We start from the raw sequence: 144,179 nt of genomic DNA, 5'->3' as shown, positions 1-144,179 counted from the left end.
ATAAAATTATATTAAGACAGGTTGATGGCAGTTCACAGTTAGTCAATTGAAAGTGGAACAAAGTAAAGAATCCAGGGCTATATTCATGCACCTGTGAAAATTTAATTCATAATGAAGCTTGCATAAGTACTTTTGAATGCAAAGATGGGACGAATATCCCTGTGAAAGTTTGGAGTACTAAATAAATGATGGTGAAACATTGATTACATCTATTGGAAAAGAAATCCTATATCACACCACACAAAAATCAATTCCAAGTGAATTAAACATGTAACATAAAAAGCTAATCTATAAAAGTTTTAGAAAAAGATACAGAAGAATTTTTTCATATTTTTGAAGTGGTACAAAATTTCTTAAGACACCAAAGACAGTGGGGCACCTGGGTGGCTCAGTCAGCTAAGCATTTGCCTTCAGTTCAGGTCATGATCCCAGGGTTCTGGGATTGAGTCCCACATCGGGCTCCCTGCTCAGTGGGGAGTCTGCTTCTCACTCTCCCTCTCCGTCTTCTTCTACCCCTTTCCCCCACTCATGCTCTCTCTCGCAAATAAATAAAATCTTAAAAAAAGATACAAAAGACAATAAAAACCAAAGGAAAAGAACAATATATTTAAATACATTAACCTAAGTACTTTCGATCATCATAAGATGCCATAGCATGAACACAAATACAAGACAAAAACTGGAAAAAGATAAACATATACAACTGAAAACTAATTAATAAAAAATATTAAAAATTCCTATGAATCAGTAAGAAAATATCAACAGCCAAAGAGGAAAAGAAATGGATAGAAGATGTGAAAAAGCATTTCCCTTAAGAGGAGACAAGAATGACCCAGGAGAAGCTGTTAAATTTCCTCAGTAATCAAAAATATGCACATTAAAAACCACAATGACTCCAGATGTTATTTCACCCATCTGGACTGTCAAAAGTTAAAAAGCCTGATACTGTGTATACTGGTGAGGAGAAGGAGAAACAGGCTCTAATATACTACTAATGAAGACATAATTTGGTTCCATTTTGCAAACAAGGTTAAAATTACTCTGTATATTAAACAAGTATATACCTTATCATCTAGTATTTCTAGTCCCAAAGGCACATATCTACAAGAATATGTGTACAAGAACACATAATACTGCTTATAATTGTAAAAACAGGAAACAACAGTTGTTATAATAGCATAGTTATACAGTGTAACACCATATGAAAAATGACAATTTTTTTAGTAAATGAGATCAAATATAAAAGTATTTTTAATAAATATGCAGAATTAAAATGATCTTTTATAATCCAGAGAATATGAAATTGTATAAAAAAATCCAGCTGTAATCTGTTTGAGGCACATGTAAAACAATGAAAAGTGTTAAACAAAGATATATCATACATATGCTAAACAAAAATTAATATGTAATATGTTAATATTATTAAAAATAAGATAAAGGACCTTAATTACTTATCATAAAATATAAAAAGCAAATAATGAAAGTAATACAAAAAAGAAACTGAAAAATCCAAAACAATAGCAGGAGATTAAATTTTTTTCATTTTTTCCACTTTCATTGATGTTTAATTAACATATTACATTGTATTAATTTAGATGTAGAACATGATTTGATATATATATATATATTGTGAAATGATCACCACAATAAATCTAGTTCACATCCATTACCTCACATTAGTCACACATCTTTTTTCTTGTGAAGAGAACTTTTAAGATCTACTCTCTTAGCAACTTCTCAAATATATAATGCAGTAATTGTTAGTTATAGTCATCATGTTGTACATTACATTTCCAGAACTTACTCATCTTTTTTTTTTAAGATTTTATTTATTCGTTTGAGAGAGAGTGAATGAGAGAGAGAGCGAGAATGAGCCTGCGGGGAGGGGCAAAGAGAGAGGGACAAGCAGATTCCCTACTGAGCAGGAGCCTGATGTGGTGCTCAATCCCAGGACCCTGGGATCATGACCTGAGCCGAAGGCAGATGCTTAATTGACTGAGCCACCCAGGTGCTCTAGACTTATTCATCTTATAACTGGAATTTTGTACCTTTGGCCACCTTCACTCAATTTCTCCATTCCCACCCTTCACCTCTGGCAACCACCAATCTGATCTCTTGGGGACCAAAATCAAGAATTAAAGACTACTAACAAATATTGACAGAGTATAAAAAGTGTTTATTACAAAACTGTAATACAAATAAAATACAGCTGCCCAAAGCAACATTGAAAGATCTCAAATTATTTGAACAAAAATACCACATTACAGAAGATGCATAATATATTATTATAAAGTATAAAATTAGAGAAAGTAAATATATATTACATAGGAATACATGCGTGAATATTAAAACTTCAGTGAAAAGTGGGTACTTCATATTAGTGATCTTTAAAATGAGAGAATAGAATGTATTATGGAAAGCAATACGGTGCTCTGTATTTTTTATCTATTTTTTAAGTTGAGGTGTAGATACCTAGTTCCTGTATGTGTGCATTTTATACATTTTTGTATGTATGATAAAATTACTAATTTTTCTGAAAATATATTAACAATATTTGTGGTAAGGAAGAGGAAAAAACATATGTTGACTTTCAGGTTTTCTGGGTTTTGTGGGCCCAGGGTTTCAATTTTTTCCTCTTGGGGTTCTCCATATGCTGCTTGAGCTTCTTCACAACATGGTGCAGCGTTCCAAGGTTCCAAGGTTCACTAGCGTGAACCTGCTAGTTTCTTAAGGTCTCTGCTCAGAAGCTGACACAGTGCCATATTATATTGGTCAGGCAGACCCAGATTAAGGCAAAAAAGCAGAGACTCCACCTCTTCATAGAAGAGTGTCAAAATATGTTAGAGGCAGCATTTAAAACTGCCATAGTCCACCCATGGCCACAAATTAATTTTTATTCTTCCCATGTGCAAGATATGCTCATCCTCCCAACACCCCTCCACTCCCTTCCTTTAGAGACTCCCACGAGACTCCCAAGTCTCCTTCCATTAAGGATCAGGCTCGGGCTCAGGCTTGAGCTTCAGGATCATGTTATAGGTATCAGGTCTTAAATAATGTTCCTCGGGCATATGTTCTTTAGAACTGAAGACCTGTGAACTAAAGAGACAGGTTATTTTCCCCACCCATACAACAAACATATGATGGTGGGATGAGCATCAGATAGCCACAGTACGTACCCGCATTCAAAAAGGATGAAAATGGATGCAACACTGGCTGGTCCATAGCAATTGCTAAACTCTCTGGGCATGTGTTGTCAGTTCCTTATTGCCAGTTTCCAATCCTGCTCCCTGTGTATGATTTTCTGTGGCTTAGTTCCATCCTCCGGGATTTGGGTCTTGTCCTTTGAATCATTCTGCCTTCCCCATAGTAAAACAGAGTTTGCAACTGAATCTTTTTCTCAGCTCTCCTTGCCCATAGGAAGGCATAAGTTGGGGCTCTAAAAGTGTCTTCCTTTTGTACTGCCTCTGTCCATTATAGTTCAAGCCAGCAGTGCTTCTTCCAGAATAATTATCTTTAAACCTGTGTAGATTTTCTATAAACCTTATTGGGGTTCACTCCACTAGACGAAAGCTACAACCAAAAATATCTTTGAGATAAACCCTGTTCTACTGTGGATTACTGAGGGGCTCTGTCCTTAATTTTCTTAGAAGCCCCATTACTTAATGGAGAGGGTCTGTGAAAGCATGCCTTTAACATCTTTAGAAAGTCTTTTGTCTGTATGATAGGCTCTATAAGTCATTGCCTTAAATCTTCATAATGTCTTAGCAAAGGGTCTTATAGGCCTGCCATGGATTTGACCTTTTTGTAGAAGCCGTATTTTAATTTAAGAATATTTTGTCATCCAGAGAGTCTGGCAATAAGACATTTTTATTTTTGAGCCTAGCAGATCCTGAATCATTTATATTTCCTCTAAACTTTCCTCAAAAACTCAACAGTTCCCTTCTTAGCTCATCTTTCTCCTCTTTAATTTGATAACAAACAGCTAGAGGAAGTGAGGGAGGACCTTTAACACTTTACTTGGAAAATCCTTTTCACGAGATAATTGAATTCAGTAGATGTGTTCCTATTTCCACATTTCTTCAGGGGACAGTGTTACCAAATTTCTGTCACTATATAATAAAAATCCATTTTCTACCAGCTTTAAATGATATTTTCCTTATTTTAAACCTCCACCAATAACATTATGAAGTCTTTTAGATGTTCGCTAACATTCTCCTCATCCCTTGAGGTTTTTAATAATACTCTCCTTAAATTTTCTACTTCCACAAACAGACAGACCTCTCAGTGCCCTTCCAACTTCTGGAAGTCAAGGTCACAGATTTTTGTTATAGCAGTGTATCACTTCCAGCACAAACATCTGCATTAATTATCTATTAGTGCCTAACGAAACAGCCCAAAACTTACTGGCATACACAACAGCAGTCATTTACTTTGTTCACAAGTCTACAATTTGGTCAGGGCTCAGTGAGAACAATTTGCCTCTTACCCACGCCATATCAGCTAGGGAAGCTCGACTGGAGCTCGAGCCACTTCCAGGATTTCTTCCCAAATGGCTGGAAAACTGGTGTTATCTGTTGGTTCTTTTCCACACGGGCTTCTTCACAGTTGGTGTGGGCTTCCTCACAGAATGGTGACTATATTCCAAGAAACATGGTGTCTCCTTAATTGGTGTTAGAGAAGGGTTTACCTCAAATAGATGCTTGGTTGTAGATTCTGCCTAGTGGGGTGAACCCCAATGAGGTTTGTGGAAAAATCTATAGAAGTTTAAAGATAATGGCACCTATTTTCCAAGAAACAAATGGTCTTTATATTCTTAAGAAGTTGCCATTTTCTTAAGACCCACTTCTGGAAATGGGCACAGCCTTTTTTGTTAGGCATTCACAGAGTAAAAAATTCTAGGGATTGGGACATATACCTCAACTCTCGGTGAGGAAGGGTCAAAGAAACTTGGGGCCATAATTACTTTCTATCTGTCTCCTTTCATTGTCATTCACAAACTGTTTTTGATCCTTGCTTTCTCTCCTTTCCCACCTCCCACTCTTTAATTCAGTCATCTGGCTTTCACTAATCCTCGATTACACTGAAAACTACTCTACTTTGGTTCTCAGCAATGACACTAATGGCACAAGGGCACTTTTCAGTTCTTCCTTTGTTTGGTATCTCAGTATCTACTTGGTACTGCCGAAAGCACTTTTTCTTAAAAATCTCACCCTACTGACTTCTGTGACTCTCAGCCTTTCTTGGCATTCTCTCTACTCTTTCTTAATAAGGAGCCATGCTCCTCTTCTCAATTTTGAGGCTGGTTCATAAACAACACTGGTGAAAATACTGTAAGGTATGCAGGGGTATTTATGGCAAATTCAAGTAGAAAAAAAACGAGTTTTATTTTATCTAATGCTAAAAGTTGACAAAACATTATTTTCAACCCATCTTTCTAAAAGACAGGCTAATATTTAATAATTCCATTGTCTATTCCTGCCTGTCAAATTATTTTTGTTTGTGTGCTCGTTAGGTAGTCAGATTTAATGACTGTTTTTAAATCGTCATGAATGTGTTTGAATTCTAAGGTCTTTTGATTTTAAAATTGTTCCCTTCCAACGGTAGGGGTTGACAGAAGGTAAGAATTCTCCTGGTCCAGATTCCTCACCAGGAGGGCACAGGCTCACACAAGCCTGAAGGAACTAGTCACTAATTTATTGAGCAAAATCTTTGAAAGGAATTGATATTAATAATGATTCTTAGTGACTCATTCATGTTCAAAGGGGATATATTTATTAAATGTTTGTTTACTTACTTTTGTAGTAACCTGTTTTCCCCCATAATAATTAAGACTACTTCAGAAAGGGGGAAATAGTGCATATTATTTAAAGAGATAATAACCTATAATGTTTATTAAGACAAATTCTGTGTTTTAGAAAGAAGTGTTATGACCAATGTAAAGTAAAAGTAGGCAAGACTATCATTGACAGGAAGGCTAAAGTATGCTAATTTGCTATACTTAACAAGAAACATCATTTTGATCTTGAAATGATATATTTTTTAAAATTTTTACTACTGGCTATGCTTGCACATTTTAATTGTTTTATTAACATATAATGTATTATTTGTTTCAGGGTTACAGGTCTGTGATTCATCAGTCTTACACAATTCACAGCGCTCAACATAGTACATACCCTCACCAGTGTCCATCACCCAGCCACCCCATCCTTCCCACCCCGCTCCACTCCAGCAACCCTCAGTTTGTTTCCTGAGATTAAGATTCTCTTATGGTTTGTCTCCCTCTCTGGTTTCATCTTGTTTCATTTTTCCCTCCCTTCCCCTATGATCCTCCATCTTGTTTCTCAAATTTCTCATATCAGTAAGATCATATGATATTTGCCTTTCTCTGATTGACTTATTTCACTTAGCATAATACCCTCTAGTTCCAACCACATCATTGCAAATGGCAAGATTTCATTTTTTGATTGCTGCATAATATTCCGTTGTATATATATACCACTTCTTCTTTATCTATTCATCTGTTGATGGACATCTTGGCTCTTTCCATAGTTTGGCTATTGTGGACATTGCTACTATAAACATTGTGGTGCATGTGCCCCTTTGGATCACTACATTTGTATCTTTAGGGTAAATACCCAGTAGTGCAATTGCTGGGTTGTATGGTAGCTCTATTTTCAACTGATTGAGGAACCTCCATACTGTTTTCCAGAGTGGCTGCACCAGCTTGCATTCCCACCGACAGTGTAGAGGGTTCCCCTTTCTCCATATCCTCCCCAACATCCGTCATTTCCTGACTTGTTAATTTTAGCCATTCTGACTGGTATGAGGTGGTATCTCATTGAGGTTTTGATTTGGATTTCCCTGATGCCGAGCGATGTTGAGCACTTTTTCATGTGTCTGTTGGCCATTTGGATGTCTTCCTTGCAGAAATGTCTGTTCATGTCTTCTGCCCATTTCTTGATTGGATCATTTGTTCTTTGGGTGTTGAGTTTGATAAGTTCTTTATAGATTTTGGATACTAGCCCTTTATCTGATATGTCATTTGCAAATATCTTCTCCCATTCTGTCGGTTTTCTTTGGTTTTGTTGACTGTTTGCTTTGCTGTGCAAAAGCTTTTTTATTTTGATGAAGTCCCAATAGTTCATTTTTGCCCTTGCTTCCCTTGCCTTTGGTGATGTTTCTAGGAAGAAGTGGCTGCGGCTGAGGTCGAAGAGGTTGCTGCCTGTGTTCTCCTTTAGGATTTTGATGGACTCCTGGCTCACATTTTGGTCTTTCAACCATTTTGAGTCTATTTTTGTGTGTGGTGTAAGGAAATGGTCCATTTCATTCTTCTGCACGTGGCTGTCCAATTTTCCCAACACCATTTGTTGAAGAGACTGTCTTTTTTCCATTGGACATTCTTTCCTGCTTTGTCGAAGATAAGGTGACCATAGAGTTGAGGGACCATTTCTGGGCTCTATATTCTGTTCCATTGATCTTTGTGTCTGTTTTTGTGCCAGTACCATACCGTCTTGATGATGACAGCTTTGTAATAGAGCTTGAAGTCTGGAATTGTGATGCCACTGGCTTTGCTTTTGTATTTCAACATTACTCGGGCTATTTGGGGTCTTTTCTGGTTCCATTTCAATTTTAGGATTATTTGTTCCCTTTCTTTGAAAAAAGTGGATGGTATTTTGATAAGGATTGCATTATATGTGTAGATTGCTTTAGGTAGCATAGACATTTTCACAATATATGTTCTTCCAATCCATGAGCATGGAAATTTTTTCCATTTCTTTGTGTCTTCCTCAATTTCTTTCATGAGTATTCTATAGTTTTCTGAGTACAGATCCTTTGCCTCTTTGGTTAGATTTATTCTTATGTATCTTATAGTTTTGGGTGTAATTGTAAATGGGATCGACTCTTTAATTTCTCTTTCTTCTGTCTTGTTGTTGGTGTATAGGAATGCCACTGATTTCTGTGCACTGATTTTATATCCTGTATGAATTCTAGCAGTTTTGGGGTGGAGTCATTTGAGTTTTCCACATAAGGTATCATATCATCGGCAAAGAGTGAGAGTTTGACTTCTTCTTTGCCTATTCAGATGCCTCTTTTTTGGTCTGATTTCTGTGGCTAGGACTTCTAATACCTGTTGAATAGCAGTGGTGATAGTGGACATCCCTGCCATGTTCCTGACCATAGGGGAAAGTTCTCAGTTTTTCCCCATTGAGAATGATATTCGCTGTGGGTTTTTCAGAGATGGATTTTATGATATTGTGGTATGTACCCTCTATCCCACACTATGAAGAGTTTTAATCAAGGAAGGATGCTGTACTTTGTCAAATGCTTTTTCTGCATCTATTGAGAGGATCATATGATTCTTGTTCTTTCTTTTATTAATGTATTGTATCACATTGATTGATTTGTGGATGTTGAACCAACCTTGCAGCCCAGGAATAAATCCCACTTGGTCTTGGTGAATAATCCTTTTAATGTACTGTTGGATCCTATTGGCTAGTATTTTGGTGAGAATTTTTGCATCCATGTTCATCAGGGATATTGGTCTGTAGTTCTCCTTTTTGATGGAATCTTTGGTTTTGGGATCAAGGTAATGGTGGCCTCATAAAATGAGTTTGGAAGTTTTCCTTCCATTTCTATTCTTTGAAACAGCTTCAGAAAAATAGGTATTAATTCTTTAATACCTATTAAAGTATTAATTAATTAACACCTATTAAAATATTAATTAATTCTATTAATTAATAAATAGAAATAATACCTATTCTTCTTTAAATGTTTGGTTGAATTTCCTGGGAAACCATCTGGCCCTGGGCTCTTGTTTGTTGGGAAATTTTTTATTACTGCTTCAATTTCATTAGTGATTATGGGTCTGTTCAGGTTTTCTGTTTCTTCCTGGTTCAGTTTTGGTAGTTGATACATTTCTAGGAATGCATCCATTTCTTCCAGACTATCTAATTTGCTAGCCTAGAGTTGCTTATAATATGTTGTATTTCTTGGGTGTTGGTTATGATCTCTTCTCTTTCATTCATGATTTTATTTATTTGGGTCCTTTCTCTTTTCTTTTTGATAAGTCTGGCCAGGGCTTTATCAATCCTATTTATTCTTTTAAAGACCCAGCTTCTAGTTTTGTTGATCTGTTCTACTGTTCTTTTGGTTTCTAGTTCATTGATTTCTGCTCTGATTATTATTTCTCTTCTCCTGCGGGGTTTAGGCTTTATTTGCTGTTCTTTCAGCAGATCCTTTAGGTGTAGAGTTAGGTTGTGTATTTGAGACCTTTCTTGTTTCTTGAGAAAGGCTTGTATTGCTATATACTTTCCTCTTAGGACCGCCTTTGCTGCATCCCAAAGATTTTGAATTGTTGTGTTTTCATTTTCATTGGTTTCCATGAATTTTTTAAATTCTTCTTTAATTTCCTGATTGGCCCATTCATTCTTTAGTAGGATGCTCTTTAGCCTCCATGTATTTGAGCTCTTTCCGACTTTCCTCTTGTAATTGAGTTCTAGTTTCAAAAAATTATGGCCCAAAAATATGCAGGGAATGATCCCAATCTTTTGGTACTGGTTGAGACCTGATAGTGACCCAGGATGTGATCTATTCTGGAGAATGTTCCATGGGCACTAGAGAGAAGGTGTTTTCTGTCGCTTTGGGATTGAATGTTCTGAATATATCTGTGAAGTCCATCTGGTCCAGTTTGTCAATTAAGCCTTTATTTCCCTGTTCATCTTTTGCTTAGATGATCTGTCCATTTCAGTGAGGAGGGTGTTAAAGTTCCCTACTATTATTGTATTGTTGTCGATGTGTTTCCTTTATTTTGTTATTAATTGGCTTATATAATTGGTTGCTCCCATGTTAGGGGCATAGATATTTACAATTGTTAGATCTTGTTGGATGACGCTTTGAGTATGATAAAGTTTCCTTCCTCATCTCTTGCTATAGTCTTTTGTTTAAAATCTAATTTGTCTGACATAATTGCCACCCAGCTTTCTTTTGATGTCCATTAGCATGGTAAGTGGTTTTCCACCCCCTCACTTTAAACCTGGGGGTGTCCGTGGGTCTAAAATGAGTATCTTGCAGACAGCATATAATGTTTTTTTTTTTTTTTATGCAATCTGATACTCTGTGTCTTTTGATTGGGGCATTTAGCCCATTTATATTCAGGGTAACTATTGAAAAACATGAATTTAGTGCCATTGTATTGCCTGTAAGGTGCCTGTTACTGTATATTGTCTCTGTTCCTTTCTTTTTTTTATTATGTTATGTTAATCACCATACGTTACATCATTAGTTTTTGATGTAGTGTTCCATGATTCATTGTTTTTGTATAACACCCAGTGCTCCATGCAGAACGTGCCCTCTTTAATACCCATCACCAGGCTAACCCATCCCCCCACCCCCTCCCCTCTAGAACCCTCAGTTTGTTTCTCAGAGTCCAAAGTCTCTCATGGTTTGTCTCCCCCACCAATTTCCCCCCCTTCATTCTTCCCTTCCAGCTATCTTCTTCTTTTTTTTTTTTTTACATACAATGTATTATTTGTTTTGGAGGTACAGATCTGTGATTCAACAGTCTTGCACAATTCACAGCGCTCACCATAGCACATACCCTCCCCAATGTCTATCACCCAGCCATCCCATCCCTCCCATCCCCTACCACTCTAGCAACCCTCAGTTTGTTTCCTGAGATTAAGAATTCCTCCTATCAGTGAGGTCATATGATACATGTCTTTCTCTGATTGACTTATTTCGCTCAGCATAATACCCTCCAGTTCCAACCATGTTGTTGCAAATGGCAAGATTTCATTCTTTTTGATGGCTGTATAATATTCCATTGTATATATATACCACATCTTCTTTATCCATTCATCTGTTGATGGACATCTTGGTTCTTTCTGTAGTTTGGCTCTTGTGGACATTGCTGCTATAAACATTGGGATGCACGTACTCCTTTGGATCCCTACATTTGTATCTTTGGGGTAAATACCCAATAGTGCAATTGCTGGATCGTATGGTAGCTCTATTTTCAACTTTTTGAAGAACCTCCATACTGTTTTCCAGAGTGGCTGCACCAGCTTACATTTCCACCAACAGTGCAAGAGGGTTCTCCTTTCTCCACATCCCCGCCAACATCTGTTGTTTCGTCTCTGTTCCTTTCTGGTCTGTGTTACTTTTAGGCTCTCTGCTTAGAGGACCCCTTTCAATATTTCTTGTAGGGCTGGTTGGGTGTTTGCAAATTCTTTAGTTTTTGTTTGTCGTGGAAACTTTCTATCTCTCCTTCTATTTTCAATGACAGCCTAGCTGGATATTGTATTCTTGGCTGCATATTTTTCTCATTTGGTGCTCTGAAGATATCATGCCAGTCCTTTCTGGCCTGCCACGTCTCTGTGGATAGGTCTGCTGCCAATCTAATGTTTCTACCATTGTAGGTTACAGACCTCTTGTCCTGAGCTGCTTTCAGGATTTTCTATTTGTCTCTGAGACCTGTGAGTTTTACTATTAGATGTTGGGGTGTTGACCTATTTTTATTGATTTTGAGGGGTGTTCTCTGTGCCTCCTGGATTTTGTTGCCTGTTTCCTTCCCCAAATTAGGATAGTTCTCTGTTATAATTTGCTCCAATATACCCTCTACCCCTCTCTCTCTTTCTTCTTCTTCTGGGATCCCAATTATTCTAATATGGTTTGCTTTATGGTATCACGTATCTCTCGAATTCTGCCCTCATGATCCAGTAGTTGTTTATCTCTCTTTTTCTCAACTTCTTTATTTTCTATCATTTGGTCTTCTATATCACTAATTCTCTCTTCTGCCTCATTTATCCTAGCAGTTAAAGCCTCCATTTTTGATTGCCCCTCATTAACAGCCTTTTTGATTTCAACCTGGTTAGATTTTAGTTCTTTTATTTTCCAGAAAGGGATTCTCTAGTATCTTCTATGCTTTTTTGAAGCCCAGCTAGTATCTTTAAAATCATGATTCTGAACTCTAGTTTCGACATCTTACTAATGTATTGATTAGGTCCCTGGCAGTTGGTACTGCCTCTTGTTCTTTTTTTGAGGTGAGTTTTTACATCTTGTCATTTTGTCCAGAGGAGAATAGTTGAATTAGAGAAAAAAATGCTAAAAAAAAAAAAGTTAAAAGAGTCACCATGACCCCAGAAAAATATGCATCAAACAAATCAGAAGATACCTGAAACTGGGGGTGGGGGCGGTGGATAAATAAAGGAAAAAAAAATATCATCAGGGTGGTGAAAATAACAGAGGCACACACTAGATTTTGGGTGTATTTTGGTCTGTTAGAAGGAACTGCCTCATAAAATTTTAAAGAAAGAAAACCTTATATACATACAAAAATAAGGGAAAATACGATGAAGGAATGGACTATGATTATAAAGATGAAAATTAAAAAAGATTTTAAAATCGTAATTGATAAGATAAGAAGTTGGTTGAAAAAAGAATGAAAAAGAATTAAAAAAAAAGAGAGAATGTAATCAGGTGGGAGACCAGGATAATGTCATACACTAGATTTAGGATATATTTTGGTCTATTAGAAGAAACTGTACCCCAAAATTTTAAAACTTTATATGTTTTTATATATATATATAAAAGTTACATATATATGTTTTATATATATATAAAATAAGGTTAAATACAATGAAGAGATAGAATATGACTGTAAAAATGAAAAATTAAAAAATATTTTAAAAAAGGAATTGATAATATCTTGGATGAAAAAGGAAAGAAGAAAAATTCAACTAAAAAAATAGAAAAAGAAAAAAATAAAATTTAAAAAATTAACTTTGAAAGACTAAAACATCATGGGAAAAAACCATGAATTCTATTTGCAGTATTCCCTTAGCGCTGCGGTTTTGCCATTCTCATTGATCCATAAACTTGGTCTTGGCTGGCTGTTCTTGCTGATCTTCTGGGGGAGGGGCCTGTTGCAATGATTCTCCAATGGCTTTGCCGGAGGCGGAATTGCCCCACCCTTGCCAGGGGCCAGGCTAAGTATTCTGCTCAGGCTTGCTCTTGGTAGCTTTTGTCCCCTGCAATCTTTCGGTACGGCTTTGGTGGACAAGAATGAAAATGGTGGCCTCCCAATCTCTGGTCCTGGAGGAGCCAAGAGCTCGGGCCCCACTCCTCAGTGTGCCCTGAGAGAAAAGCAGTCAATCACTCCCGTCTCCCTGGTCTCCGGCTGCACTCCGTGCTCACCCAGCCTATGACCCAGTGTTTCTATCTCTGGCACCTGACCGCCTTTGGAGTTTCCAAACTCAGCAGATTCCTGCAGTAAGCTCTTGCGCCACTCCTCCAGGGGGAGGAAGGGGAGTCTCCCTGGATCTGCTGCCCGTTGGGTCCCTGCTGGGAAAGCAGTGGCCCAACTGTACTGCGGATCATGGTTTATGGCAACCTCAAGCTGAGAGCCCACTCCTGGGCTCCGTCTCTACAGCAAGCTTCCCTGCTCCAATACCTGGGAGCCCTGCTGCACTCAGGCACCCCCGGTCTTGGGTCCTGAGACCATATTGTCCCAGTGAGAGTTCCACCCCCCGCTTAGCCACTGGAGCAACATCCCTCAGCAGAGCAGACTTCTAAAAGTTCTGATTTTGTGCTCTGCTGCTCTATCACTTGCCAGTAGCAGCTGACGGACGCTCCCTCTCCGCCATCTATCCTCCTGAATATCACCTCAGATTCACTTCTCTGCACGTTCTACTTTCCAGAAAGTGGTCCCTTTTCTGTTCAGAGAGTTGCTGCTATTCTTTTCTTTGATCTCCTGTTGAGTTTGAAGGTGTTCTGAATGGTTTGATAACTATCTAGCTGAATTCCTGGGACCAGATGAAATTTAGGTCTCCTACTCCTCTGCCATCTTGCTTTGAAATGATATATCTTCGTTGATACTGTAACCATTAACAATGTTTATACCTTACAATTTATTCAACACATTTTTATTGAACTAAGCTGGGATACAATGAATAAAATATTTAAAATTCCAGCCCTAGAGAAACTCACATGATAGAGATTAAACATTCTTTGGTTGGGTACAAGAATTAGCTCTCTATATTTTGAACTTTCACATAGACTTTTTCAAATTTTTCTTTTCTTTTTTTAATTAAAAAAATTTAAATTTTTTTTTCAAATTTTTATTTTATTTCAGTGGTGGATAATTATTAGTGGAATGTTCTAATTAATGAAACATTTTGAGGTAACTCTCATATGTTATATTTCCAAAAATTTTCTTTATTTAAGTTTTGCTTTTGTAAATTTAACCTTATTATGGGAAACCAAGAGAGTCTGCAATGAAAACAAATAGTACATTAATAATACTACTGCTATGTTGCAAGATTTCTCTTACATGTTTAGAGAAAATAAATATACTTACCTAATATGTTTTCCAACTCAAATTTATATTAAAATAGCTTCCATGAATTATTAGCATTATTTCACCTACTTTATGAGCCAATGATGAGGTCATTCTGTGCAGGAAAAGGGCCAGAATATTATCTTAGATTTTTCAAAGAGACTAAAATAAAAATCTAAGTATTATCTAGCACTCATGCTGATTTAAAGGTATACAGAGTTCAAAGCAGGTAATTTTCTTGATTTTATTGTTTTTGACCTAAGTAAACTGGAGCCCACTCTTCCTTTATAAGTTTATCCAAAATTAATCTAGAAACATTCTATTTCAAATATAAGGGGAATAATATAATTAAGTTATAATGTCAAAAGTACTCATGCAGAAATCATATTAGCTTTACTCAGTTTGTAACTCAAAAGAATTATGTCCCATTTTGTCTAAAATCTATTAATAATATGATTCTGCCTTCTAATATCTGTTGTGAAGGGATGATTTTATTAGTTTTTAAGTTATTAAGGTACTGTAAGTTGACTTTATGAAACATGCTTTTTAAGAAGATGATGAAAATATTAACTCTTTAGTTAATCTGAAGCTAAAGCTTCCCAAACCTAAATTCATCTTAGGAAATTCATATAACTTATAACAATTGGAATAATGATCCAAACCCCATCTCTTCCACATATATCTGTTTTTCTTCCCAATATCAGGTTTCAATATAATCCAGGTTAGTCAGGTTATTTCAGAAAATTAGATTGAGAACAATTATGATCAAGAAAAGAAAAAACCTTACATAGCAGGCTTGAAATGAACCAAAGAGATGTTGCTTTCATTTCAGTTTTTGTCTTTTAAAGCATCTACCTACTTTGATGATTTGGTGGTTTATTGCTGTGAAGAAAGCAGAACTTCCTATGAAAGAATGAGAACTGATAAAAGGAAAACCTGCCCAAAATATAGTCCATAGACCTCAATAATCTGTATTAATTCCAAAGCTTTTGTGAGAAAAAATAGCTGCCACATAAGTTGGGGTTAACATCTGCCAATCAGATAATGAAACTTGTGAGGATTTAAATATTTTAACTATAGCTAACTCTTGGGAAAATGTACTGGATTTTTTTTTCCAGTTATAACGTAGCCCCACTTCGTTCTATGTTCTCCCCTCTTACAAGACCTGAAACTTCTAAATAACTACATTTGCCTCTACGATTCTAGTTGCAATTTACAGTCTGTCAAATAGAGTTGTTCAACTCTGGGCAGAAGCATTGGCCTTTGAAAACTGGAGATTTTTCAGCAGCCCCCAGGCATTGCCCCCAGAGAATTGCCTCCCTGAGTATTCAGACAACTGGGGCATTTTTAAAAAAAAAATTAAAGATTTTATTTATCTATTTGACAGAGAGAGAGAGAGCACAAGCAGGTGGAGTTGCAGGCAGAGGGAGAGGGAGAAGCAGGCTCCAGGAGAAGCAAGCTCCTTGAGGAGCAGGGAGCCTGATACAGGGCTTAATCCCAGGACCTTGGAATCACGACCTGAGCCAAAGGCAGTCGCTTAACCAACTGAGCCACCCAGGCGCCCCACAGCTGGGTTATTTGATAGAAGTTAGCCACAGTTCCTAACCTGGGTGTCCTGAGCAACTTACTAATTCAATCAAAATGAGTGGGAAGCTAGAGAGCTAGTGTTGTTCTTTCTATGTCTTCACTCCAGTCTTTTCAGTATTTTTAAAAACACTACACTCCTTATATTAATTCCCTTTCTGCTTCTAATATCTAGAATAGTGTCTATTTTCCTGATGAAACTCTTAATTGGAAAAGAGTACTTACAGCTTGTCTACCATTGTGGTTTATCAACAATGACTTCCTTTGGTGAATTGTTTTGCCAAGGGCAAACCAAAAATATCTGTTTAAATGTGTGTGTGCTTATTTGTGAGTTCTAAAGCTGGATCAAGACAACATTCAAATTACTTAAGGTTTTTTTTATTGTTAAAAACTTATATAGCATAAGTTCACCATTTTAACCTTTTAAAAGTATACCATTCAATGATTTACAGTATATTCACAATATTGTGTAACCATCACCGCTATCTAATTCCAGAACATTTTTATTACCCTGAAAAGAAACCACACATAGTCCATTCCCCCCTTGCCCAATATCTGCAGGTAATCAATCACAAATCTACTTTGTGTCTCTGTGGATTTCCCTCTTCTAGTCAGTTAATACAAATGGAATCATACCATATATGACCTTTAGAGACTGGCTTCTTTCATTTAGCATAATCTTTTCAAGGTTCATCCATGTTGGTGCATGTATCAGTGTTTCATTTCTTTTATTGTTGAACCATAATCCATTATACGGATATACCACATATTGTTCATCCATTCATCATTTGTTGGACATTTGGATTGTTCCACATTTCGGCTATTATGAATAATGTTGCTATGAATATTTGTGTACAAGTTTTTGTGTGAACATATTTTTTCAGTTCTCTTGGGCATAGATCTAGTAGTGGAATTACTGGTATACACATGGTAACTTTATGTCTAACTCTTTGAAGAACTGTCAAGTTGTTTTCCACAGTAGCTGCACCATTTTATATTCCCACCAGCAATGTGTGAGGGGCCCAATTTCTCCACATGCTCACCAACTCTTGTTATTTTCCTTTCTAAAAACCATAAATAGCTATTTTAGCAGGCATTAAGTGGTATTTCATTGTGGTTTTGATTGGTATTTCCCTAATGACTACTAATGCTGAACATCTTTTCATATACTTATTGACCATTTGTATATTTACTGTGGAGAAATATCTATTCAAATACTTTTTGGGTTGTCTTTTTATTGTTAAGTTGTAAAAATTCTTTATATATCTGAATACTAGATCCTTATCAGATAAATGATTTGCAAAGATTTTTTTTCATTCTGTGGGTTGTCTTTCCACTTCCTTGATAGTGTCCTTTGATGCACAAAATTTTTATGAAATCCAGTTAATCCATACTTAGTTTTGATGTTTGTGCTTTTGGTGCCATATTTAAGAAACTATTGCCTAATTCAAATTCATGAAGATTTACACCTATTTCCTTCTGACAGTATTATATCTTTATACCTGTATTTGGGCGCATTTTGATCCATTTTGAATTACTAATTCCTTTTTACACAATGTTACTTTTGCTAGCATTATTTTGTTTTATATTCTTCTTATTCTCTCCATTAGTGCAGATAACTGAGAATTAGTTCTGTTCTGAAATTCTGCTGGTTAAGAAAGCTTTCACCAGTGCAGGTAGCAATGCCAAAAGAGGAAATTCAAGCATAATGACTTTAAAAACAAAGTGTTATTTGAGTCCTCTTGGAATAATACTGTTGTAACATGTGGAGTTTGAGTTACATTGTCAGCCACTATAAATATTTAACCCAATTAAGAAACACATCATAATGTGTACTTCTTTCTACTATTTATGTCCTTTACTTCAATCTTCTCCTTTATCTCTTCACCAAGAGTTTTTGTTGGAATGCTGTTGTTGTAATTGCTCTAAAAAACCACCTGAATTAGAGCTGCTTTAAAGTATAAAAGTTTAATCACAATAATCCTGGAGTCACTGTTAAAATGTGTTCTCCCGTGTGGACAGAAAATAAGAACACGTAAGGTTAGTCAGAATTGAGGAGACTACTGAAGAATAATAACATTAGAACTCTGAATTTTTTAGGTCAGGGATTATAACAGAATCTTCAGGGACCATGTTCAGGGTGGTTGACACTTTCTTCGGTCAGTTTTAGTATCTGAGAAGCACTGGAGAACATGTAAAAGTCCCTTTACATGGGGAATTTTGTTTTAACAAATGATATTATGAAAACCAGTTGAACATAAGACTGCTTTCTAATCTTGGATTCCAATCAGGATTAATACTGTTTTGTTGCATGACTAAAAGTACTACTACTTTTCTTTTTGAATTACTAGACTTGTATCAAAACAATTTTTAAAAAATCCCCTATCTATTTAACAATTGGTTTACCAATGAGGTTCTTTAAAAAAGCTTGTCTATGTGATAGAAAATAGATATTTCTTTCTCAAGGCTTTGAAATCCACACCTACTTTTGTTAAACATAAAAATCCAGTCTTTTTTTTTTTTAAGATTTTATTTATTTATTTGACCGAGAGAGGGAGACAGCTAGAGAGAGAACACAAGCAGGGAGAGTGAGAGAGGGAGAAGCAGGCTCCTGCCGAACAGGGAGCCGGACATGGGGCTGGATCCCAGGACCCCAGGATCACAACTTGAGCAGCCACTTAATGACTGAGGCACCCAGGAGGCCCAAATTCTTTTTTAAATGTTATTTGAAATTTAAAACTTAGTATGAATTGTTGTTTTATAGATAATATATAATTAGAATAGTTGAAGCATTTTTCAAAGTAGATCTAGAGGCCCTAGTGTCTCCCTCCCTGTTCCAAGCCCAGTTACAAGATTCCCAAGATATGGTACCTAGAAATGATATCTTTCCCAGGATTCTGGGTTGAAAAATCACTGCTCCACACAATGTAAAATATCTTTCTTCACATTTTTGTGAATCCAGGAATATCAGCATCAATCCAGAAGTCAGACCCAAGATCCATCCAGCCAGTATTTTGGGAACAGAGGTTTTGTTTTAAGCAAAGTCCTGGTTGAAGATGAGAAAGGCATTAATGTGCAAAGAGCAGAAGGAGGAACAGCAAGCAACAATGCTGAAAAAGAAGGAAGTAAAGGAAGAAAACTAAGAATGTGAAATATCCCAGAAGCCAGAGAAAGAAGTATAAAACAAGTTCAAATATTCAGAAATTCAAAAACAAGGATGTAGTCAATTAAACACTGACAATTTCCATTAGACGTTGAGAAATGAGACTATTGGTGACCTTTGCCCAAATTGCTTATAGTGAAATTGTAGAGTAGATCCTGAAAATGAATGCAAAATAAGGAAGTGGAGCCAGCACATAGAGGAGCTTACTGAGAGGAGAATGAGAGCACTAAAAAGGGATGTAAATTGGGGGGGGGGTGTTTTGTTTTTTAAGATGCAAGAGATTTGACCATATTTATAGAATGCAGGGAGTAATACAGAAATAGAGAAGAGAAAGGGAATCTTTAGAAAAACATATTTTTAAAGGAGACAGGCCAAGATGTGTTCATGATAAAGGGTGGTCACAGACTTGAAAAGGTCCAAGCCTTGAGGAAAGGCAGTGAAAATGGTTGAATCCTCATAAAATGTGTGTTGATGATGAGGGCAAGCGGGGAATGGAATTCCCCCATGATGATCTCTAGAGGGAAAATTATCTGCCAAGTCTGAGAAGCTCAGGAATTATTTAGAGGGCTTGGGAGGTACCGAAGGTAAGAAATGGCAGGTGGGTGAAATATATCTGAGTGTTTACCAAGGACAATATGAGAATATGGCTAATATTGTTTTAGGACATCAATCAGAAGTTTAGTGATTTTTTTTTTCCTCCCAGTGACATTAGGAATACTAAAACAATGGCAGCTGGATTGGAGAGAAGAGACAAACTTTAGAATTTTAAGTTTGGAAGATATTTATTGTTTCTGGATGGTCACTGTTACCTTCCTTTGACTTTTCAATTTTATTTTTGCCTTATTTAAGTTAGTCTTATTTACTGAGACTGAGAATGCTGAATAAATTCCAGATGAGTAAACCTTGGAACTAGGAAGAACCTCAACACTTGATCTATTTCAGTCCCCATGATTTCATAGAAGACGTCAGATTTTTTGTGGATGATGTAATCAATCCTCAAAGATAAGCCCAGAGCCCATAGCTAGTTAATGGCTGAATGGAGATACCAAGTATCAGGAAGAAAAATGCTACCTGGAAAACATGATGAACACATTTCCAGGGATGATGGATTGCTGGGGACTCATTTTGCAAAATGTGGTTTGGGAAATTGTAGTTGTGCACTGCTTATTGTGTATAATGTAATGCAAGGTGATTGGACGCTGATAACCCAACACAGGTTTCCTCTTTAAAGATTTTAAATGCCTTTTTATTCCCATAATGATGTGTTGGACTTTTAAAAATCTAAGCATTTACCTCCTTTTGAAAATATATCGTCTACCAAAAGATACACAATAGATCTAGCTCTCTGAGCTAAACACCTCTGGTAATTAGTGAACGTGAAACCAGAAGCAAAAGTAAATAAGCCCTTTATGCTGTTTTTGGCACCATAATAGAGCAGCTAGTTGAGCATCAGTGTATTTTGTTTTTCAAGGTTTTTATTAGGTCATAACAAAATGTATATTAAAGGTTTTCAAGAAAGAGCAAAATGGAATAAACCTAATGAGCTAATTCTACACAGTGGAAAAATCCTTGTTAAAACAGCTTTCAGAATTCAAGTTATTATAAATTTTCATAAAATGCTAAAATAATTAAGAAATCTCCTTGGAACAAGATGACAATTACAAGGTAGCTACTTTCAGGACTACATTAAATTGCATCCACTCTGCACTATGCAAATATTGGGATTTTATTCTGTTAATGGGATTTGCTTTGGCTTTAAGACATGTTTCATAAAGCAACATATATAGAAATAAACTGCTGTTTTCAAGGTTTTTGCCTTTTTTCCCTTAGGAGGTCTTTGAAGAAAGCCTAAATAATGAATACATAGCATATGCATCTACATGAATACATAGCATATAGAAATATTATTCATTTGTTCAGTGTTATTAAACCTCTCCTTTATGCAAAGCAAATGCTAGGCATTTGAGGACTACAGATTCATTCAATTAAATAAATAGCTATTCAACATCTACAATGTTCAAGACATGAGTATAGAGATGATTAATCATGGTCTTTGTTCATACGAATCTGATTGTCTCTTACATGTAGTCACTGGAAAAGGAAGAAAGTAAAACAATAATTGCAGATATGCACACTGAAGTCAGCCCAGGATTGTTTGTTTTCATAGCATCTACAAGTGACTAATTCACTAAAGAAGAATGTGAACACCTCTCTGTTGGTGGTGAGGAGAGTAGTTTGGCTGCTATTACATTGGTCGGGGCGGGAAATTACAAATGCCTGAACCAAAGCAGTAAAAGTAGAAACAGACACATAAGGGCACATACAGTTAATATTTAAGTGTTATTATCAATAGAAATTAACGTGGAACTAGATGGATTCAGTGACCAATGCAATTTGCTTGTATTATCAGTAATGTCCTGGTCACCCTGAAATCCATCTATGATATATCTTCTGATTTGAAGCGTTGTTTAAACAACTATAAAGGTCTGGGATTAAAATTCTAACTGAAACACAATTTGTCTGTTCTTCATTTTTATTATTATCATGTATACTTTCATACAATGATATATATTTATATTCTTTGTTAGGATGTTTTAAGTTGTTCTGCATTGTTTTATATTTCAGTTGTTGAAACAATGCTCATGTGCCATGCATACCACACTAGGTGCTACAGATAAATTAGTGATCAGAACAAATATGCTGCTTTGTCATAAAGGTTGCAGTGTGATTACAAATGCAATGTGTGCTCTGAAGGAAAATGGAGTGGTGCTGTGAGGATATTGTCAGTCCAAGATGGACATGGAGGCAGAGAGGTAACAAGATCAGAGAAGGCTAATCTGGAGATTGAATATATACATGAATGAATAAAACAGTGAATGATAAATGAATAAATTGGATTTTAAACCCCAAAGGTTTACCTTTCTCAAAAAAATATTTAACAGCTTTATTGAGCTATAATTTACATACCATAAAATTCACCCATTTAAAGTGCACAATTTAATGGTTTTTGGTATATTCACAGAGTAGGGCAACCATCACCACAGTCAATTTGGGAGCATTTTCAATACACCCACAAAATCTCAGTCCTACTAGCAGTCACTGCACATTTTCTCTGAACTTCTCTCTCCCCATCTTCACCAGCACTGGGCAAGTTCTAACTTCTTTTGGAATCTATAGATTTTTCTCTACTGGACATTTCATATAAATGGAATCATGCAATATTGGTCTTTTCTGACTGGCTTCTTTTTTAGTATAATATTTTCAAGATTTATCCACGTTGCGATGGCATGTGTGGGCACTTCATTCCTTTTCGTAGCTGAATGGTATTTAACTGTCTGGATGTGCCACATTTTGTTTATCCATTCATCAGTTGATGAATATTTGAGTTGTTTCCATTTTTATTATGAATAATGCTGCTATGAAAATTTGTGTATAGATTTTTGTGTGGATTTATGTTTGTTTTTTTCTCTCTTGGATATATAGCTAGGAGTAGAATTGCTGGGTCATATGGTAACTCCATTTTTAACCTCTTGATGAATTGCCAGACTGTTTCCTTACCTTTATTTTAAATTTCATTACATTTGTCTTACAACTTCCATCTCTTGCTTTAGGTAATAGATGTTTTCTGGAAAAAAATTCCATTGGAGTTGGATTATTTGTTAGTGGAACCATGTTTTATGTGTTCAGAGGGAGCTTGATATTTAATGGCATCTGGATTTTTAACATTTATGTAAAAGCTCTGAATTAGGTAACAGAAAACCTGGATTCCAAGGCTGAGCTCTAACATTAACTCACTATGTGACTGAGTCATGACTATTAACTCATAAGATAGAAGGAAATTTCTTTTGAGAAAAAGTATCTCGTACAATCTGTAATGGCTAGTGAATTATAACAGAAAGAAAAATTACATCAGGTGTCATAAGTTACACCAGGCTTAGATAAGGATAAGCAGAAAAAAAACAAAAATGACAAAGTATAGATAAATTCAGGTTACTTAAAGAAAATGTTGAATTGGGATATTTGTCAGTTCAATTTAATTTATAATTGAAAAACATCAATAATTTAAAATATGAATCTCACTTTTATTTATTAACTCCCACTTCTCTATATTTTCTTTGTCCAGAGCTTTAGTTTTGGCTTTTCTGTTGCCACCCTTTATCTAATAGCTAAGTAGAATATGGAGAGAAGTAGGAACCTGAATGATTGGTTAACTAATTAGCCTCTTAGTGCTGATGTTCAGAATTTTAGTGTGGAATCAAACATTCAACAGCTCTGAGATTCTTGGGAAATCAGATTATGCTGAATTCTTGGAGCTTAAAAGGTGTTGCAGCTGGTTTATAGCTGCCATTTTTAGTGTCCCCTCCCACTTTTTTTTTCTTTTTTAGATAGGCTGAATCTCCAGCCTTTTATTTTCTAAAGGAGACAGACTGGCTAGAAATGGAAAAAAAAAAAGTTGTGTTGCCAAACTGTATAATTTTTGAGTCATTCCTTCCATGGAAAAAAAGAGAGATATTATTTAATAAGTATTCACCATGCATAGATTAACAACCCAGTGTATGCAAAACATTCATCTGGTTAAGATGGAGGATGCAAAGATAAATAATACCCCGTACCTTCCAAAAGTTTATTGTATCAAGAACATAGATAGCTGTTATGTTGAAAATGTCTAAAGATCATTAGATTGATAAATAAAGATGTGAAGGAAATTCAGAAGAAGGAGAAATAACTACCAGGAGAATTAGAAAAGACTTTAAAGAAGGGATTTGGTTCTATTTCCATTGAACCTTGGAGGTTAGGGGATGGTATTTCATCTGGCACAGGATGCAAATACATTCTAGACAGAGGGCACATTAGGAGCAAAGGTATGAGATAAGAAAATACACCCAGCTTGTTTTGGGAAGAAGGGTTTTATCCAAAAATATTTGAGAATAGCCTTAGATAGAATCTTCCACAAATTCTCTAGACATTTCAAATAATATTTATGTTTGAGAGCCTTCTAAATATATTTTTTTGCATGGCTTTGGGGAATCTCTTCTGCCTCATTTATCATCCCATTGGAGAAAACAGAGTCCCAAAAGTTCCAATGGGATGTGTTTAGACCTGCCATATGACTTTATCTATAGAGAAGAATGTTTTGTCCAAAGACAACGTCCACATAATATTCCACTGTTAGGTCCATCTTCTTGAAGACAGGAAATTCAGAATGTATCATTTGGATGGGTGGGTGAATGAATGAATGAATGAATGAGTGAATGGAAAGACCAGCAGACCATTGTTTATGAGGGAAAGCTTAGGGGAACTTCCTTAGAAATGTGTTGTAACATGTTCTAGATTCTTACATTATGAAGTTCCTTCAAAACTGCTTTTGTGGTAATCATATATCTGTTATACTACCTCCTGTAGAGGTCGTGGAATTCACTTGGAGCATGTTGAGTCCAGAATAGAAAGGACAGAAATATCACCAACTGCCAAACAGTTACCAATGAAATAATTCACCTATAAAAGTGCCAGTTGTGAGATGTGAGATTAAGAATTGATATTTTCAGTCTGCTTATCATTTGTTTGGCATTGCCACTTATGTATTCAGACAATCAATGGAAGTTTGTTCAACTTTTAAAAATTTAATTTGTAGTACAAGAGACAGAAAGTATATTTTGTAAATAAATAAGATCTAGTATATATGTGAGGAAGCTTCCTATAGTTTTCAAAGGGTGTTATCTATGGGAAAAGCTAAATAAAATAAAGGATTAAAATTATTTGTTAAATTTAGGGTTGGGGGATGAATGAAAGAGGTGATGGGGATTGAGGAGTGCACTTGTCATCACGAACACCGGGTGATGTATGGAAGTGTTGAATCACTATATTGTATGCCTGAAGCTAATATTACACTGTGTTAACTATACTGGAATTAAAATAAAAACTTACCAAAATGATTTATTCAATTTAATCAATAAAGCATTTTTGTCCAAATAGTTTGGACACTCTCTAAAGTCACAATGGGCTTGAACAATTTAAACCACTCAAATATACAGATGAATATTAAACCTTTGACAAACTGTACTGTACGATCTAAAATTGTCAATTATAGTTGTCGGTATGAAAGATAGAGAAATTAAGCAAAAAATAGGTGGTATTCATGATCACTTCTGACTAAACTGAGACAGAGACACAGGTGATAAGAAAGTAAAGAATTAACTTGAAAAGACAATAAATACAATAGTAACTTTTTCTCTATATGAATCAACACCTTATGTAATTTTTAATTACATGGTGCGTGGTTTGTAAAAACCATTTTTTATGTCATACTCCTTAACTGTGGTTGAACTTTTTTTTCTTCCTTGCCAGAGCTCAACATTTTGGTGTATTCACATTAGATCTTTTCTTAAGGTGACATTACACATACAGGCAATGTCCTGTATGTATATACACTTCAGAGTCAGGTCGGTGGGGTTTGTTTGTGAATATTGCAAAGGACTATTTTCCTTTGTGGTAAAATTTGTATCACCCTGACAATTCCTCAGTTCTTATAAGTAGTTTAATCTGGGGTGTATAGACCAATTATGAAGTCACATGAGGCACCAAACTTGTACAGTATCCAAATTTGAGTGAATTCAGTTGGCTTGTTGTCAGCAGTCGACATTGGATATCAAGCTTCTGGCAAGAGCCTGCATGAAGTCATCTCTTCCACCTTCACTTGACCTCAGCCCAGGGGCTGTGGAGCTCCGCTGTAACGTCTCATAATACATCAAGACACATCAATGCCATGCCAGCCCTGCCCTCCATCTTTGCTGAGCTTAACTAAATAAGTAAAGAAAGCAAAGTTCAGTGATGAGAAAAAAATGTTTTCACCCCTTTCAGTTGTTTATTAGATTTCCTCCTGAATATGATTTTTATTTGAGGAAGCAAACAACAGGATCTGATCTACAATCCAACACTATATTCAGCATTACAAAAAAAAAAAGTTGTTTTATCGAGGTCAATGGCTTTTATCTTTTTTACATAACAATAATAGAAGGCGAGATTAAAATTATAGTGTATAAAACAAAAATAAATACAAGAGATGTTTTCATGCTATTTCTGCCCTGTTAAGAAATAGATCCTACTAATAAGAAATTTGTGTATTTCAGACAGGTTTAGAAAAAGTGCACCTGCAATAGTACATCTAATAGATACATGTGAAGACTCATTCATTGAAAACTATGTTGTTTGATGTCATTCTAAACACACAATTACAAGAGGAACAGATTTAAGGCTATTAATCTTGATACCAATCTTAACCAAAAGAAGTTGAGATGAATTTAAACTAAGCAGATAAATAAAAGCAAATCCCAAACAAAGAAACCTAACTTTAACACTTTGAATTGGTTTTACAACATGTTTTTTCTCTTGGAGACAATCAGAAATGAATGAATATTTATTGAGAATCTACTTTGTATGTGCAAGTCATTTTGCTAGATGATGAAAGTCAGGTATCATTCATACTTTATATGCCATCTTCTTTGGCTGGAAAAATGAGAGGGCTGAACAAAAGATTCTGGAAACTCAGAAGCTTTTGTCATCATAGAGGTCACTTACTGGTTTGCAAAGTCCAATGGCTTTTCACTGAAAAAACAGGACCCTGCCATAGGTGCTGGGAGGGCTGAGTTTTGGAGAACTTTTCTTCTTCCTTCATTTGGTCTGTCTCAGCATTCTGAAGGTTGTCCAACTCTGGGAGCTCACCAAGTTTCATTTCATCCATTAGGCCTGGAAGTGAAGAACAAACCTGCAAATTCTGTCAAAATTGGTGATGTATAGCTGCTGAGAAATTCAAATTGCTTCAAGTGTGGGAGCCAACAAAGTAATGTCCCACTACAGGATGAGATCACAACAGCATGTGCTCACTCTCTATGTGAGCTGCATTCTAGATGCATGGGGAAGAGCCAAAGTATGAGTTCATTGAAGAAATGATGAAGTGCTTCTTCTTAACCCCCTAGCTGCCAAGAGTTCTACCAGATCCAGCATAGCTATAGATTCCACTGGGTATAACACCACACTACACAAAACCCCAGCAACGATAGACAAGTAACACAGACACATGGAGAGCAAAGTCAAAATATAATTGAGATTGTTGATTGGGCTGGAATTCCCAAGTGCACCATCACCTTAGCAGTCATGGTGGTTAAAGCTGTCCAGGTTTATAAAGTTTTGTTGCTCTCCATGAGTTTAAGAATGTCACAGCCTATCTTTTCATAGCATCTTCCTTGTCTGAGTTGTCTGGAATATGTTTTTTATATGTCATGGCGACAAGCAAGTTTTAGATGAGAAGTAAAACTGAGGTGTTGGTTTATGAGGAGAGTTAAAATTCCCTTGGGGCTTTTTTTTTTTTTTGTAAAATCATTTGGCAAATGTGAAAGCACTGAGCTCAAGGCACTTTGGAGGCCTCCCTTCTCATTGGTCCCAATTCTTTCTAGGTTTCAGGAGACAAACTCTGTGAGGGAGGAATGTATGTCGATGAAGAATTCAAACTGTGTGTGGTCATCAGGAGGAGGTTTTAACAAGGCATAGCCTCACAAAGAAGTGCTCTGGAAAACAAAATGTAGTAAAATATATTTGTGGCTCTTACCTCAGAGCAGGCTTTCACATTTCTAAGAGAGCAGAAGAGAGCCCCTGAGGAATGTTCAGCATGGGCCTGTGATAAAGACGGAGGAGGACCATCAAGGGTAAGGGTGACTGGGACACTGTTTGTGTACCAACAGTGCTATGACCTCAAGGTATCAGGCATCTCCTCTTCCCTTCTTTGTCACATGCTCATCTGCTTCCATGTTTCCTCCCCATATTTAAGTTTGCTGGATAAAACAAAGAATGCCCAGTTTACTTACATATACATAATGAATAATTTCATTATTATGGAAAAATATTTACACATTTTATATATATATATATATATATATATATATATATATATATAGTTTAGCTGGGAATCAAATTTAACTGAGTGTCTTGTGCTTTTGTTTGCTAAACCTGGCAACTCATCTAAATCCCGTCTAGTCCATCCCGTGGTTGCTTAACAGCAGACAGAGAAAAGAACGGTAATTCCTAACAATGGCCAAGGAAAACATCACCAAAAGAATCAGGATGGCTTCGATAACCCTGGCTATTTATAAGCTCAGTTTCACTGATGAAATGGTTGTTTGCCATGTGCCTTTCTGCCCACGCCTCACATTCCTACCCTGGCCTGATGCTCCAACACTAATTCCTGTCCCTTTAAGTTCATGGTTTGAGTAAAGTACTGGATAAAGTGGGAAAACTTCTGGAGAACTGTCCCAAGTGAAGGCCCTAGGTTGTCTGTGGGGGACACTTATCATCAGGGGGAGGGCTGCTAGGTTCAGCCTTCAGAGTTTTGTCTTTATTCTTGTTCCTCAGCAGCATCTTGGGTAAACACCCCTGTTAAATCATCCACTTGGTTTGATTCACTGATTTTTGCATATGAATGCCTTGGATATTAAGTAAAATCTTGAGATACAAATGAAAACATTGCTGTGTTGCTGCTCTCACATATTCACCAGGAAAAAAATGTTTTCAAATATGCATTGCCTTAGATTGGTTTAATGAGAGAACTATAAGAAGAAAGATATTAAGCCTTATGTATTGCTGTGTACTCATTGAGAGAGTGTAAAACTGAAAACTCTTGCACCATAGAATCCACAATTGATTGATGCCAGTCATGGAAATGTGTCAAATTTAACAGCTTTCAAGCACCATCGTACAAATTGCACATATTTTCTTTCCTATGTAAAGATTTAAATTGGCAGTGTATTATATCTGTTTTAGTCTCAGTAAATTATATAAATAATTTACACGATATACAAAATTTCTTTCTAACACATTAAGTGTTACAACACATTTTCATCTCTGCTCCATAGATCATGTATAGAACATAGAATGCACCTAGAATACAAACTGTAAAGCAGATACTGAAACTTAGCACATAACTAGGAAAATAAGAAACATTCCTTTGCAGGTTGGAAGCAATGCATTCCAAGTGGTAAAACCAAAATACCACAAGTCTGCTAATAAATCCACCAATAAACTTTTTAACTATATTCAAAGGGAGACTAATTACATTATAGTGAGTAATGCATATATATGGCTCTTTACTAAGACTTGGAATATATCCCCCCTGAATTTGGGGGGATATATGTCTTTATATCCTTTATGAATGTCTTTAATGTTCAAATACAATCCAACCTAATTATAAGTGATCTTTTAATTTAATGTGAATTTATTCTCTTGTTTTTTGTCAGGCTGTCCCAAATGTACCAGCAATGAATTTTTTTTTTCCCCAGATCTTTCAGATCAAGACTGGCTCTTCTCATTAGACTTCATCCCTACAACTTAAGTTAGACCCTCTTTTACTCACATGTTAATAGAAAAGAGCCAAGTTACACATTTTGTAATTTCTCATGGTATTTTATTTAGAAAAATGCCACAAATCTGCATTGAGCTTATGCTATTTATTGTCTTTTAAGCTTCATCTTCATTTTTAAATTGTTTTAAGGCTCTGCTTAAATGTACTTTAAAATTTTAAATATTTTAGTAAAATTGATAAATATGAATATTTCAGAAAGTTTTTTTTATCTGAAATTAGTTATGTGCCAGAGCTGCCTGAGGATCAGCCATCCAATGCAAATGAGCAATAGAGACATACAGCTGCAAAGGCCAAAAAACTGAGGTAGAAAATAGACAATGACTTAGTCTGATTAGGAAGAGTATTAAGGTCTCGCAGCCACAGAAATGTAGCACGGTGTTTAGTTTTGACTTTTGTTTTGTATTTCTTCTCTCCAAGCCTAAAATAAAGTAGGAATATCAACAATCAGAATTGGGCCTAGGACAAAACTCTTAGAGCAGAGAGGATGCTAATACAAACAAATCGTTGTTTCTCTTAAAGGGAGTACAAGTGGGTAGTTAGAAGTACCTAACCGATAAGGTTTAACAAGAAAAAAAGAACTTTAAAAACTCACTGTTGAGAACTGCTACACTGTGCACTCAGAGGCTAATTTCCACTCTAATTTTTCCGCCAAGGAAATACCTTTGCTTCCTAAAAATGATTGTATTTGAGGATTTTTGTGTGGAAAGCAAAAGTTAGATAAGGTAGAACACAGTCCTAAAAAGGGCTTGGGTGATTTTATTTCTTTAAATTTTTATCTGCTTCATATTTGGTATAATGTAGTTGATATGATACCTTTACCTAAGTTTAGCAAAGTATCCAAAAAGAAATACGCAGAATTCACATCTTGACTCTGCAAACCCAAACCTCTGTTTAAAATAGACCCATAGAATTTAGGGGGGGAGGAGCATGATGGAGGAGGAGTAGGAGACCTAAATTTCATCTGGTCCCTGGAATTCAGCTAGATAGGGATCAAACCATTCTGAACACCTATGAACTCAACAGGAGATCGAAGAATAGAATAGCAGCAACTCTCTGAACAGAAAAGTGACCACTTTCTGGAAGGTCTCTTCTGATATGTTTAGTGTATGTTTTTCTGGGGTCATTGTTACCCTGTCAGCATTTTGTTCTCTCATTCATCTATTTTCCTCTGGACAAAATGACAAGATGGAAAAAATCACCTCAAAAAAAAAAAAAAAAACAGAACAAGAGGCAATACCAACTGCCAGGGACCTAAGCCATATGGACATTAGTAAGATGTCAGAACTAGAGTTCAGAATGACGATTTTAAAGATACTAGCTGGGCTTGAAAAAAGCATGAAAGATATTAGAGAAACCCTCTCTGGAGAAATAAAAGAACAAAAATCTATCCAAGTTGAAATCAAAAAGGCTATTAATGAAAGGCAATCAAAAATGGAGGCTCTAACTGCTAGGATAAATGAGGCAAAAGAGAGAATTAGTGATATAGAAGACCCAATGATGGAAAATAAAGAAGCTGAGAAAAAGAGAGATAAACAACTACTGGATCACGAGGGCAGAATTCGAGAGATAAGTGATACCATAAGATGAAACAATATTAGAATAATTGGGATCCCAGAAGAAGAAGAAAGAGAGAGAGGGGCAGAAGGTATATTGGGGCAAATTATAGCAGAGAACTACCCTAATTTGGGGAAGGAAACAGGCATCAAAATCCAGGAGGCACAGAGAACCCCTCTCAAAATCAATAAAAATAGGTCAACACCCCAACATCTAATAGTAAAACTTACGAGTCTCAGAGACAAAGAGAAAATCCTGAAAGCAGCTCTGGAGAAGAGATATGTAACCTACAATGGTAGAAACATTAGATTGGCAGCAGACCTATCCACAGAGATCTGGTCGGCCAGAAAGGACTGACATGATATATTCAGAGCACTAAATGAGAAAAATATGCAGCTAAGAATATTATATCCAGCTAGGCTGTCATTGAAAATAGGACAGATCAAAAGCTTCCAGGACAAACAAAAACTAAAGGAATTTGCAAACACGAAACCAGCCCTCCAAGAAATATTGAAAGGGGTCCTCTAAGCAAAGAGAGAGCCTAAAAGCAGCATAGACCAGAAAGGAACACAGACAATACACAGTAACAGTTACCTTACAGGCAATACAATGGCACTAAATTCATATCTTTCCATAGTTACCCTGACTGTAAATGGGCTAAATGCCCCAATCAAAAGACACAGGGTATCAAATAGGATAAAAAAAAAAAAAGGCCCATTGTTATGCTGTCTGCAAGAGACTCATTTTAGACCCAAAGACACCTCCAGATTGAAAGTGAGGGGGTGGAAAACCATTTATCATGCTAATGGACACCAAAAGAAAGCTGGGGTGGCAATCTAAATATCAGACATATTAGATTTTAAACCAAAGACTGTAATAAGAGATGAGGAAGAACACGATATCATACTTAAAGGGTCTATCCAACAAGAGGATCTAACAATTGTAAATATCTATGCCCTAACATGGCAGCAGCCAATTATATAAGCCAATTAATAACATAGGCAAAGAAATGTATCAACAACAACACAATACTAGTGGGCGATTTTAACACCCCCTCACTGAAATGGACAAATCATCTAAGCAAAAGATGAACAGGGAAATAAAGGCTTTAAATGACACACTGGACCAGATGTACTTCACAGATATATTCAGAACATTCCATCCCAAAGAAACAGAACACATTCTTCTCTGGTGCCCATGGAACATTCTCCAGAATAGATCACATCCTAGGTCACAAATCAGGTCTCAACCAGTACCAAAAGATTGGGATCATTCCCTGAATATTTTCGGACCACAGTGCTTTGAAACTAGAACTCAATCACAAGAGGAAAGTCAGAAAGAACTCAAATACATGGAGGCTAAAGAGCATCCTACTAAAGAATGAATGGGTCAACCAGGAAATTAAAGAAGAATAAAAAAGATTCATGGAAACAAATGAAAATGAAAACACAACAGTTCAAAATCTTTAGGATGCAGTAAAGGCGGTCTTAAGAGGAGAGTATATAGCAAGACAAGCCTTTCTCAAGAAACAAGAACAGTCTCAAATACACAACCTAACCCTACACTTAAGGAACTGGAGAAAGAACAGCAAATAAAGCCTAAACCCAGCAGGAGAAGAGAAATAATAAAGATCAAAGCAGAAATCAATGAAATAGAAACCAAAAGGACAGTAGAACAGATCAACGAAACTAGGAGCTGGTTCTTTGAAAGAATTAACAAGATTGACAAACCCCTGGCCAGACTTATCAAAAAGAAAAGAGAAAGGACCCAAATAAATAAAATCATGAATGAAAGATGAGCAATCACAACCAACACCAAAGAAATACAAACAATTCTAAGAACATATTATGAGCAACTCTATGCCAGCAAATTAGATAATTTGGAAGAAATGGATGTCTTCAATTTAGGATTGTATTTACTCATTGTTTCTAGGAGTTTGCAATTTACTTTTCTTTGGTGCATTATTGTCTATGTGTTATCACTGGATAATAAGGAATGAATGAGGAAGTCACAAGAAGAGTCACTGCAAAATATGTAATACGTAAGAGGTTTTTCTTACTGTGTTAACTTTTTTTGTAGATAAATAACTAGTCATTAGTTTGGTGGCAGGGAGTTTGTGTACCAAATGCATTTACTTATTTGACAAACCATCAGGATCTGTTTGTTACCAGAGCTGGGCCTCGTGTTTTCTGTTTTTTGGGTTTTTTTTTTAATTGCTGGTGGAAAAAAAAAAAAAGGCCACTAGGTGGCAGTGCCTGTGTTGAAGGGGGTGGGGCAATTGCCACCGTTCTTAACAATACGTGTACCTGAGATGGAGTGGTGAAAAAGGGGCATCAGCTTAATATTCTTCATAGAATGTGCCTTGAATTCATAAACTGAATAATTTGTAGAAAAACAAATAAGCAAAATTTGATTTTGGTGCTGAATTTTACCTAGAGCACTTTTTGGTTCTGATAATGGTTTCTAACTTTCTATACTGTCGAATTTCTGTACATAAGTTTGTAAGGCATATACTCAGTTTTTATACTCAATTTACTATACCAATACTTGGGAATTATAGAACTTTTCCCCCAGAACTCTTCCCATCATTGAAAATGGCTATGTGGCACATGGAATTATGATGTGCTGCATCTGGTTTAGTTAGTAAAAACCTGTTCCAGAATTTATATCTTAAAAAGACCTCATATCCAACACCAGTAAAATAAAAAGGGGATCTTTAAAAGTGATTAAGTACCCCCCCCCCCGTGGTAAGTAGAGGCTTAAAGTGTTGGCTCATTTCACATTTTCCTGTTTTTAGTTTCTCATTTACAACTTCATAAAAATCTTAGATTGAAATTATTCTTAGTAAAAATCTATTGGTTGTCCTATTTGGAAAAATTATTCTAACTTGGAAAGAATAACTTACAACAAGGTTTGAAGTTCACCGAAATATGGAGGTTGGATTCCTACTCAAAAATCTTGTGAAAGGTCTTATTAAGTATGATTAAATTTTGTTTTTTAAAATTAAAAAAAAAAAAAAACCTCCTAGAGATGTATCAACTACCTAAACTGAACCAGGAAGAAATAGAAAACCTGAACAGACCTATAACCACTAAGGAAATTGAAGAAGTAATCAAAAATCTCCCAACAAAAAAAGGCCCAGGGCCAGAGGGCTTCCCAGAGGAATTCTACCAAACATTTAAAGAAGAATTAATACCCATTCTTCTGAAACTGTTCCAAAAAATAGAAATGTAAGGAAAACTTCCAAACTCATTTTATGAGGCCACCATTACCTTGATCCCAAAATCAGACAAAGACCCCATCAAAAAGGAGAATTACAGACCAATATCTTTGATGAACATGGATGCAAAAATTCTCACCAAAATACTAGCCAGTAGGATCCAACAGTACATTAAAAGGATTATTCACCACGACCAAGTGGTATTTATCCCTGGGCTGCAAGGTTGGTTCAACATCCAGAAATCAATCCATGTGATACAATACATTAACAAAAGAAAGAACAAGAATCATATGATCCTCTCAATAGATGCAGAAAAAGCATCTGACAAAGTACAGCATGCTTTCTTGATCAAAACTCTTCAGAGTATAGGGATAGAGGGTACATACTTCAATATCATAAAAGCCATCTATGAAAAACCCACAGCGAATATCATTCTCAATGGGGAAAAACTGAAAGCTTTTGGCCTAAGGTCAGGAACACGGCAGGGATGTTCACTATCACCACTGCTATGCGACATAGTATTAGAAGTTCTAGTCACAGAAATCAGACAACAAAAAGAATTAAAAGGCATCTATTGGCAAAGAAGAAGTCAAACTCTCACTCTTTGCAGATGTTATAAAACTTTATGTTGAAAACTCAAAAGACTCCACTCCAAAACTGCTAGAACTCATACAGGAATTCAGTAAAGTGGCAGGATATAAAACCAATGCACAGAAATCAGTGGCATTCCTATACACCAACAAGACAGAAGAGAGAGAAATTAAGGAGTCGATCCCATTTACAATGGTACCCAAAACCATAAGATACCTAGGAATAAATCTAACTAAAGAGGCAAAGAATCTGTACTCAGAAAACTATAGAATACTCATGAAAGAAATTGAAGAAGACACAAAGAAATGGAAAAACTTTCCATGCTCATGGATTGGAAGAACATATATTGTGAAGATGTCAATGTTACCTAGAGCAATCTACACATTTAATGCAATTCCTATCAAAATACCATCCACTTTTTTCAAAGAAATGGAACAAATAATCCTAAAATTTGTATGGAACTAGAAAAGACCCCGAATAGCTAGCGGAATATTGAAAAAGAAAAGCAAAGCTTGTGGCATCACAATTCTGGACTTCAAGCTCTATTACAAAGCTGTCATCATCAGGACAGTATGGTACTGGCACAAAAACAGACACATAGATCAATGGAACAGAATCGAGAGCCCAGAAATGGACCCTCAACTCTATGGTCACCTCATCTTCGACAAAGCAGGAAAGAATGTCCAATGGAAAAAAGACAGTCTCTTCAACAAACGGTGTTGGGAAAATTGGACAGCCACGTGCAGAAGAATGAAACTGGTCCTTACACCACCCACAAAAATAGACTCAAAATGGTTGAAAGACCTAAATGTGAGACAGGAATCCATCAAAATCCTAAAGGAGAACGCAGGCAGCAACCTCTTCGACCTCAGCTGCAGGCACTTCTTCCTAGAAACATCGTCAAAGGCAAGGGAGGCAAGGGCAAAAATGAACTATTGGGACTTCATCAAGATAAAAAGCTTTTGCACAGCAAAGGAAATAGTCAACAAAACCAAAAGACAATGGATAGAAAGGGAGAAGATATTTGCAAATGACATATCAAATAAAAGCCTAGTATCCAAAATCTAGAAAGAACTTATCAAACTCAACACCCAAAGAACAAATAATCCAATCAAGAAATGGGCAGAAGACATGAACAGACATTTCTCCAAAGAAGACATCCAAATGGCCAATAGACACATGAAAAAATGTTCAACATCACTCGGCATCAGGGAAATACAAATCAAAACCACAATGAGATACCTCCTCACACCAGTCAGAATACTAAAATTAACAAGTCAGGAAATGACAGATGTTGGTGAGGATATGGAAAAAGGGGAACCCTCCTACACTCTTGGTGGGAATGCAAACTGGTGCAGCCCCTCTGGAAAACAGTATGGAGGTTCCTCAAAAAGTTGGAAATAGAGCTATCATATGACCCAGCAATTGTACTACTGGGTATTTACCCCAAAGATACAAATATAGGGATTTGAAGGGATAACGTGCACTCCGATGTTTATAGCAGCAATATCCGCCACATCCAAACTGTGGAAAGAGCCAAGATGTCCATCGACAGCGCATGGATAAAGAAAAAGTGATATATCTATCTATCTATCTATTTATCTATATAGAATGCAATATTATGCAGCCATCAAAAGGAATGCAATCTTGCCATTTGCAACGACATGGATGGAACTGGAGGGTATTATGCTGAGTGAAATAAGTCAATCGGAGAAAGACATGTATCATATGATCTCACTGATAGGAGGAATTCTTAGTCTCAGGAAACAAACTGAGGGTTGCTGGAGTGGTGGGGGGTGGGAGGGATGGGGTGGCTGGGTGATAGACATTGGGGAGGGTGTGTGCTATGGTGAGTGTTGTGAATTGTATAAGACTGTTGAATCACAGACCTGTACCTCTGAAACAAATAATACATGGTATGTTAAAAAAAAAAAAAAGAAGATAGTAGGAAGGGAAAAATGAAGAGGGGGAAATTGGAGGGGGAGACGAACCATGAGAGACTATGGACTCTGAGGAACAAACTGAGGGTTCTTGAGGGGAAGGGGCTGGGGGGATGGGTTAGCCTGGTGATGGGTATTAAAGGGGCACGTACTGAATGGAGCACTGGGTGTTATATGCAAACAATGAATCATGGAACACTACATCAAAAACTAATGATGTAATGTATGGTGATTAACATAGCATAATAAAACAAAATTTAAAAAATGGACCTGTAAAAATAACTCTGCTGATGACTTGTAAATCGCTTACTCCCCATCCTTACCTCTGTGCCTCTCCCAAAGCCCTGTTCTACTTTTTTTCACATACATGTTAGACATCATTATCCCAATTCCAATATTTCTAAAATTAATTTCATGTCTGCTCTTTCGGCTGATTTTTCTGCAATGCTTTCTCTGTATCTCCCTGATGCGTCTGTTCTGCCTCCTGTCTCACTGTAGTGATTCTACAGCAACCTCTCCCTTTCCTGGGCTTCCCTTGCTCATTCTCACTGCGTCACCTTGTTTCCGATACCTATGGGATGTCACTTGAACTATTCCAGTGCCTTCTGCTCCGTCTTCCCAACTACTGTCAGGGATGGAAATATTCCCTTTTGTTATATTAAAGAATCAGCCACATTTCTGTATAATTTAATTGTATGTGCATTTTACAATCATTACCCTTGAAGCTGATAACAGCATACATTCTATTTACAATTATTTTTCAACAAATAACTATTTTGAGTTAGGATTTTTCAAGGTGTGATTTGTGTGGGTTCTAAAAGAGTTTCTTCCACTTGGTAGGCTTGGCATGCCCTATTTCTGTTCACCCAATTTTATTTAAAACCAACCTAAACACCACCACACCAACAAAATATCTTTCTAATACAAGATATTAAAGAACATTATCTCTAATAAGAATAAATATTATTTATGAAGAGTCCCCATATTCATAAATACGATAGGAAGAAAGTGAGAAGAGATCATCTATTTTTTTAAAAAATAATTCATTAATCTTATCGAAGGCTGAACACATTTTAAATAATAAGCAAGAGCCTCAAAGACTTTGACATAAAAAATACAAAGACCAATAAAACAGGAGAAATTATTAAATTTCTACTGACTGATAAAGGTTTTCTACAGGACAAAGAGTTGAAGAAAAGAGATATTAGTGCTAACATGCACTAAAATACAGGGTAGATTGACAATTTGGGATGAATATTGATTAGAGAGAAATATGCTATTGTTGGAATCAGTGCAGTTTCTGTTCCAAGATCTGAATTAAAATTGAGGAATGACTAGTTGTATTTTAAACTTTTCACTTCAAAGACTGTTCATAGAATGGAAGAATTGGACAGGTCAATAATTTACAGGACATATGTAGTTAATGAAAGGGTTTCTGGTCTCATTTAAAGAAGTTCCAATAATCTGTCCTTCTGCATATAGGAATTTCTTATTCTCATCCATAATGGGTATAAGGCCAGTTAACATTTAACTGGCACATGATTGCAAAGCACTTTGCAAATATAAAATATTATGTAAGTGCCATAGAATCCATTACTTCATACTCAATCTTCAAACAACAATTAATGAACGATGCAGTATTATAGAATAGCCTTACTAATGGAAATTTAACTTCCCTATAGCGTTAGAAGATTTCAGGACATTACATAATTGTTTAAAGTCAAATTGAATTTTAATTCATACATTATTTATACTATTGGGCTGTCTGGTTTTAAATAGATACATATATAACATCTTATATATATAATTATATATGAATGCATATATAAAATCTTCCATTTCCTGCATGAAGTGATAATTTTCATTTTCAGATTCATGTATTTGTTGCCTCATGACAAAGCATTTTTCAAGCACCCTCACTATGTTGAACATTATGTATAATTTGCAATGGACTCCGCCTTTTCAAATCTGGTGATGCTAAATAACCCTTATTTGAGGAACCTTCATTTTTTTTTTTTAAAGTCAGGATTTTGGGGAAATGGTTAAAGAAAAGAAGCTGGGTGCATTCTTCTTGTGGAAAAAGTCCTAGGAAGGTTTTGAACTTAAAGAATGACGTGGCATGCCCTGGGGCTCTAACATGCAGACCAGGCAGGGGTTACTGTTACCTCACCTGCAAACTGATTGGATCAACCAGTATTTTCACATTGGACAGAGGAGATTAGTCTCAACAGCTACACTGTTTTCAATGTTTGGGGCTTTCAGGATACTTCCGTTTTTAAGAAAAAAATGAGGGAAAGTAGAAACTAAGAACCCCAGAGATTTTATCAGTTCTCAGAACTGCCAATTTTGTGCAGGCAGATGAGGTCAAGGTGAATTTCAAGAAAGAATATCTTGAGGCATGCTGCCCTTTGAGTACACTGAAGAGATTTTAAGAAGTGTGGGTCTCATCATTTACAAAAAGTTGTGTCCAAAATGTCTAAGAAAAAAATTTGATCAACTATCTCCTACAACTTTTGGTATTTTTTTATGTTAAATAGATATTTATATACTTTTAAAGATGGTAATTTTGTTAAAATTTAATTGGCTTTGAATTGAATCTCAATTTAGGAAGATTTTCATAATATCTTTAGGTCACTATTCCAGAACTTTCTAGAAGAAGAAATGAAAGCATTTTGTTCAACAAAGCCCTGAATATTTCTGCAGCATACCACCTAAGTGCTTGTGAGGTAATTTACTCATTCATCTGCTTTTTATTCATTCTAAAGACATTATGACTTGCTACTATGTGCTGGCCATTGTGTAAGAAAGTGAATATGATAGGGTTGTGTTAGGAAGTTCACAGTGGAGATCAGAAAATAAACAATTATCATACAATTGGACAGCTGGTGGGATAGGTTTATGTACAATGAGGGGTCTCTAATAGTCTGAAAGGTCAAGACAAGTTACTCTGAATTAAGTGAGTTTCGGTTTCCATGAGTAAGGCAGGAAAGGATATTCCTGGTAGAATGGATAGGAACACCAAGTCTCAAGCAGGAGACAAGATTATAGGGCACACAAAACTTGTGATCAGAATATAGGAGATATATGAAAGAGTGGCAGAAAATATTGCTATAGAGAAAGAAATAGAGATAAGATCAAGAAGGCACTTGTATGTAATGCTAATGAGTTTGAACTTTATCATGAAGTGATTAAAGAGACACCAAAGAATAGCTGCTATAAGGATGAGTGAATGAGTCTGCAAGTGAGATAAGAAAATTCTAATGCATTTCCAAATTGAAATTGAAATCTTTGGCAGTTTTGATGCTCTTATGTCTATGACATGTTATATATATAGAGAGATATATTTTTATCACAAGACAGGTATATATCTCTAGGTATATCATCATAGATAGGTATATATCTGTCTATGTAAAAGTACACACACATGCGTACACACACACACATATATGTGTGTACGCATGTGTGTGTGTGTGTGTGTGTGTATATATATATATATATATATATATATATATATACTACCAAGCCCATTACTTGGTAGTATGGAATTCATCATGCTATCTTCCCATCAAGGGAAGGGCATGGTTACCATGCTTTCCAGGGCCCTAGAGCAGAGTCTGGCACACAGTGGATACTCAAATAATACTTATTGATTGAATGTCTGAATAAACAGATTTTAATCAGCAGAGTAATGTGGATAAGGAAGCAATCTCTGGGACTATGGAATGGAAAACAATGTGAAAGAAGGAACAACTTAGAGATGATCGGTGCAATAATGTCCTTAGTGATTCGGAATAGAAATGATGAAAAGCTAAATTAACAGACTTGAGGACTGAACAGGGCGCCTGCGTGGCTCAGTCAGCTAAGTGTCTTGACTTCAGGTCATGATCTCAGGGTCTCTGGATCGAGCCCAGTGTTGGGCTCTGAGCTCAGCGTGGAGTCTGCTTCTCCCTCTCTCTCCCTCCGCTCATGCTCTCTCTGTCTCTCTTTCTAATAAATAAATAAAATCTTTAGAAAAGAGAGAGAGAGAGATTTGAGGACTGAAAGGCTGGAGGAACGTTAAGACATTACTCTTGGAACTTGGTTGACAACGAAATGACTGTGCTTAGGGAGGAATAGGAAAGCTAGATAACTACCAGGCTACTTACTTGGGCTAATGAACAGATGGCAGGCCATCCCTCAGAGAGGGAATTTAGGAGAAGCAGATTTGGGATGTGAAAGTAAAATTTTATTTTAGACATGTTGCTGTTGAACTTGTGGTGAGACGTCCAGGGGATGTTAAGAAAGTAGCTCAATATATATAATAGTGGGGAATCTAAATTGCAGGTGGTAGATAAAACTAAGAGGGTGAATCGTTCTCAGAAAGAGTAATTAAAAAAAGAGAAGGATTGCACACATAACCTGAGGTTCATGGAAGAGAACACAGAGGAGACAAGGAACACCCAGAGTGTTTGGAGGACAGCTGAGAAAGTGTAGGATCACCAGAGCTAAAGGAGAAAGCAGATCAATTTTTACTACCCATGACAAATTTAAAAAAAAAAATCTATATAGGGACATGAAGAAGAATAAAGCAAATAATTAAATACTTAATTGGGACCTTATCCTCTTTGACTACTAGGGTCCTAGATTAGAGAATGTGTCTAATCAACATGGAAAATTTACCCAACTTGGATATTCTCTTATCTTTAATTCAAGACTTCTCTTCAGTCCCATGTCCTTCTAATATACACAAGGAGTATGGTGATAAAATCCATGAACTGTGCATAATAGGGAGACAACAGTACCCCTATATTAGGGGCTATAAGGCCCAATTTTTGTCCCTAGATACCCTTTCCCACCACACACACACACACACACACACACACACACACACACACACACACACTTACTTCTCTCTCAAGAATAAGTTGTTTCCCTTGCTTTAAAGTCATTTATCAAGTAATGATACCAGTATTTCTTGAGCACTTGTCAGATTAAAGGCTCTGAAAACTTCATGTAAATCATATCATTATGTCTCTCAGTCCTAAAAATGTTTTTTTTTTTTCTGAATATAGCGAGTTTCCCCCCATTTTACATAAAAGGAAACCCAGGCACAGGTATTTAGCTGGCAAGTGAAGAAGTTGGGATTTGGATACAAGCAGTTAAACTTTAAAGCCATACCCCTAACCATACTTTAAAGGCCATACCTGTAACACTATGCTTTCTCAACGTTAGCAGAATAATAATTAGACACCCCTTCAATCAGAACAAGTCATTGAAATTTGTAAAAGGTGGACCTATTTATTACAATAGTGATCTACATATAATTATACTCTTTTGTGCTCTGGAAGATTTACTTGGGAAATGCATTAGCTAGAGCTGTATTTCTCTTCTAGAGCCAGAAGAACAAACAAAATGTGCCAACAGCCCATTACTTGGTAGTATGGAATTCATCATGCTTTGTTATTTAGTGTCTATTTACATTATTTAAATTACGGTTTTCTAAGCATGCTTTTATGTAAAAAATCTCTTAAAATTTGTTATGTTTGTATAATAAATTAGATTCTCTAATTATTATTATTGTCTAACTGTTTATAATTCAAAGTCAGTGTTTGATTTATTTTTGAAGATTGGTAAAGTTCTGACAGACAGGAAGATGAAAATCAAATCCAGAAGCCAAATGAATGTATTGGTACTTGTATTAAGATAAAATCTTTATCAGCATAGAGTTAGAGGTTATAAAAACTGATGGAAAATGATTTTAGAACTAAGAAGATGATTAAAGGTACCTAATTCCAAAAGAAGTTAAAATATCTAGAGAATAGTTTCATAGAAGTAACTGTAAGCAGACAGGTAATGTACATAAGCACAAGAGGTTTAAGATTTTCCCATCTCATAGACAAATTAAGACATTTTCAATGGATCTAAAACAGGTGAGTAAGAATAGGAGAGTGATTCAATAGGAAGAACCACCAATATGAATTGATAATTATTTAATCCTGAATAATGCATATATCACAGGTGATGAATAATGATGATTCTGGACATGAATAGAAATAAGAGAGGAATTTGTTCATCCCAGGTAATAGAAGAGGTGGCATTCACTATTTTATAATTCCAAGTGGTATCACTTGGCTTCACATCCTGCTAATAGATACCAAACCCAACATAGCTGCCTTCTGTTTTCCGTGAGGTGAGAATTCTGAAGATAAAGTGATGTTGATCCTGCTGCTGTCATTTCTTTTGTGTTTGACATTTTAACACAGCATATTAAGGGCGAGGGTCTCCATGATCTGCATCTTCAATGAGGGTGTTTCAAATTGTTAGCATATTTAAATGGAGAAGGGCATATACTATCACTATCTTAATTTCTCTGCAAGCATTCAGTGACGTACCCTTGGATTTAACTCAGGACCTCTTTTTATAGGTGACTGATTTTGGCTTGGTCCTCTTTTCTTTAGACACAATATTCTGCTCTCTTCTTTTCCCTTTGTATTTTTTTTATGAGGTAGGTAACTCTTTACTCCTGAGTCATAGTTCTCTGCCTACCCTCTTCCCTCTGCTCAAGCTTCTCCCTCCCTCAGACATTTCAGTTTCTTCTAGAGGTAGAGACAGCAGGTGGTAGTGATGGAGAAGGTCTGTTCATATTCAGAATGGGATGAATTTTGGAGCCCTTTTTTCTTCTGTCTGAATATTTTGGAACTGCTTTCCATAGTTATGAAGGAATCTTGCTTCCTGGCCCCCACTCACTGACGTTCCCCCACCATCCGTCTGTGAGCTTTGCTTTGTTTCTGTGATCACTGAACTGAAACCAGTTGAGTGTCAGCACTTATCCCATATGTTCATTAGCAGTGAATCTGTAATTAATTTCTTATGGCTTGAAGTTAATGAGACTGTGTGTGTGTGGATGTGTGTGTGTGTGCGGGTGCACACAGGAGCTCTGTGTTTATGGATTTTTAAATGATTGTTTAATTATTTTTCTTAGTTTTGCCTGCATTCATAATGAAGGGACCTTGTTTTCTTTGGCTATTTACCAATAGAATTTTTGCATAAATCTACCATGTACATATTACATGTGAAATAAAAATTTCACTTTTGAGCTGCCTTGTTGCTTTTTGAGGCAAGAGTATTTTACTGGCACAACAGTGAGACATATTAAACAATTTCACAGGAGAGTTAGACCTGGTTTCACATGTTCTTCTCCAGAAAACTACAGCAAAAATAGTCTATGAAAGTTTAAAGACGAGCCATATAATAATATCAGGTATTGTTTAGAAAGTTTTGTTGTTGTTAATAGTAGCTGATAAGTAATCAAATAAGAATTTTAAAAATTTAAAGCAGTGCATCAGCATAAGCCCACTTTATCTGTATATACACGTATATTCTATATGAAACACATCAGTATTTTCTGTGAATTCTACATTAATTATGCATTATGTATGTAATAAAAAATAAAATTGAGATAGTCTCAATACAAACAAAAGCACACATCATGTTGTAATTTCAAGACATATTAATACTTGGTGTTCCTCCATCTATTTTCAACCATGTAAACACTTACAGAAATACGAATTCACTAGTTTAACAAATATCTGTTGAAAGCATACTATCTGCAAAGCAATATGAGAGATTCAAAGACAGATAAATATGGCTTGAGAGAGCTGATCAACAGGCTGAAGAAGTTAACACTGTCAGGGAAGGCATGTACCTTCTCCAGCTTCTGTAGAGCTTCTGATTTTTGAGAATATTTTTGTTTAATATCCCTATGGCAAAAAATGTAATATGCATTCAGTTTGCTTGTCATAAAAAGACTTAAACTACAGACACTAGAATCCTAGGTATTTGGGAAATTAGTAAATAGCTCTGAAATCTTTAACTGAAATAGTTGCATGTTGATGGATCAAAACAGGCCAGGCATCTGTTTTATTTTTTTCTTGTGATTAAGAACATGGGATTAAGAGTTAGAAAGCCATGAGTTTGAATCCTGGCTCCCAGTTCACTAGCTGTAGAAGCAGAAAGAGGACATAATCTTCCTACTCTTCAGTTTTAACAACTTTTAATAGTTCCAACTGCACACATTTATGGTGAGGGTTAAAAGAAAAAAAAATATTCTAAAGAATTTATCACAATGCCTGGCCAAAAAACAAAAATAGTTAATTTTTACTAATTACTAATAGTTAATAAATACTCATAATACCACCAGTATTTGTATCATCACTGGTTTAGAGGCAAGTGTCTCGTAAGTCATAATAATTATAATTTTCCCTTTGTGGTCCTGAAATAAGAAGTTCCCCATTCTCACAGAGAAAAAGGAGCTGTGCAAAGAAAATTGGGGGGAGAAGTACAATTCTGCTGACAAAAGGAGAATCAGGGAGGTGACTCTTCTCACTGTTTCTCACCATACCAGTCCTCTCACTTAAAAAAAAAATGAAAAGATTCAGCTACTCAGTTCATTCTATCCATACCAAGTGCCTCATCCTTTGGGTCCTGAGTTGTACAGAATGTAAGTCATTCTGGATTCTGGTCCTGGAGAAGCTTCTTTGACTTAGGCTAGTCCAGTTTGGCATAGTAAGCAGAAAGTAATCCAGAATGACCAGGAAATACTTATCACTGTATCAAGACCCCAGATCACAGATCACAGAAGGTCTGTGGGGGCTTGGAACTCTATCAGGTTAATGAAGTTCCTGGTTGCTAGTTGATGCCAAGACCCTGGAAAGACCTGAAGGTGTTGCTTCACTATTCCTGAAGAAGAGGCTAGAATGTCTAACCAGCTTTTGATGCTTCTAAAAAGCAATAAGTCAGAGTTATCTTGGCTCAAGCTGTTTGGCAGGAACATTTGTTTCCTATTCTTAGATACGCAAGGAGACAAAATCTCCTAGCTTCCCTTGTTGAAAGTTTGGTACCATGTAATTGAACCTAGGTCCACAGGATGTGGGCAGATGTGATATATGCCACTTCTATGTCTGGCACTAAAAGTATCTTACATGATCCTCTAGTCTTCTTTCTTTCTTTGCCTTGGCATCCTTGGGGAGTATGTATTCTAAATCATGCAGCTACAGGATGGAAGAGAGATTCCTGACCTATGTGGCTTTGTGTGAGGGAGAAATAAATCTTTATTGTATTACACGATTGAAATGTCAGAGCTTATACCTGTTCTTTCAACAGAGCCCAGACTAGCCTGACTTAAACAGGGAGAGTGTTAACTCTCCAAGAATCATGGAGAATTGTTGCAAACATTATTTGCAGATAATATTGTTGAAATCATAAGCCAGATCATACCTTTTTCCATGCTTATGACCCTCCAGTGGTTTCCTCTTTAGAATAAAAACTGAGCTCCTGGCATAGTCTAAAATGCACTGCAAAACCTGACCCCCTGTATCCCTGCCTGGCCTCATGACCTGCATTTCTCTTTCACTACATTCCACATAAACTTACCTCTTTGAAATTTGTTGAATATGCCATGGATGTGTCATAAGTTATGGTCTTTGTATGGACATGGCTTCACACTAAAATACCTTTGCCTGGAAATTCACATGACTGGATATTTTTCATCCTTCAAGGCTCTGCTCAAATGTCCTGCCTTCAGTGATATTGCTGCTAGTGAATCTCTCTCCCTTCATCTTATGTTTATTTTCTTCTGAATATCTGAGTATAAGAGTATCCAAATATTCACTCAGTTATTGTCTGTATCCCTTACCGCCACACTAGAATATAAGCCCCATAAGGTCAGGCACCTCATTTGCTGTATCCTCGTGTCTAAAACAATGCCTGACACATAGCCATATTCACTAGTAAATATTTGCTTAATTAATGAAAGAAAAAAAGGGGTTTTTGTTTGTTTGTTTTGTTTTGTTTTAATTCTTGGGATGCCTGGCTGGCTCAGTTGGTTAGGCATTAGACCCTTGGTTTCTGCTCAGGTCATGATCTTGGGGTTGTAAGATTAAGCCCCGTGTTGGGCTCCACACTTGGTGTGGAGTCTGCTTGGGATTCTCTGCTTCTCCTTCTCCCTCCGACCTTCCCCCTACTCATGCTCTCTCTCTCTCTCTCTCTCTCTCTCTTAAATAATTAAGTAAATAAAATCTTAAAAAAAAATCTTAAGTCCTAGTGGTAATATAACATACATTTGATTCCATAGGTCTGTGTAGCACAAAGGCCAATATTACAAGGGGTTATATTAGAATATACTTGCATTGAATTGAATACTATTGTCTAAAATTGCATGTGCATCCAATGCCTGAGAATGTGACCATATTTGGAAATAAGATCTTTGCAGGTCTAATCAAGTTAACATGAGGTCATACTGAATTACAGTGGGTGGTCAATCCAATATGACTGATAACCTTATGAAAAGAAAAATTTGGACATAGACAGACACACATGGGGAGAACATTATGTTAAGAGGGAGGTGGGCATTGGGTTATGCTTCCACAAGCCAAGAAATACCAAGGATTTCTCCCAACCACTACACACTAGGAAGGAGTGTGGAAGGATCATCCCCTGGAGGCTTCTGAGAGATCATGGCCCTATTCACACATCAATTTCAAACTTTTAGGATTTAGAACCATGAGAATAAATTTCTGTTGTTTTAAGTCACCAGGTCTGTGAAATTTTTACAGCAGCCATAGGAAACTAATAAAATACTAAAAAAAAAAAAAATTCAAAAAACACAATTTAAAGCAGTGGTACTGATATAAAGAAATTAAAATCATTATGATGAGCCCTGGATGATGTACGGAATTGTTGAATCATTATATTATACACCTGAAACTTATGTAACTCTGTATGGCAACTATACTAGAATTAAAATTTTTTTAAAAAATAAAAAAAAAAGGAAAAAAAGAAATTAGGTCATAGAAAAGAAAGGAAGAAATGAAAATAAATTTAGCCACACAAGGATTTTATAAGACAAAGTAAAATATACAAATAAAGCAGAAGGGATGTCTATTTTAAAAATTGTGTGGCTAGAACTGCATAGAAATTGGCAAAAAATAAAATATGACCCAAATGGGGTTATACTTAATTTATACATATCCTTCTGGAATAACCCTCTCCTTTAATTTAAGTAACAATAAATTGAACCTTATTCTAATTTCTTGTCCAAGTATTTCTGAGTATTTTTAGGGCTCCTTTGCATATATTCTAGGAGTCAAGTATTCTACCAGTCCAGCACTCTTCAACCAACTTCGCCTCTAAAACACAAACTTGGACATTGCTTTATTCCTCAGATTGCAGTGGCCTAGATGATATTTAGGAAAAAGCTAAAATAATAAAATGACATGTTGAAAAAATTTTTAAATGATAATTGAATATAAAATATTCTAACTCCCAGAATCCACTGGTGATATATATCAATTCACAGAGGATTCTCTTATAGGCTACCCTTCTCCCTAGTGTTCAGTCAGCCACCCTATTTCTGGCACAGCTTATTCCATGTAGGTGAGAGTATTCCATTTAATGATTCATGTCATCTTGTCCCTAAGTTATGATCCTCCCAATCAATTCCAAGCCTAGCACCAGATGTGGAGACCCCACTGGTGAAATCCCAGAATCAGTTAATATCATAGAAAAATCTCAACACCAGAAATACGCATCTTCTTTCAGAGTAAATCTCAGAGAACATGGCTTTCCCCTTTACACAGTAAAAATAAGAACCTCTAACAAACCAATACAGAATTTTCTCTTTAAGTCTATGGATGAAAAGCAATTTTTACAAGTTGACACAATGAGATAAATCATAGAAGGACACTGAAAAATTGTTGTATGTTAAAAATGCCTATGCAATAAAAATAAAATCACATAAAAACAGAATGGTTGTTAGAGATCTTTGAATGAAATTGATAAATTGATTTGTCATTTCAAAAGAACTATTACAATATCTATATAGAAGGAAACTTGTGTAATGGTCCCCTGAATAAGCGTAACATGACACAGATATCTGGGAGTTTATCCATAAAAATAGAGCCTCGGCTAGAAAACAGGGAGTATTATAGTGATGGAGGATGAAGATTTGTGAGCAAGAAAATTCCCAAGTGAAGCACAGATTAACTATTTTCTCTGCACAAAGACGGGGACAGGAAGAAAGAAGTCCTGAAGGAGAGGAGAAGGTGGTGACAGCCTTTGTTTCCTTAGGAAAACAGATCATCAACATGGACCCTCCTGTCTCACAGTAAAATGGGAGAAGCCAACACATGACCAATGCTAGGCTACTGAACTCTCAAAGGGTTCTCCAAATAGTGCTTTGAGGGTGGGAACAACAAAAGTCTGGGGCTTGCTACCGAGGCCAAAAAGCCCAGACAGAAAAGCTTCCTGTCTTTTCAGCCATCACAAGCAAAAACTCCAAAACATTGCAAATTGACATTATGAGGAATGGGAAAATATTTGGCTTAATATTTGGCTCACTTTTAGAATTTTCCACTTTTTTCAGTTATAACATTTTCCTGAATTATAAAATAATTCATAGTTGCTGTAAAAGTTTCAAAGAAAATGCAGGAAATGAAAAATAAATTATAAGAATGATAATTCCAATACTTAGAAATAGTCACTGGTAACTTTTTGGTGTTTAATATTTCTATCTGTAAGTTTCTACTTATATATCTCTATCAATAACTATCTGCATATATCTGAATGATGTATCTGTATAATATTCCATCAAAAGGATCTACCATAACTTAATCACCTTCATTCTTTAGAAACCTTGAATTTTTCTAAGTGTTACCATTATAATTGTATAATATGTGTACAGAGTGTATAAAATAATGTAAAATTTCATTATAGTGAAAATATATGTAAATCTCTATATAGCTTTCCCATAATTTAAAAAATGATTTCCTAGAACATTTATGGATAAGTTCATGGCATGAACATTTTTAAGGGTATTGATAAACATTGTTAGGATTTACTCCACAAATTTGTACCAACTTAAATAACTACCTTCAGCAAATTAGAGTATCTCTTTTACCATGTACTTTCCAATAACAGATATTAATATTTTGTTTTTAACCTTTGTCAGTTTCATGGTTCAAAAATATATAATTTTAATTTCAATTTCTTTATTATTAGTGAGATGGAACATATTAAATTCTTTTTTCTGCTAATTAAATTCTCATTATAAATCAGTAATAGGAGAAATTATAATTTGAAGTACACTAGGAAAAAAGAAAGAAAGTGATTTAATTTGATATAATGCTTATTCCCAAGTACCACATAAAAACAAAATAGGAAACTTATATGCATTCCAATCTGGACCTTTGTTGCATTTGGCACAAAATTTACACATGAAAAAATTGAACTCTCTAGCATCAAAGATACACAAATTCATGTAATAACAAATTACCATTTATGCTAAAAGCAAATCATACACTGTTAAGAATCCATTGTTGAGGTATTTTTGAGTTGCTGTGTTAGGGACAGTGTCTAACAGAGGAAGGAAGGGTTTGGGTGGTAAATTAATAAGGTATGGCTGATGAAAAATGGCTGGTTCCAAGAGCAAATGAGTTATTCAGTAGTTACAGATTTTTGCAGCCATGGAAGAGAAAAAGATTATATATTGTCAAGTTAAGATAGACTCTGATTTAGTCATGTAGTATGTGTACTAAATGTCCAGGATTCAGTAGGGATAAGGTTTAGGAATAAGTGTACTGTGTAGGAAGCTTTAGGTTAGGATATCTTCCTAAGCATAGCAGAACAAATGGCTAACCATTGTCACTGGCCACTGATGATTTCAGTTTGGTGATGATGCCAAAGACATCCATGCCTCCATACCCTTGTTTGTTTAAAAATAAGAGAACTATTTGCAAGTTTGTCACAATGGAACTGACAGAAAGCAATGGAACTGACAGAAAGAAGTTAATGGAAATAGATGATAAAATTTACCATCCATGAAAGTAGAGAAATTTAACTGCATTGAAGTTAGCCCTATAACGCAAGGAACATCAATCATATCAATGATATTGATAACATGATCAATATCCATGTAAATCCACCTGTTAATAACACTTCTTTTCTTTTTTTTAAATTTTCACTTCTTTTTATTTATTTATTTTTTTAAACTTTATTTTATTATGTTATGTTAATCACCATACATTACATCATTAGTTTTTGATGTAGTGTTCCATGATTCATTGTTATAACACTTCTTGATCAAGTCCTTCAAGAGGCACCTTAGGCTTTTTACTTAAATGTACTCCTAGGCCCTTTTAATCATGTTGGAAAATGTGGCTGTGGATCTGTCCTTCCATGAGATGTAAGCAACTGATAGCACTGTAGGCATATTGCTGAAGACTTATTGTGAGGTGAGTAACCCAGAGACTGTTTCCTAAGTACATTACCCCTAGCAGCCCTAAGTTTCAGTCTTTCTGAGGGTCCAATATTAAAGTTATAAAATCACAATTCTGCACTGAAAATGGGTTAATTTATTTTAGTTATAAAAAAATAGTCAGAATAAAAAAAACCCTCTACTCTTTTAGTATATGCTTAAATATTTCCAGAAGTAGACAGGAGTTGGATGTGACCTAAAATTTAAATATAATGTTTCTTTAGAAATGGCTGTAGTTTGTATCTCCTTATTATTAGAGTTGATATACTTAAATTCCACTGAAATTAGCTGTGCTATCTATGTGATGATGACAGCATATCTTAAACACATACGATCAATCTTTATGGAGTTTCCATTAATAGTAATTAAGATGCTCAAAAATAGGTTTTGTGACATAACATGGTTATTTCGATACTCAGATCAATTTACCATTTAAGAGTGAATCCTGCAATTCAAGAGAACCACCAACTGATGGCAGTCTGCTCCATTCAGACATAGGTTTGGCTTAGCCACTTAGTAAAGTGCAATCTCTTTAAAAAAGTTAATGCTTTAAGCTCCGGACAAGAGGTCTATAACCTACAATGGTAGAAACATTAGATTGGCAACAGACCTATCCATAGAGACCTGACAGGCCAGAAAGGACTGGCATGATATATACAGAGCACTAAATGAGAAAAATATGCAGCCAGGAATACTATATCCAGCTAGGCTGTCACTGAAAATAAGAGAAATAAGAAGGTTCCAGGACAAACAGAAACTAAAGGAATTTGCAAACACGAAACCAGCCTTACAAGAAATATTGAAAGGGGTCCTCTAAGCAAAGAGAGAGCCTAAAAGCAGCATAGACCAGAAAGGAACACAGACAATATACAGTAACAGTCACCTTACAGGAAATACAATGGCACTATTCATATCTTTCAATAGTTACCCTGAATGTAAATGGGCTAAATGCCCCAATCAAAAGACACAGGGTATCAAATTGGATAAAAAAACAAGACCCATCGATATGCTGTCTGCCAGAGACTCATTTTAGACCCAAAGACAACCCCAGATTGAAAATGAGGGGGTGGAAAATCATTTACCATGCTAATGGACACCAAAAGAAAGCTGGGGTGGCAATCCTTATATCAGACAAATTAGATTTTAAACCAAAGACTATAATAAGAGATGAGGAAGGACACTATATGCTACTTAAAGGGTCTATCCAACAAGAAGATCTAACAATTGTAAATATCTATGCCCCTAACATGGGAACAGCCAATTATATAAGCCAATTAATAACAAAATAAAAGAAACACATTGACAAGAATATGATAATAGTAGGGGACTTTAACACCCACTTACTGAAATGGACAGATCATCTAAACAAAAGATCAGCAAGGAAATAAAGACTTTAAATGACACACTGGACCAAATGGACTTCACAGAGATACTCAGATCATTCCATCCCAAAGCAACAGAATACACATTCTTCTCTAGTGTCCATGGAACATTCTCCAGAATTGATCACATCCTAGGTCACAAATAGGTCTCAACCAGTACCAAAATATTGGGATCATTCTCTGCATATTTTCAGACCACAATGCTTTGAAACTAGAACTCAATCACAAAAGGAAAGTCGGAAAGAACTCAAATACATGGAGGCTAAAGAGCATCCTACTAAAGAATGAATGGGTCAACCAGGAAATTAAAGAAGAATTTAAAAAATTCATGGAAACAAATGAAAATGAAAACACAACAGTTCAAAATCTTTGGGATGCAGCAAAGGCGGTCCTAAGAGGAAAGTAAATAGCAATACAAGCCTTTCTCAAGAAACAAGAAAGGTCTCAAATACACAACCTAAACCTACATCTAAAGGAGCTGGTGAAAGAACAGCAAATAAAGCCTAAAACCAGCAGGAGAAGAGAAATAATAAAGATCAGAGCAGAAATCAATGAACTAGAAACCAAAAGGACAGTAGAACAGATCAACGAAACTAGGAGCTGGTTCTTTGAAAGAATGAAGATTGATAAACCCCTGGCCAGACTTATCAAAAAGAAAAGAGAAAAGACCCAAATCAACAAAATCATGAATGAAAGAGGAGAGATCACAACCAACACCAAAGACATACAAACAAATAACAAATAAATACATACATACAAATAAGAACATATTATGAGCAACTCTATGCCAGCAAATTAGATAATCTGGAAGAAATGGATGCATTCCTAGAGATGTATCAACTACCAAAACTTAACCAGGAAGAAATAGAAAACCTGAACAGACCCATAACCACTAAGGAAATTGAGGCAGTGACCAAAAATCTCCCAAAAAACAAAAGCCCTGGGCCAGATGGCTTCCCAGGGGAATTCTACCAAACATTTAAAGAAGAATTAATACCCATTCTTCTGAAACTGTTCCAAAAAAATAGAAATGGAAGGAAAACTTCCAAACTCCTTTTAAGAGGCCACCATTACCTTGATCTCCAAATCAGACAAAGACCCCATCAAAAAGGAGAATTACAGCCCAATATCCCTGATGAACATAGATGCCAAAACACTCACGAAAATACTAGCCAATAGCATCCAACAGTACATTAAAAGGATTTTTCACCATGACCAAGTGGGATTTATCCCTGGGCTGCAAGCTTAGTTCAACATCCACAAATCAAACAATGTGATCCAATACATTAATAAAAGAAAGAACAAGAACCATATGATCCTCTCAATAGATGCAGAAAAAGCATTTGACAAAGTACAGCATCCTTTCTTGATCAAAACTCTTCAGAGATTAGGCATAGAGGGTACATACCTCAATATCATAAAATCCATCTATGGAAATCCCACAGCGAATATCATTCTCAATGGGGATAAACTGAGAGCATTCCCCCTAAGGTTAGGAACACAGCAGGGATGTCCACTATCACCATTGCTATTCAACATAGTATTAGAAGTCCGAGCCACAGAAATCAGACAACAAAAAGAAATCTAAGGCATCCGAATCGGCAAAGAGGAAGTCAAACTCTCACTCTTTGCAGATGATATGATAGTGTATGTGGAAAACCCAAAAGACTCCACCCCATAACTGCTAGAACTCATACAGGAATTCAGTAAAGTGGTACGATATAAAATCAATGCAGAGAAATCAGTGGCATTCCTATACACCAAGACAGAAGAAAGAGGAATTAAGGAGTCAATCCCATTTACAATGGCACCCAAAATCATAAGATACCTAAAAATAAATCTAACCAAAGAGGCAAAGATTCTGTACTCAGAAAACTATAAAATACTCATGAAAGAAATTAAGGAAGACACAAAGAAATGGAAAAATGTTCCATGCTCATGGATTGGAAGACCAAATACTGTGAAGATGTCAATCCTACCTAGAGCAATCTACACATTCAATGCAATCCCCATCAAAATACCATCCACTTTTTTCAAAGAAATGGAACAAATAATCCTAAAATTTGTATGGAACAAGAAAAGACCCTGAATAGCCAGAGGAATGTGGAAAAAGAAAAGCAAAGCTTGTGGCATCACAATTCCAGACTTCAAGCTTTATTACAAAGCTGTGATCATCAAGACAGTATGGTACTGGCACAAAAACAGACACATAGATCAATGGAACAGAATAGAGAGCCCAGAAGTGGACCCTCAACTCTATGGTCACCTCATCTTCGACAAAGCAGGAAAGAATGTCCAATGGAAAAAAGACAGTCTCTTCAAAAAACGGTGTTGGGCAAATTGGACAGCCACGTGCAGAAGAATGAAATGGACCATTTCCTTACACTACACACAAAATAGACTCAAAATGGTTGAAAGACCTAAATGTGAGACAGGAGTCCATCAAAATCCTAAAGGAGAACACAGGCAGCAACCTCTTCGACCTCAGCTGCAGCAACTCGTTCCTAGAAACATCACCAAAGGCAAGGGAAGCAAGGGCAAAAATGAACTATTGGGACTTCAACAAGTAAAAAGCTTTCGCACAGCAAAGGAAACAGTCAACAAAACCAAATACAACCAACAGAATGGGAGAAGATATTTGCAAATGACATATCAGATAAAGGGCTAGTATCCAAAATCTAGAAAGAACTTATCAAACTCAACACCCAAAGAACAAATGATCCAATCAAGAAATGGGCAGAAGACATGAACTGACATTTTTCCAAAGAAGACATCCACGTGGCCAACAGACACATAAAAAAGTGTTCAATATCGCTTGATATGAGGGAAATCCAAATCAAAACCTCAATGAGATACCACCTCACGCCAGTCAGAATGGTTAAAATTAACAAGTCAGGAAATGACAGATGTTGGCGGGGATGCGGAGAAAGGGGAACCCTCCTACACTGTTGGTGGGAATGCAAGCTGGTGCAGCCACTCTGGAGAACAGTGTGGAAGGTCCTCAAAAAGTTGGAAATAGAGCTACCCTATGACCCAGCAATTGCACTACTGGCTACTTACCCCAAAGATACAAATGTAGTGATCTGAAGGGGTATGTGCACCCCAGTGTTTATAGCAGCAATGTCCACAATAGCCAAACTGTGGAAAGAGCCAAGATGTCCATCAACAGATGAACAGATAAAGAAGAAGTGGTATATATATACAATGGAGTATTATGCAGTCCTCAAAAAAAATCTTGCCATTTGCAATGACATGGATGGAATTGGAGGGTATTATGCTGAGCAAAATAAGTCAATCAGAGAAAGACATGCATCATATGATCTCACTGATAGGAGGAATTCTTAATCTCAGGAAACAAACTGAGGGTTGCTGGAGTGGTGGGTGGTGGGAGGGATGGGGTGGCTGGGTGATAGACATTGGCGAGGGCATGTGCTATGGTGAGCGCTGTGAATTGTGTAAGACTGTTGAATCGCAGACCTGCCCCTCTGAAACAAATAATACCTTGTATGTTAAACAAAAAAAGAAGATAGTAGGAAGGGAGAAATGAAGGGGGGAATTGGAGGGGGAGACGAACCATGAGAGTCTATGGACTCTGAGAAACAAACTGAGGGTTCTAGAGGGAAGGGGGTGGGGGATGCATTACCCTGGTGATGGGTATTAAAAAGGGCATGTATTGAATGGAACACTGGGTGTTATATGCAAACAATGAATTATGGAACACCACATCAAAAACTAATGATGTAATATATGGTGATTAACATAACATAATAAAATAAAATAAAAAATAAATTAAAAAGTTTTATTTGTAAAAAAAAGTTAATGCTTTAAACTTACCATTGGTTACATTAGCCAATGTTCTTAGTTACTCAAGCAATTTGCAGTTACCAGATGATAGAATCACCTTTGGAACTGGCTCACTGACAAAGCAGTTAAATAGTCCATGAGCTTTGATTCCTAGAAAGCAGTTTAACTTCCCAGCTTGTCATTCAATTCAGGCAATTATCAGTAATATAAAATGTATTTCAGTGGCGCCTGGGTGGCTCTGTTGGTTAAGTGTCTGCCTTTGGCTTAGGTCATGATCCCAGGGTCCTGGGATTAAGTCCAGCATAGGGCTCTCTGCTCAGCAGGAAACCTGCTTATCCCTCTCCCTCTCCCTGCCACTTCCCCTGCTTGTGCTCTCTCTATCAAATAAAAAATAAAATCTTGAAAAAAAAATGTATTTCACTTTATTTTTTAAAAAAGCCAACAGCATGGCCTCTTTAAATTTCTCTTCTCTCTGCCTTCTGCTTCCATCATGTTTTTCTCTGACTTCAAAAATGTATTTTAATATGAAATCAAAATATATTGAAAATATATGCTGAAGTTTTAAATTATAAAGATTGTGTACAGGAAATCAGATCCAGTAAAGTCTACAAATTAGTATAGGGAAACTAGAGAGTGGAGACGATAAAAGTATATCAAAAATCAGATGTTTATAGCAGCATTATTCACAATAGCTAAATTATGGAAACAGCCCATGTGTCCACCCATTGATGAATAGATAAAGAAGAGGTAGAATATACATATAATGGAATATTACTCAGCCATAAAAGAATGAAATCTTGCCATTTGCAATGACATGGATGGAGCTAGAGAGTAATATGCTAAGTGAAATAAGTCAGAGAAAGACAAATACCATATGATCTCACTCATATGTGGAATTTAAGAAACACAACAAAAGAGCAAAGGGAAAAAAGAAGAGAGAGAGAGGCAAACGCAGAAACAGACTCTTAACTATAGAGTATATACCGATGGCTATCAGAGGGCAGGTGGGTGGGGGATGGGTTAAAAAGTTGATGGGGATTAAGGAGTGTACTTGTGATGAACACAGGTTCATGTACGTATGGAAATGTTGGATCACTATATTGTACACCTGAAACTAATATCATACTGTATGTTAACTGACTAGAATTTAAATAAAAACTTAAAAAAAGAGTAGATACAAAAATTAGTGTATCAAATTGGAGAGATAGTGTTGATTCGTAAAAGAGGCCATGCATTTTAAAACTGGGGTATGAAGCCTTTATGTAGAGGGAATAGGAACTTTCCCTACAGTTTAAGACATTTTAAAATATAATAGAAAAACTGATTCATGAGGTGAGCAATTACGGTATGAGAGGATGAGATATTTGAATGAGGGAAAAATTAGCTTGAATAACTAAGATTGAAGGTGATTGAGAATAGTAACTGGTCAGGACTAACTAATGGACTGCTATGGGGATAAATATTAGGACAGAGTTTTGTTCACTTTATACATCAATGACCCGAAAGAGGGCATATGCATTAGGATGGTAAAATCTGCTGACATAAGGATTTTGGGGTGTTGAAGGGGCAGTCACAAAAGAGTGCTTAGACTGACTTGGACAGGCGAAAAGGGTGGAGTGACAAGTGGCTTACTCAATTCAATTCTGAAGACAAAATTCCAGGATCTTAAAACCATAATAACAAAAAGAATATATATTCTAAAATCTCCAGAGGATTGAGCTCTGAAAGAAATACGTTGAGCCAAATCTTTCAACGAATGCTTGGAAGTAAAAATATAAAGAGCAAATATAAAAGTAGGCATTCAATATATGGAAATTATATAAAGTATGATAGGAAACTTCTACTTCTGCCATAAGATTCATGTATCCTAATTTCTCTTTTCTTCCCCTATTTTTTCTCATTTGACCCCTAACACACAATCAATTCGTAGCATTGAGACTGTCACCACTGTTTTTTCTTCTTCTCCTTAGATATCCTGGAGTATTAGGATGGAGAGTGAACATCTCTCTCTTCTAGCTGTGCATGTGTGAGGGAGACAGCTAACAAAAAATGGCACAGCAGAAACCTCCACCAAGGTAGCCCAAGGGTATTTTGCCCAAATACTTTTCATAGTTTCCACAGATATCTTTGTTAATAAGAAAGAGCAAAAAAGTTGAGAGTAGTTGAGTAACAGAGCAATATTTTCTAGACGGCATTCATTTCACTTAAACTCTTAGAAGACAAGCAGACCCTGAGTACTCCCGTGCTCAGCGGGGGCGGATCAAACCTAATCGATATTCTTAAACCCTTCATGTTTGAAATATGACTGCAGATTGCCCTGTGCTCCTTAAACTTGAGGAACAGCATAGAAATAGGGCACTAAATTATATATATATATATATAAAAATTATAAATCATATACATCATATATATAATATATATCATTAGCTACTGATGAATTCTTTAGTAAAAAAAACAACGAAGCCTCTAATCTGCTCTATATCAGAAATCAGAAGATGAAGTATTAAGTATGTTACTCCCTTACCTAAAATTCTGTAGTAGCTTTGTACTGCTTGTAGAAAGATATTCATACTCTTTGATAAATAATATATATTGAGTAATATTTATGAATCAAGGCACTAAGGTTTAAGCTCATTTAGTTCTCATAATAATTCTGCAGGTTAGTATATCTGAATTTTACAGATAAAGAAATCAAGATCCAGCCATATTAAATAATTTTTTTGAGATCTCACAGCTAGAGAGAGATGGAGCCTAGATCCATACCCAGGTCCATCACATGCCTGATTTCTTATTCTTTCTACCCTAATGATGGTATTTGTGCATAATGATGCATTTGTGTTTGCACACACATCACAATAAATAGATAACTGATGGGAGGCCGGATAATGGAAGAATAATGCATAGACAATAAGAATAATGCATAGACAATTCTTTCATACATACACACACATACACACCCCACACATACCTCCCTGCTTTGTCCTGATATTCAAGGCCTCACCAACAGGGCCAGTATTTTGCAAATCCTTCATCTGTTTTATGCACTCTATATACCAGTTGAAACATACTACTGTCTGTTTCCCTTGAATGTCTCTTGCTTTCTTGCTGTAAGCTGTCCCCAGTCGCTACACATCCAGATCCCTAGAGGAGAACAACTCTCCCTCTCCCAGATATTGATTCCTGTACTGGTATTCTGCACCGAAGCTATTCATGTACTTCTGGTGGCCCCTCAGGTCTGTTGGTGGTTTGATTGCCATTGTACATCCTGCCTACATCCCTAGCACATTGCCTTGCTCATAATAACTGCTCCGTATTTGCTTGTTGAATGGATATACACGTGTTCATGTCAAGTGCTAACTAGTATGTAGTTTACCTATTGAATTTCTTATGCTTGATTAACCACCAGTAAAAAGCATTTAGAGCAGAATTACTTATTGTTAAATCCCAGACTTCACTTTTTTGTTTTTAATATTATATGAATTTATAAGATTTGTGAAAATTTTTAAAGAACTTTTTCCTTTCTCTTAGTGACTTTTTATAATTTAGTTTGATATTATATTTCTGGAAGAAACTGTCTAGTTAAGAGTACAGACTCTGTAATTAGATAACATGGATCAAATCCTGGCCCTGCTACTTATTAGCATTGTGAGTTTAGGCAAATTGTTTAACATTTCTGTGCCTCAGTTTCCTCATCTGTCAAATGGGATAAAAAAGAGTAGCCACCTGCCTAGAAAATTGCCTGGAACATTTATAAACAGTAAATATTAGCTCAGAGTGAAATAATTGTAAACCTGATTATCTCATTTCCTCCCACATTACTCTTATTTCACTTCATTTATAATCTTTCTCTCCTTCAGGGAAATGGAAAGCTAATTTAAGATTACAATGGAAATTAAGATAGACTTGTTTTCCACATCAAGTTAAATTAAGCTCACAAACTATTATCGATAATGTACGTTGGGCCAAATACTGGCCTGGTGCTGAGAGACACAAAGTGGATGAGACATATATATGTACTGCTGACCCCTGTGAACTCATGGTATAGGAGTAGAGAAATACCTTTAAAACTACACTATGTGGTGCTTTAAATATAAAACTGTTTATCCCTTTTCTGTGCTTCAGAGCACCAGTATCTCTTGGAAGGAAGCTTTTATGTGTGTCTGATGCCCCAATTCTTGCAGCTGCTGTAATCAATTGATCACCTGGCTCGGAAGGCCAGAACTTATATTCTTAGTCCCATGAGACTGTAATAAGGAAAGAACTCATAGCTCTGTCTGCACCCTGAGTTTTGCAACTGCTCTGAGAAGACACCTCTAGGTCACCTGGCTCTGGTGGCTGGTGGGGCTTACATTTGTGGGTCCAATAGGACTGTAACCAACAGAGAGTGTTCTTAAACAGCTACCACCCTAGGCAATAGACCCAGCAGTTCAGTGTTTCTGTGAATTAGCCTATTAGCTAATCAGGACTGTGGCCTCAGGGGCAAACTCCTAATTAAGCACACATCTTGGGACTGACTATAATCCTTTCCAAAGACCATGGAGGACAGGCACTATCTTTGCACTCACCCTCTGCAATACTCAAAAGCATCAGTGTCTCCTGAAGGGAAAATTTATATCATCCAGTGCCTTAGTTTTTATGTTGGGCTCCCCAGTTTTTGTAGCTGCTGCCCAGGAAATGGGTAGCCAGAGGGGCTTGCATTCCTGGGTCCCACAGGACTGTGGCAATTGGAGAGAGAGTTCTTGGCAAGCTGTCACTTCCAAGGCATTTAACTGAGGACTGAGGCATAATCCCCAGTTGTTCTGTGAAGGAGGACTCTTTGCTTGTCTGGAGCTTTGGTCTGAAAGGAAGCTTCAGGTTTGGCACACATCTAGTGCTGCTGGAGCTGCTCTTAAGGAATGTAGGCTGTGGATGCCATCTTAATGCTCTCTCTGCCTTGCTCCAGTGTGCTGGTATCACCCAGAGAAGAGCTTATACACTCATGTGGAGCCCTGATTTCTGTGACTGCCGCCCAGAGACAACTCCAGATCACCTAGTTCTGGTGGCTAGTGGGGCTTATGCTTACAGTCTCACAGGACTGTATATATTTGCATCCATTTAAAAGCTGATGTGTGAGGCTCTGGCTACCAGTCAACATGAATCTAGGTGCTGAGATCCTCCCCTTTGGAACATCAACAGGTCTTGGTACATACTCAACTTCAGGGAACTATTAATAACATAATGAGCTACTTGGACAAGCAAAAGTTTCAAGAGAAAAACCAAGAACTGAAGCAGGGTTTAACAAGTTTCACCTCCCTTACAAGACCATTTCTTTAAGACTGGGAGAGCATCTATTGTATAGAAACCAGCACAGAGAGTCAAGCAAAATAAAGAAGCAGAGGAATATGCTTCAAACAAAAGAACAAGATAAAACCTCAGGGGAAAAAAAAAACCTTAATTAATTGGAGAGAAGTAATTTATTTGACAAAAAGTTCAAAGTAATAGTCATAAGGAGAAAAACAGATGAACAGAGTGAAAACTTCAAAAAAGACATGGAAAAACATAAGTACCCAATAGAAGTCATAGAGCTGAGGAATACAATAACTGAACTGAAAAATACACTAGAGGGGTTCAATGGAAGACTAGATGAAGCAGAAGAAAGGCTCAGTTAACTCAAAGACAAGGCAGTGGAACACATCCAATCAGAGCAGCAAGAAGAAAAAAGTAAAGGTATTTAAGGGACATGTGGGACATCATCAAACAGACCAACATTGCTTCATAGGGCTCTCAGAAGAAGAGAGAAAAGAAGGGGCAGAGATCCCATTTGAAGAAATAATGGCTGAAACAGATATGCAGATCCAGGAAGCCCAGAGTTCCAAATAAGAGGAACCCAAAAAGACTCACACCAAGACACACTATAATGAAAAGTTCAAAGGTTAAAGACAAAGAGAGAATATTAAAAGCTGCAAGAGAAAACCAACTTGTTATGTATAAGGAAACCTCCAAAAGACTATCAGCAGATTTCTCCACAGAAACTTTACAGGACAGAAGGAGTGGCATGATATATTGAAAGTGCTGAAAGAATAAAAACATCCAACCAAGAATAGTCTAACCAGCAAAGTTATCATTCAGAAGTGAAGGAGAGTTAGTTTTCCAGATAAGCAAAAGCTAAAGGAGTTCAACCTCACTAAAATGACCTTATGAAAAATTTTAGTCACTTCTTTAAGCTGAAAAGAAAAGGTACCATTTAGTAAAAAGAAAATATACAAAAGTAAAAATCTCTCCTGTGGAGTAAATATATATTAAAGATAGTAGATTAATAATTTATAAAGCTATAATAAAAGTTAAAAGACCTAAGTGAAAAATTAATTAAAACTGCAATAATAAGTTAAGGGATACCTAAAAAAGATGTAAAAAGTGATACAAAAACATAAAACATGTGAGGGGAGGAGAGTAATAATGTTGAGTTTTATAATGGGATCAAATTTAAGTTGTTATCAATTTAAAATAAAGTGTTATAGATATAAGTTTTTATATGCAAGCCTCATGGTAACTCCACAACCAAAACCTATAGGAAATACACAAAAGATAAAGAAAAAGGAATATAAGCATAACACTGAAAAACCACAAAGGAAGAGAGTAGAAAAAGAAGAAAGGATGAAAGAGAATCTACAAAAACAGTCAAGAAACAATGAAACAAAATGGAAACAAGCACATAAAAAACAATTACTTTAAATTTAAATGGACTAAATTCTTTAATCAAAAGACATAGAGTGAATGGATAAAAATAACACAACCAATCTATACTCTGCTTAAAAGAGACTCATTTTAGGTGTAAGGACATACATAGACAGAAAGGGAAGGGATGGAAAAAGATATTCCTTGCAAATGAAAACCAAACGAAAGCTGGAGTAGGTATACCTACATAAGAAGAAATAAATTTCAAAACCAGGACAGTAATGAGAGACAAAGAAGGGCATTGCATAATGAAAAAGTGGTAAATCCAAGGATAAGATACAACATTTGCAAATATTTATGTACCAACAGAAGATAAATTCCTAAATACATTTATCCTAGGATAAATTCTTAAATACATAAATCAAATAGTAACAGACTTAAAGGGAGAAACAGACAATAATACAATAATATCAGAGGATTTTAATAACCAACTTATATCAATGAATAGATCATCCAGACAGAAAGTCACAAAGCAAACAGCAACTTTAGAGGACACATTATACCAGATGGACTTAGATGACAATTAGAGATGATATTTATAGAACATTCCATCCATAAAGGACAGACTACATGTTATTCTCATGGGCACATAGAACATTGTCCAAGATAGATTGTATGTTAGGCCACAAAACAAATCTTAATAAATTTAAGAGACTTGAAATCATATCAAGTATCTTTTCTGATGACAATGGTGTGAAACTAGAAATTAATTACACAAAAAAACTGAAAAATTCACTAATATGCAGTGATTAATCAATATGCTACTGAACAACCAATGAATCAAAGAAGAAATCAAATGAGAAATAAAAGAATACCTTGAGACAAATGAAAATGGAAATGGAATATGCCAAAATTTATTGGATACAGCAAAAGCAGTTTTAAGAGGGAAGTTCATAGTGATAAATGCTTACCTCAAAAAACAAGAAAAATCTCAAATAAACCTGATTTTACACTTCAAGGAACTAAAAAAGTAGAACAAATGAAGGCCAAAATTAGTAGAAAGGAGGAAATAATAAAGATTAGAACAGACATATGAGAGAGAGTAGAAAGACAATAGCAAAGATCAATAAAACTAAAAGCTCATTCTTTGAAAAGAAAAATAGAATCTTTGACATATCTTTAACTAGACTCATCAAGAAAAAAGAGAGAGAGGACTCAAATAAATAAAATCAGAAATGAAAGAGGAGATGTTACAATTGATACCACAGAAATACAATGGATCATAAGAAATGGCAATGAACAATTATAAGCTAACAAACTGACAACCTAGAAGAAATGGATAAATTCCTAGAAACATAAAATATACCAAGACTGAATCATGATAAAATAGAAAATCTGAACAGACAGATTCCTTGTAAGGAGATTGAATCACTAATCAGAAAGTTAACAATAAACAAAAGTCCAGGACCAGATGGCTTTACTGGTGAATTCTACCAAAAATTCAAAGAAGAATTAGTATAAATCCTTTTCACTCTTCAAAAAAAAAAAAACAATAGAACAGGAGGAAACTCTTATTTTTAATATAGATTTTATTTATTTCAGAGAGAGAGTGTGAGAGAGAACACGAGCAGGGGGGAGGGGTGGAGGGAGAGGGAGAAGCAGACTCCCGACAGAGCAGGGAGCCTGGAAGGACTTGATCAGGATCCTGCCATCATGACCTGAGCTGAAGGCAGGTGCTTAACTGACTGAGCCACCCAGGTGCCCCAGGAGGAAACTCTCCTAAATTCATTTTACAAGGCCAGCACCAGATTCCAACACCAGATAAGGATACCACAAGAGAAGAAAATTACAGGTTATTATATCTGATGAACATAGATGCAAAATTCCTCAGCAAAATGTTAGGAAACCAAAATCAACAATACATTAAAAGGATCATATGTCATGGTCAGGTGGGATTTATTCCAGAGATCAAGGAGGGTTCAATACCTGCAAATCAATTAGTGTGATACAAAATGTTAACAAAATGAAGGAAAAAAAATTATTTGATCAACTCAACAGATGCAGAAAAAAACATTCGACAAAATTCAACATCCATTTTTGCTAAAAATTCTCACAAAGCAGTTACAGAGGGAAGATACCTCAAAATAATAAATATCATATAGGGCAAACTGGCAGCTAATACCATCCTCACCAGGAAAAACTGAAATCTTCTCCTTTAAGATCAAGAACAAGACAAGGATGTCCACTACCACCTCTTTTAGTCAACGAAGTATTCAAAGTCCTAGCCCTGAGCCATTAGGTAAGAAAAGAAATAAAAATCCAAATTGGAAAGAAGTGAAACTGCCACTGTTTGCAAATGTCATAAAAGATGCAGGATACAAAATACCCAAAAATCTATTGCATTTCTTTTTTTTAAAGATTTATTTATTTATTTGAGAAAGAGTGTGTGAGTGCACACACGCACAAGTGCAAGTGGAGGGAGGGACAGAGGGAAAGAATCATCAAGCAGACTCCCAGCTGAGTGGGAACCGAATGCAGGGCTCGATTTCATGACCCACGAGATCACACGACCTGAGCTGAAACCAACAGTAGGACACTTAACCGACTGAGCCACGAAGGTGCCCCAAATCTGTTGCATTTCTATGCATTAATAATGAACTGTTAGAAAGAGAAATTTAAAAAAAATACCATTTACATCACATCAAAAGGAATAAAATATTTAGAAATAAATTTAACCAAGGAAGAGAAAAACCTATATATTGAAAACTACAAGACATTAGTGAAAGAAATTAAAGACACAAATAAATGGAAAGATATTCCATACTCACCTCACTCCTACTATAAAGGCTATTATCAAAAAGACAAAAAATAACAACTATTGGTGAGGATGTGGAGAAAAGGAAACTCTTGTGCACTGCCAGTGGGAATGTAAACTGGTGGGGCCGCCATGGGAAATAGTATGGAGGTTCCTCAAAAAATTAAAAATACTGCTGCCATACAATCCAGCAATTCCACTCTGCATACTTATCCTAAGAAAATGAAAACATGAACTCAAAAAGATATATGCACGAGGCAGAGCAAGATGGCGGAGGAGTAAGAGACCTGGATTTCGTCTGGTCTCAGGAATTCAGCTGAATAGGGATCAAACCAATCTGAAGACCTACGAACTCAACAGGAGATCGAAGAAAAGAATAGCAACAACTCTCTGAACAGAAAAGTGACCACTTACTGGAAAGTAGGACGTGTGGAGAAGTGAATCCGAGGCGATATTCGGGACGATAGACGTCGGGGGAGGGGGCCTCTGTCAGCCGCTTCTGGCAAGTGATAGAGCCACGGAGCACAAAATCAGAACTTTTGGAAGTCGGCTCTGCTGAGGGACTCGCTCCAGTGGCTAAACTGGGGGTGGACCCCTTGCGGGACAGTGTGGTCTCAGGACCCTCGGGGTCACAGAAAGAACGGGGGTGCCTGAGTGCGGCAGAGCTCCCAGGTATCGGAGCGGGGAAGCCGGCTGCAGAGACGGAGCCGAGGCGCAGGCTCTCAGCTCGGTTTTGCCATAAATTGTGATCTGCGGCCTAGTCGGGCCACTGCTCCTCCAGCAGGGACCCAACAAGTGGCAGAGCTGGGGAGACTCCCCTTCCTCCCCTGGGAGGAGCGGTGCGGGAGCACACCGCAGCAATCTGCTGGGTTTGGAGACTCCACACGGGGTCGGGTGCCAGACATAGAAACGCTCGGTCACAGGCCGGGTGAGCACGGAGTGCGGCCAGAGACCGGGGAGACGGGAGTGACTGCTTTTCTCTGGGGGCGCACTGAGGAGTGGGGCCCCGAGTTCTCACCTGCTCTGGGCAGAGATTGGGAGGCCACCATTTTCGCCCTGGTCCTCCAAAGCTGTACCGAGAGCTTGCAGGGAACAAAAGCTCCTGAGAGCAAACCCGAGCAGATTGCTTAGCCCGGACCGACAAGGGCCCGTAATTCCGCCTCCCGCGAAGACATCTGGGAACCACGGCAACAGGCCCCTCCCCCAGAAGATCAGCACGAACAGCCAGCAAGCCAAGACCAAGTTTACCGATCAAGGAGAACGGGAGAACTCCAGCGCTAGGGGAATACTGCACATAGAATTCATGGCTTTTTTACCATGATTCATTAGTTTTTCAAAGTTAATTTTTTTAACTGTTTTTTTTTTGAATTTCTTTTTCCCTTTTTCAACCAACATCTTATCAATCCCTTTTTTATTTTATTTTATTTTATTTTTATTTTTTTTTTAAAGATTTTATTTATTTGAGAGAGAGAGAATGAGAGATAGCACGAGAGGGAAGAGGGTCAGAAGGAGAAGCAGACTCCCTGCTGAGCAGGGAGCCCGATGCGGGACTCGATCCTGGGGCTCCAGGATCATGACCTGAGCCGAAGGCAGTCGCTTAACCAACTGAGCCACCCAGGCGCCCCATCAATCCCTTTTTTAAAATAACATTTTTTATTTTTCATTTTTAGAGTCATATTTTATCCCTTCGTAGTAGTTACCCTTATTTTTGGCATATATATATATAAGTTGTTCTCCCTTTAAAATTTTGAGATACAGTTTCTTCTAACAGATCAAAATATACCCTAAATCACTAGTGTATGGCTTTGTTCTAGTCTCCTGCCTGATCACATTCTCTTCCTTTTTCTTTTTTCTTTTCTTTCTTTTTTCTTTAAATCTTCTTCTTTCTTTTTTCAAACAACTTCTTATCTTATCAATTCCTTTTATTAAATCTTTTATAATTTTCATCTTTACAGTCATCTTCCATCCCTTCATTGTATCAACCCTTATTTTGTACATATATAAGTCTTTCTTCCTTTAAAATTATAGGAGGCACTTTCTTCTAACAGACCAAAATACGCCCAAAATCTAGTGTGTGGCACTGATCTATGCACTAGCCTGATCATATTTGATCATATTCTGTTTTTTTTTTGTTTCACTCTGTTTTTGTTTGTTTTTATCTTTTTCTTTATTTTTTCTTTCTTTCCCTTTCTTTTCCCCTGGTTTCAGGTCTTTTCTGATTTGTATAGACTATATTTGCCAGGGACGTTGTTAACCTATTAGCATTTTGTTCTCTCATTCATCTATTCTCCTCTGGACAAAATGACAAGACGAAAAAATCAACTCAGCAAAAAGAACAAGAGGTAGTACCGTCTGCCAGGGACCTACTCAATATGGACATTAGTAAGATGTCAGACCTAGAGTTCAGAATCATGACTTTAAAGATACTACATGTGCTTGAAAAAGGTGTGGACCTTATTAGAGAAATGCTTTCTGGAGAAATAAAAGAACTAAAATCTAACCAAGTCGAAATCAAAAAGGCTATTGATGAGATGCAATCAAAAACGGGGGCACTAACTACTAGGATAAATGAGGCAGAAGAGAGAATCAGCGATATAGAAGACCAAATGATGGAAAATAAAGAGCTGAGAAAAAGAGAGCTAAACAACTACTGGATCACAAGGGCAGAATTCGAGAGATAAGCAATACGATAAGATGAAACAACATTAGAATAATTGGGATCCCAGAAGAAGAAGAAAGAGAGAGGAGAGCAGAAGGTATATTGGAGCAAATAATAGCAGAGAACTTCCCTAATGTGAGGAAGGAAACAGGCATCAAAATCCAGGAGACAGAGAGACCCCTCTCAAATTCAATAAAAATAGGTCAACACCCCAACATCTAATAGTAAAACTTACGAGTCTCAGAGACAAAGAGAAAATCCTGAAAGCAGCTCGGGAGAAGAGATCTGTAACCTACAGTGGTAGAAACATTAGATTGGCAACAGACCTCTCCACAGAGACCTGGCAGGCCAGAAAGGACTGGCATGATATATTCAGAGCATTAAATGAGAAAAATATGCAGCCAAGAATACTATATCCAGCTAGGCTGTCATTGAAAATAGAAGGACAGATCAAAAGCTTCCAGGACAAACAAAAACTAAAGGAATTTGCAATCACGAAACCAGCCCTGCAAGAAATATTGAAAGGGGTCCTCTAAGTAAAGAGAGAGCCTAAAAGCAGCATAGATCAGAAAGGAACAGAGACAATATACAGTAACAGTCACCTTACAGGCGGTACAATGGCACTAAATTCATACCTTTCAATAGTTACCCTGAATGTAAATGGGCTCAATGCCCCAATCAAAAGACACAGGCTATCAGATTGGATTAGAAAACAAGACCCATCATTATGCTGTCTGCCAGAGACTCATTTTAGACCCAAACACAACCCCACATTGAAAGTGAGGGGGTGGAAAACAATTTACAATGCTAATGGACACCAAAAGAAAGCTGGGGTGGCAATCCTTATATCAGACAAATTAGATTTTAAAACAAAGACTGTAATAAGAGATGAAGAAGTACACTATATCTTACTTAAAGGGTCTATCCAACAAGAAGATATAACAATTATAAATATCTATGCCCCTAACATGGCAGCAGTCAATTATATAAGGCAATTAAAACAAAAGCAAAGAAACACATTGAGGGCAATACAATAATAGTGGGGGGCTTTAACACCCCCCTGACTGAAATGGACAGATCATCTAAGCAAAAGATCAACAAGGAAATAAAGACTTTAAATGACACACTGGACCAAATGGACTTCACAGACATATTCAGAACATTCCATCCCAAAGCAACGGAATACACATTCTTCTCTAGTGCCCATGGAACATTCTCCAGAATTGATCACATCCTAGGTCACAAATCAGGTCTCAACTGGTACCAAAAGATTGGGATTATTCCCTGCATATTTTCAGACCACAATGCTTTGAAACTAGAACTCAATCACAAGAGGTAAGTCGGAAAGAACTCAAATACATGGAGGCTAAAGAGCATCCTACTAAAGAATGAATGGGTCAACCAGGAAATTAAAGAAGAATTAAAAAATTAATGGAAACCAATGAAAATGAAAACACAACTGTTCAAAATCTTTGGGATACGGCAAAGGCGGTCCTAAAAGGAAAGTATGTAGCAATACAAGCCTTTCTCAAGAAACAAGAAAGGTCTCAAATACACAACCTAAACCTACACCTAAAGGAGCTAGGGAAAAAACAGCAAATAAAGCCTTAGCCCTGCAGGAGAAGAGAAATAATAAAGATCAGAGCAGAAATCAATGAACTAGAACCCAAAAGAACAGTAGAACAGATCAATGAAACTAGGAGCTGGTTCTTTGAAAGAATGAAGAAGATTGATAAACCCCTGGCCAGACTTATCAAAAAGAAAAGAGAAATGACCCAAATCAACAAAATCATAAACGAAAGAGGAGAGATCACAACCAACACCAAAGAAATACAAACAGTTATAAGAACATATTATGAGCAACTCTATGCCAGCAAAGTAGATAACCTGGAATAAATGGGTGCATTCCTAGAGATGTATCAACTACCAAAATTGAACCAGGAAGAAACAGAAAACCTGAACAGACCTATAACCACTAAGGAAATTGAAGCAGTCATCAAAAATCTCCCAACAAACAAAAGCCCAGGGCCAGATGTCTTCCCAGGGGAATTCTATCAGACATTCAAAGAAGAATTAATACCTATTCTCCTGAAACTGTTCCAAAAAATAGAAATGGAAGGAAAACTTCCAAACTCATTTTATGAGGCCACCATTACCTTGATCCCAACACCAGACAAAGACCCCATGAAAAAGGCGAATTACAGATCAATATCCTTGATGAACATGGATGCAAAAATTCTCACCAAAATATTAGCCAGTAGGATCCAACAGTACATTAAAAGGATTATTCACCATGACCAAGTGGGATTTATCCCTGGGCTGCAAGGTTGGTTCAACATCTGCAAATCAATCAACGGGATACAATACATTAACAAAAGAAAGAACCATCATATGATCCTCTCAACAGATGCAGAAAAAGCATTTGACAAAGGACAGCATCCTTTCTTGATCAAAACTCTTCAGAGTATAGGGATAGAGGGTACATACCTCAATATCATAAAAGCCATCTATGAAAAACCTACAGTGAATATCATTCTCAGTGGGGAAAAGCGGAGAGCTTTTCCCCTAAGGTCAGGAATGCGGCTGGGATGTCCACTATCACCACTGCTATTCAACATAGTATTAGAAGTCCGAGCCACAGAAATCAGACAACAAAAAGAAATAAAAGGCATCCACATCAGCAAAGAGGAAGTCAAACTCTCACTCTTTGCAGATGATATGATAGTGTATGTGGAAAACCCAAAAGACTCCACCCCAAAACTGCTGGAACTCATACAGGAATTCAGTAAAGTGGCACGATATAAAATCAATGCACAGCAATCAGTGACATTCCTATACACCAACAACAAGACAGAAGAGAGAGAAATCAAGGAGTCGATCCCATTTACAATTGCACCCAAAACCATAAGATACCTAGGAATAAATTTAACCAAAGAGGCAAAGAATCTGTACTCAGAAAACTATAAAATACTCATGAAAGAAATTGAGGAAGACACAAAAAATGGAAAAACGTTCCATGCTCATGGATTGGAAGAACAAACATTGTGAGGATGTCAATGCCACCTAGAGCAATCTACACATTCAATGCAATCTCCATCAAAATACCATCCACTTTTTTCAAAGAAATGGACAAAGAATCCTAAAATTTGTATGGAACCAGAAGAGACCCCGAATAGCCAGAGGAATATTGAAAAAGAAAAGCAAAGCTGGCGGCATCACAATTCCGGACTTCCAGCTCTATTACAAAGCTGTCATCATCAAGACAGTATGGTACTGGCACAAAAACAGACACATAGATCAATGGAACAGAATCGAGAGCCCAGAAATGGACCCTCAGCTCTATGGTCAACTTATCTTTGACAAAGCAGGAAAGAATGTCCAGTGGAAAAAAGACAGTCTCTTCAACAAATGGTGTTGGGAAAATCGGACAGCCACATGCAGAAGAAAGAAATGGACCATTTCCTTACTCCACACACAAAAATAGACTCCAAATGGTTGAAAGACCTAAACGTGAGACAGGAGTCCATCCAAATCCTAAAGGAGAACACAGGTAGCAACTTCTTTGCCCTCAGCTGCAGCCACTTCTTCCTAGAAAGATCGCCAAAGGCAAGGGAAGCAAGGGCAAAAATGAACTATTGGGATTTCATCAAGATAAAAAGCTTTTGCACAGCAAAAGAAACAGTCCACAAAACCAAAAGACAACCGACAGAATGGGAGAAAATGTTTGCAAATGACATATCAGATAAAGGGCTAGTATCCAAAATCTATAAAGAACTTATCAAACTCAACACCCAAAGAACAAATGATCCAATGAAGAAATGGGCAGAAGACATGAACAGACATTTTTCCAAAGAAGACATCCAAATGTCCAACAGACACAGGAAAAAGTGCTCAACATCACTGGGCATCAGGGAAATCCAAATCAAAACCTCAATAAGATACCACCTCACACCCGTCAGAATGGCTAAAATTAACAAGTCAGGAAACGACAGATGTTGGCGGGGATGCGGAGAAAGGGGAACCCTTCTACCCCGTTGGTGGGAATGCAAGCTGGTGCGGCCACTCTGGAAAACAGTATGGAGGTTCCTCAAACAGTTGAAAATAGAGCTACCATATGATCCAGCAATTGCACCACTAGGTATTTACCACAAAGATACAAATGTAGGGATCCGAAGGGGTATGTGCACCCCAATGTTTATAGCAGCAATGTCCACAATAGCCAAACTGTGGAAAAAGCCAAGATATCCATCGACAGATGAATGGATAAAGAAGATGGGGTATATATATACAATGGAATATTATGCAGTCATAAAAAGGAATGAGATCTTGCCATTTGCAATGATGTGGATGGAACTGGAGGGTGTTATGCTGAGTGAAATAAGTCAATCAGAGAAAGACATGTATCATATGACCTCTCTGATATGAGGAATTCTTAATCTCAGGAAACAAACTGAGGGTTGCTGGAGTGGTGGGGGGGTGGGAGGGATGGGGTGGCTGGGTGATAGACATTGGGGAGGGTATGTGCTACGGTGAGCGCTGTGAATTGTGTAAGACTGTTGAATCACAGATCTGTACTTCTGAAACAAATAATACAATATATGTTAAGAAAAAAAAAGAAGAAAAAGATAGCAGGAGGGGAAGAATGAAGGGGAGTAAGTCAGAGGGGGAGACAAACCATGAGAGACGATGGACTTTGTAAAACAAACTGAGGGTTCTAGAGGGGAGGGGGTGGGGGGGATGGGTTAGCCTGGTGATGGGTATTAAAGAGGGCACATTCTGCGTGGAGCACTGGGTGTTATGCACAAACAATGAATCATGGAACACTATATCAAAAACTAATGTTATAATGTATGGTGATTAACATAACAATAAAAAATTTTAAAAAAAGATATATGCACCCATATGTTCACTGAAGCATTATTCACAATAACCAAGATAGGGAAACAACCTAAATGTCCAACAGTGGATGACTGGATAAAGAAGATGTGGTATATATACACAATGGAATATCACTCAACCATAAAAGATAATGAAATCTTGCCATTTGCAGCAACATGGATGAACTCGAGGGCATCATGCTAAATGAAATAAGTCAGGCAAAATTTTATATAAAATATAAAACTCATTGATACAAGGAACAGATTGGTGGTTGCCAGAGGCAGGGGTTTGACAGTGGGAGAAATGGGTATACTGTTTTCGTTTTTGCTTTAGGTTAAATAAATTGAATTAAAAAACAAAAACTGTTTAGGATGTTCCCCAGTTGCCAAAATAGAATTTACTACTAGAACTCAGTTTGTTATTCTTAGACAACAAAGTGATTACCCTGTGAATCAGTTCGATGCCTTTCACCCAAAAAGAGTAAAACCCTGAGTCATTGTGACCTTTACCTGACAGAACACATTAGTCTTCAATTCTCTAGCACAGCCCGTCAACCAGGGGAACCAGGGACAGTTCTCTGCTAAGGGCAAATCCCTAAGCTGCTGAAAATCCTTTCACTCCTAAACTCATAATTCTAGATTTTGGTTTCCCTAGGTTTTGGAGAACATTATAATGATTCTTTTGGAAAAAATTCTCTATAAAACACATAAACTTATTCAAAATTTACTACTTAATGCTTCTTTAAAAATATTGCCAGGAATAGTGTATTTAGAGGGCAATATATACACTTATTAGTAGAACCAGTTTAAATAATAAGCTGTTTAACTAAAGTATAACATATACACATATATGTTATATATATTTAACATATATATACACAATATAAAAATATACTGTGTAATATATATGGAACAAAATTTCAACTGAATATATTAATATTTTCTTATATATTTTCTCAAATCTAAAATGAAATGTGCATTGTGTGTGTATGTGCACATAATTCCTCCCCACAATATACACATAGGTGGATTCCCATTTGTTTTAAGGAGTAAATTGCTATGTATTTCCTATTATGTTATTCAAGTGGATTCAATGTTATAAAAATTGTGAAATGCAGGAAGCAAGACAAATTGTGCATTAGCAAGTCTCTTGGTGACCTTCCAGCTTGGCTGTCCCAATCTTCCACTGACATCTTAGGACAAGTAAGAGTGATTCAGGTTACAGATTCAAGGTCTCCTTTCAGGAAAAGAGGTAAGGAGAAAAATTAGATAGTTGAAGGCTCCTGTAGCTTTTCACAGAAAATTTTCATCATGTTTTATATCATTTAGTAAAAATTTTTAGCTCATGCATGACTGCATAAAAAAGCAGCAAACACTGAGTCAAATTGCAAAACTATTTTATTTCATTCTGCTTAATAAAAAATAATTCCCATTAAAGTTCACATTAAAAAAGAGACTGAGGGGAAACAGAGCCTGAGGCTACCCATATATGAGAAAAACAAATTATTTTAATTGATCTCAAAACATAATATCCAGTGACTACATCTAATTTCTGGGTAGTGAGTAGCAATGGTTATACCTATATTATCAATATGTTCATACTTGCTGAAGCTCAATAGCCTAGACAGTGCATCAATGTACACTGGACATTATTTGCTTTCATGAGAATTTATTGAGCAACATCTAAGCCCAGGAATATAATGAGTACAGCACATGTTAATTAAGATGAATAATTCTCATTCCCTGTCTTCAAGGGGCTTACCTTGGGGTGCTTTGAGAGAAGGAGGCACAGATCTCAAAACAAGGAACTAATACAAGCCATAATGAAGTAGATGCTTTAGAGTGATAGGAGTTTAGGCTTTCAGACTGAGGAGCAAAAATGATTGCAAATTAATATAAAAATATTCTGGAATGGAAGAAAACCTAAAAAGGGAAAGAGGAAAATATAAAACAAAAGGAGGAAGAGAAGCTGTTCTCTCAGAATTTATCTTTAAAAACAAGACAAAAAGAGATGATGAACTCTTTTTTTGTGTTTTAACTTATTTTATTTAAATTCAATTAGTTAACATATAGTGTATCATTAGTTTCAGATGTAGAGTTCAGTTATTCATCCGTTGCATATAACACCCAGTGCTCATCACATCACCTGCCCTCCTTTATGCCCATCACTCAGTTACTCCTTCTCCCCACCCACCTCCCCTCCAACAACCCTGTTTCTTTCCTATAGTTAAGAGTCTTTCATGGTTTGTCTCCCTCTCTGATTTCTTCCCATTCAGTTTTCCTTCCCTTCCCTATAATCCTGTTTTGTTTCTTAAGTTCTGCACATGAGACCATACGATAATTGTCTTTCTCTGATTGACTTATTTCGCTTAGCATAATACCCTGCACACCATTGTTTATAGCAGCAATGTCCACAATAGCCAAACTATGGAAAGAGCCCAGTTGTCCATTGACAGGTGAATGGATAAAGTACACAATGAACTTTTAATTTATATTCCCAATAGCCTGTGCCATGACAGAAGAGAGAATGTCTATTTTAAGTCCCAGGTACCTGGCACAGTTCCTTGGCATGTGGAAATAGGTGTTCAATAGGCATTTCTTAGTAACTTTTCCCTATTTCCACCCCCCACCTCCTCCCTCACACTTTTCCCTATACCCCCTTACCCCCCTCCTCCTCCTCACTCTCTTTCCCTCTCTGTCTTGCTTCAGGATCATTTACCATGCTAAATTAAGCTCTCCATCATCCTTTTCCTATCTTAATAGGATTATATTAGATTAAGCCAGATAGAATTCTGCTTTTAAGGCAAAGGATTAAAAAGCAACAATTTCACATGGTTCAACCCAGTAATTTAACTGGTATACAGGAGTTAATCTATTCACTCCAACAAGAAACTAAGACAAACAACTGATCATAGTGAACTAGCATAACATGATAAATTTTCTCATATATATATGTATATATATATATATATATGAGATATATACATATATATATATAATCAATCAAAACAGTCTATAGGAAGAAATGATGTGGCTGTTAACAATAGTGACAAGGTTATCAACAATTGAATATGCACTCCAAACCTTGGGCTTTGAGTATGTAACTGGGTCGTATACGAGAAATTGACCAGCATCTGGACACTCAGTCTGGCTGCTACCCACTATTCATCGTTCCTCACTAGCAACAGTTTAAAAATATTAATGCTTTAATTTCAATTTAGTGTACGTATCCCACTGTGGCTCTCCTTCTTCTGTTCCTACAAACATTCACACTCTGGTCCCAATCTGATAGTCATTCCCAGTTTCACACTCTGTTTTAAAAAAAGCCCTGAACTCTGGGGGCTCGATTGTGATAAGGAGTAATGAACGTATGTAGCCAAAGTGATTATGTGCCTGGTATTGGGTTAAGAATTATGATAGAATGCTACCTATCCTCACAACAGGGATTTGTGTCCTTAACTGAAAGGGTGACCATATAATTCATCATCCAGATATAGACACTGCTTGAGAGTGAAAGGTGGCCTCTTAATAATTACACATGGACAGCAAACCTAAACAGAAACTATTCCAGGCAATTGGACACATATAATTACACTGTAATTTAAGTATTTTCTCGAAACACATCCTGTGTGATACTCTGTGTAAAATAACTAACTCACTAGAGAGTGATTTAGATATCAAGAATGAAAGGTCACAATATGTTATTATCTATATAGGTTAACTTTATCTCCTTCAATTTTCACATTCTAGGTTTTAGTTTTCTGTGGGACCTTGTGGTAGATTCTACACATTTTGTTTCATGACTTCTGGTGGATAGTACAAATTTTTCTCATTTTCCTTGTTTTTTCCAGATTCATTTGGAAGGAAAGAAATTTTCCTCCTTGAGATCAGATATTGTTCTGTTATTCACATAATACTTTGTTCTATACCATGCTTCCACAAATACAACCCTTTCTAATTTGATTAGAAAATGAGTAAACTAAAGTAAAATTATGTGAGAATATTTGGTGAATTATCTTTAATTGTGAGGAGCAAGGTATAGAGTGTAACAAATTCAGGCCAAAAGTCAAACCACTCATATTTTAATTTTATATTTGCTATTAACCTTCTATGATGTTAAATAAGCCCCCATATTCTCAAAGAAACAAGTTGAGGAAAGAACAATCTCAGTGCCTTCTTTGTGCTAAGATGGTGTGAAATGATGTATGAATCTCATTGGTCCCTTACAACAGCACCATTCCCCATGTGCAAGTTCGTAACTGATGAAATTGAGTAACTTGCTCCAAACCTTCACTTAGTAAATGGTAGGGCAGGATTTAAATCCAGGTCTACCTGCAAAATCCATGCTGCCAGTAATTTGTTTACTTATTTTGAAAATTGGAATCTTTCCCATGATTCAAAAGATTATTGTAAAGATTCAAAGAATAAACGAATGCTACATGTCTAAAAACTTTTAAACCATCTATATTTTTGGATAGAATCTTTCCCTTTTATTTTTTTATTAATTTCTTGACTTTTTATTCAGGATTTAAATAAAATTTTTGAAATACTCATCACATTTTATAACAAAAAAATAGATCACAAACATTTTGCAAAGTAGTATCTAATTCCCTTTGTATTCACATCAAGTGTGACACCCCCACACTGGGACAGCATGTCTGTTCCCAGGGGTTCTATGCCATGGGCATTTGCATCTTTCTTTTATCACTACTCTAGGTCACTCTAACATTTCAAAACAACTGCTTTGTCTTGTGTTCATATTGGGAGTCTTTATTAAACAAAGGTACAGTTTGTTTTTAATTATTATGTCATTCCACCTTCATCTATAAGATGATATTCTAGCTCAATCAGCTACAGCACTATTTCAGGCAAAGAAGAAGGTGAGAGGAGAACAAAGCAGTACACGGTTAGTCTCTATTTTCGAAGCATCACCTGAGGCTTCATTCAGATAATTTCAATTAACTTTTATGGAAGTTACTCAGCTAAAACCCTAGCAAATGCTACTGTAACTAGATTCAGTGCTCTAGAGCTACACAACTGCTGAGGAATTTAATCTATAATTTTTTCCAAGTGTATCAAAAAATATTGCTCCCAAGACTGACCTATGTGACATGTTCCCCATGGTCTAATGCAAATTAGGATGACTGTGATATAAAGATCTCTGAGACCAGGGTCATAATGGAAACATTAGCAGACCCTTCACTACAGAAGCCCTGCGGGGGGCCATTAAGATACTTTATGGAAGTGCTAGTGCCAGCCCGAAAGCAAATGGCAAAGAGCAGGAAACATAAGTGACTGTAAAAAGAAAACAAAACAAAAATCCAATAAGAGACAATGAAGACATCATTAAAAACATAAACGCAATGAAAATGCCTATGGTGTATTTTCCATTATCTGTGACCTTGGGTTTCAGTTTTGGCTCTGTGTTCATTATCAGTTTAAGAAAAATACTGCCTTAGACTCCTAGGCTCACACATTCTTTGCATGATTCCTTAGAAGAGGAGGGGCAAAGCCCTAAGCTAGCTGTCAAAAAACAATTTACTATAAATTGTAAGAGTAAAAAATCCTCTAAGAGTTTTCCCTCTGCACTCTTCATTATTGTCTCTCAGGGAACCCACCCAGGATGACAGGAATATAAAAATTAGATTGAGGTCTTTTACACTGTTTTGACAGTTCATATCCTCCCGGTGTGTTATTTATATTAACAAATTCAGTTTTCTACCTCAAAAAGACAGCTGGTTAACAAAACGCTGTTGAACAAAAGAGATCTCTTAGCCATGGTTAAACTGTCAGGTTATCTCAGATTAGAACCACAGATAACAGTAACCTACGTTAAGGAACGCAGATTGTGATCCAAATTTGTAAGTGATTTCCATCAAGCTCTTTTTAAAAATAACAATTAAATAGTTTCCTCAACTCCTAAGGTATTGGTGTTTAGCTTTTCCTTCTGTAGTTTTTCTTTCTTTAGCATAAAACCAATTTTTTTTTTTTTTGCTTGAAGTGAAATAGGTGCTATTTACTTGAAGTGAAGTGAAAAATTGGGGCTAGTTTCTCAACTACTTTCCGTCAGAAGACACTTCATTCCAGGTATCCCAAGGTTAAATTTGATGTCAGCACTGACTATCAGAAAAACATCCCCATTTCTTCCATTTACCTTGCATGTATAAATTCAGTCTTTACATAATCTCTCTTTTTTTTTGTAGAGCACTAAATTAAATGTGCCACAAACTGTATTTTTCCAACATTTAGTTGATGTTTGATGAAAAATTTGGCAACTTAACTGTCATAAAAATGATTAAGTAGAATTATATTGGCAAGGCTCAACTATCACATAATGTTTGGGAAAGTGGATAGGAAGGAAGATAGTGAATAGGAAAGTCTCTTGCTCTTCTCTCTCTCTCTCTCTCATCAAATAATGTTTCTATGAGAATCTTCCATAATTAAAACTTAGGTCCTAAAGAATTAACCATGAAGCATATTGGGGTTTACTCTTTGTGATCAGTCTGAAATAGATTGCTTTGTTTTCCTTAGAAATAGTCACTTTCCCAGTAAATTAAATTATATTAATAATTTTTGCTCATTACCAGTAGAATTTCCCCCTCAATTTTCTACTTGTGCAATTCTAAGTAAAAGTTCTACTTTAAAAAATTATTAGATTTGAACCAGAAAATAGAAATTATTTGCAGGAATATTATATTTCTCTTTTTTTGAAATTCTTTTAAAACTGACCTATATATAGCATTCATGAGGCTTATATATGGTTAATATTTGAGGATTTCCCTTTGTACTTGATAGAGTTCAGGACATGCTAACTCCAAATATGGCACTTTGACGTATTGACTATTTTAAGCTGAAGGAGTTTGAGAAAATGGCAGAAGTAGAAAGGTCACTCTGACCTTCGCCCCACCCTTCTCTACTGAAACAGATCATAAAATTCTCACGTGAGAGGTGCCCTCCCTATGACCAGAGAAAAGGATGTTCCTTTTCTCTGAAGACAAAGATACCCCCAAAAGAATCCTAGCAAATGGGCCTTGCTAAATCTTCCCATTTACTACACTTACCTCATATCCTCTTTGGGGAAAATTAATACTCTAATAGAAGACAAATAGAGAAACATTCCATGGTCATGGATAAAAGTTCTTGATGTTATACAGATGACGGTACTGTATCTTTTCTTCTATAAATTTAGTACAAAATCAATTGAGATCTATTTAGGTATTTGAGAACTCAGTAAAGTTACTTAAAATGTTATTTGAAAAATAAAGGTCTACAAATGACTAAAACCTTAAAAAGGAAGAATAAACAGGGAGAACTTGTTCTATCAGATTTTTTTTTAAATTGAAGTATAATTAGCATACAGTGTCATATTACTTTCAGGTACAGTATGATTCAGCAGTTGCATGCATTACCTTCTCCTCATTATGATAAGTGTATTCTTTTTTTTTAAGATTTTTATTTATTTATTTGAGAGAGAGAGAAAGCATGAGCAGGGCAGGGGCAGAAGGAGAAGCAGACTCCGTGCTGAGCAGGGAAACCAACACAGGGTTCAATTCCAGGATCCTGGGCTATCCTGTAAGATTTGAAGACATATATTCTAAAATGCAGGCCCTGGGTCCTGAGCTGGGTGTGCTTTCATATGGAAAAAAGACCCAGGTAAGGATTCCACTAACTATCTTTCAGATCCCAAAGAAGGAAGCCCAAGGAAAAGCCCAAGGAAAATAATAAAGGCCTAAAAGACTGTATCCCCACTGTGAGGTAAAGTAATTCTACACTAGTGAAAATGTGAACTAATGAAGACGTTCATTTACCAATAAGTTTAGCAAGTCTTTCAACCTTGAATAATAACGTGTGGAGAGGCAGGCAGAGGTTGTCTTCTAAGCCAAAGGGTGGAATTGATGGAGAGTCATCTCTATGGTGAGCGTGGGAGCATGGGCATTTTGGGAAATGAGCTTCTTTTATGAAAATATTGGATCATAAGGGTGTATCATAAGTCACTGAGCCATTTTCAGACTCTTGAAAAATCAATTTGTGCCTAATTGTTTAGCATAAATAATTCTGTCATATATTGGTAAATTTAAAGCATTTGATACCTGTTTCTGTCTGTCCATCCATCTATACTGTTTGCAAACACACACACACACACACACACACACACACACACACACACACACACACATCCCTAAATACCCTTTTACATAAGTACTTGTAAGATGGCTATTTACTTTCAGGATGAGCAGGCTCACATTTGCCCTGAGGAAGATTAATATAGTTCACTTTGCCCAGTAGCTTTCTTTCCATTTTTTCACATTTAATATTGACTCTGAAGTCAATAGCATAGATTTGACAATCAATAGGCACCATTTTGATTCAGTCATTAGCACTTACATAGGTGACCGAGACCTGCTTACAATCTCAAAATGTATGCTATAAGAGAACAGGACTAAGAAGAAACCAACTCAAGGCCAATTTCTTGATCAAGAATTTTGCTATCGCCTATACTTGTTCTAGATTCTGGCTTAACGGTGGCAAAACCACTTTTTTTATTTAATATTAAGACGATTCTTTCTCCAACTCAGTATGGAATTTTAACTTAATATATTAAGCCTAGATTAAAGCAAATATAATTCCCATACTTATTCAAACTCCCTTCCTTCCTTTCCCCAATATTTCCACCCAAAGTCTACCATTCTCAGCTTGGTTGTCTGTAGAAAAATATTTTTATATATTCTAGAGTCTACCTCTTGTTTGCCCTCTCAAACATTATTTATAAAGGTATGTGAAAGGACACTCAGATCAGAACCCAGGACCTTTATTTTAGAATATATGTCTTCAAATCTTATAGGATAGCCCTCGCTTCAACAGCACATACTCGAGAATTGAAATGATACAGAGATTAGCATGGCCCTTGCACAAGGATGACATGCAATTCATGAAATGTTCCATATTTTGGAGTGAAGTAGATAAAGGGGATTAAGAATATACTTCAGTCATTAGTTCAATAAATATTTATTGAGGGACTTCATTTTGCCATTCAGAGGGCTTGCTTGATCCAATGGTAAAAAAAATAGGCAAGATCTGTGCTCTCTGAAGTTGATGTAAAAGAAGTAAAGTAATTACAAATTGTGATGAATGAATGCTATGAAGTAAATAAAAAGGGAGCTGAAATAGAAAATAGTGGAAAGGAATGATTTTGGATGGGGCTTTTTCATTGGCAAATCCAAGTGGGAGGACCAGGTGAATTTTTTTTTTTGATGTTTTTAACACGTTCATTTAAACTTTAGTAACAAATCACCAAAATACAAATATAGAGCAAGAATATTATTTAATGAACTAGTAGAGAGAAATTTATCACAATTCTATCAAGTCATCTTGATGCATCAAATAAAAGTTCCAAAGTTCTAAACAAAGACTTGCCTTGATGGTATTATCATAATTGGCAATAGCAGATTTGGGCTGTCTCATTTTAGTCATGTGACTAAGTGAGGCATATTCTCCAGAAGCCACACCAACTAGCACCACATCAAGAAGATTGAACTGCTCTGGGAAGGAATTCCAGAAATGGGGCACCCAAGGGCTAGGATCTGAGATGTTCAGCAAAGAACCTCTCCTGCAGAAGAGCCAAGTCACTACTCTCTAATTCTTAACCAAGGACCCCAAGGGGTATATGTGTATGTATGTGTACGTGTGTGTGTGTGTGTGTGTGTGTGCACACGCGCATGTGTATGTGGGTAGATAAGCCATTGAAACTATGCTCTGAAGTGTAATCTGAAGACAGTGAAAATCTCACACAATTTGGAGAAGACAGGATTTCTTGTATGCAACCGAAATTATTTTTAGCAAAGCAGTCATTTATAAATAACTGCATTACATCTTTCATGACTAATTTCTGTATCTAAATACTAACCGTGAAGCACAAAAGATGCCTTAACTCATGCCAAGTTCATGTAAAGCTGTATAATGTCATTTTTGGAAGACAAATTGCATTTGCTCTGGAGCTTTGCACACACATGCGATAAAACACCCCCAGCAAATGTCTGTAGCCACTTGAACATATACCACCTCCTGTGGTTTCTCCATATATCAAATGCAGCTGGGATGATTTAAAGATTATCTGTTAAGAATGCATCTAGCCTACATTTTTAAAATATAAGTTCCAGCCAATAGATGAGCTAAATGATCCTTTATTGCCACACAGCTCTTACTACCTTTCCGAGAAATCAGCAGTGTAAATATTCCACCCTGTGTCAACTAACACAGAAACTGGTAGAGCTAGGTTGCTGGAAACTTGGCATGGTGTGTAAATTCACAAGAATCCATCAAGCTCTTCTATTATTTATACTGTAAGATTTGTAGGCTGTCTGTAGAGTAACAGGTGTAGCCCCTATGGGTCAACAACCACCTGAATAATGCATGGGAAAAGGAAAGCAATACCACATACACCACAGTTTGGTATTGTTCACTTTGGGGAATATCTTTCCCTATAATGGCTGCCTAAAAAAAATCTTCCTTAGCAGTCATCCATACACTGTATGGTCATATGTGATAGTTAAGGCCACTTCCTTTGTGATTGACAGACCAATGTTGAATCCTGGTTTTACCAGTTACTATTTCCTGCTTTTTTGTTTGGTCAAGACATTTTAAACTCAGTTGAATTCAGTCTTCCTCAGAAGAAGCAAAACAATATGTACATAATTAGTTTCTAGTTAGCAGAACACTAGCAACTGGATTCTATTATTAACTTACATATATGAAGGTCTCAATTATTAGATAGAAGGGACAGAGACAGAAAGACAGTTATTTTTATTTGGAAATTAGTAAGGTCAAAAATATGTGTTATAAGAGGTTGTATGTTACAATGACTTATTGTCATAATGTATTAATTTAATAGAGATTCTGGATATCATCAACAGTAATCACAGAGAATGTGTTTGTATGATGAGGGAAAAGGAGGAGATCCATAGCACCCTAAAGTTCCTTTTGTAACTCAAACCATAGAACTAGCATGTCACAGAACCTCTGTCATTAAATATTATCATTTGGACAACAAAATGCGGATCCAAAAATAGGTTATGGAGAGTTAAGTAGCTGTCATAATCCTCTATATGTAAAGGACATCTCATTTAGGAGGATATATATATACGAGGGATAAAGAAGGCTAAGTGAATTGACTGAGGTTTCCAGTTAGTAGTGGAGGAAAATATACTACTTACTGCTGTTAATAAGTCATAGACAATGAAAATGCAAAATGATCATAACAGTAAATTCTAATAATATGATCTAGTATTTACTGAGCATTTACTCTGTGCCGGGCATGCTGCTAACTGTGCCTCATGTGCTATTGCCTCATTGAATTCTCATGATAATCCTAAGAGGTAGGCACAAATATTAAAGTTTGGTTTTCTAGATAGGAAAACTCAGGCTCAATGAGCTTAAGAAAGTTGTCTGTGGCCACACAGGGAACAAGAGGTAAAGCCAGATCTCTTTGACTCCAAAGTTCAGAATTATGTGGCTCTTTAAATTTTTCTAGTCTAAACTTAATAGGATTATTTGCTTCTCCGTAAACAACCAGATGAACATTTTTGCTATGGTGCCCAATGCAATCAAGACAACGACATATGAGAGAGATGAATGCCTACCTTCCTCCAATAAAAGTGTTTCTTTTAAAAATAAGGGAATGAAATCTCTATAAATCTTGTCAGCTTTGTTTTGAAATTTTCTTACTATGACTCATAAGCATAAAAACCAAAGCTGCCATGAAAGATGGAGAATCCAAACAAAGTTGGAAAAAATGTATTTTTTGAGTCTCTATAATACCGTCAATGCACTTTATTTTTGTGACCTTGTTTTCCCTAGGACATAAATACCACATTTATGTCTGTGGGGGAAGTACCGCACAAGGTGAGCCACGTTCTTTATAAGAGGGGTTCAGTTTTTCCCCCAAATGATATATCATCTCATTCTTAGAAATGTTATGGGCCCAGATGTTAACTCATAATCTCCTTGCCCTTTGGATTTGAAAACATTACAGATTTCTTACAGAACCTCTGCTCATAGTTAAAAGTTCAAGAGCAGAGGTCCGAAGAACCATTTCAGCCCTAACTCTACACTTGTGATGTCTGGCCCATTACGACTTCATGAGTCTTAAAGGCAGGGAGAAGAAAGCCCCCCCACCCCACCCCCCATGCTAGGGCTTGTTGGTTTGCTTGCTTCTTCTGTGTTTGTTTACTGGAGATGAATGCCAAGAAGGCAATTATTTCTCCTCCTAAAAACAGTCTTGACTGAGAAATGATAAACAGTCCCACCCATCGTGCAGAAAGTTGGTGAAAATCCCACAGAAACCTAGAAAAAAAATGTGAGCCAAGGAGCCTGAATACAAATGCTGGAGAAGAGAAAGACTAGGGAAGGAGGGAAAAGGGGAGGGGATGGAGCAGGAACAGGAGTAGGAAGCAGTGCTGAGAAGTGACACAAGGAACAAGGAAAGAGATGAAGGAAATGAGAGTAAGAGGTGCTCCAGGAAGTGAAGTGAGTCTCTGTATCCTCAAAGGATTTACCATCCTGTGGTGCCGAGCACTCCTGCAAAAATCAAAGACAGAAACCTAGAGAAAACAAACTTGGCAGTAATCACAGAGATGACATGGGACTTCTAAAGAGCTCAGGAGAAACTACCTGAACATAAAATGTAGCCAGGAGAGGTGAAAAAGTCACTGGCTCTTGAGAGCCTGTGCTGGCAGGCAAAATTCAACTCTGCCTTATAGTCTCTTATGTGTGAAATTAGATAGCTAAACCCCCAAAAGAAAAGTAAGAAGTCCCATCTGTTTTAACCAAAGGAAACACCTGATAATAAGAGAAATATTCACTTAATTGGTAAGCAAGCAAGCAAACAATAACTATAGACCAAAGGAATTCCATATAATGGACAAGAGTTTCTCACTCAATTAAGAAAATACCGTTTTCTTCTTAGAGCCAGGGCAATCTATAAAATCCCTACCAATAAAATTGTAATACGCATATTAGAGAAGACTTTTTATTTTAATTTTTGTGACACGGTTTGTAAAAGACTTTAACAAAAGACATTTCAATCAGTAGAGTGACACACCTCCCAAAGCTCATGTTTTTGCTCAAATTTCAGAAAACTAGCATTTTAGAAGTACAACTGGAAAAGTTGTAATTGAAACCAATTATTAGGCAATTTTAGGCAAAGAACTGCACAATTAGCACCTTTGTTACCAGAAAGCTAGTAAAAGTGGACTGAGGAAGTGAGAGGAGGAAAAAAAGAGGATATTTTCAAAGAAAATTGTATGTCAGGCTTGACTTAAAACCCATTTGACCCTGCAGTTGTACTGTATAGCATATATATATAAAACAAAATACCACAGGCTGGGTGGCTTCAACAACAAGGATTTCTTTTCTCACCGTTTTAGAGGTCAGAAGTTCATGATCAGAGTGCCAGGAAGGCTGGGTTTGGGTGAGGGTTCCCTTCCTGGCTTGTAGACAGCTGCTTTCTTGCTAAGTCCTCACGTGGCCTTTCCTTAGTACGTGAGTGCAGAGAATGAGAGAAATTTCTCTCTTGTTTTTCTTAGAAGACCAGTAATTCCATCATGAATGTTCCACCCTCCACCCTAATCTAACCCTAATTACCTCCCCAAAGCTCCATCTCCAAGTTAGGACTTCAACATATTAATTTTGGGGAAGGCACAAGCATTCATTCTATAATGCATATGTATATTTATAATCACTCAATAAAAGCTAAATCCTTTTCTTTTTATTTTTTATATTATTTTTTAAAATTTTATTATATTATGTTAATCACCGTACATTACATCATTACTTTCTGATGTAGCGTTCCATGGTTCATTGTTTGTGTATAACACCCAGTGCTCCATTTCAGTACATGCCCTCTTTAATACCCACCACCAGGCTAACCCATCCCCCACCCCTCTCCCCTATAGAACCCTCAGTTTCTTTCTCAGAGTCTATAGTCTCTCATGGTTCGTCTCCCCCTCCGATTTTCCCCCCTTCATTTTATCCTGCCTACTATCTTCTTCTTTTCTTTTTAACATATAATGTATTATCTTTTCCAGAGGTGCAGGTCTGCGATTCAACAGTCTTACACAATTCACAGCGCTCACCATAGCACATACCCTCCCCAATATCTATCACCCAGCCACCCCATCCCTCCCACCCCCCACCACTTCAGCAACCCTCAGTTTGTTTCCTGAGATTAAGAATTCCTCATATCAGTGAGACCATATGATACATATCTTTCTCTGGTTGACTTATTTCACTCAGCATAACACCCTCCAGTTCCATCCACGTCGTTGCAAGTGGCAAGATTGCATTCCTTTTGATGGCTGCATAATATTCCATTGTATATATATACGACTTCTTCTTTATCCATTCATCTGGGGATGGACATCTTGGCTCTTTCCATAGTTTGGCTGTTCTGGACATTGCTGCTATAAACATTCGGGTGCATGTACCCCTTCGGGTCCCTACATTTGTATCTTTGGGGTAAATATCCAGTAGTGCTATTGCTGGGTCATAGAGTGGCTCTATTTTCAACTGTTTGAGGAACCTCCATACTGTTTTCCAGAGTGGCTGCACCAGCTTGCATTCCCACCAACAGTGTAGGAGGGTTCCCCTTTCTCCGCCACCCCGCCAACATCTGTCGTTTCCTGACTTGTTAATTTTAGCCATTCTGACTGGCGTGAGGAGGTATCTCATTGAGGTTTTGATTTGGATTTCCCTCATATCAAGCGATGTTGAACACTTTTTCATGTGTCTGTTGGCCATTTGGATGTCTTCTTTGGAAAAATGTCTGTTCATGTCTTCTGCCCATTTTTTGATTGGATCATTTGTTCTTTGGGTGTTGAGTTTGATAAGTTCTTTCTAGATTTTGGATACTAGCCCTTTATCTGATATGTCATTTGCAAATATCTTCTCCCATTCTGTTGGTTGTCTTTTGGTTTTGTGGACTGTTTCCTTTGCTGTGCAAAAGCTTTTTATCTTGATGAAGTCCCAATAGTTCATTTTTGCCCTTGCTTCCCTTGCCTTTGGCGATGTTTCTAGGAAGAAGTGCCTGCGGCTGAGGTCGAAAAGGTTGCTGCCTGTGTTCTCCTTTAGGATTTTGATGGACTCCTGTCTCACATTGAGGTCTTTCAACCATTTTGAGTCTATTTTGTGTGTGGTGTAAGGAAATGGTCCAGTTTCATTCTTTTGCATGTGGCTTTCCAATTTTCCCAACATCATTTGTTGAAGAGACTGTCTTTTTCCATTGGACATTCTTTCCTGCTTTGTAGAAGATGAGGTGACCATAGAGTTGAGGGTCCATTTCTGGGCTCTCGATTCTGTTCCATTGATCTATGTGTCTGTTTTTGTGCCAGTACCATACTGTCTTGATGATGACAGCTTTGTAATAGAGCTGGAAATCCGGAATTGTGATGCCACGAGCTTTGCTATTCTTTTTCCACATTCCTCTGACTATTCGGGGTCTTTTCTGGTTACATACAAATTTTAGGATTATTTGTTCCCTTTCTTTGAAAGAAGTTGATGGTATTTTGATAGGGATTGCATTAAATGTGTAGATTGCTCTAGGTAGCATTGACATCTTCACAATATTTGTTCTTTGAGCTAAATCCCTTTCAATGTCTCTATTATATCCCATGTCTCTGCATGACCTGTCTCTCCCACCCACTACTGCTTATCTTTCCACTCAGCACCTTGCTTGTTCTATTGCAGCCACAATAGTGTCTTTGAGCCCTCTGAATGCACTAAGACTGCTCTCATTTTGCAGTGTTTCCATTTGCTGTTTCCTTAACATGAAATATGCTTCTCCCAGGTAGCTATCTGATTTACTCTTTGCTCAAATGTTACTGCATCAGGAGGGTTTTCCTGAACATCCTATATAAAAGAGCAACCTTGCTTGCCCACCCCCATCCCACCTTGGCATGCTATCTCTTTTATCTACTTCGGTATATATATTTTTTACCATCTTAGTGTCCCATCAGGGAACAATGTGTTTCATTCACCTCTGTATCTTCTATGTCTAAGCTTATGTTGGCACACAGTGGTTCTCAAATAAATCTTTGCTAAAGTATGTTTAAATGAATAAATTATGTGCTATGTATATTTTACAAAGACACACTTAATGGATCCTTGTACTCACTATTGTTACACAGAGGGTCTGGATTATACTTCTTGGAAATACACCACTCTGCTTTGGGAAAAAATGTTTCAGGAAGCATTCTTTTTCCCACACAACAATCTTTATAACTATAGCGTGTTACTCACCTAATCAAAAAGTAGCCTGAGCAAATCACAATTTTGTAGAGTATTGTTTATGCTCTGTACCCCTTTTAGGGTAACAGGTTATTAACCATTATGTTGTTTGAAATTGAACATTCTATAGACTGAACCAAAACAATACTTTTACTTAAAGTATAATTCAAAATTTAGTAAGGACTGCCAAGAGAATTATTGAGAACACCTAACCTATATAATGAAGTGAGAATTCTCTACACATACACTATTTAGGAGGTAATAAAGTGTGGGGGAAATGACATATTTGTCATATTTGTATTATTATACAAAATGGAGTACTGAGGGAAACTTTCAATTCCTCCTTTCAAAGAACTGTGGAAACTCAGCTAGCTTTGGCTAGGTAAATAATTCCCTTTCTGGTCTTGTTCTGGTTATTTATTGCCCATTCCACTCTGGCAAACTTAGTGACTTAAAACAACACCACATATTTAGCACAGAATCGGCAACCTGGGCATGGCACAGTGGGAAAGGCTTATCTCTGTTTCATGTGACATCCCCCAACTGGACATTGGATGACTCACTTCCAGAATGGCTCACTCACATGGCTGGCAATTTGAGGTTAGTTGTCAGCTGGAGCTCAGGGAAGGCTGAGGGCCTGGGGATTCAGTTCCTCTTGGTATGGGTCCCATCTTGTGTGCCTTTCCAGAGGCTTCCTCTTGGCCTCTTCATTTCAAGGTGTCTGGATTTACAGAGCAAGTGTCCCAAGAGAAGACGATAGAAAAACAAGAAATTTTTCTAACTTAGACTTGGAAGTCATACAGAACTTACTTCTGTTGTGTTCCATGAGCAAATCAGTCACAAAGGTCTGCCTGGGTCCAAGGAGAGGGGATAGAGATTCTGTCACTTGATGGAAGGGTTGTTAATGTCATTATAAATGGAGAACGGGGCATGGATCCAATGGTGGTGTTCATCTTGGGAAAATACAATCTACCATAGGACCTATCCTGATTTTTTTCTTCATACATTACCCAAATTCTCTGAACTCTCCTTGATGTTTCCTATACCATACTTTGCCCACACCTACCTGCTCCAGGTTGTTGCTTACTTGTATTTCAGCCCTTATTATTATAGACAACACTTCTTTTCTGCTTGTGTACCAAGCTTTTATCAACGGTGTTCCTTAGGAGGTTTGTTTTCTCCAAATTACTGGCAGGATTTTTCCCATTAATTCCTTAGTACTCTGAGAATTGCTTATTTGTTTTTGGTGATCCTAATGTTCTACTTGATCTTTCCCTTCTTTAGGTATTTTGTGTTCTTTGGCTATCTGCTTCTGGGATCTGTGTTTTCTTACCTATTATAGCAATAAAGAGAGACTTATCCTTTTCCTACTTTGATGGAAAAATAAAGCAAAAATACTAAGTTATTTGCTGAATAGGGCTTGAGAAGAAAATGAATGTTTTCCTTAATTGGGCAGAAATGTGGGTGACATGACATTGTCTCTGAAACTCTATTAATTTGCCCTTATTCAAATGGTTACATCCCCCTCTCCTCCCCAGGGCAGTTTTCCTTTTACAGCAGATTGGGTATCACAACTTTTTCTTTAAATTGAGCCTTACGAAATTGGCCCAGCAACTACCTAGCAGCCCCAAAGCCCACCCTCTTCTACTGCCTTCATGTTCCTTTCCATTCAGCTCTGGAAACTACCAGAGTCCCCATGACATTTCAGAGGATTATGGGAAATAGAGATGGAGTAGGGTTACCACTATTTTCCTCCCAGGTACACTGTGCCACCATCCCTTCAAGTGCTGTTAATATAGGCGTTTCTGCTACAGAAACCTCAAGACCACACTGCATCGGTGTATACTTCCAAACTTCAGGGACACATTTATTCTTCCTCATATGGATGAGGAGGACTGAAAAGGATAAGGATGTATGCTTCAGACTCCCAGACGCTCTTCCCAAATTCAGTCTCTCTGACTATGTTCAGCATTAATGATGGCACAGACGGGGACGTTTGTGTTCTGCAGCCCAGCACACATCCTGCTATATTTGGCTTGCCAGGCTGCCCTGGCAGGAACTGTCAATCTTTATGTGATCCTCCTGGAGTTCTCCCACTGTGTTTTAGAAAGGGAAGAGTGGTGCTTTCATTCTTACCCAAGCTTTGCTTTCTCCAGGAGACTTACCACCTCTCTCCCCCACACAACCTTCCTCTTACTTTGGGTGGGGTAATACTGCGGGCGGGGGAGAGGTGGGGAGAGTTGGTGACTAGGCATTTTCTGAACTAGCTTTTGTCACTAATACCTGGTAAGAAGGTAGTGGGCTTTCTGAGTACAGAACATGAGGTTTATTTGTTCTTGGCTTTGGATCTTTGCAAAAATTCTAGAACCTAAGTATCCTATTTGACATCCTATTATATATATTATAAAGTTTAATGCACTGATTATACTAATCTGTACATTTTCTATCAAGAATTTGGGCTACAAAAAAGATACTAGAAAGCCTCAGGCAATGTGAATCGTTAAACACTCACTTGCATCTCTCACAGCCATAACATGGGATTCTCTTACCTAATTTCAAAAACAAATGCTTTGTTGTGTGAGCTGCTTCTACAGTTTCATATGCTTCCCCTGAGATGGACACATCCTCATGCAGAATGTTTCTCCTTCCTGTCTCTGGAGATGACTCCTGAAGGAAAAAAAAAAAAAAAAAAAAAAGGATTACGCTTCAGAGAGAGTAGGAAAAACCTCTCTCAAATTCACCCAGCATCGACCAACACTCTTCTTGGTAGCTGCCTGCTTCACAGTGTTTCTTTCTCATCTTTTTTTTTTTTTCACACAAAACCCCAAAATAGAGAATTTTCTTCAGCAGAGGAAGGGTCATAAGAAGTTACAATTTTCATAACCGTCCCCTAGCAACAGACCCAGTGAATCTTTTCTACCATATTTATCTTGGGTGGCATAAACATGGGCATAGACATAAAAATATGGATAAAGATATAAATGTGGAATATACCATGAGGCTCACTGTTGTGTGAACTCTATATAGTTGTATAATATTGATTTGGTTTTCATTTATTTTGTTATTGTTATTTTGTTTTTTTTTTGCCACAAAAATCCCTTCAGTTTTTTCAGGGAGAAATAACTGAATGGGTCTAATTCATCCAACATTTGGCTCTGAGACTGGGTAGTCTTGGATTTGAATTCTGCTCTACCCCAGAGCTTTCTCCACCCAATGAAGAAGCAGTTAATAAAAATTATTTGCATGGACATGGTTGTTTGAAGTGTCAGTTTCATTTTGAAGTGCTCTTTTTGAAATAGTAATGGGTAAGTAGAAAGTTTAATCCATTCACGAACAAATAATGAACAAGTGCCTTCTAAACACCAGGTACACTTTGAGGGTTGAGGTAACAGCAGTGAGCAAAAGAGACACAATTCCCTGCTCTCAAGGAGACCACATTCTCATGGGAGGAGGCAAATAATAAATTAATTAAAGAAGTAAAATATATCATGTGTTTGTTGAAAATAAAGCATGAGCTCTCCACCAATCAATAATTTGATGACCTTGGAGCTATCATGCACACTTTCGAGATTTGTTTTTTTCCTCTGTGAAACAGGGTTTGTGTGGAGGATCACTAGGTGGCTTTTGGTGCTGACATCTGGTGAGACTTTTCTTTAACTCTTTTCTGGTTGGTTTGTTTTTTGGTGTAAATTCAGAATGGCCTCCATATAGGCAACATTCCAGCTCCACTCACTAAAGGAAGAAGAAATTCAGGTCAGGAGACTGGTGTCTGGGCAACTGGATATGACTCATAAATTTTCAGTAATTGCTTTTAATCCACTTTTTTTTTGTCCTAAAACTCAGACCTGAATAATCAAGCAACTATATATTAACTTTACCCAATAGACCTTGGACCACCTGTCTGTTTCCTGTTTTCCTTGCCAAGTATCCCTTCTGGGAAAAGCTGATTGGAAACACAGCAGGACAAAACTCATTTCTCTCCTTTCTTTGTTCCATCTGTCTCTCTTCTCATCTGGGAGATTTCTTATTCACTTCCTCATTATTTCTCACGTTCAAGGCTAAATTCTCCACCTGTGCTCTTGATCCACTGCTTCCCATCTTCTTCCAGATGTTGCTCCTACAGTAAGTCCTACCCTTCCTTATCCAGTATTTTAGATGTCTCCCTTTACTGACTTCACACAAGTTAAAAATATTATCATGTCTTTTCCACTGAAAAAACCCTTCATTCTCCCTGCCTGATCCTCTAACATTCACTTTTTCTTCACTGACCAAGCTCCTCTGAAAAAATAGCCTGCAATTTTATATACCCTTCTATTCATCTCCTATTGACTCTTCAAAGGATAGAAGCAGGTTTGTAACTATAACTGCATTGGAAAGTGGTTTCACTAATGTTCTCAATGATGTGCCAAGTATTTTCACCACTCCCAGTAGCATTTGATATTATTGGCCATAATGCTCTTGAAGCTCACCCTTTATCATATTTGAGACAGGACTCTCATCCATTACTACTCTGTTATTCCTTATCAACCTCCCTTCTGGGTTCCTTTCTCCCCAAACTTAGGACTCTTTCTTTCTTACTTCCCTCTTTTCACATTTTAAATCCACCTGCAGTTTCCACTACTACCTGATAACTGTCAGCTATCCAGATCCAAAAACCTTTTTTGAAATGTTTGTATCTGATTGTCTTCTGGATAGCCATATACATGACTGTGGGGTGTCATCATTGTTCCTTACCTTCAAAACAACCTATTCCCAAATGAACTCTTAATATCTAACCCCTCGTGGCAAACTTAGTCTATTCTTATATTTCCTTTTATGTTGAAAGGCTACCATCTACTCAAGATTACGCTTTTAAAATTGTCCACATTGATACATGTATGTAGATCTAATTTATTTATTTTAACTGCTATTTAAAGACTCTCTGGACTCAAGTCCTATCTCTGCCTCTTAATAGCCTTGAGTTCTTGGGTAAATATTTAATTTCTTCATGCTTTATTTTTTATCTGAAAAATTAAACTTTTATAACTAGTATTTGAAGTTTATGTTCCATATATATATTTACAATATTCCATATATATATTTACAAATATGTATATATGTATGTACATACACACACATAACATTTATCTTTACCAACAGTTGTTATTACCAGCCCTTTTAATTATCATTGATCTTATGGGTATCATCTCAATAGGATGAAATTACTAGTTTAAATGTAGGGTTTGCCCACTCTTCCATGGAAAAATAAATACATATTTAGCAAGTGCTTAGAGGAGTACCTAGCACATAGTAACACCTCACTAAATGTTACCTGTTACTCTTATCAGTATTACTATATAGTATTCTATTATAATGCTGTAAAAAACAATTTTATCCATTTGCTTATTACTGAATTTTCAGTCTTTAATCCTTTGCTACTAAAAATCTTGCTCTAATGATTATGCTACTCTATTCTCTTTGAAAATAATTGGTTTGAGAATGGGCACATGGCTAATGCTGAGTAAAGAAACATGAACTTTTGGAAATGGTTTCCTTACTCCTAAAAGGAAGTCACAGGAATATAGCGCCTTTTCTTCTCTAGATGTCTGTCTGGATGAGATCTCTGGAAAAGCTGTAACATTCTTGCCACTGAGAGAGGCCAGTGTGAGAGAGAAGTTGGTATATTAAGGATGGCAGAAACAGAGCTGGAAAGAACTGGCTTCTCGAAGACTTGTAGAGCCCCTGATCATCATAAGCCTGGTTTTCAGCTAAACTCTGTACACAGGTGATAGTAGATGTCCATGTTAATTAAGCCAATTTGAGATAAGATTTCTGTTGCCTAAAGTCAAAAGAATTCCAACTATAAACTTGATGAAATAATTTTAAAAAATGTATACTCCCATTAGCAGTGTACGAGGGCTTGTATGTTTCCATGACTTCATCAACACTTGGTATTATCAGATTTTTTAGTTTCTGACAATGTTATGGGTATGAAAGAGTAGCTCACTGATGTTGCAATATAAATATCTGTGATTTTCTATGTATATAATCATATAACTCTCCAAATCTCAACTAGGGTATATTTATAATTTATAACTCATTTCTTTTTATTCTGTCATTACATTTGCTAGCAATGTACAGGGTTGACAAGAAGCAGTCATGGTAACAGCAGCTGAAACAAAATAGAAGTTTATTTCTTACTTACATTTCTACAGGTCTGGAAGCTGTCAGTTTGGGGCTGATATGGTGCTACATATTGTTAAGGACTCAGACCTTCCAGTTCGCCACTCCTACACTCTTGATTCATAGCAGCCTCCACATCAGCAGTGACAGGAAGGAGGAAGAGGAGAAAAAGAAAGGTCAAAACTCATGGGCCAGATATCTGTTAAGGAAGTCTCATGGAAGCTGCCACTTAAAGCTTGCATTTATATCTCATTAGCCTAAACCTGGATTAGAGGTAGATATGTGGGGAAATAACTAAAGTACGGAATGCTTCTAACATTTCACTGCCATTGAATTCACTTGCTTTTGAAAGATACAAACAATTGGATTAGGAAAGTGACCTTCTATTACTGTTTTGTTCATTGTTTCTTTCATAAGTTGTTTTCAATTTTATTATATGACTGCTGCATTTATTGATATAGATTTTTCTTTACATTGTCAGGTTGATGTATTATATTAATGTATTTTCTAAATTTAAATCATCTTAATATCTTGGGATAAAACATATTTAGTCATGAAGTTTTTTTTACCTATATACACACCACACACACACAATGTGAATCAGTTTGCTATTTTATACAGTAGTTTTAGATCTATTTCATAAATGATAGTTGCTAATCATTTTCCTGGCTTTATTTATTTGCAGAATTGGTAGCAAATTCATACTAGTTTTGTAAAATTTATAAGAAAAGACTTTCTATTTCTTGATAACTTAGTAGAATACACCAATCAAAACATCTGGACCTGTTGCTTTTTCTGATGTAGATATTTTGATAATGTTTATATATCTTTAGTTGATATAGATCTACATGGATTTTTATTTATAATGAATACATTTTGTTAACATATATTTTTAGATAATTAACATTTTATTTTAAAATTTATTATAAAGGGTCTCATACTTTTAACAGGTTTTTAAAATCCTCAATATTACATATAGTTACAGTGTTTTCAATATCTATTCATCTAGCTACTTATCACCTATCACTTCTCTCTCTCTCTCTCTCTCACTCTTTTTTCCTGATCAGCATTGGCAGAATATTGCCTACATTAGTGGCATTTTTATAGAACTGGACTTTTATTTCACTGCTCTTCTCTCTTCTTTTTGCTTGTCTTCCATGATATCAATATTTCCTCTTTCATTATTTTTTCTACTTAAGAAGTTTTATTATTTTTCTAATTTATTGATTATTTATTTATTTATTATTTATTTATTTGAAAGAGAGAGCATGGAAGGAGGAGCAGAAGGAGAGGGCTAGAGATAATCTTTTTTTATTATATATATATTTAATTTCATAATAGGTTTTTTAAATTTATTTTTTATTAATTTTTTTATTATGTTATGTTAATCACCATACATTACATCATTAGTTTTTGATGTAGTGTTCCATGATTCATTGTTTGCGTATAACACCCACTGCTCCATGCAGTACGTGCCCTCTTTAATACCCATCACCAGGCTAACCCATCCCCCCACCCCCTGCCCTCTAGAGCCCTCAGTTTGTTTCTCAGAGTCCATAGTCTCTCATGGTTCCTCTCCCCCACCGATTCCCCCCCTTTATTTCTCCCTTCCTACTATCTTCTTTTTTTTTTTTAACATATAATGTATAATTTGTTTCAGAGGTACAGGTCTGTGATTCAACAGTCTTACACAATTCACAGTGCTCACCATAACACATACCTTTTAGAGAGAGAATCTTAAGCAGGCTCCATGCCCAGTGTGGAGCCTGACCGGGGGCTTGATCTCACTACCCTGAGATCATGGCCCTGAGCCGAAATCAAGAGTCGAATGCTTAACCAACTGAGCCATCCAGGGGCCCCTTGATTGTCATTTAGATCATTAATGCTTAATCTGTTAATTAATGTTTAATCTGTGCTGTTCTATATTAGGATATGCTCTAGGGTAATGCAAATACATTTTCAGGAATATTTTGAATAGGAGTCCAGGTCTCAAGTGATGGCTTAAAAACTTCAGGGCCTGAGATCCTTCCTTCCATTTTGCTCCTCTCCTATCCCTATGGCATTGCCCTCATATGCATAGTAGAATATTACCCAACAGCACAGCTGCATTGAAGCTTAAAATCATAACATCACTTCTATTCACTCATCTTGTTTTCTGTATCGGGGACAACAGAGGCACATTCTGATCTTCTGGCTAGCTAGCATAAGTTGTCTACCCATCCCCAAGACACACACACACACACACACACACACACACACACACACGAATATACATAGTTTTAAAAATGAAATAATTCATCGTGGTATATAGACCTCCACCTCTGGGCCCCGGTTCAAATTCTGACTCTAGCACTTCAAAATGTAGCATCCAACAAGTCACTTAAATTATCTGAAACTTGGTGTTCTCATCTGGAAAATGAAAATAATACAGTATTTCTTATGAAGTTGTTGAAACGCTTTAAGTAGGGAAAGTGCACAGTTCAGTGTCTGGCATTTAGTAGCATTCAACAGAAGTACACCTCTGCATACCTACAGGAAATGCCTCAGTAAAGGTGAGATCATGAAATGTAATTCCCAAGTTCAGAAGAAAATGCTCTGTGATTTTCTTGTTATGTGTCTGCTTTGGCGATAAAGGACAATGTTTTTTTTAAAGGTGACAATTCTCTAATCATGGTAAGGGGAGATAAATACTTTGTTTTCCTCCAGGGAGAAAAAGAGATGCAGTAATGCTTAATGGAATTTTCTTCAATGCCACAAAGTTCGTGGCAATAAATCTTGAACACAAGTTGAATTATTGTTGACTTTTTATTTCCTCAAGGTGTTTTTGACCACATCATTAAACTGTATCACTTTCATTGACCTAATTTTATCATGAAGTCCAAGGGATTATAAAGGGATACTTAAATAAAATAAAATAAAATAAAAAAGTAAAATAATAAAATAAAAGGTTTGGTTCCATGTGTTCTTGCTAATTCCTATAAATTGCTGTTAATTCATTTTTGTTTCTTGGAAGGGTACATATAAAGCTAAATAAATTTTGGCTTTCAATTATAAAATATTATTTCTATAAAAGGACAGAGGTCATAAGAGTAAGGCTCAATTATTCTTACATTATTTATTAATATTAAGGTATTAATACATTATTAATTACTAATATAGTATTAATTAGTTAATAATATATTATTCTTAATATTTATTGAGCAATATCTAAGAATAAAATGAAAGATGTTACTCTTCATAAACTCATTTAAATGCATTTTGAATATATGGGTTCAGAGAGCCTAGTTACTAGTTTGTTTTTTTTTTTAAAGATTTTATTTATTTATTTGTCAGAGAGAGAGACTGAAAGAAAGAGAGTATGCACAAGCAGGCGGAGCAGCAGGCAAAGGGAGAAACAGGCTCCCCGCTGAGCAAGAGCCCGATGCAAGACTGTATCTGAGGACCCTGGGATCATGACCTGAGCCACAGGCAGATACTTAACCGATTGAGCCACCCAGGTATCTCTAGTTACTAGTTTTCAACTCACAGATCAGTATACCTAACTTTAGAATCCAAATGTCATTCCTTGAACACTACCTAGAACAAATTATTACTGCACAAAATATACATCAATATACATACAAAATTTTTTCCCTTGACTGAGTATGAAAGGAGGCTTGAGAAATCCATCTGCACCTGACCTGAGAAGTAAGTAGTGTAATTTGTTTTATACCATAAAATTCTATTGGAAATTTCATCTGGAAAAATATCAGTTAATTCTAACAACTTAACAACATTACTACAGGGGAAAGATGAGAGACTGTGGAAGAAAGAGAGCCAGAGCCAGAGCCAGAAACAGCCACAGAATGAAAATGACAGAAAGAGAGCAACAGAGAGAGGCATTTCCCCCTGCAACTGAGTGAAGTCATCTGCTTATTTGGGTTGTCTTTAAGATTCCATTTGGGAGACAGAGAAAGCATGAAGAAATTAACTTCATAAACTCTCCAGAAGTCTCTCTCTCTCTTTTTTTAAAAATATTTATTTATTTGAGAGAAAGAGGGAGAGAGAGAGACCGTGAGAGCACAACTAGGGGGAGGGGCAGAAGGAGAGAGAGAGAGAGAGAGAGAATCCTGAAGCAGACTCTGGGCTGAGCAAGGAGCTCCATGCAGGGTTCAATTCCAGGACCTCGAGATCATGACCTGAACTTAAATCAAGAATTGGATGCTAAACTGATTGAGCCACTCAGGCGCCCCTCTCCAGAAGCCTCTTTTATCAAACCCTCAGTTTGTTTCTCAGAGTCCATAGTCTCTCATGGTTCCTCTCCCCCACCGATTCCCCCCTCTTCATTTCTCCCTTCCTACTATCTTCTTTTTTTTTTTAATATATAATGTATAATTTGTTTCAGAGGTACAGGTCTGTGACTCAACAGTCTTACACAATTCACAGTGCTCACCATAACCCATACCTTTTAGAGAGAGAGAATCTTAAGCAGGCTCCATGCCCAGTGCGGAGCCTGACCGGGAGCTCGATCTCGCTACCCTGAGATCATGGCCTGAGCCGAAATCAAGAGTCAGATGCTTAACCAACTGAGCCATCCAGGGGCCCCTTAATTGTCATTTAGATCATTAATGCTTAATCTGTTAATTAATGTTTAATTAATTCTTAAGGCTAGTGCTATATACCACTTGAAGAACCAAGACATATAGTGTCTTTGCCTTCCTTGTTTTCTTTGATCTGTCTCCAGGAACATGCTCAGAGAAAGGAGCTCAATGCCCAAGAAGAACAAGAAGGGCAGACCTCACACAATGCCACATCCTAGATGATTATCATCTTACAATGACGTTGGGACTTCTCCAATCAATTGTATCTGGCTTCTAAATTTTAAGCACAGTTTTATATAAGTAATGTATGATCTCTATTTTTTTTTTTGCCTCATATATATTTCCTATGTACAGGAATCATTACTTGATTTCCCAAGCAAATCAGTTTTTCCTGAACTAAAAGTTAACCTTTGTTGAATGCTATCTTTACACAAAATAAACTAAATAGAGTATTTTTGAAACGATAACTGTCTGTTCTAATAAAGATGGAGATACCTGGAAGCAATATGCATATATATATGTTATATATGATATATGATACATATAATATATGTATAGATAGTTATCTATACATATTTTTGAGGTAATGGTGAAGAGTGAAGAACCTGAAGGAAGCATGACTTTCACCTGGTAACTTTCTTAATTATCATTACCACTTTATTATGCTATTTGCAGCTGAATAAATACTTTCTCTCTGCTAGCCATGATTTCCTTCTGTTCATCCCTGCAGTGCAGGCAGAATCCTGTATGTGTGACACTGCAATCTGTCACATGGTATGATTGTAATCCCCACACATTCAGCATTAGCCATACCAAGTGTAAGGAAAGAAGAACAATATCCTCCACACTTGGTTAAAATGTCATGGAAAACTGTGAAAAACACACACACAAAGTGTTCAGGGTGTCCATTTATCAGCATGATGTATTTTTAGTTTTCTGCAGCCGGCAAGTCTTAATTCAAACCAACAAAAAATATCAATGGACTGCATATGGTACACTTCTCAGCATCTTTAAACATATTTGAACTAAGCAACATCATCCTTACAGCATTTTCCAGGACTAAACTATAACTGCTCACATTTATAGTGCCTCCAAATCAGGGAATGAAAAGGCAATGAAGAATCATTCCTCCTATCTTTCTGGATGCTCTTTCTTAGTCTTTCTGTGGATCCTGACCTTGGACCTCTTCTCTTTTATGGTCTTTCATGTTTATACCCACTCCCTGGATGATCTCATTCAGACCCATGTCTACCATCTATATACTGATGACTCCCAAGTTCATGCCATTAGTGTAGCTCTTTCCCATGAAATTTGAATTCATATATCCAGTCACATACTTGACATCTCTACGTGGATGTGTAAGAAGCAGCTCAAACTTAACATGTGAAATATGTCCAGTCACCAATCCCCAAATCTGTTTCTCATCTGAGTTCATGGCAACTTCATTTTTCTACTTGTTTTGCCCCAAACCTCATTACTGACAATAATCTATGTAACAAGTCCCAAAAGTCTTATTGTCCTATTTTTAAAACTTCCATAAAGTCATTGTAAAAAGCATCTTTTTAGTAATCTAATGTTGAAAGCACTAGAATCTTTTGTTGCATGTTGAAAAAGGACCAAGAAATGGAATTCACAATAATAAATAATAAATAATAAAAATGAGCAAAGAACCAATTCATTTTTTTAGAGTTCTTTTTTTAAGATTTATTTATTTATTTGAAAAGAGAGAGGGAGAGGGAGAGAGTGGGAGGATGGGTAGAGGGAGAGGTAGAGCGTTCTTTTTTTTTTTTTTTTGTCCAGGTGCTATTTTTTTTCCTTTAAATTTTTTTATTGTTATATTAATCACCATATATTACATCATTAGTGTAATGTAGTGTTCCATGATTCATTTTTTGTGCATAACACCCAGTGCTAAATGAAGAATGTTCCCTCTTTAATACCCATCACCAGGCTAACCCATCCCCCCACACCCCCTCCCCTCTAAGCCTTCAGTTTGTTTTTCAGAGTCCACCGTCTATCATGGTTCGTCTCCCGCTCCGATCTCCCCCTTCATTCTTCCACTCGTGCTATCTTCTTCTTTTTTTTTTTTCTTAACATATATCGCATTATTTGTTTCAGAGTTACGGATCTGTGATTCAACAGTCTTGCATAATCCATAGTGCTCACCATAACACATACCCTCCCCAATGTCTATCACACAGCCACCCTCTTCCGCCCACACCCCACCACTCCAGCAACCCTCAGTTTGTTTCCTGAGATTAAGAATTCCTCATATCAGTGAGGTCATATGATACATGTCTTTCTCTGATTGACTTATTTCAATCAGCATAACACCCTCCAGTTTCATCCACGTCGTTGCAAATGGCAAGATCTCATTCCTTATGATGGCTGCATAATATTCCATTGTATGTATATACCACATCTTCTTTATCCATTCATCTGTTGATGGACATCTTGGCTCTTTCCACAGTTTGGCTATTGTGGACATTGCTGCTATAAACATCGGGCTACACGTACCCCTTTGGATCCCTACATTTGTATCTTTGTGGTTAATATCCAGTAGTGCAATTGCTGGATCGTATGGTAGCTCTATTTTCAACTGATTGAGGAACCTCCATACTGTTTTACAGAGGGGTTGCCCAGATTGCATTCCCACCAACAGTGTAGGAGGATTCCCCTTTCTCCACATCCCCGCCAACATCTGTTGTTTCTGACTTGTTAATTTTAGCCATTCTGACTGGTGTGAGGTGGTATCTCATTGAGGTTTTGATTTGGATTTCCCTGATACCCAGTGATGTTGAGCACATTTTCCTGTGTCTGTTGGCCATTTGGATGTCGTTTTTGGAAAAATGTCTGTTCATGTCTTCTGTCCATTTCTTCATTGGATTATTTGTTCTTTGGGTGTTGAGTTTGATAAGTTTTTTATAGATTTTGGATACTAGCCCTTTATCTGATATGTCATTTGCAAATATCATATCCCATTCTGTCGGTTGTCTTTTGGTTTTGTTGACTGTTTCCTTTGCTGTGCGAAAGCTTTTTATCTTGATGAAGTCCCAATAGTTCATTTTTGCCCTTGCTTCCCTTGCCTTTGGCAATGTTTCTAGGAAGAAGTGGCTGCAGCTGAGTTTGAAGACGTTGCTGCCTGTGTTCTCCTTTAGGATTTTGATGGACTCCTGTCTCACACTGAGGTCTTTCAACCATTTGGAGTCTATTTTTGTGTGTGGTGTAAGGAAATGGTCCAGATTCATTCTTCTGCACGTGGCTGTCCGATTTTCCCAACACCATTTGTTGAAGAGACTATCTTTTCTCCATTGGACATTCTTTCCTGCTTTGTAGAAGATGAGTTGACCATAGAGTTGAGGGTCCATTTCTGGGCTCTCGATTCTGTTCCATTGATTTTTGTGTCTGTTTTTGTGCCAGTACCATACTGTCTTGATGATGACAACTTGGTAATAGAGCTTGAAGTCCGTAATTGTGATGCCACCAGCTATGCTTTTCTTTTTCCACATTCCTCTGGCTATTTGGGGTCTTTTCTGGTTCCATACAAATTTTAGGATTATTTGTTCCATTTCTTTGAAAAAAGTGGATGGTATTTTGATGGGGATTGCATTGAATGTGTAGATTGCTCTAGGTAGCATTGACATCTTCACAATATTTGTTCTTCCAATCCATGAGCGTGGAATGTTTTTCTATTTCTTTGTGCCTTCCTCAATTTCTTTCATGAGTATTTTATAGTTTTCTGAGTACAGATCCTTTGCCTCTTTGGTTAGATTTATTCCTAGGTATCTTATGGTTTTGGGCGCCATTGTAAATGGGATCAAATCCTTAATTTCTCTCTCTTCTGTCTTGTTGTTTTTGTACAGGAATGCCACTGATTTTTGTGCATTGATTTTATATTTTGCCACTTTACTGAATTCCTGTATGAGTTCTAGCAGTTTTGGGGTGGAGTCTCTTGGGTTTTCCACATGAAGTATCATATCATCTGCAAAGAGTGAGAGTTTGACTTCTTCTTTGCCGATTTGGATGCCTCTTTTTGTTGTCTGATATCTGTGGCTAGGACTTCTAATAGTATGTTGAACAGTAGTGGTGATAGTGGACATCCCTGCCGCATTCCTGACCTTAGGGGGAAAGCTCTCGGTTTTTTTCCCCATTGAAAATGATATTCACTGTAGGTTATTCATAGATGGCTTTTATGATATTGAGGTATGTACACTCTATCCCTATACTCTGAAGAATTTTGATCAAGAAAGGATGCTGTCCTTTGTCAAATGCTTTTTCTGCATCTATTGAGAGGATCATATGATTCTTGTTCTTTCTTTTGTTAATGTATTGTATCACATGGATTGATTTGTGGATGTTGAACCAACCTTGCAGCCCAGGGATAAATCCCACTTGGTCGTGGTGAATAATCCTTTTAATGTACTGTTGGATCCTATTGGCTAGTATTTTGGTGAGAACTTTTGCATCCATGTTCATCAAGGATATTGGTCTGTAGTTCTCCTTTTTGATGGGGTCTTTGTCTGGTTTGGGGATCAAGGTAATGCTGGCCTCATAAAACGAGTTTGGAAGTTTTCCTTCCATTTCTATTTTTTGGAACAGTTTCAGGAAAATACGTATTAATTCTTCTTTAAATGTTTGGTAGAATTCCCCTGGGAAGCCATCTGGCCCAGGGCTTTTGTTTGTTGGGAGATTTTTGATGACTGCTTCAATTTCCTTAGGGATTATAGGTCTGTTCAGGTTTTCTATTTCTTCCTGGTTCAGTTTTGGTAGTTGATACATCTCTAGGAATGCATCCATTTCTTCCAGGTTATCTAATTTGCTGGCATAGAGTTGCTCATAATATGTTCTTAGAATTGTTTGTATTTCTTTGGTGTTGGTTGCAATCTCTCCTCTTTCATTCCTGATTTTGTTGATTTGGGTCTTTTCTCTTTTCTTTTTGATAAGTCTGGCCAGGGGTTTATCAATCTTCCTAATTCTTTCAAAGAACCAGCTCCTAGTTTCGTTGATCTGTTCTACTGTTCTTTTGGTTTCTATTTCATTGATTTCTGCTCTGATTTTATTATTTCTCTTCTACTGCTGGGTTTAGGCTTTATTTGCTATTCTTTCTCCAGCTCCTTTAGGTGTAGGGTTAGGTTGTGTATTTGAGACCTTTCTTGTTTCTTGAGAAAGGCTTGTACTGCTATTTACTTTCCTCTCACAACTGCTTTTGCTGTATCCCAAAGATTTTGAACAGTTGTGTTTTCATTTTCATTGGTTTCCATGAGTTTTTTTTAAGTTTTCATTAATTTCCTGGTTGACCCATTCATTCTTTAGTAGGAGACTCTTTAGCCTCCATGTATTTGAGTTCTTTCCGACTTTCCTCTTGTGATTGAGTTCTAGTTTCAAAGCATTGTGGTCTGAAAATATGCAGGGAATGATCCCAAACTTTTGGTACCGGTTGAGACCTGATTTGTGACCTAGGATGTGATCAATTCTGGAGAATGTTCCATGGGCACTAGAGAAGAATGTGTATTCCTTTGCTTTGGGATGGAATGTTCTGAATATGTCTGTGAAGTCCATTTGGTCCAGTGTGTCATTTAAAGTCTTTATTTCCTTGTTGATCTTTTGCTTAGATGATCTGTCCATTTCAGTCAGGGGGGTTTTAAGTCCCCCACTATTATTGTATTGTTGTCAATGTGTTTCTTCGCTTTTGTTATTAATTGCATTATATAATTGGCTGCTGCCATGTTAGGGGCATAGATATTTACAATTGTTAGATCTTCTTGTTGGATAGACCCTTTAAGTAGGATATAGTGTCCTTCTTCATCTCTTATTACAGTCTTTGTTTTAAAATCTGATTTGTCTGATGTAAGGATTTCTACCCCAGCTTCCTTTTGGTGTCCATTAGCATGGTAAATGGTTTTCCACCCCCTCACTTTCCATCTGGTGGTGTCTTTCGGTCCAAAATGAGTCTCTTGCAGACAGCATATTGATGGGTCTTGTTTTTGAATCCAATCTGATAGCCTGTGTCTTTTGATTGGGGCATTTAGCCCATTTACATTCAGGGTAACTATTGAAAGGTATGAATTTAGTGCCATTGTATTGACTGTAACGTGACTGTTACTGTATATTGTCTCTGTTCCTTTCTGGTCTATGCTGCTTTTAGGCTCTCTCTTTGCTTAGAGGACCCCTTTCAATATTTCTTGCAGGGCTGGTTTCGTGTTTGCAAATTCCTTTAGTTTTTGTTTGTCCTGGAAGCTTTTGATCTCTCCTTCTATTTTCAATGACAGCCTAGCTGGATATAGTATTCTTGGCTGCATATTTTTCTCGTTTAGTGCTCTGAAGATATCATGCCAGTCCTTTCTAGCCTGCCAGGTCTCTGTGGAGAGGTCTGTTGCCAGTCTAATGTTTCTACCATTGTAGGTTACAGATCTCTTCTCCCGAGCTGCTTTCAGGATTTTCTCTTTGTCTCTGAGACTCGTAAGTTTTATTATTAGAAGTCAGGTTGTTGACCTATTTTTGTTGATTTTGAGAGGGGTTCTCTGTGCCTCCTGGATTTTGATGCCTGTTTCCTTCCTCACATTAGGGAAGTTCTCTGCTATTATTTGCTCTAATATACCTTCTGCACCTCTCTCTCTTTCTTCTTCTTCTGGGATCCCAATGATTCTAATCTTATCATATTGCTTATCTCTCGAATTCTGCCCTCGTGATCCAGTAGTTGTTTAGCTCTCTTTTTCTCAGCCTCTTTATTTTCCATCATTTGGTCTTCTATATCGCTGATTCTCTCTTCTGCCTCATTTATCCTAGCAGTTAGTGCCCCCATTTTTTATTGCACCTCATTAATAGCCTTTTTGATTTCGACTTGGTTAGATTTTAGTTCTTTTATTTCTCCAGAAAAGGTTTCTCTAATAACTTCCATGCCTTTTTCAAGCCCAGCTAGTATCTTTAAAGTCATGATTCTGAACTCTAGGTCTGACATCGTACTAATGTCCGTATTGAGTAGGTCCCTGGCTGACGGTACTACCTCTTGTTCTTTTTGCTGAGGTGATTTTTTTCGTCTTGTCATTTTGTCCAGAGGAGAAAGGATGAATGAGAGAACAAAATGCTAACAGGTTAACAATGTCCCCAGCAAATATACTGTATACAAATCAGAAAAGACCTGAAACCAGCGGAAAAGAAAGGGAAAGAAAGAAAAAAGAAAGAGAAAAAAAAAAGATAAAGATAAAAACAAAACCAGAACAATAAAAAAAAACCAGAATATGATCAAATATGATCAGGCTAGTGCATAGATCAGTGCCACACACTAGATTTTGGGCATATTTTGGTCTGTTAGATAAAAGTGCCTCCTAAAATTTTAAAGGAAGAAAGACTTATATATACAAAATAAGGGTTGATACAATGAAGGGATGGAAGATGATTGTAAAGATGACAATTATAGAAGATTTTATAACAGGAATTGATAAGAGGTTGTTTGAAAAAAGAAAGAAGATTTAAAAAAAAAGAAAAGAAAAAAGGGAGAGAATGTGATTAGGCAGGAGACTAGAACAAAGCCATACACTAGTGATTTAGGGTATATTTTGATCTGTCAGAAGAAACTGTAACTGAAAATTTTAAAAAGAGAACAACTTATATACATATGCCAAAAGTAAGGGTAACTACTATGAAGGGATAAAATATGACTCTAAAAATGAAAACTAAAAAATGTTTTTTTTAAGAAGGGATTGATAAGATGTTGGTTGAAAAAGGGAAAAAGAAAAATAAAAAAACAGTTAAAATAATTAACTTTGAAAAACTAATGAATCATGGTAAAAAAAAAAGCCATGAATTCTATGTGCAGTATTCCCCTAGCGCTGGAGTTCTCCCGTTCTCCTTGATCAGTAATCTTGGTCTTGGCTTGCTGGCTTTTCGTGCTGAAATTCTGGGGGAGCAGCCTGTTGCCATGGTTCCCAAATGTCTTTGCTGGAGGCGGAATTGCCCCGCCCTTGTCGGTCCAGCCTAAGCAACCTGCTCGGGTTTGCTCTCAGGAGCTTTTGTTCCTGGTAAGCTCTCGGTACAGCTTTGGAGGACCAGGCTGAAAATGATGGCCTCCCAATCTCTGCCCAGAGGAGCTCAGAACTCGGGGCCCCACTCCTCAGTGCGCCCCCAGAGAAAAGCAGTCACTCCTGTGTCCCCGGTCTCCGGCTGCACTCTGTGCTCACCCGGCCTGTGACCGAGCATTGCTATCTCTGGCACCCGACCCCGTGTGGAGTCTGCAAACCCAGCAGATCCCTGCGGTGCGCTCCTGCGCCGCTCCTCTCCGGGGAGGAAGGGGAGTCTCCCCGGATCTGCCGCTTGTTGGGTCCCTGCTGGAGGAGCAGTGGCCCGACTGGGCCGCGGATCACAGTTTATGGCCACCCTGAGCTGAGAGCCCGCACCTCGGCTCCGTCTCTGCAGCCGGCTTCCCCGCTCCGATACCTGGGAGCTCTGCTGCACTCAGGCACCCCTGGTCTTTCTGTGACCCCGAGGGTCCTGAGACCACACTGTCCCACGAGGGTTCCACCTCCCGCTTAGCCACTGGAGCGACGTCCCACAGCGGAGCTGACTTCTAAAAGTTCCGATTTTGTGCTCCGCGGCTGTATCACTTGCCAGAAGCAGCCGACGGAGGCCCCCTCCCCCGCCGTCTATCCTCCCGAATATCGCCTCGGATTCACTTCTCCGCACGTCCTACCTTCCAGTAAATGGTCGCTTTTCTGTTCAGAGAGTTGTTGCTACTCTCCTCTTCGATCTCCTGTTGAGTTCGTAGGTGTTCAGAATGGTTTGATCCCTATTCAGCTGAATTCCTGAGACCAGACGAAATCCAGGTCTCCTACTCCTCCGCCATCTCGCTCCGCCCCCCAAAATAAAACATCTTCTATCTGCTCACTGGTACTTGGAGTTTCAAAATTACAATCAATTCCTTTGGGTGAAGACTTTTTAATCTCTTTTAAAATGCAAAAAAAAAAAAAAAAACTCCGTGAATATTAACACATCGGATTATCAGCAGTTTGTAGCCTTGAGTGAATTTAACCGATCCTGTCCTACCTAGGATCTCAATGTCAATTTTTAAAGTGTAGTCACCATTTGGCAGTATGAAAATGGATATAAAAATAGAATAATTAGAACTCTACTCTTAATTCAGAAAATCAAGTTCTTTACTATCATCTCCCAAAGTCTTGTGTTATGAAGACCAAGCTTGGTAAACTGCCTCGTATAAATGCAAAAATTTGTCAGGTTTTTAGAGTAGCTAATATAAAGTTAGTGAGTAAAAAAATCTATTAGAAGGAATATTCTGTTTTTTCAAAATGTGCAATGCATTTTATTGCTTAAACAATATACCTAGCTAACATTCATTAGTAAATTAGTTTATAAGGAACTATTATTTATCAGTGTGTTGTCATTAAACTCACATCATAGTCCATAATTACATATAAGTAGTAGAGAATGCTCCAAGAAATTTCTTTGCCAGGTAAAAGTTCATCGCAAATATGTATAAAATATGTTGATGATTTTTCCAAACTCTCGTTGGTAGTTTAGCTTAGGAATGTCTACCTTTTGCAGACTGGTAAAGTCAAAGGATACTGGCTTCCAATAATGTTTTTAATGCACAACATTATATAGGGAATAAATTATATTGACATAGCCAAATATTGAAATAGGGAACAAATAATATTGAAATTGTCAAATATTAAAATAGTGAACAAAGCATATAAGAACAGTCAAAATATTAAGAAAATATTTGTGACAAATAATGCTTCTTTAAATGTTAATAACAAACAAGATCTAGCAGTTGGTCTAATATCAGCTGTAATTTCAAACCAGTGATATGAAGAAAATTTCTAGGTATCTTCAATACATATAAATATGGCACTATGAAAATATCTGTGATTTCTGTTGGGGACAAAGCCATTGATATTACTAATAATAATGTCATTGGTTGCCTACATTCATATGGGAAGCAAATGCTAAAATTTGAATTATAGATTAGTGAACATAAAAATGTACTTTTTTTCCATCTAAATTTTCAAACCCCCTTGAATTCTAACAGATCTCTTTAGGGAGACTGGTCCCTATGGAAGAATGCCTGATTTAGTATTTCTCTTGATTAAGGGCTTTTAATGCATCAAAATGGTGTTTTTTGAGCCTGTCAAACACACTTATATTTCTCTTTTCCTCTTGGAGGATTAATGTTTGGATTTAAAAATATATATCCCTTTTGTAAATATTAACTGTCTTCTTTAGCTGTGATAGATATTCACTTATCCCAGGGTGGCACATCCATAAATACATTCATGTTTCTTTCCGTGTTTCTTCCCATATCCTCAGTAAAAATTTTAATCTCCAGTGTGTTCTCCAGATTAGTTAACAGAAAGCATTTGCTTAAATGTAATTCTCATTTGTGATGCTTAATCAAAAGAAGAATGTTTTCACTCAGCTTTTTCTAACTTGACACAAGAAATAGCTTAACGTTTTTTCAATGAGACTCATTATGTGGTTGCTGATTAGTGCGATCGGCGTGTTTGGGGTGATTGATACTTGCTTCTGGAGTACCAGGAAAGGGAGCGAGTACCAGGAAAGGGAGCTTTGCCAAATTTAGAAGTTGTCCCACCCTTATGCGGTCTGTAGTTTTGAACAGAAAAAAAATGAGGCTCTGAGTGTTTAAATTTGTTTGCTGTTGGCAAAATACATTTCAAAAGACTTCCTGGAGATCCCATATTCTTAAACATTAAGCTTGATAACTCCAGTGACTCGAATTATATTAGAACTTTCAGAATTCCTTTTGCTCTCAACAAAGATTAATCCCTTGGCAAAATAGGTATGGGCTTACAGTGAACCTGGGATGTGTACATATTATGCTGAGATCTTCAGCAGCCTAACACAGGTTCTGTCATTAACCCAGGCTTTATTTGGATCATAAAGAACTACCCTTAGAAGGCTAGCATATCATCTTAATTCTATCTTTGTTAGTCCTCAGGGCTTCTCACTTAATTATAAGGCTCTTGAGTTTCTATGATTGTGAAATTCACCTTATAAGATCTGACACTAACCTAATTTTCCTCAGCTCTTTGGAAAACAAGGAAAGGAAGGATTTTCAGCATGTACATTGGGGAAAGATGGAAATTGATATTGAACAAATAGTCTATGACAAATAATTTTAAATCACTCATGACTCGAACACCAATACTATACAAAATATGAGTTGGTGCTTTGGAGTATAACTTAAATAAATCACAGATCTGATCTACTTAGGATTGTGTCCATTTAAAATGTTTAATGTTTATAGTCATTTCATTCATTCAACAAATATTTACAAATATTTACTGAGCACCTACAATGTCATAGGCAACATGCCAGGTAGGCCAAACACAAAATGGATAAACTGTGGGCTCTTTCCTCAGTGAGCAAACAGTACGGAGTGGGGGGGGGGGGGGGTAATGCTTAAGTATTCTTTAAGAACACTGGCTCTTTCTATTTTAAAGTACCTTCTTCCATCTCTAGATGTTGTATCTTTGCATTTCCTTTCCTTCCCTTCGAGGCAGATTGGAACTAAAGAAGGAAATTAAAAACACCTTTAGTATTCTACATTGATTATTTCACAGGCTAACATTAAAGAATTAAGGCTAAGAAACATGTCTTACTTTTATAGAATCTTAGTATTAGTATGAGTCACAGACTAAGAAAAAATTATTCTACCTATTAGAATCTTTTCATATGAAAAAGTACTTTCTTAGTTTCTTAGCATTTTTTCACTTTAGTCACCAGTAACTTCTATATTCTGAGAAAGGAAACCATTAAAAAGGAAAAAGAATTGAAATTTTAATAAATTCAGTTCTTATAAGGCTTTTGACAATGAGGGCTAAAACCTTGAGATTAATATTGTATTGTCAGGAGTGGGTATTAATGCTACATTATCTAGTCATGCTTTGCTTTGAGTTATTTCTTATCAGGAGAGTTAATTAACAATTGCAGCATTTAATTCAGCCTTAAAAAGAATCAGCCCATTCATCCAAGAAAGACCAACAAGCTGTTCCTTACCGTTTATGCATTCTTGTTTATACCATACAGTGCTACTCCAGCCTCTCCCAAGGCTCTCAGTGAAAGAAATGGGTGAAAATGATTATGGAAATGTTTAGAATGGATCTCCTCCCCACCCCTACCACCAAAAAAAGAAAAAAAAAATGATAGAAGAGGAAAGAGAGAAGGAGAAGACTAGGCCATGAGAGACAAACAATGGAAATGAAATCGTATCAGTGGAAGGCATGGTTATGGGAGTAAAGGACTGAAAAAAAAAAAAACAACTACCCTCAAAGTAAGTTTTCAAACAGTCTGGAGTTAAGCAGTAAAAGAGATGTTGGAGTTTGAAAAAAATTAATTTGAGAGTCTATTGATTCTTGTAGACTTAAAGAAGACTTCTAGGACTGGAAAAAAATGAGCAAAATTCAAAAGAAGTGAGTTTTGACTCCCCTTTTTATGTAAAAGCATTTGAGAAAATAATTTTTAAATTAGCAGTCATCATACTTTTCGAATAAAAGACAATCGAGAGGGTGAGAAAGTGGTGGAAAAAAAAAGACCCACGTCTCAGCAGTTTTGGGGAGTTGAATTGGTTTGAGAGACAAGGTCCAAATGAAGTTCATTTCCAACTTTATTATGAAAACAAGAGGAAGTTAGTTTTCTTGGTTCTGAAGGGGTCGTGAAAGTACTGTGTGCTTTAAAATCAACTCGGTTTCAGTTAATATTGGACCGCTCTACAAAAGTGATTATTTGGTTACTTGTGTCAGATCTTAATTACTAGATTAAAGGAGGGCAAACTCCATTTTTCTAATTATCAGCTATAAAAATTTATGTGACATGTTTTTCATTGGCACGACCTACATTTGTCAGTTGTATTCCACTGCTTTTCTACTCAGTTACTTCTATTCCTTCCCATTATATTTAGAATAAAAGAAAATCTGCTACACACACATATATATTTTTGTCAAAAGGATTCTCAAGCCATAAAGAAAGAGAATATGACAGAGAACATATTAATTCATCTTACATTCTCTAGAAAGTTTCCATGAGTTCCTCAGTGTCATTTCACTGCCTTACCATGAGACCTTCTGGGTTCTGACCCTGTCAAGGGGCCCTTATTTTGAGAGCATATCAGTCTTCTATAATGTTTTGTTCTCATTTTATGTATTTTGTAAAGAACATTAAATGGATTAAGTACATTGGAGTTTGTTAGCTAGGAGGGGGAATTTTAATTTACCTCATCTAGAAATAAATAGAACTGGGTGGAGTTTTTTATATGACTCAGAAACAGTTGCTGATGTTATAGTCTGGAATTTTATAATGGTGCGAAACAAATGTTTCAGGAGCCAACTTTATCAGAGCATTGTCTTCCAAGGATCTGCCCTTACCAACCCTCGCCTTGCCTTCTGCAATAGTCCCTTCCGTAAAGGAATGACACATGAAATAAATCAGGTAGGTGCCCAGTCAATCTCGAGGGTTAGGGAGGTGATTAAAACATTTGCTGCTTCAGGTGGGGTTGCCAAGAATGTTTTGTGCTTACTTTTGATCATATCACATAAACTGAGTTCTTTATGGATTTGAACATTAAGACCAAGGGCTTATTTAAGGGGCTGGGTTTCTGGTGAGAGCATAATTTCTAAGCCAATTCACTCATTATCTGAATATAAGAAAGTTAGAAATTTATCATATTTGACTTGAACATTTTTACATAATCCCTGGACTGGTCTTTTCACTTAGTTAGGCTCAACCTTAAGGCTCAAACAAGCATCAGCTGACATAAATTTCAAACCTAATTTTACCTAGAGAATTTTCTTGTGTGCAGAGGACAAGAAACATGGGAAGTTTACCTATTAGCTGCTAGTCTCTGCCCACTCAGTCTTCATGGGGGGAGGCTTTCATCTGACAAAAACTGTTGTCTGTTTCTTTTCAAAATCAATTTTCCTCAGTGCCTCTCCCACCCTTGTATTTATAATTACATCTGGTTCATTAAGACATGGAAATCAATAGAGGATGTGCTGTTTTTCTCAGGGGGAAGGCAGCCCCGTGAGATGTAGAAACACTGTTCACTGTTCTGTTTGCTCCCACCCGTGCCTTGTGGTGAGGCCTGAGAGTTAACACCTTTTTTGTCATATTCAGTTACTCCACTTGTAATTTGACCTCTATTCCTATAAATCATGAATCCTGGGGTGAAAAAAATCTGTAGAGTTGTGATCTATGAAGAAAACTATCATATATGGTTTATACAGGGGATAGAGGGCAAACAGACATTTTCGAGCATGACTATATATTTTGTTAATATCAAACATAATTTTCCAGTGGAATATGACTCCCCAGGACTCCTCTTGCAATCCAAGAACTGTTGGACCACAGCTCAGCAATTCACACAAATATTAGGTAGATTATTTGCTGATTGTTGGGGTGGATGGATGAATGGCCTATGTCAAAGTCACTACCATCCCTACCCCCTCCCACCTTCTTGAGCTCAGGAGGAAGTTTGAGCTGGCCTGAGGACTTTACCCTCCAATCAACCTTGAGATAGATGATTGAGAGAGAGACAGAGACAGAAGAAGATGGAGAGATCCCCTTCCCCTCAATTCTGGGCAACCAAGAGCCAGGTGTCACAAAATGCATATCATTCATACTATTCTGCACCCTTGCAGCTGTGAGGACAGATATCAGCAATTTTCAACTTTTAGAAATACATATCCTGGGGGAGGGCAGGCCCAAGGTAACATTACTTTTATTCCCACCTTAGCTGTCCTGTGACCCGGGCTGAACATCATCTAGGAAATGCTAGTTCATCACATTTATAACACAGCTGTGCTTAAAATGGGGCCAAAGCTTTACATACGCCAGTCCTGGCCTCTCTCTGTGGAGGTCTCTTCTCATGTTCTCACATCTTCACCTCCGGTACCGCCCCTACTCCCCTGAGCCATCTCCACAACAGCAGGACCATGTCTGCCCACATGGAAAATTCCAGTACCTTTTGTCCTATGAAAGAGTGTTGCATACAACATGGCTTTGTTGTTTTGTTAAGAACTGTGGATATATACAGTGACATAGATTTCTTGGATTGTACTGTATGTGAGGGTGAGCTCTCTCTCACAGACACATTATCCAGGAAAGACTCTTTTTTATAGACAAGGGAGCGGGAGAATATTTGGACTATGCTTCAAAATATATAGCAAACCCTGGCTTTAAGTCAAGGACAGTGGACTGAAGGGTGGTGGGGGAAGTGTGGTGTTGGAAGGAGGCTAAATCTTCCTCAGCCTTTATAATATAGACCAGACTCAAATCCATATGGCCTTGTAGCAGCAATCATTGTGGTTTTGCTCTCCAGCCATTTCTGATTTAACAGGGAGTGTTTCTTTTGCTGGGTGGGGCCTTCCTCTTCTGAATCTTGGGGTCTGCATTTCCTATCAAATAGTTGAAGACATGGAAATGTTTACATTTTGCTCAGTTTTCAAGAAAGAGTTGAAGCTACCCACAATCTGAAAAAGCTTCCTTTTTCTAACAAAACGGGCTTATTTTAGGAAGAGCTGGGGATTTTCACAAAAAGATGAGTGAAAGAAAATGGTACATTGCAAATAAGCATATTGAGGGCCCAATTATTTCTTGAATCTTCCCCTCCCTAGATCCAAAGTTTTAACCACAGAAACCAGTCCTTTATTAAATTAACCATTTCAGTTATGTTCTCACTAGGGTCCTAGATTTGCCTTTTATCTAACAAGTAACAAGGTAACAAGCCAAATCTCTTTGTCCTTCTCTGTTGTATACTGATATTCAAATAGGGAAAGAGGCCATGGGGACACTTCAGCAAAATTTATGGAGATTCTGTGTACACATAAAAAGGAAGGTAAGATGTCTCCATACAAATCAAATGTCTGCTTTATAGAGTTTCTTAAAAAAAGCTTAGTCAAAGGACAGTACATTCTAAAGCAGAGTAATGAGTTTCAGGTTATGAAGATTGAAACACTGATGGAGCCATGAAATCACATAACTTTCTATCATTGAACTCACTCTGGCTGCTGGTCCTCTGAACCCTTCTTTATACAACCCCTGCTGCTCTCTTTCAAGGAATAAGAGAAAGGAAAGCTGGAGTGGATGAAAGATGTCAGTCCAATAAGCCAGGAGAAGGGAAGTGTCCACAGCGGAATGGGGAATATGGAGAATTTAACTCTGATGGATATGGAATCATGAGCCCTGAGTAAAAATTTTTTAAGTTGGAAAAACCATTGCAGTATAAGGATTTTTATAGGAATCTTTAATAGAACACCAGGAAATAAAAGTCAGGAAGGGTAGAGGAGTTTCACAAAAAGAATTGGGAGTCAAGACATGCTTCAAGTCTATGTTTACTTACTTAGCTTTTTAGTGCCCTGGGAGGTTTGCAAGCACAGACTAATGGCTTGTTGGAACACAGAAGTGTTTCCTGCTTCAGTGCGCTCTTCTCTCTAGCCCTAACTCAACTTCTGGAAAGAAGATCAAGATCACACTTAGTAGTCATTTTAATTATTACAAAAACTGTGTTCACTGGGCTGCTTCAGGTCATTCTAAAGTTATTAAACCCTGTCAGAAATGTCCTGGTGAAGAAACAAAGTCCTGTGACTTTAGATAAACAATTAAGGAAAAAGGAAGATATAGTTTAAAAAAAAGTGGTTCAAAATCCAATTTGAGTCCTTTAAAGGTCCTCAGGGTTTAGCAAGACTTGCAGCCTACAAAATGCAAAAATCAAATTTTTATTTTGCTTCTCACTAGGCTGGGACTGTGGCTATTCTAGAAGCTGAAATAATTGTTTGGTAGGAAGTCATTTCCTCTACCACAAAATCAAATCAACTGAGATTGCAGGTCTGTTTATAAGGGATGGAATCCCTCTAACACATGTAGTGTACACCAAATATTTATGTAACTTTGTTCATCAGGTCCTGGCCAGCTATGCTGTTATTTGCTAAAGTATGGTGACAATAAGTTAGAATGTTTTACCTTGAACTGTGAAAACTTGAAAATATCTGCCAGGTTGGGGCACTTGGGTGGCTCAGTCGTTAAGCGTCTGCCTTCGGCTCAGGTTATGATCCCAGGGTCCTGGGATCGAGCCCCGCATCGGGCTCCCTGCTCGGTGGGAGGCCTGCTTCTCCCTCTCCCACTCCCCCTGCTTGTGTTCCCTCTCTCGCTGTGCCTCTCTCTGTCAAATAAATATAATCTTTAAAAGAAAAGAAAAGAAAAGAAAATATCTGCCAGGTAAACACACTTCTTTTTCCCTTCACTCGGAAAAGAAAGGATGTGATAGGGAAAGATAATGGTGATGCTGGCCACACTAAGAAACCCAAGGAAGGAGCTCAATTTCTTATTACACCTGTAAATATAACAATGCCTCCATCAGTGTACCTCTGAAAGGGGCAAATGCAAAGTTGATGACTCTGAAGATCAAAGTCAGGAGGCTTGGACATCAGTTTACATTTTGGGTTAATGAATCATTGGGTTTCTACTTATTTACCACATGCACTGCTTAATTTCTTACTAGCCAACAGTTGTCCTCAATAACATGTGGAGGCAGAGATGTAAAAAATACATAAATCATACAAAATGGCCAACCTCTGTCCTTGGAATATTAAATAGATTCAGACGCATATTCGGGGGGTCTATAATGTACTCCTGTGTGCAAACATAGGCATTCCCACCTGTGTTTTCATTCATCTGGTAAAGTGGTATTGAACATCTGTAACACTGGTCAGATGAAAAACGTGTAGAGGGTGGAGGAGTCTACAGGATAAAGGCTAATAATGCAAATAAGATGAGACCTTGCCTTGAAGGTTAGTAGGAGAGATGATGATGTTAGTTTACTAGGGATGTCATAACAAAATATCACAGACTTGGTGCTTAAACAACAGAAATTAATTTTCTTACAAGTCTGGAGCCTGGAAGTCCAAGATCAAAGTGTGACAGGTTTTCTTTCTTTTGAGGACTTTCTCCTTGGCTTACACATGGCTGCCTTCTTGCTGTGTCCTCACATGATCTCCAAAATCTTTCTCCTGTTAGGACCACATTTCTGGTGTCTTTCTGTGTTTAAATTTCCTCTTCTTATATAGACACCAATCAGATTTGATTAGAGCCTACTGTATGGTCTCATTTTAACTTAATCACCTCTTTCAGACTCCATCTCCAAGTAGTCACATTCTGAAATCTTGGGGGTTAGGACTTCATGATATCAATTTGGTGGGGCCGGGGCAGGGGAAACACAATTCAGCCCATAATAGATGTATGAACAGATAAACAGAAAACTGCAATAAAATATTATTGGTATAATAATAGAAGGTTGAATGGGAAGTTGGGAAAAAGATACCCAGAGGTATCAGAGAAGGGGTGAATTTTCAATCAATTCATGAAAGTTGTCCAAGCAAGGGATGGGTGTTAGGGTGGGTGTTAGGTGGAGTTGAGGAGAAGGGGGTGTTAGGGTGGGTGTTAGGTGGAGTTGAGGAGGAGAGACATTTGGGGAGCACATTTCAAGCACAGGAGGATGCATTAAGTGCGGGCATGAGATTATTTAACAGGACTTTACCCAAGGTCAGTCTAAGGGGAAAAGAGAAAGGATGACAGACAAGCCTGGACAAAGGAACCGGTGTCAGATCACAGCAAGGCTTATACTCAGACAGTGATGTCTGTGGTCATGAGAGCGCATTCTGGAATTAGTCAGACCTGGATCAAACTCTCACTCTTCTAAGTATTACCTTGTTCAAGCCACTTCATATATTTGTCCTTCCATTTCTTTACATGTAACATAATGTCTCTATGGAATAATCAATCAATCAATCAATCAATCATCCCTGAGCTGTTTGAAGATTTCTTGTGCTTAGCCCAGTGTTTGGCACATAGTAGCTATCAGAGACCCATGAACTATCATTATTCTTCTGTCACCTGAAGGTTTTGGACTTTTTTTCTAGAGGATATTTGGAGACAATCAATGTCTTTAAGTAGGGAAGTAGTATAATCAGATCTTAAAAATTATTCTGCTAACTGCAGGTCATGGATCAATGAAGTGGAAGGTTGCAGGAGAGTTAAAGTACCAGCTCTTGCAATATCCAAGTAAGTGACCAAAGAGCATAACCATAGGAAGCACAAGTGGGGGAAAGAAGAGAAATACTTGAAAAGTACATGATCAGCTCAATAGAAATTGATTTGGGATTGCAAAGCAAGAGACATATAGGATATTTCCAGATTTCTGGCTCTCAGAACTAGGTGATCCATCACTGAGGAAAGGATGAAACACAAGAGTCAGGTTTGAAGAGGAAGCTTATGAATTCAGTTTGGGGGCTGTTTACTCACCATGGTCACCCATTGCCACCATCCTTTCACACTGAGCTTTAGTTCTGGGGTATTTCACTATAATCATTCTTTTGAAAAATCTCAACTCCTTTGCCATTCTTTCCATCCATAATTTCACATAACAAAACACCAACCACAGTTCGAAACATATCCTCACAGTAGAAAGAGGCTAAAAAAATCCACAACCATGGTGACTGGTCTCTCTTCAAAATTATGACCACAGTCTTAAGTGGGCCAGCAGTACTATCCAGAAACCTTATTTTATTTTCCTTGTCCATTCACCTCCCAAAACTATTTCAACCATTTTGTTTTCCTCAACCAGGTCTTCTTGAATCCTTACTCCCACCTGATAAAGCTTGTTTTTACCTAGAAATTAGCAGCAATCAGAAGCCTATATTCCCATCTTCCCACCACAAAAACCAATCTATCTGCACCTGTCACCATATACACAGCCTTCCCGCCTATCACAGTGGATCAAGTGTCTCTGCCATCTTTGAGACCAACTCCTCCACTTGTGTACTGGATTCCCATCCTCCTGAAATATGCAAAAGACATTGCTCCTGCATTCAATCCTGCTTCTTCCTTCATCTTTAATTTCTTCTGTTTTACTGGGTGATTTCCATCAGCATACAGATAGGATATAATATCTTTCATCTTAAAAAACAAACAAACCTTGACACCATGTTGCCTTTTTAGTTTCCACCCATTTCTCTCATAAACTATATAGCAAAACTTCTTGGAAGGAAGGTTTACATTCTATATCCTCCTTTCATGTCATTCTCTCTGACCTTCCTGAATGCTCCTTTCCAGGCCATTTGTTCACTGCTCTTCCCTTCAATCCTCAGACCTCCTCTCTTCAATCCTATACCCTCTTCCCTAGGTGACTCTATCCAGTCTCCTCTCTTTAATGATTTAATCTTTTCATTCTGAGAAAGCGCTATCTACAGCCTACTCTTTGAGTTTCAGACTTGTGTATCCAATAGTTTTTTTCAATGTCTTTAATTTAAAAGATCCAAAACAAAATTCTGTATATCTTCCTACTCCACCTCCAGCTTGTCCACTGTGCCCAACATTAGTAAGGGTACCACATTTCACCCAGATGCTCAGGCAGTTTTTAACATGTCTTTGCCTTTTCCCTTTCTCTTACACCTTATGTCCAAATCCACCAGCAAGTTCTATCCACTCTACCTTCAGGGTGTGTTTTGAATTAAATCACTAGACATGAAGCTGATGATAGAATTATTAACAGCTGGGATGCAGGATATGTGACGTGTTCCAGCAATGGTGAAATTGCAAGGAGGCACCTGAATATTGAGGTAAGAAATAAAAAGGCAGTAGTGATGATGTACTAGATATATTTTTTCTGTTCTCTTCACCCTTGAGGGTATTTTAGTGATTAGATATGGAAAGAAATCACAAATTGCATTTATAATTGTGAAATTGTAATTCAGTGGTGAGTCCATGAATGTATTATCTTGCTTTTTTGTACAGAGCCATTTCTCTAGTTTTTGTTTTATTATGTTTAAATTCAAAAGAGAATTTTTTGTGAATATAATACGCAAACAGATAAATAGTAGAAAATGCACAGTGGTGCCTTAAAATTTGAAAAAAAAGGAGATGGTACATGAATGCTCTGGCTCCTGAGGGACAAAAAAGCATTCGGGAACTAAGATATCTGTCTGTTCTGAGCATCCAGGCACAGAATAAGAACCCATAGTACAATCTAGCAACCAGCAACATTAGAGCTCCAGGCAACCCACATACCTACTTATATACAGCTCCAATGTTTTCAGATTTACTAATCTGAATGGCCCAAGAAGAGGGAAGAGAAGATTTCCAGTTGAGAAATTATACTGGGAAATCTTTTTAAGTACAAGCTACTGTCAACTGCCCTTATTTTCTGAAGAAGGAAAAAAAAAACTCAGCTTTATATCAGCACCTGGCATCTCTATAATCTCCCATCTTTTGATGAATCCATGGCACCAGTAGAAATAATCTTGTTGCTCTCTGATGACATTCCTTCTCTCTCTCTCTCCCTTCCCCCTTTCTTCCTTTTCTCCTTTAATATACCTATCTAATCCTTATTTTTATTTCAACGTGTTCTTCACAGTAACCTACTACAAATTATTGGGGCAGTAATCTTACCAATGCTATTCAGAGTATGTTCTCCTAACTAATTCTAAAACTTTCTCTTCAAGAAAGTCCTCAATAAGCTTGGTTGCCTGCTGATTTTTACACCTGCTTGTTAAAGGTCTCTGGGTAAGGAAAGGAAGGGGGAAATGGTGGGATTTTTTTTTTAATCTAATAAATTGACTTTCAAGAATTTATTTCAACCTGCCAAGCTTCTAAGAGAAATGGGGTAGCATTTTATAGTAGGCAACAAATTATATTATTTCCCTGGTGTTGCTTGTGATAATCACATTACTCCCCAGCAGCTCTCCAGGTATTTCTGTAGCTGTGAGGTGTAATTCCATAGCAGCTTAGACACTGTATTGTAATTTATAGTAACATGAATTAATATCCATTTACTAGGAAGTGTTAATGAGAAAAATACATGTGGAAGCTTCGTGTAGTACTGTATTCTTTTAGTTTAGAGGGGAAAAAGGCCTTGGATAAAGTACCATATTCCCTGGTTATTCACAATGAGGCTTTACTGAATTGTCATTTTATAGGCAAATAATCTGAGGTTAAAAAGGCTAAGGACACAACAACAAGTGATGAAATACGGCAACTTGGCAAAATTCAATTGACCACATCATTTAAATAGTTGAGAAGGAACAAAGCAGATGAGATAAAATGTTTCCAGACATATTTATTCACAGTGACATTTGCTACACTATAAGGATGCTTTTGATGCTTCTAGCATTGCATTCAGTACGCAAAGGTCTACATAGCTCCTCCCTAGACATGCCTACTCCACCAGCTGACATCATACTTGTGACTTGATTTAGTCAATGGAACATGAAAAAAAAAATTGTGCCTTTTCTTTTCCCTCTGCCATGAGCTCAGTAATCCAAGATTGAGGCTGTTCAATCAACCATGGTCACTGGATAAATAAGAGATGAAGCAGAGGTCTTCCAGATGGGCCAACCACCAGTGGCTAGGTAACAAGAGCGAGCAATAAACATTTGTTTTAAAGGAAAGATGATTTGAAGTCAATCATTACTGCAGCATAACTTAGTACAAGGTAAATAATACTGTTTCAAAAAGGTGAAAATTTCCTCCATCTAAAAGAGAGAGACAGGGTAGGTCACAATCATGTTATTCTGCTTATAACACACAAGGCCATAGATCTTTGCAAAACTTAGTTGCCAGGGAAGCCTTCTTAATATTCCCAAGATTACAAAAATTTTCTTTTCGCAATGTACAACTGTTTAATCTTCATTTCAACCAAAATATAAAAAGAGTACAATTAATTGATAGTTGTGATGTTATCTGCGGTAGGATATTGATTGGATGTAACTAAGAATTCGAAATTAGATTTTTATGTTAACAATGGAATTCACAAAGAGATTTCATTTATTTGCATGAACAAAGAACTGAACACTGGAACAATTTAATTCGCCTTTTAGACAACAAGGATAGTGATTAAAAACTAAGGGAAGGCAAAATAAAATCATGACTATTCTCAAAAGGGAAAGAGCTTCTTGTTATTCTGAATGCATAATGTTGTGTGTGTCTTTTAGAATAAATTTGTACTTTAAAATTTTATATCTTAAAGAAATTCCACATACTTTTCTACTTAATAATGGAGATTTAACCAATTTTTAAATTGAAAAAGTTTACGAAAAATAACTATTCTATTGTACTCTAACAAGAGTGTCTTTTCAGACAAGTTATCCAAACTTAACCACCCTATTTGGCAGCCTGGATGCAAATTGGCCGATCAGTTTCTGGGAAAATTAATAGTAGTCTAATATTTGATGCTATGTCAACATGTATAGGCCCTGATTTTTAGACTCCTTTGCAGACTGAAGGGAAATGTACGGTGCGGTCGAGAGACCAGAATAGAAGATAATATTCCTCTGCAGCAGTCAAAACCAGGGCTTGCTGCTGGACTATCCCTCAGATTTCTCTCTCTCTCTCTCTCTTTTTTATTAAGCTCATGTTGTTTTTCAAGGAAATCAAACAAATATAGATCATATTTTTCAGTGAGAACATAAACTACAGAGTTGTAGTCTTTCATAGAAAGCAACTTAAATTATGAATTATTTCCTGCTCTCTTTCTCCATACCCAGTGCTACAATATCTCTGCAACCTGTACACTTGGGCTCTGCCCAGACATCCCTAGAGAAGAGGAATTTAGTGTCTCTCATTTCTGCAAAGCTGTAGGTATTAGAATGTATTTCCTCATAAGTAACTATAATCTGGCTTTCTCTTGTTTTACTCCTTGACCCTAGTTTTATCCTTAGAGTCATACTGAATGTTTGATCCCTCTTCCACACAAAAGAGTTGAAACATTTAACGTTCTCCAACATGCCTTCACCTTTCTCAGGGTGGGAACTCCCTGCCCCCAAACAAATCTTCTCTTTTCTAAACAAATAAGTCATTATCTCTCTACTACGTCTTATTTGGCAGGGTTTCTAATCCACTTGCCATTTTGACACTCTTCTTAGAATATACTAAGGTTTGACACTATTTTCCTTAAAATAGTAGTCTAAAAATGGCATTAATAGGAGTCTACTGGCTCACAGTACTGAGCCCAATTATCTGAAAAATGTAGAGAAAAGCAAGAGCTTCAGCCTCTCACTTTAGATATTTTACCAATGGGTTTTATGAGCAATCACACCACATTATTGACCAGTTAGTGCTATTTGTTAAGGAAATTCTTTAAATCTAGTTCATTTGTGTGGCTCCTAAAGCTTCTCCATTCTCAGGTAGAGCTATGGGAATATTTTAGACCTGAATTTCAAATCTTAATTTAATAAGATTACATTTTACCTTGCTAACATGTTGAAGAAGTCAAAAGAGATTGAATAGGTATTGATAATTCCTACCAACTAAGGGTCATTTGAAGATAAGCTTTAAATATTGTTATTTTTTTGCCTTGTTTTCTTTTTTTATTATGTTATGTTAATCACCATACATTACATCATTAGTTTTTGATGTAGTGTTCCATGATTCATTGTCTGTGCATAAAACCCAGTGCTCCATGCAGAACGTGCCCTCTTTAATACCCATCACCAGGCTAACCCACCCCCCCAGCCCCCTCCCCTCTAGAACCCTCAGTTTGTTTTTCAGAGTCCATAGTCTCTCATGGTTCATCTCTCCCACCAATTTCCCCCCTTCATTTCTCCCTTCCTACTATCTTTTATTTTTTTTAACATATAATGTATAATATGTTTCAGAGGTAGAGGTCTGTGATTCATCAGTCTTACACAATTCAGAGTGCTCGCCATAGCATATACCCTCCCCAATGTCTATCACCCAGCCACCCCATCCCTCCCACCCCCCACCACTCCAGCAACCCTCAGTTTGTTTCCTGAGATTAAGAATTCCTCGTATCAGTGAGGTCATATGATACATGTCTTTCTCTGATTGACTTATTTCACTCAGCATAAATATTATGTTATTTAATGGGATCCACCTATCCTTGTAGAATCGTGGAAGGGAAGTACTGAGAACTATTACCACAAAAGGGTTACTCCATCCTTGTTCAAATCCCTTGTACCCAAGATGAACAAAACTCTGTGGACTTTTGTCTGTTCACTTCCTTTTTATGGAAAAAAAAATATTGTAAATGACTGCTAAGTCATCTTCTCAAGCCTCTGGTTAAGACAAGGAACTTTAGCCACAGCAGCACAACCACCAGCCCACTCCACAAAGAGAAAGATGAGATCCTATTCTGAAAATATTAGTAAGGATGCCTACTTATTTTTTACAGAAATATGGAGATATTGACTGTGATATTATAAACATGAGAGCCTCCTCAATCTAAGCTGAATTACTTGATTTATTAGAAACAAAATAGCTTAGGCAGAGCAAGATGGTGGGGGAGTAGGAGAGCTAGATTTCCTCTGGTCTCAGGAATTCAGCTGAGTAGGGATCAAACCATTCTGAACACCTACGAACTCAACAGGAAATCGAAGATAAGAAGAGTAACAACTCTCTGAACAGAAAAGCGACCACTTTCTGGAAGGTAGGACGTGCGGAGAAGTGAATCCGAGGCGATATTCGGGAGGATAGACGGCGGGGGAGGGGCCTCCGTCGGCCGCTTCTGGCAAGTGATAGAGCCGCGGAGCACAAAATTGGACCTTTTAGAAGTCGGCTCCGCTGAGGGACGTTGCTCCAGTGGCTAAGCGGGGGTGGAACCCTCGCGGGACAGTGTGGTCTCAGGACCCTCGGGGTCACAGAAAGACTGGGGGTGCCTGAGTGCAGCAGAGCTCCCAGGTATCAGAGTGGGGAAGCCGGCTGCAGAGATGGAGCCGAGGTGCAGGCTCTCAGCTCGGGGTGGCCATAAACTGTGATCCGCGGCCCAGTCGGACCACTGCTCCTCCAGCAGGGACCCAACAAGCGGCAGATCCGGGGAGACTCCCCTCCCTCCCCCCGGGAGGAGCGGCGCGGGAGCGCACCGCAGGGATCTGCTGGGTTTGGAGACTCCACACGGGGTCGGGTGCCAGAGATACAAAGGCTCGGTCACAGGCCGGGTGAGCACAGAGTGCGGCCGGAGACTGGGGACACGGGAGTGACTGCTTTTCTCTGGGGCCGCACTGAGGAGCGAGGCCCTGAGTTCTCAGCTCCTCCGGGTGGAGATTGGGAGGCCACCATTTTCGCCCTGGTGCTCCAAAGCTGTACCGAGAGCTTACAGGGAACAAAAGCTCCTAAGATCAAACCTGAGCAGATTGCTTAGCCCGGACCGACAAGGGTGGGGCAATTCAGCCTCCAGCAAACATATTTGGGAACCACGGCAACAGGCCCTTCCCCCAGAAGATCAGCACGAACAGCCAGCAAGCCAAGACCAAGTTTACCAATCAAGGACAACGGGAGAACTCCAGCGCTAGGGGAATACTGCACATAGAATTCATGGCTTTTTTTTTTTTTTTACCATGATTCATTAGTTCATCAAACTTAATTTTTTTAACTGTTTTTTTTCCTTAATTTTTCTTTTTCTCTTTTTCAACCAATATCTTATCAATCCCTTTTAAAAAAAACATTTTTTATTTTTCATTTTTAGAGTCATATTTTATCCCTTCATAGTAGTTATCCTTATTTTTGGCATATATATATATATACATATATCAGTTGTTCTCTCTTTAAAATTTTGAGACACAGTTTCTTCTAACAGATCAAAATATACCCTAAATCACTAGTGTATGCCTTTGTTCTAGTCTCCTGCCTGATCACATTCTCTCCCTTTCTTCTTCTATTTTTTTTAAATCTTCTTCTTTCTTTTTTCAAACAACTTATCTTATCATTCCTTTTATAAAATCTTTTATAATTTTCATCTTTACAATCATCTTCCATCCCTTCATTGTATCAACCCTTATCTTGTACATATATGTATTTCTTCCTTTAAAATTTTAGGAGGCACTTTTCTCTAACACACCAAACAATGCCCAAAATCTAGTGTGTGGCATTGATCTATGCACTAGCTTGATCATATTTGATCAATTTCTGCTTTTTTTTGTATTGTTCTGTTTTTGTTTTTATCTTTTTTTCTTTCTTTTTCTCTTTCTTTTTTCTTTCTTTCCCTTTCTTTTCCCCTGGTTTCAGGTCTTTTCTGATTTGTATACAGTATATTTGTGGGGACGTTGTTAACCTGTTAGCTTTTTGTTCTCTCATTCATCTCTCCTCTGGACAAAATGACAAGACGAAAAAAATCACCTCAGCAAAAAGAACAAGAGGTAGTACCATCGGCCAGGGACCTACTCAAGACGGACATTAGTATGATGTCAGACCTAGAGTTCAGAATCATGACTTTAAAGATACTAGCTGGGCTTGAAAAAAGCATGGAAGTTATTAGAGAAACACTTTCTGGAGAAATAAAAGAACTAAAATCTAACCAAGTTGAAATCAAAAAGGCTATTGATGAGGTGCAATCAAAAATGGGGGCACTAACTGCTAGGATAAATGAGGCAGAAGAGAGAATCAGCGATATAGAAGACCAAATGATGGAAAATAAAGAGGCTGAGAAAAAGAGAGAGAAACAACTACAGGATCATGAGGGCAGAATTCGAGAGATAAGTGATAGGATAAGATGAAACAACATTAGAATAATTGGGATCCCAGAAGAAGAAGAAAGAGAGAGAGGGGCAGAGGGATATTGGAGCAAATAATAGCAGAGAACTTCCCTAATGTGAGGAAGGAAACAGGCATCAAAATCCAGGAGGCACAGAGAACCCCTCTCAAAATTAATAAAAACAGGTCAACACCCCGACACCTAATAGTAAAACTTACGAGTCTCAGAAACAAAGAGAAAATCCTGAAAGTAGCTCGGGAGAAGAGATATGTAACCTACAATGGTAGAAATATTAGATTGGCAACAGACCTATCCACAGAGACCTGGCAGGCCAGAAAGGACTGGCAAGATATCTCCGGAGCACTAAACGAGAAAAATATGCAGCCAAGAATACTATATCCAGCTAGGCTGTCATTGAAAATAGAAGGAGAGATCAAAAGCTTCTGGGACAAACAAAAACTAAAGGAATTTGCAAACACGAAACCAGCCCTGCAAGAAATATTGAAAGGGGTCCTCTAAGGAAAGAGAGAGACTAAAAGCAGCATAGACCAGAAAGGAACACAGACAATATACAGTAACAGTCACATTACAGGCAATACAATGGCACTAAATTCATACCTTTCAATAGTTACCCTGAATGTAAATGGGCTAAATGCCCCAATCAAAAGACACAGGCTATCAGATTGGATTCAAAAACAAGACCCATCAATATGCTGTCTGCAAGAGACTCATTTTGGACCGAAAGACACCGCCAGATTGAAAGTGAGGGGGTGGAAAACCATTTACCATGCTAATGGACACCAAAAGGAAGCTGGGGTGGCCATCCTTATATCAGACAAATTAGATTTTAAAACAAAGACTGTAATAAGAGATGAAGAAGGACACTATATCCTACTTAAAGGGTCTATCCAACAAGAAGATCTAACAATTGTAAATATCTATGCCCCTAACATGGCAGCAGCCAATTATATAATGCAATTAATAACAAAAGCGAAGAAACACATTGAGAGCAATACAATAATAGTGGGGGACTTTAACACCCCCTTGACTGAAATGGACAGATCATCTAAGCAAAAGATCAACAAGGAAATAAAGACTTGAAATGACACACTGGACCAAATGGACTTCACAGACATATTCAGAACATTCCATCCCAAAGCAACGGAATACACATTCTTCTCTAGTGCCCACGGAACATTCTCCAGAATTGATCACATCCTAGGTCACAAATCAGGTCTCAACCGGTACCAAAAGATTGGGATCATTCCCTGCATATTTTCAGACCACAATGCTTTGAAACTAGAACTCAATCACAAGAGGAAGGTCGGAAAGAACTCAAATACATGGAGGCTAAAGAGCCTCCTACTAAAGAATGAATGGGTCAACCAGGAAATTAAAGAAGACTTAAAAAAACTCATGGAAACCAATGAAAATGAAAACACAACTGTTCAAAATCTTTGGGATACAGCAAAGGCAGTTGTGAGAGGAAAGTAAATAGCAATACAAGTCTTTCTCAAGAAACAAGAAAGGTCTCAAATACACAACCTAACCCTACACCTAAAGGAGCTGGAGAAAGAACAGTGAATAAAGCCTAAACCCAGCAGGAGAAGAGAAATAATAAAGATCAGAGCAGAAATCAATGAAATAGAAACCAAAAGAACAGTAGAACAGATCAACGAAACTAGGAGCTGGTTCTTTGAAAGAATGAAGAAGATTGATAAACCCCTGGCCAGACTTATCAAAAAGAAAAGAGAAATGACCCAAATCAACAAAATCATGAATGAAAGAGGAGAGATCACAACCAACACCAAAGAAATACAAACAATTATAAGAACATATTATGAGCAACTCTATGCCAGCAAATTAGAGAACCTGGAAGAAATGGGTGCATTCCTAGAGATGTATCAACTACCAAAATTGAACCAGGAAGAAATAGAAAACCTGAACAGACCTATAACCACTAAGGAAATTGAAGCAGTCATCAAAATCTCCCAACAAACAAAAGCCCAGGACCGGATGGCTTCCCAGGAGAATTCTATCAGACATTCAAAGAAGAATGAATACCTATTCTCCTGAAACTGTTCCAAAAAATAGAAATGGAAGGAAAAGTTCCAAACTCATTTTATGAGGCCAGCATTACCTTGATCCCAAACCCGACAAAAACCCCCTCAAAAAGGAGAATTACAGACCAAGATCCTTGATGAACATGGATGCAAAAATTCTCACCAAAATACTAGCCAGTAGGATCCAACAGTACATTAAAAGGGTTATTCACCATGACCAAGTGGGATATATCCCTGGGCTGCAAGGATGGTTCAACATCCGCAAATCAATCAACGTGATACAATACATTAACAAAAGAAAGAACAAGAATCATATGATCCTCTCAATAGATGCAGAAAAAACATTTGACAAAGGACAGCATCCTTTCTTGATCAAAACTCTTCAGAGTATAGGGATAGAGGGTAAATACCTCAATATCATGAAAGCCATCCACGAAAAACCTGCAGCAAATATCATTCTCAAGGGTGAAAAGCGGAGAGCTTTTCCCCTAAGCTCAGGAACGCAACAGGGATGTCCACTATCACCACTGCTATTCAACATAGTATTAGAAGTCCGAGCCACAGCAATCAGACAACAAAAAGAAATCAAAGGCATCCAAATAGGCAAAGAGGAAGTCAAACTCTCACTCTTTGCAGATGATATGATAGTGTATGTGGAAAACCCAAAAGACTCCACCCCAAAACTGCTAGAACTAATACAGGAATTCAGTAAAGTAGCAGGTTATAAAATCAATGCACAGAAATCAGTGGCATTCCTATACACCAACAACAAGACAGAAGAGAGAGAAATTAAGGAGTCGATCCCATTTACAATTGCACCCAAAACCATAAGATACCTAGGAATAAATTTAACCAAAGAGGCAAAGGATCTGTACTCAGAAAACTATAAAATACTCATGAAAGAAATTGAAGAAGACACAAAGAAATGGAAAAATATTCCATGCTCATGGATTGGGAGAACCAACATTGTGAAGATGTCAATGCTACCTAGAGCAATCTACACATTCAGTGCAATCCCCATCAAAATACCATCCACTTTTTTCAAAGAAATGGACAAAGAATCCTAAAATTTGTATGGAACCAGAAGAGACCCCAAATAGCCAGAGGAATATTGAAAAAGAAAAGCAAAGCTGGCAGCACCACAATTCCAGACTTCCAGCTCTATTACAAAGCTGTCATCATCAAGACATTATGGTACGGGCACAAAAATGGACACATAGATCAATGGAACAGAATAGAGAGCCCAGAAATGGACCCTCAACTCTATGGTCAACTTATCTTTGACAAAGCAGGAAAGAATGTCCAATGGAAAAAAGACACTCTCTTCAACAAATGGTGTTGGGAAAATTGGACAGCCACATGCAGAAGAATGAACCTGGACCATTTCCTTACTCCACACACAAAAATAGACTCCAAATGGTTGAAAGACCTAAACGTGAGACAGGAGTCCATCAAAATCCTAAAGGAGAACACAGGCAGCAACCTCTTCGACCTCAGCCACAGCAACTTCTTCCTAGAAACATCGCCAAAGGCACGGGAAGCCAGGGCAAAAATGAACTATTGGGATTTCATCAAGATAAAAAGCTTTTGCACAGCAAAAGAAACAGTCCACAAAACCAAAAGACAACCGACACAATGGGAGAAGATATTTGAAAATGACATATCAGATAAAGGGCTAGTATCCAAAATCTATAAAGAACTTATCAAACTCAACACCCAAAGAACAAATAATCCAATCAAGAAATGGGCAGAAGACATGAACAGACATTTTTCCAAAGAGGACATCCAAATGGCCAACAGACACATGAAAAAGTGCTCAACATCGCTTGGCATCAGGGAAATCCAAATCAAAACCTCAATGAGATACCACCTCACACCCGTCAGAATGGCTAAAATTAACAAGTCAGGGAACGACAGATGTTGGTGGGGATGTGGAGAAAGGGGAACCCTCCTACACTGTTGGTGGGAATGCAAGCTGGTGCAACCATTCTGGAAAACATTATGGAGGTTCCTCAAACAGTTGAAAATAGAGCTACCATACCATCCAGCAATTGCACTACTGGGTATTTACCACAAAGATACAAATGTAGGGATCCAAAGGGGTACGTGCACCCCAGTGTTTATAGCAGCAATGTCCACAATAGCCAAACTGTGGAAAGAGCCAAGATATCCATCGACAGATGAATGGATAAAGAAGAAGTGGTATATATACACAATGGAATATTATGCAGCCATCAAAAGGAATGAGATCTTGCCATTTGCAACGACGTGGATGGAACTGGAGGGTGTTATGCTGAGTGAAATAAGTCAATCAGAGAAAGACATGTATCATATGACCTCACTGATATGAGGAATTCTTAATCTCAGGAAACAAACTGAGGGTTGCTGGAGTGGTGGGGGGTGGGAGGGATGGGGTGGCTGGGTTATAGACATTGGGTAGAGTATGTGCTATGGTGAGCGCTGTGAATTTTGCAAGACTGTTGAATCACAGATCTGTACTTCTGAAACAAATAATGCAACATATGTTAAGAAAAAAGAAAAAGAAGAAGATAGCAGGAGGGGAAGAATGAAGGGGAGTAATTCAGAGGGGGAGACGAACCATGAGAAACGATGGACTCTGAAAAACAAACTGAGGCTTCTAGAGGGGAGGAGGGTAGGGGGATGGGTTAGCCTGGTGATGGGTATTAAAGAGGGCACGTTCTGCATGGAGCACTGGGAGTTATGCACAAACAATGAATCATGGAACACTACATCAAAAACTAATGATGTAATATATGGTGATTAACATAACAATAAAAAAAGAAACAAAATAGCTATGTGGGCTGGACTCAATTGGCCTTATTAAAGATTCTGTTTCACTAATTGCTTGCACAGTGGGCAAAGGAACAAAGGGAGGAGGGAAGAAACAATGGGAGGCAAGTGTCTGTCAGAGGGATCCTCACTGGTTAGCCTATGGTGAAGGGGAATGACCTACACTTTGGTGGCTTGCATAAAGCTACCAGACTGCTACAGGGAAACAAGAATTCAGAAGACCATGTTACCCTGGGTGAAATTCTAAAGAAAAATCTTATTGTGCTAGAACTTGAGACTGGCAGAATGGTCGCTTGTTCCATCCTACTTTCACAGATATCTGAACACAAACACTGAGAAGAAATGTGACTCTCATTTCTTATAGGAAACTAGTTTTTCTGAGTTGAAAAGAACCTTGGCTCTGAGCCGCAGGAAAACAGGAAGATCATGGGGTGATGAGCAGGTGTATAAGGGCAAGTTCAGACTTTCTCCAGGGACTGGGATTATGGAGAAGTTATGCCAAAGGCAGCCTAGAATGGTTAAGAGCATAGATTTTGGAGCCAGAAACTGGCTTTGACTTCCTGTACTGTCATTTTCTGTATGTCTTAAGCAATTTATTTCCCTGAGCCTTGTTTTCTTTAGATGAATGTCTAAATCACACTTTTCTGAGATACATATGAGAGAATTATATGAAGGTGGTTGGTATAGTGCCTGCATATAATAAGCTTTCAATAAATGAAATCTGTAAAAAAAAAATGCTTCCATGATTGTCTTAGGAACAATTCTATTTAAATCCACTCTAGAATTTCTTCCAGGACCAGGATTCTATCAGTCTCCAGCTGTACAGTTAATTATAATCACAGAATGTTAGAGGTAAAGGGACCTTAGAGATCATCTGTTTCAACCTTCTTGTACTACAAACAGGAAAGTCAAGGTCCAGACCAAAAATTAAGTCCTTTGCTCAAAGTCCCTCTAAAGGAATTAATAGCAGGAGAGGGTGAATATCAAATTTTAAATAATTAGAACTACAGTTTTAAAAATATTTTTTCATTTACCACGTACTATAGCTTTCATCTACAGAGCTCAACAAACATCAGTCAATTAAGATGCAAATCACCAGTGCACTGTAGATAAATATTAATTATCATTACTTATTTAATAGGTATTAAGTAGACACAGGTACAAATCAAAAACATAACAAAATTACCTTTGCTTCATTGAAGTGTAGATCTTTCTGGTTAACTTTGCCTTTTTCCTCTACTCCCTTACCAGCACTTATCTCCATATAAATGAGCCTCGGTATCATCAAGGTTGATAGCTTTGTTAGTATTGATCATCTATCCTGTGCATTTCACTGCCAAACAGGACTGCAGATGTGAGGAAAGACTGTGGCCTCACATTTAGCTGTGGGTTTGCACTGCTCACCTGTACTTATGGGGCCTGGTTGTAGCTAGGTACATGGAGACAGTTAAGTAATGTTTGCCCATACAGCATCCTCTTCAAGATTTCTGTGTCCACTTAGGAAATTTCCTCTTCATGGTGCACCAGGTCCATTGTGCTCCTGAGGGGTTATTACTCAGGTGATGGTGGCCAGCTGTTTGTGCTCTCTATTGAGAGGAGAATTTCTTTAATAAGTCCTTTGATGATGGCAAAGAGGATTTGACAAAAGCAGACAAATCTTTTGACTGTGGAGGGCTAGCAAAAGTTGTGGAACTTCATCTCCAGAACTATAAATGCAGATCCGTTTGTATCTTTTTGTGCTGCTGTAGTTTCTAAGCAGCCTGTCGAGAGGCAGAGGGTGGACCTTGTTCCCTGGAGGTTCCCTTGAGCACAAAGATCACATAACACATTATAATATCCTAGGAGATCCTGCATAAATCAAACTATGTTTTGAAAAGAATTTCCTTCCCCCTGATCGCATGGAAGACAAATATGTCAACCACATCCTCCCTGGATATGCTTCTTCCTTTTCTGAAGAAAAAGATCAAGAGGAGAGATGGTACTTTTCCACAAAAGAAAAGGGCTTCTCTGTAGACTAAACAGAGTAGAAAAGAAGGTACTTGTTATGTGAGGTCTCTCACATAGGAGAGAGAAAGTGAAGACCTTGGGCCTAATAGTGCTACTGTAGGAACCCAGCTGAAACCCAGGGTTGGTGACCCTGCCTCACGTGTTCCCACTGTCTGGGTTATTGCAGAAAAAATTACAACAGAAATGAAGATTGGGTTTGATTCAAGGATTATAGTGGGTTAGAAATAAGCCTGTGTTTATGTTGCCTCCAAAAAGCTTAATAGCTGTAGAGCTTGAACTTTTGTGTTTGTTTAAAAAATGCCAGGGAACAACATTTTTTCATTTTCCTTCTGCAGTGACTGTTGGTTGCTTCAAATCCCTTCATGAATTTATTATGGAAAACTGGGACAGAGTTTTCCCCTTGTTAGCCAAGTGTATGCCTGCTGAGGTTTTATGTTAGAAAATACAATTTTCTTTAAAGGAAATATACAGTAGAAACCTGAACCATCAAGCCTGAGATCATGTAGCCCAGAAATGCATGCCTGTGCCTATTTTTTTGGTCAAACTCTTCTACCTTTCCACTGATTTTATGCACACTGTAAGACAAACTGTATCAGTTTTACAGGTATAATATATTATAGCATTTTACCTTTCTGTGGACACGAAATGAATTCATTTCACAAAAAAATCTTTTATTAGGTGTTCATGTGAATTTTTATTTTTTGTACTCTTGTTTATGAACTGATGTCCAGAATATAGTTTTTGAAACAGAGTGCATTGAAATGAACATTTTTTTACCTGCCTGTGTTAATAAAAAAAGAAAAAAGAAAAAAAAATCTCTTATTGCATGAAGTGTGTTGAAAATACCCATTAAGCCTTCCAGTCCCATAAAATTTATAGAAGATCTCAGTTTGACAATTAGCTTTTTGGTCTTAGTACCAAAGTAATGTGTATTAATAAAGAAGCTCTCATGAAACTGTGCATCAGTAAGGGAATGTACATTGTTTATCCTTCCATCCATTCAAACTCTTATTGAGAGAGACATTGTTGCATTATGGGAAGTGCATGAAGTTTGGAGTTGGATTGAGTTTCAAATCATATTGTGGTGCTTGATCTTGAGTTCCTAATCTATAAAATGTATCTACCTCATAAGGCTGTGGTATTAAATCAAGTAACTGGTGCAGAGTTCCAAGCCCACTACTGGCACCTAATCGGCCTTTAATCAATAGTAGTTATTGTTAATGTTTTCAAAGCTTTATTCTAAGGATCTAATCTGAAACCTATGCACACTTCTGTCTGCATGAACTCAGTCCTGCAATGCGATGAAGATGACCCACTAACATTTTCAAGAGTTCTTGATCGTGAAAAGGTTTTCAGTGATGGGTGTCAAGAAAAAAAGTTCAGGTATTTAAAAGCTGTTTTTTTCTATATTGATTCCACCAACTGATGCATGCAAGCTTTTGTATTATAAGTCACATATCTTCTGGCCAAATATTTCAGGGAAGCGACCTTGTAACAGACAATCCTATTTTTCTATTTTGTGATGTTGTCATTTTTCTGATCTTTGGACAAGTTGATATAGTAATAACCACAAATAATAGTTCAAGAATTTTCATCGCTCCAGGAAAGAAATGAACTTGCATCGCCCTATATTCTACAACCCATATGGTTAAAGAAAATCCTCCCTAGACAGGCTATTTTATCAATACAAAAACATGTGGACACTATCACAGTTGTCCCCCACCTTATAGGATGATTGAAATTTAACAGAAATATTAGTTTTGCAGAAGATTTCACCCTTTGGGGCAAGAGGTTGCTGTCATTGAGAAATTTTTCTTAATGTTTTAACCTAAATGTTGTAAACATTTCACATGACCTCTGCCATTTTTTCATATTTACCTTCAGGAAAGTAGGTGGATTGGTAATTAGAGGAGAATACAATGTGATTTTTTTTTTTTTAAAGAGCGTTTTTCATATTCTGGGCATCCCTAAGACTTGCCCTTCTAGAAATAATGATCCTTCTGCTAGAATGTAAACTCTATGGAGGCAGGCATCTTGTCTGATTTATTTGCTATAGCGTAGTTCCTGCCACATAACAGGAGCTCAAAAATTGCTCATTGAATGGGTGAGTAATCGTTTAGATCAGAATGCAACTATATATTTTGTGTACATTACCAATAGCCTCTGAAAGGAGGACAACAACATTGTTTTGTTTATCTCTCTAACCTTGGAGATTTTCCTGCTATTACACTTGAAGATTAACTGAAAGAGAGATCTGGATCCTTTTGGTGTGATCCTACTGCCCTCCAGCAACTTTGTGGAACTCTTGTTCTGCTCATCCCCAAGATCAATCCGGGACTTAACCAAATTCTTCAGTTTATTTTTTAAATTACGTACTCCAAATTTGTTAAAACAGAACAAAAGGTTGAAAAGCAAATTTGAGGATCCCAAAGCACCAGATACCAATAGAATTGAAAAGGTTTATTTTTTTCTACACTTCATCCTCTGTTTAAATCCCACAAATTAATTTCAATATTTGCTGAAAACCACAATACACATCAAGCATTGTGTTGGGCAGAAATTAGATCATATAACCTTAGGTGAAAAATCTTCTAAACATTTAACAATAGGCAATTCTCATTTGTCCTTGGTGGTGTTTCAGTGTTTGGTATTTCTTTGTGTGTTTATATGTGTGTTCAGTAAATGTAAGTATATGTAAAATATATATGTATGTTTTTCCTCTAGTTCTATTGTCTAAGAACTAAAAATTGCTGATTTTCATGTTTCTTTTAATAAAGTTTTAATAAAGTTCCAAGTTTGGAGTACTTCAGATATTGCAGGATAGTGACATAGTGAAAAGCACACTTCTAACAATCCAGAAAAAGCCATTTCAGCCGCAAGTTTTGGAGTCATTTTCAGGGTCCTTTTTTTTTTTTTCTGATGGTGTGCAGGACATTTGTATTCTTCTCACAACCTCATGTAATTCCTAGTCCTCCTCTTCTGTACCACCAAGCTGAGAAATGTTGGCAGTCCAGAATCGTTAGGGCGAGCCACGCAGCTGCTGTCATATCCCTTGCCTCTATAATTTCCCCTGATTGATATATTTGTGCTCAGAATGGATAATCCAGCATTTAAAAAGGTTAATATAAAGTGCTCACAACGGCAGTTTTCTTTGTTTTTGGTTTAGTTCTATCTTCTCCCTCTCTCCCTTATTTTATTCTGTTCTTCAAGACTGGGCTTACTTATCCCTCTTTAAAGAGCACAGTTGGAAATATTTGCCTGTTGCCCATCAAACACAATATGGTTGTAGTAGAAACAAAGGACATTCAGCAGCAAGGATGACTGGGACAGACAAGAAGACAATTCTCTAATGAATGGGGACTAAGAACAACAAAACAAAATGAGACCTTTTTCTGGGTTTACTGGGATTTACAGTCAAGAACTTAGAATACCCTCTAGCATCTTTCTCATCCTCCATTGTGGAAATCTATCTCCATTCCTCACACATTTGTTAATAACTTTGGCAAACTTTTATGAAGCACCTCTCCACCCAGGTGCCTGAAGCACCTCTCTTGTATCAGGAAATCTGGAATGTTCTGGAGACAAAGAAAAAGACAAATAGAATATGTTTCTACCTTTGAGGAAGGCAAATTAGTGGGAGAAATATATACATAAATAGATAATCATAATACAAGTATATAAATGAAATGGTATTGTAGTTAAATACAAGAACATTGCACCAAAAGTAATGAACTCTGCCCCCAAAAGTCAGGGAAGTCACCAGAAAAGAGATGGTATTGAACTTGGCTTTAAAAAGAAGAGGGATAAATACCTAGTGCAATTGCTGGATCATAAGGTAGCTCTATTTTTAATGTCTTGAGGAGCCTCCATACTGTTTTCCAGAGTGGCTGTACCAGCTTGCATTCTCACCAACAGTGTAAGAGGGTTCCCCTTTCTCCACATCCTCGCCATCACTTGTTGTTTCCTGTCTTTTTAATTTCTACCATTCTAACTGGTGTAAGGTTGGTGTCTCAGTGTAGTTTTGATCTGTATTTCCCTGATGGCTAGTGATGTTAAACACTTTTTCATGTGTCTGTTAGCCATTTGTATGTCTTCTTTGGAGAAGTGTTTGTTCATGTCTTCTGCCCATTTATTGACTGGATTATTTGTTTTATGGGTATTGAGTGTGAGAAGTTCTTCATAGATCTTGGATACCAGCCCTTTATCCATAATGTCATTTGCAAATATCTTCTCCCATTCCCAAAGATAAAGATGTAGTGAAAAGAAGGGGCACATGCATCCCAATGTTCATAGCAGCAATGTCCACAATAGCCAAACTGTGGAAGGAGCCAAGATGTTCTTCAACAGATGAATGGATAAAGAAGCTGTGGTTCATATATACAATGGAATATTACTCAACCATCAGGAAGGATGAATACCCACCATTTGCAATGACAGGGATAGAACTGGAGGGGATCATGCTAAGTGAAATAAGTCAAGCAGAGAAAAACAATTATCATACGGTTTCACTCATATGTGGAACATAAGGAATAACATGGAGGACCACAGGGGAAGGGAGAGAAAACTGAATGGGAAGAAATCAGAGAGGGAGAAAAACCACGAGAGACTCTGGACTCCAGGAACCAAACTGAGGGTTACAGAAGGGAGGGGGATGAGGGGATGGGGTAAACGGGTGATGGGTATTAAGTAGGGCACATGTTGTGATGAGCACTGGGTGTTATACGCAACTAATGAATCCTTGAACACTACATCAAAAACTAATGATGGCTACATGTTGGCTAATTGAACATAATAAAATAAATAAATAAATAATAAACAAACAAACAAACAAACAAACAAATAAATAAAGAGAAGGGAGAATGACATCGCGAATAGAAATTGTTGGTCCCAGACTGCTAAGATAAGAACAGCTAGAATGTGGGTTGCGGGGGACAGGGAGAGGAGCAATGCTGGGAAGATGAGGTGAAGCAGCATTGTGTTACTAAGGCATTTCGACTTACCTGTAAAATCAAGAGTTTTAGAACAGGCACAATTTTGCATTTTCTAGAAACAGCTCTAAAAGTGGGAGGAGAAGAGATGGGAGGAATGAGGAACTGTTCGGAAGCAGGTGTTAAGTGCGATTCTTTACCTTTTTTCCAACACTGCCATTCATTCAATGAAGTGTTCTCACGTTTTGTCAATCTCAGTCATTTGAGCCTTATTGTAGAAAGCAAGACTGTCATATTTAATGCCCAAACCTGTCATGAAAGGATTATTTGTCTTCTCTAAAATTGAAATCTTAAGGTAATATGTATGTCCATGAAGAACCATTTATGGCTATCAGTCAATTATTCTTTGATAGCAATCCATGGAAGAAGCATTGCACAGATCCCGTTTTTCTACCTCTTGGCTCCCTCAGGTAGTATCTGATGTTCTCTAGGATGATCCAAAAATTATTTTCAGGTTCTTCCCAAAACTTTCTCAAGGATCTCAAGAGACCTGCTGCAGGTTTAAATCATTCTCACCCTCCATCTGCACTCTCCCTCCACGCCCCCCCCCATCTGTGACTTCTCTGTCTTTTTACAGATTCTGGAGGTTCTCCAGCTTTCTGCTTTGTATTCCATTGGGAACTCCTGATTGTGCTGAGCATTAAGGCTTGGATATATGCAGCATCCATGGGGTAAAAAATGTTCTTCCCATGTACCTTCTTTCTGTCTTCATGTTCTTTGGCCAGAAAATGCAACAGATAATAGTCAAAGTTTCACTAGAGACTTCTGATAAGTGACTAACCATTACTCTATAAAATTGAAAATGCTCTATATTTGGTATATTTCCTCATATCTGCCAAAATCTGTTAAAAGATTCTTTGAAATTTTCCTGGGGTTGACTGTAATCTGAAGGAGATTTCTACCTACAAAATATGCCCAAACGTCAACTTCACTATTCTGGGCTCCTGAAAAGGGCTGACAGTGTGTCACCTCTCTCCCTACCTCTGGTCCTTCCTTGGTCCCCCTCACCATGCTCCTGATATCAAATCCTGAGCCAAATGAACTGCTAAGTGATACAGCCATTTCGTGATGAAACAACCTTCTGGTTTCACATCGTATTTTTACTGTCTTACTTATTTATTTCTGTGCTTCTTTAATTTTTTCTAAACTTAAGAAACATCACAATCCTGTTTGCTGGAGAACCAAGTTCTAGTAGAAAGCTGTAGAATTTAGTCACACTAATTTATACCTTCCCTTCTTTTTAAATTGTTAATTTTGTTATCATCAAAGTTACACATGGACATGATTATGAAAATTAAATAATTCTACAAGGCTTATAATGAGAAAACAGCAGTTCCCTGCCCCAAAACCTTCCAAAGCCTTGTTGCCAGTCTCCTGAGGAAGCCACATTCACAGTTATCCTTTTCCTTTCTATTTCTGAATAACCGTACTTACACTATTATTTCTTGATATTTTTTTCATTTTCAGATTGTCTATTGACTTTCTGCTGTAGAAGATGATTTAGCTCTCTAGGGTCTTTCTGCTCCCCTCCCACAAACAATTATCTCGTAACTTTTGTTTAAGTCCATTTTTAAGCTTATTATTGTATACATATTCATACTGAGCCATGTAGAATACTATTATTGTATATTTTCAGATAATTTTTATCATCTCATTTTTTATGTCTTAGTATTCCATATACTTATCACTAATTCATCACCAGACTGAGAGATGGGTAAAATTCCCTCCCGATACAGTTTTAATTTCTTCTTGGAAATTCTCCTCTTGGAGTATTCAGGTCTCTTTTATAGACAAATGATTATTCTCTTTACTTCTTTTTTCCCACTCTTGATCATCCCTTTATCTCTCCTCTCTATGGAATCTGTAATTCCTGGATTCATGGATTTGATTTTTCACAGATTACCTCCTAAGTTTGGTGAAGCACATTCTTCAGGTGCTTCCTGAGAAATCATGTAAGATAAAATTTTTTAAAAACTCCCATGTTTGGGGTGCAAGGGTGGCTCAGTTGGTTAAGCATCTGACTCTTGATTTTGGCTCAGGTCAGGATCTTAGTGTCCTGAGATTGAGCCCCGTGCTGGGCATGGAGCCTGCTTAAGATTCCCTCTCTCCCTCTCCCTCTGCCCCTCACCCAGCCTGGCACTCGGGCTCTCCCTCTCAAAACAAAACAAAACAAAACAAAAAAAAACCACTCCTGTGTTTGAAAATACTTTACTCTCTGCTCAGATACTGTTGATATTTCATTGGAAATAGAACTTTAGGTTGGAAAACATTCCTAATCAAAATTTAAAGGAATGTTTTTTTCTGTCTAGCTTCCATTGTTGCTATGAGAAACCCTGTCATTCTATTCCCAATCTGTTTTGTGAGACCAGTTTTTCTCTGTAGAATGTTAGAGTTTTCTCTTTGTCAACAGTTACTAAATTCCTTCTTAATCTAGAAATGCATATCCTTCAGTCTGAGAAATGTATATATTTGATAAATTTCTTCCCCTCTTAATTTTCCAGAGCTCCTAATATTTATGATTTAATGTTATCTCTTCAATTATACAGAGCCTTGTTTTTTTTTTATCACATTTCTGTAGAGTTTCTTCAGCTTTATCTTGAAACCCTTTTACTGACAATCATATGACTAAGTGCCAGTGATGTGTGAAAACTCTATCCTGCCCTTAAAGAGAGGGAAGATGGCCTTCCCCCTCCCCCTTTCCTGTTGGCATATGGATGGAGCTGAGTAATTTTAAATTAAGAAGATGAGTGTAATACCCCGAGGATAGCAAAGCAATGAATTAGAACCAGCCTACACCACCGGTAAATCTGTGGACAGAGATGCTATATCAACTCAGTCTTTTACCTGAGACAGAAATTTATTTTTCTCACTGAAGTCATACTAAGCTTTCCTAGGCTTAATGTTTTCATGGTATAATCTTTTTCTACCCTTTTAATTTTAACCTATCTACATCTTCATAGTAAAAGTTAATTTCTCATAAAAAGCAAATTGTTTGGTCTTGCTTTTACACTCAGTCTGTCAATTGTATTTGTATTGGGATTTAAAAAATTAAATTGAAATTAATCAATTGAAGAAAAATATAGCTGTTGTGGCTATGTTAATATCAGATAAAGTGAATTTCAAGAGTTTTCTGAGTATTATTTGAGACAAAAGGAATATTTAATAATAATAAAATATCAATTCACCAGAAAGAGGTAACAATAATACAGACACGTGCACTTAAAAACAAAGCTTTAAAAAATACATGAAGTAAAAATTGGCAGAACTTAACAAACCAATCCACAAACGTAATTGTTTCTTTAATACCCCTCTTTCTGAAAATAATAGAACACTCAGACAAAATTAGTAAATATTTAAACTTAAACATTATCATGCAAGTTGATACAATTCTTCTTAACTGTGCACCAGAACATAGCATATGCTGAGTCAGAAAGGAAATCTCAGTAATTTTCAAAGGATTAAAATCATACACACTATGATACCTAACCACAACTAGATATCAGTAATGAGAGGATATCTAGAATATTTCCATCTACTTGAAATTAAATTATTTATTCCTAAATAATGTATAGGTCAAAAACATTTCAAGGAAAGCATTTTTACCTGAATAATAATGAAATTGCAACTTGTCAAATTTGTGAGACACAGAATACTTCCTAGAAATAAATTTATAGCTTTAAATGTTTATATTAGAAAAGAAAGGGGTACAATTAATTATCTAAGCTCTCACCTTAAGATGTAGGTAAAAAACAGATTAATGGTTCCCAAAGGTTAAGAGGGAGAGGGAGCTGAAGAACATGGCTTTGTCTATAAAAAAGCTCTATAAAAGAGCACAAGAGCATAATGAGGGATCATTATGGTAATGGAAATACTCAGTATTTTGACTGTATAAATGTCAATATCCTGGTGGTGATATTGTACCGTACTCTCACAAGATGTTACCTTGGGAGAAACTGAGTCAGGTACAGGCATATCTTGAAGATATTGCAGGTTTGGTTCTAGACCTCCACAATAAAGGGAGTATCACAATAAAGCAAGTCAAATGAATTTTTTGGTTTTCCAGTGCATATAAAAGTTATGTTTACACGGTACTATAGCCTATTAAATACAATAGCATCATATTCAAAAGAACAACGTATGTAACTTAATTTAAAAAAAAAAAAAACTTCAGGGACACCTGAGTGGCTCAGTCATTTAAGTGTCTTATTTGGCTCAGGTTATGATCCCATCATCATCTCCTTGGTCAGCAGGGAGCCTGCTTCTCCCTCTGCCTGCTGCTCCCCCTGCTTGGGCTTGCTCTCTCTGACAAATAAATAAATAAATAAAATCTTAAAAAAAAATAAAACTTCATTGCTAAAGAACGCTAGCCATCATCTGAGCTTTTAGCAAGTCCTAATCACTGACACAGACCACCATAACACATATAATATAATGAAAAAGTTTGAAATATTATAAGAATTACCAAAACATGACAGAGACTTGAAATAAGCAAATGCTGTTGGAAAAAGAATG

At 37.2% G+C, this 144,179-nt stretch overlaps 1 long non-coding RNA gene and 1 other non-coding gene across 4 annotated transcripts; one reads left to right on the top strand and one right to left on the bottom strand.

The window, feature by feature from the left end:
- Positions 1-25,952: 25,952 nt before the first annotated feature.
- LOC113925099 lies at positions 25,953-134,385 on the bottom strand. 3 transcript variants are annotated; one of them, XR_003520910.2, is made up of 6 exons: positions 133,859-134,385; positions 111,774-111,837; positions 95,739-95,846; positions 92,104-92,221; positions 90,138-90,275; positions 25,953-26,825 (listed from the first exon to the last, which is right to left on the bottom strand). It is a non-coding gene; the product is annotated as an uncharacterized LOC113925099 (long non-coding RNA). The 3 variants fall into 3 exon arrangements; XR_003520912.2 differs by lacking the exon at positions 90,138-90,275; XR_003520911.2 differs by lacking the exon at positions 111,774-111,837.
- LOC113926086 lies at positions 82,123-82,225 on the top strand. The gene has a single exon (XR_003521168.1). It is a non-coding gene; the product is annotated as a U6 spliceosomal RNA (small nuclear RNA).
- Positions 134,386-144,179: the final 9,794 nt, after the last annotated feature.

This window comes from Zalophus californianus, chromosome 2, assembly GCF_009762305.2.
Source record: "Zalophus californianus isolate mZalCal1 chromosome 2, mZalCal1.pri.v2, whole genome shotgun sequence".
NCBI lineage: Eukaryota > Metazoa > Chordata > Mammalia > Carnivora > Otariidae > Zalophus > Zalophus californianus.
Note: the sequence above shows the minus strand (reverse complement) of the source record. Positions and strands in the feature narration are given on the sequence as shown.